This window comes from Oryzias latipes, chromosome 9 (genome assembly GCF_002234675.1).
Source record: "Oryzias latipes chromosome 9, ASM223467v1".
In the NCBI taxonomy this organism is placed as follows: domain Eukaryota; kingdom Metazoa; phylum Chordata; class Actinopteri; order Beloniformes; family Adrianichthyidae; genus Oryzias; species Oryzias latipes.
The window spans coordinates 3679053-3822609 of NC_019867.2; the positions used below are offsets into that span (position 1 = coordinate 3679053).

At 41.5% G+C, this 143557-nt stretch overlaps 3 protein-coding genes across 4 annotated transcripts; 2 read left to right on the top strand and 1 right to left on the bottom strand.

The window, feature by feature from the left end:
• Positions 1-24369: 24369 nt before the first annotated feature.
• On the top strand, positions 24370-89128 carry srrm4 (serine/arginine repetitive matrix 4). Of its 2 annotated transcripts, none has more exons than XM_023958229.1 (13): positions 24370-25119; positions 63289-63423; positions 76571-76651; positions 76747-76830; positions 76925-76951; positions 77091-77144; positions 78346-78429; positions 79058-79214; positions 82582-82880; positions 85925-86113; positions 86192-86290; positions 86985-87137; positions 88675-89128. In XM_023958229.1, exons 1-13 carry the CDS (start codon positions 24917-24919, stop codon positions 88937-88939), a joined length of 1830 nt encoding a protein of 609 aa, XP_023813997.1. In that variant the 5' UTR covers positions 24370-24916; the 3' UTR covers positions 88940-89128. The 2 variants fall into 2 exon arrangements, with proteins under 2 accessions (XP_023813997.1, XP_023813996.1); XM_023958228.1 differs by having other exon boundaries at positions 24371-25119; positions 79058-79217.
• A 3793-nt stretch (positions 89129-92921) lies between these two features.
• Positions 92922-101752, top strand: hspb8 (heat shock protein family B (small) member 8). The gene is made up of 3 exons (XM_004072074.4): positions 92922-93525; positions 97308-97371; positions 100705-101752. The coding sequence occupies exons 1-3, from the start codon at positions 93099-93101 to the stop codon at positions 100877-100879; spliced, it is 666 nt and encodes a 221-aa protein (XP_004072122.1). The 5' UTR covers positions 92922-93098; the 3' UTR covers positions 100880-101752.
• Positions 101753-102597: 845 nt separating this feature from the next.
• Positions 102598-105134, bottom strand: LOC101166477 (heat shock protein beta-1). Its single transcript, XM_004072075.4, has 4 exons — positions 104749-105134; positions 104415-104478; positions 104207-104327; positions 102598-103077 (listed from the first exon to the last, which is right to left on the bottom strand). Exons 1-4 carry the CDS (start codon positions 105059-105061, stop codon positions 102718-102720), a joined length of 858 nt encoding a protein of 285 aa, XP_004072123.1. The 5' UTR covers positions 105062-105134; the 3' UTR covers positions 102598-102717.
• Between the last annotated feature and the right edge of the window lie 38423 nt (positions 105135-143557).

Here is a 143557-nt window from a genome sequence, read left to right on the forward strand (position 1 = left end):
CGGAAGCCATTTAAATGTTCACACCCAGAAGCAACAAGACAATTACTTCCTGACGCTGCCCAGTTTCCACCTCAGTGCCATCAAACAAATGTCTTTGCACAGCAGTGAGCACCGTCCACTGTGAGTATCCATTTATATTCAAAAAGCCATTACTGTCGAAAAAGACGCAGAAGATCGCCCAGTGTGAAAAACACACCAAACTGTTGGCACTCATAGACTTTTTTAATAATAAAACAGATGTTTCTACTGCAAGTGTGTATTTATTCAGTCATATTGTGACATTTTCTTTAATGTGTCATTAAACACAAGTCTCATAATTTATCACTAAACAAGGAGTAAATATTTTAGAGCGTTGTTTGCCATATGGCAGTGGTTAACAAATGATATGAGCAGTGTTAGGATTTTAATTTTTCCATGAAGAAAACATAATCGTTTTAATTTTAATCTGTCCTCCACAGTGTTACGATAACGTTTTCTTTTTCTCTGAGATCATTTAATGATAAAAACATGCCATCTCCATTAAACATAAAGGTCAAACAGTTGGCAAAGAGCTGAGCTAATTTAGATAGGAGTAAAACTGCAAAGCTTTTGCAGCAAAATTCTTTTTTTTTTTTAATTAAGGCCAAAACACATCTCATCTCTGCCTTAATTAACAGGAAAGAAGACAGCGGCAGAACTGTAGAATTAAATGTGTGTTCTGTGTGTCAGAATGAAAAAAAATGTCACTGGTGATTCTCCCTCTTCCCTTAAAACCTGCAGCTTCTCTGCTACTGAACGCCAACATCTTTGCTCATGCACAAACGCCAACATGTTGGAGGCTGAAGAACATTTTAGAGACGCTTCTTAGACAAAAGATGAGAAATTTCATTCTAAATATTTATTTATGAGTAAACTGAAACTCAAGATTCTATTTTAGAGTTTCTTAGTCTACGTGTGTGTGGACAGCATTCCACCAAAAGTCATTGTACCAATAGTTATACATGGCGGTGGTGGTGTGATGGTCTGGAACCGCTCTAAACTTCTTGACCTGGAGGTTTTTCCCAAATTGGTGAAAAAACAAATTTTGCTCTGTACCCGTTTTGGAGGGAAAACGTCCTCCATCAGTTTTTGACCGTAAGCTCAAGAGCGCTTTGGTTTTGCTGCTGAACAAAGATCCAAACACTCCAGTACGTTCATTCAGGACCAATTAAATACTTGGTCCTGAAGCGGCTCAGTCAAAGTCTGGATTCAGTTTGGCTGAAACTTTTTCTATAACTTAAATGGTCATTTTCTTTTGCAAAACTCATGAGGGACTATTTAACAGTTGACGGCAGATGTTGGTGGAACAACCAGTTGGTGGGCTAAAGGGGGTCATGTAGTGTTTTACAACAAAGCTAAATCTCTTAACACAGTGGCTCCTGACCTTCTTTTAGGCCATGGACTGGTTCAATGTCAGACCATAAGTTAAATACGAGGCTGATGTTTCCTTTTTTATCTTTTTTTTTATGCAAGCTTCTGGAGAATCTGTTTTTCAAATTTAAATGTAGTTTAAAAAGACTAAAGTCTGGAAATGTCTACAGAGGTTTTTACATTGAATGAAACACAGTTGTTGATTTGAAGAAGTTTTTTCTGATTTTAAAAATTCCATGAAGGGAACACTGCAGGGTCTTTTTCATTGAATGCCATTTTCAGGATAACAACTAAATTTAGGCTCTAAAAATGAACTCATAATGTGTGTTTCTTTTACACAGGAGTTTTTTTCAGCAAGTTTCTCAACCGGCGCCAGCCTTACTTAGCTTTGCTGTAGCAAAACTCTCAGATCTATGTCTTCTTCACAAATTTCCATAAATCAGCAACTTTATTTTATTAAGTCTACAATATCTGCAAAATACTTGCAGCCTTGGCCCAGGTTGGAGATCCCTGTCTAAACACATAAAACCATTCAGAAACGCTCCTCCCAAGACTCTTTTTCAATATTCTTAGATGTTTAATGTCAATAGTTGCCAGTAAGGGAAGCAAAAGTTTACACATTTAGTGAGCAATTACTTTTTTCTCATAAGACCAGGAGCGTTTGGATGCCAAAACGAAATAAATTTGACCTGCTAGTCCAGCTAATTTTCGTTGAGAAAAAACAGCTCTCTGCTTGGAGTGGTGGTCATGGTGGGCCCAGGTGCAGGAAACACGGTGGATATGAAGTCATATAAAAAAAAAAACTGCATATGAAAATGAAAAACATAAATCATTTAAAAAATAAAAGCCTGAAACCCCAACGTGAATAAACAGGCCGGGAAACTAAAAAGTGATGGGAAAAACATTAAACCTAAAAAAAAATAGGTAAAACAGCTGAAAAACTCTGGAGGCAGAAAGCCAACATAACATAAATATTAATTTGAAAACTAAAATAAATAACATCCATTATTTACCTGCATGACATTTGTCTCCACCACACTTAAAGTCCATGATGTGGAGTGACATTTGGATGTGAGATGTGATTTTAAAGTGAAAATCTACATGATCCACTCACTTTTGTTTTTTTTTAGAGGGAATTGTTGCCTTTTAAATTTAAAGTTGTCACTTCATAAAGAATATTCTTGAGTAAATGGGGGGTGGACATCCATTCCATCTAAATGCTGGAAGGTCGTATGATCCAAAAGCAATAGGAGGAAGAGAACATTCAGTCACATAGGAACAGCAGCTTAAATTAAAGCAGAAAAACAAAGATTTCCTAGAATGTCAGTGTTTTCTCTGAAAGGTTCTAAAATTGTTACACTCTGGGTTGACTTTTGCCATTTTATGCAGTTTAATGAAAAGCAAACTTTGACACCAATTACTAAGATTGAAGGCAAAAAAAAATTATAATTGTGCTTTTCTCCGTGACTGAATTGCTGCTGCAGGGAAAGAATTGTAAAGAAATGGCTCGAGTTTTGGAGGGCAGAGCTGAGTGCCCAAGCATGAAATCTGCACATAAATCCTTCAGCTGGGGGGGCAGAAGTCTCAAGGCAAGAAGACTGTTAAGAAGGTACACTAATAATTGTTTATGACACATAGACTGCCAGGAAAACAATGAAAATCAAGTTGTTGTAAATTGTTTTAATGACCACACTTCTATGAGTTGCTGTGTCTCATTGTTGTGGTGTTATGGGATTGTTTAAGAGAATTCGGACAAGGTAGCTTTTAGAATGACGTCACAGCAGCGCCTGTCGGGTGAACGGCGCACAATGAGACACAGAAAAGCATGTAAGAAGCGTTTTCAGCGGGGTTAAAATAAACGTTCTAACAAATAAACTTTGTTTTTTCCGTTTGCTAACAGGACAATCGTTTTAAATTTGTCCGGGGCTCATTTGTTGCTACATTCCTACATCACGTGACCACTGGCTATGATGAACATTTTGGTTCAGTTGTTCCACTTCGAGAATGGATTGTATTCAGACTGAGGAATCTCAGAGCAAACTGGAGCTCAGACCGATTGGAAACGAACCCCCTCAAAATATGGGTCCAAGAGCAGTTCCTGGTCCCGGACCAGAGTCCGTTTGGGTGTATTCAGACTGAAAGGTTGTCCTGCATTATTGGGGGGAAAAAATGGGCATGAACACTCTTGCTTTACTGGTTCACAGAGCGGTTTACGACCTTTGAATTTTAAGGCGACCACCTACGTACCCCGTACAGGTTTGCCCATTTTTCATCGGCAGATAGCCCATATCCACCCGTATTTTCTTCAATCGTTGACAGTTTGACAGTTCGTTCTTCCAGGACGCAGAGGGTCGATTCTGTCGTGTGATTTCTCACCTCATTCACCTCTGCTTCATGTCATTCTGCAAAATATAACCTCTCAGTATTTAATAAAAACCATAAGACTGCTCAAAAGAAGAAACTACTTTCAGCATCGTATCTGAACAGTATTTATTTCTACACTCACAACTGCAGCTTCATAAATACGACAGCTAAGACGGACAGAACAGCTTATGGCTCGTCTTATCGGCCCATCGTCTCATTTCTGAGAAATATTTTACCACTGCCAAGAAATAATAGGGATGGCCTGTGTGTTAATTGCATTTTCAGATTCAGAATCATACAGCAGTTGGAGACTAAATTATCCGATTTCTGAGCAGACATAGTGCGGATTGCTTATGAATATTAAATGCTTGCCATGTATAGCAAGGTAACACAAAATAGCACATAAACATCGGGCTATGATAGGAAATGAAGTCTTAAAAAAACCATTAAAGTAAAAACATGAGTTTTAATGAAGAGTTTCATAATTCATTCAAACGCCCAGACAGCACAATTCCCAACCAACCATGAAATTCATATGGTTACTATCAGAGAAAATTCACGATGAGTAAACAATGACTTAATGACACTTGGGCAAACTTTTACTTTTATATCAGAGAATTCACCTTTTTCTCATTCAATTGACAGTTTTCAGACTTAAGATTTGGAAGAGAAAAAGATGTACCTTTTTCTGGTCATTTTATTTAGTGACAGATTCGGTTCATCAAACAAAAAGACAACAACTAAAACAAGTCAAAAAATAGCAGAAGGAACTCCTCCAGGAGGTCATGTAAGGACCAGAAGAAGACAGAAAAAAAGTTCTTAACTCACTACAGGTCAGAGTTCATGATCCAACAATCAGAAAAAGACTTTTACACAAACATGGATCCATGGGAGAGTTCAAGAAGAAAGGTGCTGCAGAGAAACAAAAACTCAAAAACACCTCAATTATTCACAGAACCTCTTTACAAAAGTTCTAATGGGACAGGAGAAAAATTTCAAGAAGGGTGTGCAACCCAACATCAGAGTCACAGTGAAATATGGCGGTGGCAGTGTGATGGTGTGGGACTATTTTTCAGCATTAGGACTAGGGATGGGTACCAAAACTTGGTGCCAAGAAGGTACCAGTTCCAAAATATATGGTACCCCATGAAAACGCAGATTTCTGCGCTTCATTTCGCTTCTTCATTTGAAAGATGTCAATAACTATTCTATTCAGTTTGCTGAACATTTCTAGCCAATCACTTTACTTTTCCAGAAATTGTGGATAAACACCAAAAATTAATACAAAAACCAGTTTATTCATGCATGGATGAGAAAAGTATGCTGTGAACACCAGCAGTAACAGTTGTTGCTGTTTATTCATCAGTATCATAAATCAAAAGACTCACATAAGTGTCACTAAAATCCTTAAGGGAGTGTCTTCTTTGGGGGACAAAAGTTTTTACGATCGAGTCAGTTTAGAAAAGCGCCTTTCCTAAAATGTGTAGTCAGAGTTTAAATACTGCTCATATTGATAATCTGTTTCTTTTTATTTTAATCTGTGCAACTGCTGGGCAAAATTTCAGGAGGGAGCAAAAACTTTTTTACAGAACAGAAAATAACAGACTTGAAAGAAAACGTGCTTTTGTTGCTTAGGACTTTGTTAAAGAATTGGACTTAAATTTTTAAATATTTGTGGTTCTTCTATATTCTAAGTGTTTAGATACCATTATAATATTTTCTGAAATACAGCCATATTTACTGTCAGATTTGACGGCAGACTGACAGGTACATTTAAAAATGTAAAAACAATGTTTTGAAAGTATTATGTCGCTTTCCCTCTTTTCCAAATAGAAGCTGCTCCTCCTTTTCCCAAAGAAGGAGTGAAGGGAAAAACTCCTTTGCCTTGATGTTGTTGGAGCGTTGCAGGTTTAATGCGATTCCTGCTGTGACGAACGTAATGTTTCTGTCGCTGAAACACTCAAAACACCAATGGCTTCATGTGTCACTGGGTTCAGTCAAAACCTTGACTTTGTCTGTGATGACCGGCTCTGTTGCTTCATTAGTTTCCTCATATCGTGCTATAAATAACAAAAGTCTTGCATAAATGGGAGTCGAGCCTCTTGAGGTTTTCACCATCATTGTCAGTCTCACTGCTGATCTTTCCTGACACACTTTTTCCCTCAACTTTGATTTTTTTTTTACTCCTAAATGATTAAACACAATGTTTTAAAAGCAGAATAAGCAACCAAACGCTCAGTATAGGAAGGGGGATTAACTCTAGTAAACACTAATAAATCCAAACTGCTTTTATTGTTCTAGTTTATCCTGTTATTTCTGACAAAATTTTAAGTTTAAGAGCCACTCCCATCATCTTTTGATCTATTTTCAAAGCATTCCTAGTGGTCTTTTATTTATGATTCTACAGTTTTTACCCAAATTTAGAAAACTAGGACATAGTTTCTTCAGAGGAGCAGTAGTCCATCAGAAAATCCCCTCCGAGTTGTGTGGAGTAACCCCGCCCCCCCTTCCCCTAATCGTGACTGAGAGCTCTCTGAAATGCAACAAGGAGATTTTGAAAACAGCAAAAAAACTATCTTTATCTGAGTGGATTTTTTAAATTTATTTTATTTTAAAAATCTACCTATTAAGTTAACAATCCAAAATTTATTTATTTTTATAAATAAAAGAAGAATTCCTTCACATTAACAGCCACAGAAGCATCTTGTGGAGACATCTACAAAAAAAGAAATATTTTTGCACAAAACCTTTAAACCTTTGCAGTATAAAAACCAGAGAGTTCATTCTGACTTTGAGCTGGATCTTTTTCTACAATATAAAAATATAACTGTTTTTTTCGTACGTATTGTGTATGTTATCTGTGCGTGGAGCTTTCTGTGTGTTTTAGATGCTGAACAAGGGTTTTAAACCCCAACTTCTTATCTAAACTTTAATCTAAAATAAATAAATAGACAGATAAATTAAAGTGCTATCATTTGGCACACCAAAAATGACATTTTTAATAATGTTGAAAAAGCATGAAGCACTCACATTTACTAGTGAACGGAGATAGCGGCCATGATGATGATCCAATAACTGAGACAGACCAGCTTCTTTATATGTTATGTTTTTGAAATGCAAATGTCATGTTTTTGAAACGGAATTTTTCCACCCGACTACTTGCAGGGCCTTCTCTGTTTTCATCTCTCCGCAACTAACTGTTTCTCCTTACCTTTGCTCCAGTGACGTGCGGTGAGGTTGATGGCTGGTGAGGCACTGACTCCTCTGGACTCAGATTTACAATTGCAAGAACTGAATATTTCACCATTCATCCAACAGCAGCTAACAGCTTCTAAAATACACACAAGAACATATTTGTCCTACAGAGGATATTTCTTTTACAGACATGGATAGAACACTCCTCTTGTTTATAAATTATTCATATGTGCTGTAAACAAATTAAAGTATACAGATGTGTTCAGCACACATTTGACCCTCAGTAACTATTTCTGGTATTTTTCCAACTTCAAATCTGGTGCTTTAATCAGTGTTATCAAATGTTATCTATGAAAATGATCATACAAAATAAAATAATTGATTTTACTTACATTTTCATCCACTTACTCCCATGTTATTTTAAAAAAACAAACACTGACCTTTTTCTATTTTATCGCGATTATGACAGGTGAGGCTCTGCCTCACTTGCCTCAACTGACTGTTGCACGTCACTGGAAGTCAGTCAGCAGCCAATTGATGTTAACATCAGGCTGCGGTGAAAGCCAAACGTCAAATACACACCAGACATGTGTGGCGCATTCAAAAACGCAATGAATATGGTTTCTTGAACGTGCTTTTAAATGTTGTTTACACGGGTCTGTCGCCAACCAAAACTAACGTACCGTACCCGTAATGTTGACACAGTTGGAAGAGGTTTGGTGCTAAATGGTGAAAATTCTTTTTTCTTTCACAGCTCTATTCCGATATATATGAAAGACTTTGTGTCATTATTCCTGTCAGGCATTAAACATATCTATTTCATTTTTCTCCTTCATGATTAATTTGCAAACGCTTCTGTTTTTTTAAAGGGTCACTACCCAGACGACATTACCAAACCAGAGTCCTTGATTGGTCAAAGTTCAACTGGTTTAACTAATGACGTGCAAACAATTGCAGTGCACTTTGTACGTGAAGAAAATTGCGAGAGTTTTAAATGCCAAAAATGTGCATATAGGGGCGTTTACATACAAAGACTTTTCATTGGAAGCAGTCGCTCAGACGTGCGTTGTCGAGCCCAGTGTGAACGTATCAAGTGGAAGCCTAAAAAAAGATTCTATTTTAAAGCATCTCACATGCAGAAACAGAAAAATTATAGATTAAAAATGAGATTAAAGTGAAAAAAAAAATACATGCTAATTTGTGTGTAAATAGTTATTTGTGATTAACTCACAATTGGACATCCATGCTAAAAGATACTAACTATAAATGAGTTCTTTGTGAATTATAAAAGGAAACACATTTAATAAATCAAGGAATTCACTTAATAAATAAAGAAATGTGGATATACAGAATCAGTAACTGATAATTTAAGTTTAAAATATATATATATATAATTACAAATAGTGTCAGCATCTATTATAACTGATTGGTTTTGACTGGATACCAGAATATGGTGTGAAAATACCGTAAACAAATTGTATAGTTTTTCATGTTTGTTTTTTTTTTTAATAAAAAGAAGCTTCAGTAAAATGTTTTAATTTTTAACCTTGTGGAGTTTTAGTTCTGGACTGTTCTGGAAAATGAAGTGGTGAAAAACAAAAAGGAGTGACTCATTCATTTTCATCATGCTGTTCAAAGACAAATGGGTCCAGAAAGTGGAGCCATAAAGCAGATGTCTGAAAAGGAGAGCATTTATCATGAGCTCCTGTAAGAGCGCAGCTTGCAGGGTCATTATTTCTATCTTTAAGGACAAAGACACAAAACTCAGTCAGTCACAGGGCCTTGAGAAAGTCCGGATATTATGAAAGAGGTGGGCTCACAGCAATAATTCCCTCTTTGTAAAGGAGGAGTTGAATTGATACCTGAGCTTGTTTATGGTTGATGGGCTGTAATTGCAACAGCAAGCACCTCGTGGTCATGCATTTCCTTCTATTGTAACTTATATGATGCTGTGTAATGTGCTCATGCTAAAGTGTTTTTTTCCATTATGGGTGGAGAATGTTTGAGCACCACACCCGTGAACTCCACCCAGATTTACCCATGAATCTCTTCCTGCCATGAGCCTCCAGGTGTGACTTCATAGGTGTTCCTCAAGAAGATTCATTTAACTCTGAGAACCTCTGTTGGATCATTTATCTGCTCTTTTTCTGATTTGGTCTCTGGGTTATCATGCTCAAATCCCACTGCAGGCCTTAACTGATGAAGCAGGAAGCATGGGCTCCTGGTTTTTAAGGCACAGAGTGACTTCTAATGTGTGTTATAAAGTACACAACGGTACAGTCTATTGCTCTGAAAAAGAAAAAAAACAACTTTATGTTGAGGAATATTCCAAAGTTTTTTTAATTAAAAGTAGCATTAGAAATGTTTCAGAAGGGTTTCTTGATGAGTAAAGATCTGAGACGGACATTCTTCGACCTCGAGAGTGGGGGGTGGTTCTCCATACTCTCGGATTTTGCGTATTGGCGGCTTTCTTTGGTCCCTAATCCCCGCGAATAAGGGGGGATACTTCATACAGTGGTGCCTTGTTTATTGTGAAAGTTGCGCTCTAAAAATAACCAGCGGTAGGGGAAATCTGTGGACCGTTATTGTTTTCTCCGAATTATTCTAGATGTTTTATGGTTATAAAACTTCCCACTAGACATTTATTATAGGTTTCTCAGACAGACAAGAACATTGTCACGCTTTTCTCTCTTGTTTAAACTCTCAAAGTACAGTCCTTGAAAAAGACCAGGATTATAGACTGAAAACAGAAATCTGCTCGTCATTGAAGAATCATTGACAAGCGTGTTCTGTACAGGAGACACGGCAAAGAGGAGACTGACTGACCATACAGCCAACCAGAATCATATTAATAATATGAACAGGTAGCATGACGTCAGTGCTGTAGGCTAATGTAATCTTGGTGCTCAACATTTGCAGCCTCTCGTTTGCTAAGCATTTGTTGCATTTTGTTTCATTAAATTTTTTAATGTACAAAAAGAAAACACATTTGAATCCTTTCATGTAGATGTTTTGTGTTTTTTTTTTTTTTTTGCAGCCTTAACAATTTACTGGTTTGGAACCAGAATTTTCAAACGTTTATCCATTTTTTTTTCTTTAAATAAAAAAGACTCCCATAGAAACTCCCATTGCCTTTGTTTTTCTTCACCCTTTTGTCTTTGAATCATGCTGAGTTCCGGGTATAAGAGTATTTATGTAAACACAATTTCAATATCCATCAGAGGAAAAGGTTCCCTGCTGGCCCTCTGTAACCATGTCTAGACCTCCAGTTGTGTAATTATCTGTGTAGATTCAATGAAGAGAACAAGTAGATCCTTTTTTTTTCCAGACACAGAGGTAGATGTGGGGGGGTTGTAATGCACACTAGAATTATTTCAGAGAAATTGAATGTTTGTTTGCCAGTTCTGGTCAGTCTGTGTAATGGGGTCGATTCCACCGACTCTCCCTTCAGGCTGTTACTGATGCACCAACATTCATCACTTTCTTGAATGACAGATGCAGCAATGGCTCCAAGGACTGCTTTGCATGATGAATGGAGCTCCACTCTTTGATACTCGCATTCATTTGGCGTCCTTTTCAAGACAACAAGTTTCATGCGTGAGAGTTGGATGCAGGAAAATACTTGTTAGAAACAAGAAGATCAGTAGAAGATCTTACCAATGCTTCATCAAACATTTGTCAATGTTTCTAGTCCATTTTCCATTGTATCGCCATTAAACTTATAATCCGTGACAATAAATAAAAACAAAATGGTTTTTTTTTTTACTTGGGTAATCAGTTTTTATGTTTACATATTGGTTAAAAATGTCAGAATAAATTCGAAATTCATCAATAAGTAAAATCAGGTTAAGACACTGTTGTTTATCTAGTAAAGTCTAAAAATAAAATAAATATTTTATCAGATAGATAGATAGATAGATAGATAGATAGACTCATTATTTAATTAATATTTAAAAAAGCCTACAAACACATTAAAGTACAGAAATGCAGTACCAAGAGTACACAACAGTAAAAGTAATAGACTAGTAACAAACTATAAAAACTAAAATAAAGGCATACAAAAAACTGCAGTAAAAATTCAAATAGAAGAAAATTCTAAGAAGTGCAGCAAGAAAGCTAGCTAAAAGGATGGATTAAAAGGCAACTCTTCCACTGTCTCCAAATGTCAGACTGAAAGCTTATGGCACTAAACATATCTTTGAAGACCTAAAATGGTTATCTATTATAAACACTTAAACACATCTAAAAAATCTACAGTAAATGTGGCACCAATTAACAGTAATGGTAAAATTGCACAAATTTACAGTAATTAACGAATAAAATAAAGTAAATTGCATCCACTGCTGTCTATTATTAATATTATTATTATCATTTGAAGGATAAAAATGTACCTGTATTACTCCTAAGCAGCACAGCAGACAGAGTTATGAATTTCACCGGGTGATTGCTGAGACCACCCTCCTTGAAGCTTCCCCCTCTTCTGCAGCTGAAACTCAGAAATTAATGCAATCCCAACTCTGCTGCTAAGCTGACATCAGTCTGTGGATGTCAATTCTTTCAAAGAGTTCGTGTTGAGTCAAAAGTGAAAGAAAGTGATGCCCAGTCAGTTAAAACATGACTGGTTGTATTTTTGCACAAATAAACTGGGAAAAAAGAAAATCAACTTAAATATTTTTAAAAATGATTTCAGTCAGCCGCTACAAATATTTATTTTTACAACGTACCATTATAATCAACTGACTTCACATTTATCCATTCAAAGAAAAATTATATGTAGTTTAGATTTATATTTTTCCCATATAGAAGTATTTTAGTGACTTTTGCCTACAAGATAACGCGTTTAGTCTTATCATAATGCTACTTCTTTAGGATGATCTTTCATCAAAAGCGATTTCCTTTCAGTTCTGAACATTACAATGACAAGAATAATAAAAAAAGCCAAAAGTTTGTCCATCTAAAGGAATTGTTATACAACATACACAACATTAAATAAAGAAATAAGATGAGCTGCAGGCTAAAACATCTTTCCTTTAAGTTCTGCCTCCTTTCTTCAGCAGGAGTGATGCTTCCGACTTTATATTTAATGTGCGCCTCAGTGGTTGAACAAACGCAGCGTTCTTGCACGCCGCCTGCAGCAGGAAAATGTCTTGTCGTTCGCTGTAATGTTGAAAATGGCCCTGCTGAAGAGACAGAGGTCCCATTTCCCTGAAAGAAAGGTTGCTTCAAGCAAACGCACTACTCTTGCAAACATGTGTTTAACATATGTTGGATCATAGAGTCACAGTGTTTCCTTTCAAAATAGAAAACAAAAAGGGATCTGTTCCTTTGATTTTCAATTCTAAAATAAAACATTAAGAAAAAATGTTATTTTCTCTGTTGCATTTTATTTATTAGCAAAAAAAAACGACTGAAGGAAATTGAACCAAGAGAAAAGGCTATTTACTAATTTGTCTGAAACTACTTTGTTTGTTGTAACCATAGTGACCAATCCGAACCCGTGTAATGCAATTCTCAGCGCTTATCGATGGATCATTGCAAAGCTTTAGAACAACACTAAGACTGGATTTCACAGCGGTATGCTGTGTGCTGATGCAATTCAGATAAACAAGTAGTTCTGCAATCAAACTATAAAAATATAGGGATTTTTAAAATTCATAAATGTTGCATTTTCTTTATGTCAGACAAAAAAGAAAACAGAAGTTTTATTTTCTTTTAAATCACTGACGCAAAATACTTCAATTTTGGGTTTTTAATTGTATTAAAAGGATTAAACCTTCCTTTTTATTTTCTGCTGTTTGTTTCTGTTGTTAAAAGGAAAAACCAAAGAGAATAGAACCTCATAGAAATGTCATTTCAAGTTTCTATTTTTGATAAAGCTACACAGGAAATCTTTTTTTCTTCTTTTTTTGCAGCTAAAATACATTTTTCTATTTACAAAATAAATGATATAAACTTACTTGTAGCAACAGATTGTGAGCCACATAATGACACAAAACGTACAATTTCTGTTTTCTTGTGTATCAAATCGTTTTAAAGAACAGCTGCAGAAGGACAAGGCCAGTAACAAATTAAGTCTGCAGACAGTACAACGAAGAGGTACTTAATTTAAATATCTGTTAACCCTTGTGCTATCCTTTGACCCCACCCTTACATTGACGTGTTAACCCCACCATGACAAAGGTGGATAAAGGTGAAGAGGATTTCATGTAATCCATGGACTTCAGTAAAGATCACAAATAATTAAAGGAAAAAGGTTCAGCGCACTGTCTTGTGGGGTCCAGATGACCCAACTCCCAATGTTAACGTGCCTATGATAGCACAAGGGTTAAATCCAGAAGGATGGCTGTCAATCACGCAGCAGAAGATGGAATTACCAACCTTGGACAATCAGCAGAATATGGACCTTTTATTTCAAAGCATTACCCTATAATTATAATAGTAAAATTGCTTAATCAATTATTGAAGATGGTTAAAGTGGTTAATCTTTACTTATTTCACTTCACTTGCCCCAAAAAGTTATTCACATTTTTTCTACTAAAAAAAGTAATCTGCACATATTTTTAGCTTTTGATGCTTGATCTGCGTATGCTATGATGATTTCAGAAATTGTGTTATGTCTAATTCTATTCACGACTGTTGTAATGAAATAAATAATCTGCTCATATTTTTATACTTGATCTGCAGATGCTATGAATATTTGATACAGTATAATGTCTATTTTTTCTGATAGTTTTATTTTTAATCATAGTCATGATTTTTGTGATGAAAATTATCTACACATTTTAAATAACTGATCTGCATGTTTGTTCCAGATTCTTTTTATCTTCTCCTGATTCACAACGCTTTAAACAAAGAAATACCCAGGAATGCAATTTTAAGCCTAGTTTCGTACATGTTTATATATGCCCCCCATTGTGAGAAAAATGCTACAAGAACATGATAAAAAGTCCAAAAACATGACTTTCATCAAAGTGGGTCTTCAAAATGTTTTGTAGAAGGACTTTTCCTGCTCATCTGAGTGGGTTTTCATTTCTAACTGCATGGTGGGAACATTCAGCTTATCAATGTGACTAATGCTTCAGAGCTGCAGCACAAATCTTAGATAAGTGGAATATGTGAGCAGATGCAAATGTCAACAATCCAGTCAGCTAAATGACCAGAAGTGGTCCTCAGTGGGACTGAGTGGTGTGGGCACTGGTGTTTCCTCGGTGTGTGTCACAGTTTAAACAGGATCCAGTTTCCTGAGTAAAAATGTTCATACTGGATTGTAAGTAGAGGACTTGAAATGTCTCAGAAAATAACATTTTTTGCATCTTGGAGCTACTTGTTGCCTCATCTGCTTGATATTTAGAAAGTTTTTTAGGATCCTGGTACACTTTATTCAGACTTATAGAAACTGTCCCAAATAACTCCAGAAGGCTTTGTTTTTCTGTCTTTATTTTCAATATAAGCTTCAGTGTGTCATTAATTCCATGGCAACTGAGACGGTGAGAAAGTGGAGCTCAGCGGGTCCCCACTCAGCCCCTGAACTGGTCACCGTTCACCGTTCATCGCACAGGTCATAATGGGATTGTCGTGTTTTTGTCACAATCACCAAACGGTGAGAAACATTCAAACATCTGCATGTTTCTCATACCACACACATCTAGAGCATGACCAGCTTGTATTTGAACACCGGAAGAGCTTCAGGGAGAAATGTCAATATCACTTCTAATGCTGCGTTTACGCCAAACGTGATTTGCGTATCAGAGGCATCCAGGTTTAATGTTAAGTCAATGTACAGCACAATCAGATGTCCTGCGGCGTGATATGAGCATTGGACACAGTGCAGCGGTCTTGAAGCGGCGAGTCTTTGTCTTTGGTGCTCCTTTTTTGTTTTGTTCAAATTTCTTTAGATTTCAGAAAATTACCTTTGTTTTCCAAAATGTTTTTTTACATTTTGGTTCATTGATTTTTTGTTTGGTTTTCTCAAATACATTGTTGTTTTTTATTTTTATTTAATTTTCTTTTTTATGCTTTTGCTTTTTAAATTGTCGTTTTTGATCTTTAAAATGTTTTTTGCGTCAAGTAATTTGTTGATGTGATTTGCACATCGGGGCGTTCCAATGCGGCACACTGAAAGTTAAAAAATCTGAACTTTGGCAAAGAAGTATCTTTGCGTCGACTAAGTTGAACTTCGCTTTGGCACGTGATAACGGGATCAAATAGTTTTTTTCCCTCCTGGGACTAATGCTGGACATCAAACTGGGTCACAAAGAGACAAAAGTGCAGCTGAAAGCTGTTTTTATTACATCACTTTCTCATCTCAGTTTTGTAGTTTTTCACTTAGTTATGAAATCCTTTTTTTCTGTGGAGTCTGCTTTCTGCCCTTGTCTTCTTCCACTTCCCACTAGTGTGTGTGTGTGGGGTGGGGGGTGGGGGGTGGGGGCAAAGAGTTCAGAGAGGTGCAGATGCATGACCCACTCAGAAGCAACCATAACTTTTGTCACAGGAAGAAAATGAAGTTTTGAAATTGTTAAAGAAAACTTTAAATGAAACTGCTCAGTTTTATTTTAGTTATGCAAATATGAGAAATTAATTGCTTGGCAGGCAGTTTTCCTACAAACCATGCATGAGGAGAAATGTAAAATATGCAAAACTAACAAAGTGAACACACCAGAGGCTTTTAAGAGAAGCTCAAAGAAAGTGATGGAGAAATACTTTATTACTACTGGTACGTTCTACATTTAAAAAAAGATAATGGAAAAATATTTGTGTGAAATTTTAGATGGAAAACATCATCTTTTTCCTTTTAGTAATTACTGTTTAACTGTAATTTCTTTTTTTTTAAATCAGTCAGAATTCAAGTTTTTCTTGGTGCAGCCATAAAGTTGCCCTGAAGGAAAAGAGTCAGTAATGTTTAGAGAAAAGCTAGGAATCTACAAATGGAGGAGGTTTGCCTTCAGAAATGTTCTTGCAGGGCTGCACTCTGACCGTCCCCTTTAAGAGTTCTCCTGGCCTAAGAGCCCGATTACAATGATTTATCCGGCGCAGAACAAGAGAGCGCGCTCATACAAGCCCATACACCCCCAGGCCAAAGGAGCCATCAATTAGAGTTGGTTCATTCAAGCCATCCTCCTCCTCCTCTTCTTTTCCGTCTCTCAGCGCTGAAAAGTGGCTCATAATGGACTCTCGAGCCCCTCAGATCTGGAGCGCTTGCATAAGAATTTTTTTTGCATAAAAAAAATTAGAAATAAATCTTGGATGTGTTTAGCTTTTGGGACCACATGCGGTTCAGTGTTTAGCGCCCATCATATTGATGACTTAAGATGACCTCAATACAAACCAGAAACAGCTTTTTCCTACTGGGCACTGACGCCCCTTTTTAATATTGAAATCACAGCTATTTTATAGCTATACAGCTTTAGATATGCAATATACATTCTCATTACATACATTTAACAGCCTTGTGTGCTGAAGCCACCATTTTTGTGAAGAAAACTAATTGTACATCGTAAAATCCCTTCAAAAACGTCTTCATCAAGAAACATCTTGTTAGTACAAAGGAGTAGAAATGTGTAATGATGCAATGCAGTGCAGCTACGAGACCCTCAGAGTTTGCCTTAGTGATTGACTAAAGAAAAAATGTGTGTCCTTTGAGTGTGCATCATTAATTAACAAGTAAATTAGATTTAAACTAGTAGTTAACATAAGAACATGTGAACTAACGTCTAACATCATAGTAGATAGTATTTTTACTTAATTAAGAATGTAAGGAATAATTTAGAGGAAGCACAAACGGTGGTTTTCCTTGTTTTACAGGTCATTTTTCAAACTTTCTATTAAAGTCTTTGTAAAGACACAAAGATATTTGATGCTCAACAATCTGATGGTGTCTAAAAACATGATCACTTTGGTGAAAATATCTGTTCAAAGTCTATTTAGCAGAAGCTGCTGTGCTCTGTTTCTATTTGCAGTATGCTGTTCACACATAAAGTTGCAAATATATGTTGAATTGATGTGTTGATGCAAGTTTCTGAGACATTGTAACCCCAGGATGAAGTTCACTTTTTTGTTTTTCGACTAAAACTTTGTATCCATTGAAAGTGTTTTCTCACATTATTGTGGCCTCAACTGTCTTAAAGCTGCCAAAGCAATGCTGAAAATCTGCTGTTTACTCTGCAGCAATAATGATGAAACCGTCAGCCACCCTGAAAATAAAAACACGTCTTTATAAAAAAAGGAAAAAAGATAATTAAATACTGTTTTATTTTAAAGAAATGATGAAGGCCTCTGACTTTAAAATCTGTTTGATTCAATTGAAGACATGCTAGAAGTTTTTATTTATTCCCAGAATTTGGGAACTGCCAAACAGATAAACACAGAGTGAATGCAGAGATTTGCTTTTAGCAAATAATAAAATTCTGTTTAGAAAGAAAAAACAAAACTACCCACTGGCAAAAAGGATTCATCCCACTAAAGATAATAATTTCATCAGTCAAAACGGTGGTCAGAAACATCCACAAGGACATGCTCACTAACACAAAATAATTTACAAATTATCCAGGAATGTGCCGCTCCTACTGGAACCGCAGCCTCAGATATTTCTACTTTAAAAGTGAAGATTTTTCAACGTGAATTCTGTGGATCGAGAATAAAAACTGTGTAACTTTAAAAAAAGTATAGTATATCTATTGTACATGTCTACTGGGCATCTAAGTTAACTCTATTATGTTACTCTAGAGGTCTACTAATGTTCTGACAAATCTGCTTATGCGGGTGTCCTACACATGTACTGGTAGCTGTCTAACCTTATCTGCATTGCGCATCAAGGGCATTGAATTTCAATGTTAAGTCAATGTACAGACACAATCTGAGATCCTGCAGTGCGATTTGGGCGTCGAGGGCGACGGCTACTGTTGGGTGAAGGTGCGATACACCCTGGACAGGTCGCCAGCCTTTCGGCAAGGGCGGCAGCTCTCTGTTGGACAGCCACCTGCGAGCTAGCGTGCTCCGCCTGGAGCTCGCTGGCTCGCCCTGCTATTTTACTTCGAGATCTTCCAGTTTAAGTCTTATTTTTTACCCTGTCAGGTTAATGCAGGACAGAAAGTCTTCAAACTGGGTCACAGAAACACTGAAGTAGCTGAGGAAAGCAGTCGTCAATCGGACGCAGCTCCGGCTGCAGGAGTGAAGCTCCCTGGATCGAGTCTCTGAATGATCTCAAGCTGAATACTTAACAAAAAGGTGTCTAACACAAGAGACCCTCAACCATTATCTGTTTGCTCAGCTATTGGACAGGACAAAAAAAAAGTTCACTATTGTGAACTGTAGTATAATTACATCTGTTTTTCCCTTAAACAAAAAGTGGAGGTATATTTTCAGGGTGAAGATAAAAAAAATTAAAGTAGATTTAGAGAAGCCCTTTTTTTCTAATCTTTTTATTTGTCTAGATTTGTATTGTTTTTTTATTTTATTTTTTTGTTTTTTTACATCAGCAATGAAAGGCCCATAAAAGAGTTCGACTTTCTGCTAAAAAGAAAAAAAACACACCCATCTCTGAACAATGTTTACTCTTTTGTTTTGTTTTAAAGATTTATGACTTTGAAAAATCTATAAAGATGAATCAATCAGCACCAGGGATTAGAATTATTGTCAGCTGGAGATGTGGGTGTGCAATGTGTAATGATGTTTTCTGGGACTCCAGCTTTTGTGCATCAGCGAAAAAAAACACACAAATCTGCTGGAAGTAAATTTGAATTACTCTGTAATCTTCAGATGGGATGGAGTTTTTAATGTCCCGTTCATACAATGTCTTGAATGCAGAAGTAATCAGTAGTAATTCATGCTGAACCTTGTAGACAGACTTTATTTTTCTCACAAATTCAAACATTGAGTTCAGTGCCAAAGTCATTTTCACCGCCTCCTCCGACATTTTCTTTTTTTCTGCAGACGTGAGTGTTTTATATTTGCAGCCATAAAGGAAACATATTTCATGTTTTGCTGGGCCGGCTCGTCTGTGACCCCAGTTTGATTTGAGACTACATCTGCCCCATCAATATTCAAAGCACACTGATGAAGCAGCCACTTATCATTAAGTGGCTAGTAGTGTTCTACATCAAGGTTCCGTGTTATCAGCTAATATATGCATTATTAATCTAGCCGCTGTCTGTTTTTGCATACATATTAAGTAACACAGACAGTAATTCATATCAGGGGAAGTTAGTCCCTTTTAAAGTGTAAAAATACCTCTGTGTGTCGTGGCTTTTTTTATGTTGAATGTGGGTTTTTAAATCCCCTACAGTGAGCATATACTGGGTGATAATAGAGATAAGACTCTAGTGAAACATAAATTAAAGTTCCCCTAAAACCATCTTAGCTCAGTCAGTTTTTGACTGTAATAGGACAAAATAATGACTTCAAGAATATCACTAAAATGCTTGCCTTGCTTTCTATTGAACCATCAGGAAAGCAGTTTATCAGACTCTGGGGTTGTTCCCATTTTCAAAAAAAATGGTTGAAACAGCTGAACTTGGACCATTTTATTTTTTTGGCAAGTAGAAGAAACACCCGGTTGAACAAAAGTCTTCTTGATATTGCATATTAAATATAAGCTGAACCTCTATCTTATTTCCTTAACAATTACTTCTAAATAACTGAACCCAGTTCAGTAGTTTTGCCTTTGCACCAATTAAAAACCCAAATAAGGACATGTGGTTGCTAACTGTTTTGTTATTCTTCTGTCTTATCAATTTAACATCCAGAGCAACTATTCTGGTGGCGTTATTATTGACCTTTTCATATTTCTGAATTGGTGCAAAATTCTCCACTTTTCCAACATGCCGTCTGCACCACTAACTAAGTTTACATCTAACTGTTACAGCTTCAATAAAGTGAGAAATGCAAAGACTTCTCCCTGCTAGTCTGTTTGGAACCCCCCAGACCCCCAAGTAGAGTCATAACACACAAAACAAATAATATGTGACATTTGAGGCAGGTTGAGGATGGGGACTGGGAAATGTTGAGCTTCACCGCTATGCTGTCTTGAAGCAGACTGCAGAGGAGGTGTCTGACAGTGGGGAAAACCTGAAGCCCCCCCACGGGGGAGTTTGTGTCAGCTGAGCTGAGCAGTTGTGAGCTGGAGCTTTTGTTATGCTGATGTCCTCGGCCTTTTGTCTGACACGCCGATGGAACGTGTGTGAGGAAGAAAACGAGGCCGAGCTGCAGAAAATAAAAGTGACAAAAAAATAATAATCCAGAAACCAACTCATGGTTAGACTTGGAACAGGCGTTATGTGGAAAGATCAATCTGTCACACCAGACAAACATGGAATACATAACTTCTTGGAATATCAGCAACTTAAATCAATTATTACTAAAAAGTTTAAATACAGAGACAACGATTTAAAGCTACCAGATGTAGTTACCACTCTGATCAATTTCTCAATGAATAAAACTCTCTCCAAAATATACAAACTTTTATGTAATTTAGATAACAATATTTCACTTCCGACAACAAAATGGGATGCGGATTTGAGCATCAGCACAGATGAAAGTTTTTGGTCAGAACTTTGTCTAAACACCTTTAAAATGACAAAAAGTCCAAATCTGCAGCTAATCCATTTCAAAACTCTTCACAGAATTTACTACACTGGACAGAGGATGTTCAAGATGGGTCTCAGTAACTCAGACATTTGTCAGCACTGTGACAGTAATCTACCCGACAATTACATGCATGCACTGTGGTTCTGCACGCCTGTCCAGGCTCTCTGGCAGCAGGTATGTGCCGATCTATCAGTCTGGCTTAAGGTCTCAATCACTGCCTCACCGTCACTTTGTGTGCTTGGTGACATGAGTGCCATCGATGTAGAAGGAGGATTAGGCTCTATCATTTTCATAACTCTTTGCATTGCTAAAAAAACTATTTTAATAAATTGGAAAAGCAAAAAAAATATAAATATAAGTCAACACAGAAATCTGCTGCTTGATCATATCAGCTTGGAAAAAATGTCAGCCCAAAGTTCAAGTAACTTTGAAAGAATTCGGTCTCTCTGGTCTCCCATAGCTAACTCCGTGACTTAGGGGGTGGGGGGGGCATGGTCGTCGCTGCTCCTTGCCATTCTGCCGTGGGCCGGGGTGGGGGTCGGGGCCTCCGGTGCCTGGCCGGGGGTGGTGGGGGCTCCGTTTGTCGGGGGGTCGGGTCCGGCGCCTGGGTGGGGCGGCCTGGGGCGCTGCGTGGTCCTCTGGGCTTGGGTGTGGGGGTGCGTGGTGGGGGGGTGGGGTGGTGGTCTGGCTTGGCTTGGGGGGGTGGTCCCTTTGCCTGTGCTGGGGGGGGTTGGCAGGGGGCGCTGCTCGGGGGGGGGGGGGCAGCGGCGCTGGATGGGCTTCCCATCTACACCTGGGGCTGGGATCGGCCCTTCCCTGGCTCTGGGGTGGGACGGGGCAACCCTCTTGGGGCCCCCGGTCGCTCTGGATGTCATCCGCTTCGGCTGCGGGGTCGGGGGGTGGGGTGGGGGTCTTGTCGGCCCTGTCCTGTGGGGGGGCATTCTGGGGGAGGGGGGGGCCACTATTGGTACGGGGCAGGGGGGGTTGACGGGTCGGGGTCTCCGCTGAGGCCATCGGCGGTTTCCCCGGCCGGTTGGCTGCCTCGGTCCCGTCGAGGCCTGACCAGAGCTCTTCTAGGGCCGGCGTTTGGGGGTGGGGGCCTAGGCTTGCTCCGGGGGGGGGCGGCGCTTTCTGGCTCCTCTTTCTCTGTGTGGGGGTGGTGGTGCTGGGCCTGGGGTGTCTGCGCCTCCGGGGGTGGGGCCCCGGGGCTGGGTGGGCCTGGCCCCCTTGCTGGGGGGGGGGGGCGGGGGACAGCTGTTTGACCACCGAGGGACAGTCTATCATCTGTCCCCAACTTACCCCCTTCCTCATATAACCTCATAATAGGGTGAGGGGGTGGGGGGCTTAGCCTGCGATGAGCCTTGGGGGGGGGGGTTTACTAGGCAGTGGCCCCCCTCCTGTGGTTGCCGTATGGAGTGGGCCCCCCTCTTTCGGTTTTATTTGCACTTTAGACATGTAGGGCCCTTGGTAGGGGGGGTGCTTGGACATCACTGCCAGCAAGCAGCGGATGTCCTCCTAGCACCCTACCCGCCTATTTTAACCGCACCTTAGACATTTAGGGCCCTTTGGTGGGGAGGGTGAGGGGACGTCACTGTGAGTAATCAGGAGATGTCCCCTTAGTGCCCTACCCGCCAATTTTAACCGCACCCCCCTTAGTACACACACCCCTCCCCCCTCAATATATACATCCCAACATAAACACACACACATGCACACACACACCCTTTCAAACACACATACACGCACACACATTTTGCAAGGAAGGTGGGACCTGGGTCCGTCTGTCCCCTGCCTCTTCCCTGGTGGGGGGTACGGGCCCCTTTGCGGCGGCAGCCGTGTCCGGCGGTGCTCTCTCCGCGCGGTGGGGGGGTTCACATTACATCTGAGCCGGGGGTGTCTGGTCCCTGGGGGGTGGGTTCTGGTCCTTGCTCCTGAGTGCTGGGCCCCGCCAAATTTCCAACTGTGGCCGAGCCTGGTCGGGCCATATTTACAACACCCCTTGTGGGCCCTCTTTTTTCCCCGGGGTTCCCCCCTCCTGGGCGGGGGCGGCGGGCCCCCTGCCTCGCTCCTCCCTGGACCAACCGTGGGCCGGGCGGGTGGCTGCCTGGAGTGCGGAGCGGGTCTCCCTTGGGGGGTCCTGGCTCGTACCTGGGGTTGGGGCGGGGGGATGCCCGGAACTCCTGGGTGGTGGTGGGGTGCTCGTTTGGGGCTGTGGGCGTCCTTCTCCGGTGGGGCCCTGCGTTGGGTTCTCCCGGCGCGGCGGGGGGGCTGCTCTCCTGGTTGGGCTGGGGCGGCGCTCTCTTTCCCTCCGTGCGTCCCTGGCCTCTGGCTCTGGGGGCCTTGCGGCGGCCCTGCTGGCCCTGGCCTGGGTGGCGGGCTTGGTCGCCCGGGCGGTGGTTGTTCCCTGCCGGTTCCCGTGTGCCGTTGGGGGGATTCCGACTGCCGCTGCTGCTGCGGTGGGGGTCTTGGGGTGGGGATGGCTGGGCACTCTCCCTCCTTCTTTTCACGTTCCACCATCCATTTTAGAAGAACATAAACACTCACCTGAGCACTGGTGTTAGCTCACCTTTGCACTAACAGTTTGCATGACTGAATGACTGAAATATTTCACACTAGTTGGTTTTAAGGCATAAGTATGCGTGTGAACACTTTTTTTTTTTCTACATTTGAACCTTACCATAATGATTAACAACCAGTAAACTTGTTGCTTTATGCTGCTTCATGGTCTTATCCCCCTTCCCCTCCTATTATCACCCCCTACCCCCCCTCTCTCTAACGTCCCTCTCTCTTCTTCCCCTCTTTCCTTTTCCGTCCGGTCCAACACCAAAGATTTTCAGACATGATTAAAATTAATAAAGTTTGGCCTCAATTACAAAAGGGGTTTATTCAGACATACCTTTGGTTTGTCACACCCCCATGGATGCGCATTTTTAAACGTAAAAATAAAATACATTTAAAGTCCCACTCTGATCATCTTTTGATCTGTTTTCAAAGTGTTCCCAGTGGTCTTAATTATGATTATGCCGTTTTTTTGCCATAGAAAAAACTGTCAGCTTCTAGGACATAGTTTCTCCAGAGCAGCAGTGGTTCATCAGAAATTGGCCTCTGAGTTGTGTGTGGAACCGTTTCCACGCCTGCTCCTGATTCGCCTGATTTGTGTGCTCCTGATTCATGATGGTTTGAATAAAGAAATACTCAGAAATCCAATTTTGAGAATTAATTTTCTTTAGAAATGTCTTCCATCATGAGAAAAATACCACAAGGTACAACAAAAGTTTTACATTTGTTTTTTTATGGACATTGGAGTGAATAAGATCTGACGTACAATCAGTGACCTGGCTCCACTTTCTTTTGCCTTAAAAGCTCAAACGGGAAATCTTTTTGTAGATTCTTGGTCTGACAAGGATATCAAGAGTTAATATTTACAGCTACAAACTCTCTGAAAACTCCCTGAGAAGCAGTTCATCTCAGCTCAAAGGGACAAAATGACCCTAAAACGCCAGCAAAGGGGCTTTGATTAAAGTCCACACAGTAACAGGTGCTAAAAAACCTTTTTAAGCCTATGTTTAAAGAAAAGAGAGGTGATACATTCCCCAACAGAACGCTCTACAGCAACTTATATTTCTGTCTAAAACTCATTGATAGGCGATGATAAAAAAAAAAAAAAGAGCTAAAGAACAGCAAGAAACAAGATTGTGTGATGATGTAGATGTCGGGATGGGAGGCTGATCAGAGGAGAGGCACACAAAAGCAGGAGGATGAGAGGGGGTGTCCCTTCTCTGATCGTCCATCCCTCAGATCTGACGTCACGGACTCAAAAGGCTGAAAACGAGCCGTTCGCAGCTCAACTCCCCACTCCATTCTGGCTCACGCTGTGGCACGCGCTCTCTGCAACCCGGACCTGCCCTCAGACACGCTGCAGCGCTCGCCTCCACGCCCGCTCATCCCCTCAGAGCTCTGCACCTCCACGACAGCAGGACCCCTCATCATGTCCAAGTAGGCTCCTCTTGGGGGAATTTGCTGAAAGTCTGACTGCAGAGTGAAAAAGGAGCGCTCCAGTTCTAAACCAGACTCTCCTCAAAGAGCGGCAGATGTGACAGAAGAGGGAAGGCGGAGAGAGAAACCCAATACCCCTTCCACCGCCGCCACCACTTCTCATCCTCAAGAACAATACAAGCCTCCAGCTGGAGAGGGTCAGCTTTTGTCCTTTCCCCCCCCGCGCCTCCCACTCAAGCGAAGAGCAGACGGTGGCGCTGACACACTGACCCTCTGCGGGGAAACAGCTGCTGCTCCCTGCACGCTTTCATTCAGTACTTGGACAGTTCCCGAGCAACAACACAGCTGCCTTCATGAGAGCGTAGAGCATCCGTGCAGCCAAGCTGGACAGATGCAGCCGCCGGGCACCCTCCAGCTCCACCCGAGCGGCCCCTCTCCGGCCCCGGGTTTGCAGAGCATCGCCGGCGGCTTTCAGAAGCTGGGAGAGAAGCAGCTCTTTGAGAAGTTTTGGAAGGGGACCTTCAAAGCCGTTGCCACCCCAAGACCTGGGAGCGTGATAGTTGCGAGCATCACTGCCCGAAGAAGAACCGCTGAGTGAGTTTTACTCCAAACTTAGCAAGTGGTTGGTGAGCCTCTGCTGACTGTCTGGATTAAATGTAGATGCTTGTGATCTAGACGTTCTTGTATTTATCTTTCCTCACTGTGCATCAAAGTGGTGTTTTGAGAGCCTCTAGTGCCGACATGTGTGTGTGACGCAGCCTAAAAGCAGGTTGCTTGAATGTCCGCTTTAAAGGTCATGTGGCAGCGTCTTCATGCCTCCAATGCTGCACTGGTCTTGTCTTCCCTTCGTCACTTGGCTTTGTTTCAGAGTCTCTGTGAAAGGAGCAGCACGTTTGTTCTGACACGTCCATCCCTGTAACCAAAGGTTAGCTGGAGCTCAGCAGCCTTCAGCAGGCAAGAATGAATGCTTGCTGCCCTTTTCCAGCTCCTTCGTTCTCCCGATTTTAGCGGGAGCTGCAGGTTGAGCCGTCACCTGCAGCTTTGTCCACTTCCTCAAGCTCTGGTTCACCTTATTTAAAAGTTACAATCACCAATTAGGCATAAATATCCGCTAAATGGTCAAGCTTGCTTGCGTGACCTTTGAATGGGTTTGACGGCCACTATCAGCTCTCCGTTATGTGAAATTAGCTTTGTTAAGCGAGGATTAGAATGGCCCATTTAATCTGTGATGGAAAGATACAGTCCAGCAAATAATGTGCCTTTAATTGTTCCTGGTGTTGTGTAGACAGAAATCTCCATCTGGTTCTGGAGGCTCTTTGAGGTGCTTCTGCACAGCTGAAGAAGTCTAATTTGAGAGCAAAAGGAGATGTGAAGGAAGGGAATCAACCTGCGATTTCTGAAATGTAAGGTGGCTTAAACTGAGCAGCCTGCTTGAAAGCAGCAGAGACTCTGGAGCGCAGCCCAGCTGTCTCTTCAACTTTACTCCTCCTCAAGTGGTTCTTGGCCCCCGACAGGCCGGTGACAGTGACGATGATGACGCGCGAGGGCGAACATCCCCAGAGAGGAGACATAATGTTACTAAGATGCCTGCAGTGCTCCTGAAGGAGTCCAGGGCTTCTCACAGGAGGGGCTGCTGGCTGATACAGATTGTAGATAATGGGCAAAACACGCAAAACAAACACAAGGGGGAGGCGGGAGGGAGGCTCTGCGCCTCCCCTCACCTCCTCGCTGCGGCACTGTTGATTTTGCCCGAGAGCAGAGCGACTGGGGAACGCTTAGACAATCAGCATGCACGGCCTCAGGCTCCTCTGCCTCTCTAAGAGAATCTTTTTATTCACTGAGGAACAAATGCAGCCAACATGGGGGGGGTGGGGGGGGTGGAGGGATGTAGAAGAAGTAGACATGAAGGGACCAGAGGGAGATGCAGAGCCAAGTTTTTCCAGAGAAATGTAAAGATCAACAAAAATAACCCGACTGGACAAAAAATGCTGTTTTTAGATCAATAATTTTATTAAAGGAAAGAAGCTCCTCAAACTGCATCCCAAGGGAACCCCCCCCCCCCCCCCCCTCCAACCAACCTCATTTGCCCCCCTCGGCAGTAATATCTTCAATCAAGTGTGGTAATAACTGATTGGTCTTTTAGAAACGTCCTTTAAGCCATTTTTGCTAAATTTTTCATTACCTTTTTTATTTATAAATACGCTTAATCAAGAGGTGGACTCAAAGCAGAGGGGGGGTCTGATGGCCACAGGAAGGATCAGTCTGATCTCCATCTTCAGGCGAGTCACACACAGCAGAGGGGGCATTTGGTGGCCCCTGCAGCTGGTTGAAGCTGCTCTCAAACTTAACGTGACCCTGCAAGCTGCCCCCCCTCCCCTGAAATATTACAAATCCACTGCTTGACTTCAGGTTGCGTCACGCCCTTGAGTGCATTGGCGTGCGTCTGTACTGGACATATTTTGCTGTAACTGCGATGGCTTTGACTGAGCCGGGATATGTGGGGCTGCAGTGTGAGTGGGGTCTCGTCCAACTCTGGCAGATGGCAAGCATGAGAATGTGCGGAGGGAAGGAGGGGGGACGTGTCTGAAAGCGCGTGTGTGCGCTTGGTTGGGGGTTTCAGGCCTCTTACTCCAGCAGATGCTGTTTTAATGAGGAAGGCGGGGGGTGGGGTGGGGGGGGGGTGGACTGGACGGAGGGGCAGAAGGGAAAGGAGAGAGGAACACCTTTGAACGGACTGAAGCAGAAAGCAGCTTCAAATCACGCAGTTCGATCTTCAGAGAAAATCTAAAATCCAACCACCGTAGCAGAATACTTGAAACTTCAAATCATCACACAGGTCTGCAGATGGGGAGCTGACTTGTACAGGCGCTGCAGGTTTTTGGGTTGTCCGGGCCCGTGGATGGTCGTAGAGAGGGTTGCATCTTAAGGGGAGCACAGATGTGTCTTGAAATTCCCTTAAGGCTAACTCAAGGCATGAAAATGGAACATACCATGTGGTAAAAGTATTGTGAGGTACACTTATGACGAACGGGTGATACTGTTGTACGGTGACTCTACTACACACTCTAGTGCAAATGCTGCACGCACAGGGTGCGCAGCACGTGATACGTAAGTGCTCGATGGACGCCTGTAGGATGTCCACACAAACTGCAGACTGATTGTCAAATTTCCTAAGCTCTAGCAATCAGGCTGCATTCACTGAGCACTCATTTATCACGTGAACAGCACCAAGGGGCTCCTTGCGCAGCTTGTTGGATTTAAGGAGTCTGTAAGAATGAACGACATGCCAGGCCCTACTTCACTCCTACCTGCATGTTGTATTGTTTGCTGCAGTTTGTTGCTCGCATCATAAAAAATATGCATAGACATTTGTGCTCTAAAGGTAAACTAAGCGGTCTATGACCTTGACACTTGGTGCAGACCACCTGTGTGCCCCGTACTGGTTTGACCTTTTTTTTTTGCCCATATCCACACATAAGGGCAGTTGAGACTAAGGCCTTAGATGTGTTCTCAAGTTGGCTTCAGTGAAGTATAGGTGCACAGGCTTCCTGAGGAGACGTTTGCCAAAAGTAACTGCAAGTTAATTTTAACGCACAGTTTGATAGTTCCGTAGCTACGATCCAGTCGTTTAAATTCACTGTCTCTAAATACCGGTGAAGTATCACAAAATATTCAGATATGTTCAAAGAAACCATCTAAAATTTGTAGAAATCTGTGACAGATCAGCCCAAAATTGTATTGGATTATTGTAATTTTTTGGTTAAATGACATGAAAAGCTTTGATTCCAGAGGATTCGTGCAGTAAAACATCATGTTTGATGTTTCAACTCCAAAGATTTGTCTGCATTTAGATTCAGGCTTTAAAAAATGATGGCGTTTCCTTCTTTGACTGTTAGCTTCATCATATTTCAACAGAGGGGTCGTTCTTACAGAGACAGATTAGGAAAATCTCTACTTTTAGCCAGCATGTGGATTAAGTTTAACACAAATGGTGTTTTTATATGAAATGCCTCTTCAGAAGTTTGTTATTTAATCCCCTTTGTGGTGGAGTTTCCTTCCGTTTAGAACATTTTTTTTCCTGATTTTTCTGTTTGTTTGCCATTCTCCGAGTTAAAATCTGGGATTTAGGTTGTTTTGTGTTTTATTTATGTGGAGAGTACTTTCTTTCAGTCTTTACCTTCTTGTGGTATGTTTAATCGTTTTTTTTTTTCACACTTGATGCCTTTTATTTTTATAAAACTGTTCATTTTAAAATGGTGCAGAAAGCAACAAACATACGGAAAGCTCTGAAGTGAGGCTGATTATAAACAATGTTTCACATTTAAATTCCATCTTTCCCACAATGTATGCTAATTCAAAAGATACTGATGTATTTGGTAAATAGGCTACTTATGTCATATCATTGTATCTTTAAGGTTAATCTGATCAAATGATGGGTTAAGAACCCAAAGTGTCTCCAATAAAGATTACAGAAAATATTAAGATCCCAATCTGGGAAATGTGCCTGCTGCAGGAACAGCAAACAAGCTTCAGTCTGTACAACAAACAGTGGTAATTTACAAAATCTACATTAAAAATAACTAAAATACATACATCATCGATAGCAGTGATGCAGCTTATCTCTGGTTTAAGGATGATGTGGTTTTTAATAGTCTTTGCTTTTTTTAGAGAAAACATTTTTACCAGTTTTTGCTTGTTTTTTGTGACGTTTGGACATACAGCTGTGGAGGAAACTGATGGAGGAAATGGTTGAACTTAAAAGGAGCAGAAACAGTTGAAGGGTTTAGGATGTGACTGGTACAGACCTCCTGATCAACCTTTTGGAGGCTTTGGGGGTAAATAAATTTGGCTTTTGTAATCACCTATCGCAGGGGTCGGGAACCTATGGCTCGCGAGCCATATATGGCTCTTTTGATGGTCACATGTGGCTCGCAGACAAATCTTTAATTATAGTTTTTTTTTTCATTAGACCAGTCCTTCCTGGGCGCGATGCGATGCCAGAGGCGCGCAGTAGTAGCAGTGCTTAGAGAGAGAAATCTGCGCCAGCGCTATCAGTTACTATTATCTATTATTTCACAGAGTTTGTACCAGCTGGAAACTTGTGAATTGACGTGCCTAAAACTATGCGCTCCCGTCTCTGAGAAAGAGCGCGCAGATGCGGGGACGGGATATGTGAGGAAGAAAGCAGAGGGTGGGGTGAATCGCGCAGGGATTGTAAAAACGTAAAACCCGCTTCCCGTCACTCACTGCAGCGTGTGAGTGTGTGTTTGGCTCCCCGTCTGCATGTGAGCAGTCTTTGTCACATCTACAGAACATTCAGACCTACGATCACGTTTAAAGTCTCAACGCCTGCACGAAGCAGAAACTCACCACGTATCAACCAGACTAGACCATCAGCAAAACTACCACGAGAAATACTCATCATTTATTAGCAACAGAATAACAATGTTATTAAAAAGAATCCACAGACTTATTGTACTTTAAAAATGTTGAAATTAAATCAAATGCACACATTCATTTGTATATTTAGTTTTAAACAAATTGTCGCGGACTGAGTTGGGTGGCTGTTGGGCCGCGTTAAAAGTTCTGGAGTTCATTGAACGCGTCAAGCAGAGATCTGATTGGCCCTCAGTTCTGTCGCTCAGCCTGTTGTTAGGTAGTTTGGACCAATGGGGTTCAGCTGTGGGCCGAATAAGGGAAATGGGAGGGCTGCAGCGGGAGCAGGGGAATATAAAGTTGGGAGAAGCGCTCTCGTCTCGGCGAGAGAGATTCAGGAGTTGCTGAATTAATTGAAGGGCGTTTGTTGCGGTCTGCAGTAATCGGAATAAAGAACTTTAAAAGAGGTTAAGTCTCCGTGCCTCAGTGTGGGGAAGGGACACTACATTATTGTATGGCTCTTTCGAAATTACATTTCAAAATATGTGGCATTTATGGCTCTCTTGGCCAAAAAGGTTCCCGACCCTTGACCTATCGTGTGATGACGCAGCAGCTCACAAATGTAGGCAGTCACAGCTCTGAGAGTTGGGAGAAATTCAGGATATTGAGCAGACATTTAGCAGAAGTCAGAGCACCTCTCTACCAAACAACCGGCTCTTCATCACTGAAACAGCAGTCTTAAACTCCTCTTCCTTTTCAGTATCTTCAGAGTGGAAGTCTGCCGGCAGGAGAGGAGGAGATGATTTAAGCTCCCCGAGGAGTAGATGGACTTTTCACCAACAGAAAATCTTTTTTGATTCCTAAATCCGTCTGAATCCGGCTTCCCTTGCTGCCTTGATGCTTGGTTGCTTTTGAAAATCTGAATCAATGTAAAACTGATTAAAATGCCTTTTTCTTAGTTTTTTTTTTTTGCAGCTCTTGTAAAACGAGAAGAAGACTGACAACAGAAAAAATCCCCAAAAATATTGACAGGAAAGATCATTAGAATTAATCAGTGTGACATTTTTGAGTCTAATTGGCCCCTGACAGGAAGAGGGTTCTGATTGGTTGATCAGATCTGTGTGAGCACAAACAACCCTTGCACACGTTTGTGCTATTACGAGAACCTGAACAGTTTTTCTGAAGGTAGAAAACTGGTGTTGTTTTTGCAAAAGCTCAACATGAATTTGCATTGAATTTTGTATAAATGCCATGGATTTTGTTTACTAGAACTGCACAAATCCTGTCCAAACATGCGGAACTTGCACATGGGGACATTATTACGCAACTGTCATGAGGAGATGACTATTACTGCAAAACAACACACGATAAAAAGACACATTTTTGAAAACCTGTAAATCAATGTGACTAAATGTTTATGATAAAATGGTGACTTGGGTTCAAGTAAGGGATAAGGATGGACTTCGCGGAAGCAACCGTCCTCCATGAAGGGCATCATTCCGCTCATTCCATGGTCGCTAATAAAATAAATAAATAGCAAATAAATTATTAGTACTTTAATGTAGTTATTTTTAACTCTTAGGTTGTTTTTCACAAGAGACAAACTATCTAATCTGCCGTGTGGCGTGTTTTCATGATACGGGCTACCGAGCCTGCAGATCGCTCTGCTGCAATTCCTGTATGAGGACTAACCAGCGGAGGAAAGTAGTAGATATGCTAAACGACATGTTAGGTGGCACAAACCATCACTTCAGAGGGAAAGTTCACCTCTTGGTTTTTTCCAGATAATGAAGCTAAAGTTTGTTTCAAAGAAACAAAGTTCACAAATTTGTCTAGGCCGCTTTGATTGCAAGATATATCCACCATAAACTGATCACTGAATGTAGATCAACAAACAAGTTCTTCCATTAATTAATAATACAATTATTTCTCATTATATATTTACTCTGTATGAAGCAATAAGGTAAACAAGACAGACCACAAACTATTTAAAATTTCAGAAACATTGCTGCCAAAGCTAAAAGTTGATGGAGATCATGGCATGTCCATCATAGAGACAGTGGAAGGACAGAAATCTTTTCTACTGTCTTGCTGTTGTGATAAACTGTGATATAACGTATGCCCACCTCTGTTCCAAGGTTCTGTTTCTATTACCAACTGGTGTTAGCGCAATAATATGGAACATTTAGGCTATGTGACTAGAACTTATTTTTTAGGTTTCCCTTTTCACTTCTTTTTTAATGGACTTCCTCCAGCCAATCAGAATTGGGCATTAACTTGAACCATGGTATAATCTAAAATCTGGTTTTCTGCTGTAGCATTGAGACTAAATCTGTTTAGACAAACATATAAACATCTTGTCTTCAGTTTAAGGAACCAACAGCGAGATGAACACTGGGGAAAAAGCTGTGACTAATCGCCTAATCAAAACTTGTAGCTTGTTGACATAAAAAAATATCCTCTGCAGAAGCTCCAGGATGTTCTTGCTGCCAGTTTCTGATTGGAGTTAAAAATGTGAAGTCTGCTTTGCTGCAGTTCTAAGTATGACTGTGATTAAATGAAGGATTCACTTCACTGTTGAGCGTCCCTGAAAGTGACAGAGCGGCCGGAGAAGAAGACTTTCAGGGGCTCACAGTGCAGATGACTGTGAGTTATGACTGGAGGGGGCGGGGGTTGAATGGGAGATTGATGAACTCAACGATTGCTTTAAAAAGTGATGTTTCTGGCTACTCCAATCAACACTGACACTACCCAAAATTCATTCCCATCTGAAAGCGCCGTGAGAAATGAGTTCACTGACACTCGTATTGATCCAGGCAGCGACGATGCGGAGTCGGGCCGACCTGCGACAGATGTTTGATGAAGCTGTAGAGTGAGGGGGTTAACAGCCTTTTTGATGGTCAAATTGCTCTAGTTTTGACTTTGAGTTGATGCAAAGTCTGTATGAATCACGGGATGCTCTGAATCCTTGTGGGCACGCTCACATTTGCATCATTTCTGCATGCAGCCTGTGAGAGCACGAGTTCCCTGCAGGCATCAGCATGCAGCAAAGAGAAATTTGCTTAAAAAGAATAGAAATTAGAGCGTGTGTGTCAGAGCGGCTACTTTGTGTTGTTTATTGTCTCAGTGTGCAAGCCTGACAGGCATCATGGAGATGATATGACAAAGTGGATGTAATATAAATAGCAGCAACATGAAAGCTTGGTTAAATCTGGGAGTTTTGAAGAGAATGAGTCACTGCAGCACTAAAACGCTGTTATCTGCTCCAAGAAAAAGCAGATATATTGTCTTTGATTGTCTTAAAAGCTGAAGCACTTTATCTGTCAACTTCAGGCACAAAACTAGATTTTTTTCTCTCCTACAGATCTCTAAAACGCATAGACCCCGATTTCTGATAGTTTTTCCTCTTAAAAAAAAACGTATTCATGTAATTGTAAGAAATTGGACATAAACCTTTATAATGATCCTTAAAAGAGTAATTACTTTGTAAACACAAGAACTGAATTGCAGTTTTTTGCTGCCGTTGTCTGTGATCGCTAACTAAACTAAAGGTTTTCTGTTTTCTTTGTTGCAGAACTGTTTGTGTTAAGACACATGAAAGCCTCTTCCAACATGAGTCACAGTTTAACATCACAAAATCATAGAAGGACTTTCCCTCTCTGCCCCTTTGGTTCCACACCAGAGCTCCATGGTGCTTTCCATTTGTTTGCAAGTGAATCCAGGTGTGTCTCTTTACAGTGCGGTCCAAAACACAAACAGATTAGATTACCCGATCATGGGTGCATTTTAACATGAATATTTTTAATCTTCACACAACTTTCTTAAAGTCTGAAATTTTTTTTCATGATTGCCGTCCAAAGGTACAGAATCAGCACAAGACAATCTTTACAAACATGAACTAGTTGGTGTTCAACTTATGTTCCAACCTTCACTTAGTCATGGGCTTTGGGTGATGACTGAAAGATCCCGGATACAAGCGACTAAAATGAGTTTCCTGTGCAGGATGGCTTGCTTAGAGACAGTTTAAGGAGCTCTGGGTAGAGCCAATGCTCTTCCATCAAGGTCAAGGTTGCTTGAACCTCCTGATTCCACCGGAGGCTTCCCTTAGGAGGGCATGGAAGACCTCGGGAAAATCCAGGATGTGTTAGAGAAGAAGTAAGTCTCCACCAGCACAGCTGAAGGAAGTCTCTGTGGAGAGGGAGTTCTGGGCATCTCTGCTTAGACTGCTGCTCCCACAACCCAACTCTGGGTAAATCTTCAACAATGATGTGTGATACCGCCCTAAATCAGGAGCTGCCAAGCAAAAGGCAAGAGAACTACTAAATCAAAAGCAAATTACTGAATCAAGTCCACCTTAGTGTGAAAGTGTCCAAGTTTTCAAATCCTTACTTCTTATTTCTTTTTTAACCGCCCAACAGTGGATATGTTGGTGTTTTTAGATCATTGTTCTGCTGTGGAACCAAAGTGGTCTTGAATCTGAGATCATCTTGTTTTAGTTAATTATCTGGAGCTGTTCAGCCCCATAACTTGCAATGTACCCCCACACTATTACACTCCCACCTCCACGTTTTGACTGTTATTTTGATGTGATTTTTTTTTTTCTCATCCGTTCCTTAAATCCTTCAAGCAGCAGATCAAAACTTTCGTATCCTTGGCTGAAAATAAATTAAAAAAAACAGGGAAAAATGCAAAAAGAGTCAAGAATTGGTCACAAACGTTTTCATAGAAAAGCTTTTTGTTCCTTTGGCCTTTTTTCAGCATTTATGGAACAGAATCAAATCTGTGCAGAAACGGCTTCATTTTCCTCTCTGATGCTCACATGAAGCAGACATCATGGATGCGGTATATTGACAGGAATTACGAGCGAGTGGGCGGTTTCAAGAAGATAATTCCTCTGGAGCTGGAGAGCAGCGTTTTGGAAGATCAAAGCGCAGAGCCGAGTGTTAACTCCCTACTTCAAAACCGGCTCAAAGCTGCTGTTAAATTTCTCCTCAGGGATCACAAGTGTGGTTCCTCAGGCTTTCTCCTAGAACAGGTTTCACCTCCTGCATCTGTGGAAGAATCGTTTTCCTCATAATTGATCCTCATTGTGTCTTAAATCAAATGATCAGGAAGTTCTAGCCTTCATCACTGTCATGTTACCCTGAAGCATGAGACGATTATTATTCTCTCAGTTTGTCAGTTAATGGCGTTAATTCTATGATGAGTCGTCTGGGATGTTATTATGACTCAGCACTTTTTCTTCGAGTCACGCTGGTGGGAGCTTAAAAAATATGCTTATGAATTAGACACTCAACCTTTTTTAAACGTTTTTTATCAAAAGTTTTGTAAGGAGACAAAAAAAATAAGGATCAGCTTTTAAAAGAAAAAAAATGAATGACTTTGATAACCAAGGATTTTATTTTCCATTAACATATTTTGGTAATAAATAAATAAATGGATTTAAAGGTGGATTAAATTAGACTAACTTGAACTGTTTTGAATCCAGTCAGGTTTCATATATATAAATATTTATTAAAGCAAACAGGAACACAGATGTTTTAACTGTATAACTGTTTAGCAAAAATTTTACACTTTCAATGGATGAACGTACATTAGAAAAATCAACAAAATCTGAAACATTAAAAATGATCACACACAATTTTGAACGAACTGAGATACTAATGGAACCAAACATGACAAAAGCAATCAGCTCCATTTCTCAATATGTCTGCATTTGGAAAAGCAAAGAAAATTTCACAATAAAAAAGAGAGATTTTGGTCTTTGTGTTTGTTGAAAAATAGATTTAAAGCATTATTCTTTTGTAAAGTAACAATTTTAACAGGCTGAACCTGAATATTCCGGTGATAATTGTAAAACCTTGAAACACAAAGCTGAGAAAAGGTTCCGCTGCTGTAGTTTTGATGCACATTTGTTTTTCTTGAATGATTCAGATTATCAGACAAATGAAAATAACCCCAAACTGCCTTCAGGTGAATGTAGCTTCCACTCTGCGTTGAATCCTGATGGGATTGATCCTCAGAGATCAACCAAAATGACTCCTCTAGGCTGAAACTGACATTTTATAACACTCAAACATGGCGGCGGTAGTGTGATGGCACGATTGCTCAGGACTAAACAATGATGTTGAGTTTTTTCTAGTTTTGTTAGACAAATAAGCAAAAGAACATGAACGTGAAATACGAGTTCAACTCTTTTATATGTTTAGCTCTTTACCTTGAGGAAAATGTCCATGATGAAAAATGTATCGTTGACCTTCTTCTGAGACATACAAACACAGACTCTTTTTTTTTTCTTTCAATAAAATAAATGAAAACAAGGAGAAAAGATGAGGGACAGCCACAGCTGAGGGACAAAACTCACAGGATATGCAGTGAAAATGACACAGCTTCCAAGGTTATTACATTTTACAGAACATCATTTTCTATAATATAAATCCCTTTTTATCAGCGAGGGAAAGTGAGTCATGCTGCATGTAGGCAGATAAAATACAACTGTGCTTAAACTTGTGCTAGACAATGAGAAGGAAGGTGAAAGCGTCTGTCCTGAAGAGCCTCTCAGGAAAATGGTCAGCAGTAAATCTTGGGGACGGGCAGAGATGACCCTCTCCTCGCTCAGATTCACAAGCCGGCTGAGGGAAGGACGTCTCTCATTATGACCCATTGAATCCCAACAAAGCAGAGATGTTCCACAAAGAAAGAAAGAAAAAAAAACAGAGGGAGACATTTCTGCAGGAATTCTCATGTCGGTCATAAGCTGTGGACGTTTTCCTTCTTTTTTGGAAAAGCTGAGTCAGCTTCAAATTCAGGAATTAAGACTTTACAAACTAATACATTGTTTTAATGACACTTCTGCTCAGTGTAATGAAATAAAATGACAGAGAACGTGGAGAAAAATCCTGGAAAATCAAGAGTCAGATTCTTCAAAATAGACATATTTAGAAAAATTGTCAATTTGTACTCATTAACCCTTGCGCTATCCTAGGCACTTTAACATTGGGGGTTGGGTCATCTAGACCCCACTAGATAGTGCGCTGAACCTTTTTTCTTTAATAATTTGTGATCTTCACTGGATTATATGAAATCTTTCCACCTTTTTCCACCTTTGTCATGGCAGGAATAACACGTCACTGGTCATCTTGACCCCATAGGATAGCACAAGGGTTAAAGGTTGATATTTTTCAGATTTACTATCTTAATAAATACATTTAATATATTAGTGATACAAATATGCATGATGTGCATCAGGACCAATAATTAACCCCTAAATTGCAGAGGCTGGTTTGATGGTGAAAAGAGAAGGTTTGATCACATGCATCCGTACGGGTTCTGTGAATCTTCATCATCAGATCATAGAAAATGACCTGCCTCATCTTAAGAGGAGCGCAGGGGTGTTCATATGGCCACCTCAAGGGACATCATGAAGGTGGAACGTATTATTTTCGTACTTGTGTTATGTGTGTCATGAAGTATTTTGTTAGTGTAATGGAAGTTCCACACAGTTAGGCGGTATGGGTGATGATGGTGATCTTACACCACACTTTAGCACTCTAGTCATTAGTAAGGTGCGAACGCCTGACTGAGCACAAAAGCTGCATATATGTGAGACTCACATATGTCACATCTCACACGATATGTGAGACTCTGTAGAACGCCCTTAAGATGTCTAGCTGCCCGTAAGGCTGGCATATCAAAGGTCCGGCCTGTAGGCTCCTTCTAAAAGTTGAAAAATTGGTGTCCCCCAACATTTTCTAAGAACTGTTTGTGATTTCTTGATTGTGGTTGGCTGAATTCCGTTCTAAGCCGTTGTGAACCTGCAGCAACACTGTCGTGTAACCTTTCCTGCTCATTTCCATACTGTCAACTGAAAATAAAAGAGAAAAGATGACATTGAGGGCCACCACGTCCAGGACCAGTGGAAATTGGCATCTTTTTTCTGAAGCAAATATGTCTGCTTAATGGACCACGAGACTGTGGCTATTTTCAATGAGCTCAATATCAAAAGGGACTACCAGATGAGACATGCTATCACAAGCTAACTGGGATTGAACAATGCGAAAATCGACAAATTGACAATAATAAATGTAGAAAACATATTTAGATGCAATGTTTTCAATGTGAAGAAACGAAAAGTATGCCATTGCAGTAAAAGGTTAATTGAATATGTGTTTAATGTCATTTAAATAGTTCAAAGAATACAGAACAAATGTTTGGCTCTCAAACATTGTCATCAAATCTGGCATTTTTTGTAAAAAGTTCAGACACCCCTGACGTAAGGAGTGCAGACATCACAAGAACAGCACCGATAGGCTCCTTGTACAGAAAGATCTGCACAACACGCCTGCATCTCACCTACTTCTCCCTTACTTATGTTGAATAAGAGCTCCATTTATTTCCATTTTTTACTCTACCGGTTCACTGAACCATCCATATCCACGCCCATATCCACCCGTAAGGACAGTCGTGGCTAAAACTTTAAATGTCTGCATTGGTCTGCAGCATCCAATCTAACTTTAGTTAAAAACCTATTGAGTTTAACAATTTATTTTTTTCCCTACCATCAACAAATGTGGTTGTTTTTTCTTCGTAGAAACGTTGCTTTCTACCCCGCTGTAACTTCAGATCATAAATCTAGACCCAACATGTTTAAGGTCGTCACTTTAGTCATTCAAAAAACTATTAACTGATGACATTTTAAATCTCTTATTATTGCAGCTGGGAGGTTTTGGATACAAGGCAGCAGAAAAAACCCTCAGTGGTAATAAGATCAGAAGTGCTTCAGGGGTTAGACAAATAGTTATTGCCACATCCAGCTGGAATGTGCCATTAGGTGGCACGATCATTCATAATGATGGAAGGCTGAAATCTTTCTCACAGTAAAACCCAGCTCAAGCAAAGGCCTCATTAAATATGCATGCATGCCCTGGAGCTGGAATATTGGAAAATCAGAGAGAAATCCTACATAATAATAATATTAAAGATTACTTTCCCCCCCCGGTAGTGAATTCAAGTTAAAAAAATATATATTTGCAGACTTGTTTACAGTTCCCCGCAAAACGGCGAGACAATGCACAGCGGCGTTCGTCTTCTCATGCAGAAACTGTCCGCCTCTTTGCTTCTCTTTTTTGCTTTAAAACTGGATCCCTGAAGGGGTTCGAGCATTCATTATTGAAATGAAAACTTATCAAAGTCTACCCTTCATCGCCTAAATTAAATCATTTTAGGGCGGAGTGGCTCCTGGTTCTCAGCCTCCTCCTTCATTTTTCATTTTTGCCCGTCCTCATTTCGGGAACACGGGCTGCCATTCATGTCAAATTGCTGCCATTTGCATAGCCGACGCACGGCTGCGCCTGCAAAGCCGCTGGTGTTGATGGCACACGTGAAGTTGGTAATTAATTATCCTTATTACTTCCTACCTGTTTTTCACCTTTGCTGTCACTTCTGACAGGAAATGTCACATATGCTTTTTTTCTCCCAACTAATTTTTGTTAGGAACTATTGCTATGTTTCAATTCTTGATGTCAGTGTTTGATTGACAAAGCTTTAAAGTTCTCGGACTTTAAAACGGTGTTGCTTTCACACAATGTCTATTTGTGTTTACGGATTTTGTTTCTTAGTATTCCACTTACTTCTTGTGTAATTTCAGCTCAGAACCAGAGTTCCCCCCCACTTTGTTGTTCTGACTTACAAGGACCAGACTGTTTTCACAGCTTTGCTCTCTTACTGCACCTTTGAACAACGATTTCCCCCGCCACATACTCAAAAACTCACAGAAATTTGCATGTACATCGGTAAATCACAGTCATAGTGAATGACCCCCCACCCCACCCCACCCAAAAAAAAAAAAAAAGACGACATCACAGTATGAGAAACATTCAAAAAATGAATGGCATCAAATTATCTCACAAGGCTAAAAACATTTTTCAAAATCTACGAGTACGCGAAATCCAAAGGAAATTTCAAAATTATTATGGGATGGCCACAGACCTTTTGTGGCAAAGTGTGAAATTTGACAATTTTCACATTTTCCCAAAATATGAGAAAAGAAAACTTTAGTCTGAGAGATCTTTACAAAATTTCACAGACTTGTCAATAGCTGAATCGAAGTTTTTTTGACCTTTGACCTCAGGCAGGGCCCCCCATGTTGCATTAAAAAAAAATCACCATTAGTACTTTCCACAAATGTAAACTCCTCCTGGAAAATTTGAGACATCTCCTTCTAAGTCCTCAAGTATCATGGAGAAGCTTTTTGGAATTGAAGTTTGCAAAACTGAACGGCGTTAGCGGTTTTTTTTTTTTTTTTTTGTTAACCAGAATACTGTAAAAAATGTACCCATGAATCCTTGGCTTACGCAAAATGACATAACACACCAAATGATATGAACATTTTAGGAATGTGGGCATGGTTAATAAATACCTCTGTTGCCAAGGGAATCCAAAAATCTTCTTTTGCCGATTCTTCTAAAATTTAGTTAGACCTGTTTGTCACCCTCTGGGGACCAAAAAATAAAATGGTTGCTATGGAGATAAAACCAACAGAAAAGCTCCCATAAAAAAGTTGCATGTGCAACGGCTAAAAAGTTTGAAAAATGTTTTAGTTTTTATAAAACTGGTGGAAGAACCTCAGTTATTTAGTGCTTTGCTCCTTGTTTAAAAAATTACTATTTACCACATTACCACAGGAAAAATTCCGGGTCTTATTTTCACCCCACATAGCTGTTCTTTCTGTGATGTATCAAGTCGCATTTCAGCGGAGGCCGTTTCTTTATGAACCTCAGTGGAAAAGCAAAAGTCAAAGTGACATGGGGGTTGAGAGCGGTGGAGAATGCCTCCACTTGAGGTTCAGTGTCAGGGTTAAAGAGTGACAGTGGAGCTCGATGCACGAGTGCACAGAGTGTGGAGGCCTGTTCAGAAAACTCATCTTCGTGGTGCGCTTGTTCCCAGCGTGAGTCTTATTCCCACTGACACTGCAGTAGCCGGCACATCCTTCTGAGAACCGATTAAGACAAATGGAGCTGGCAGGTTTGATGGTTGTTTCCAAATCCAGAGAGATGTGAAGTACAAACGGCTGTTCTGCCACAACAAACAACAGAAAACCGAAATATCGTCGTGTAAATCCAACATTTTGACAGGACATATCACGGCAGGCTTAAGGACATTGTTATTTACTGTGAGCTAGTAGTGGTATATAGTTGCCAGATGAAGCCTATCAGATATTTTTCACTGATTATGGAGGACAATGATAAAAAAAGATGTTGTGGCTGCTCACTGCTTAAAAGACGATGAAACAGCAGCAACAACATGGTGTATCAAAATCAACTGTTACTGCACACGAACCCATAGAGGATTAGAAGGCACCTTCCAAACAAACTTGAGTCTCTTTTAAGATCGGAATTCGAAAGAAAAATGATGTTTTGGCCCACAGCTTCATGGCTCAGTCCTGGTTGTGTGAATCCAGGTGTGGTTCAAATGAACGTATCCCTGCGTCTTCTGTTTTCTTTTTAAAGTCTTGCTCCGATCATCTTTTGATCAATTTCAAAGCACCCCAGTGGTCTTTAGATTATGATTGATCTAAAATCAAAAAACTGTTTTCTAGGACAAAGTTTCTGTAGAGTGGGAGAATTTCAAACCTACTTCTGAGTTGTGGGTGGGACAATTTGTGGAGAGCAACCCGCCCCCCTCCCGTCACCCATAACTCACAGCTATCAGTTTACACCCTCTCCCACTAGCTTACAGCCCCTCACACCCTCAACCCAACATTACAAGTGCAACAACAATGACAAGCAATAGAGCTGTCCAGCTGTAAGGCAGATTCCAGCTTACAGGAGGAAAACAAAGACGTACATGCATCTATTTGTCTGCAAGTGTGTGGCTAAATTACATCAAACATGATGGGAGCAACATCTGACCTCACCAATTCTGCAAGACGTGTCTGCTGTGTCTGAGTCAGGGTTGCATATCTCAAAGTCTATAATAGGGTTAAAGAAATCCGTAAGGACAACGGTCTTAATCAAGTGAGTGTAGTTTAGACTGTCATAAACTTTTCCTGGTGGTCATCTTAGAGAGTCTTACAGACTGTAATGAAGAAACTCTGACAGGTTTGCACCAGGGTTCACTGCATGGATGATGTTTTTGTGAGATAATTTTTCTTCATGATGAGAAGCCTCATGAAATGCCACAGTTAGCCAACAGTTTCTTGATAAAAAGTCTTTCTTTTTACTTTTTGTCCATCTGAACTCTCCTGGGCCATCAGAATGTGAAATGTGGGCTTGAAAAGAACATTTTTATCATCTTTGTGTTATTGTTGATGAATTTATAGAAAATGTTCTTTCTGCAGAGGGGGATGTTTGCATGAACAGATATGTGAACAAGATCTGCCCACATTGTTTGTTTTTTTGAAAGAACTTTTTGAAATCTGGACTCTTGACCTGAAACTGAGTTTCGTTCTAAAAAAAAATCACCAAAGTGTCAAAATTCAAACAATATTTCAGAATAATAATAAAATGTGCTTAGATTTCTTCACACACAGTTGAAATGACTTCATGAAATCAAACACCTGCTCTGTTCCATTGATAGTGGCACAAAAAGAAGAAACAATCTATTCATCTTGAGCCTCACAGGTCTGAAAGACTTTTTTTTCCCTTTAAATTAAAGAAATCTTCATTAAAAAATGCAATTTTTGTTTAATTCTGGTTGTTTATGTGTTGAAAGTCTTAACACTGTTGTAATCCGTTATTAATCAGGCACAGAAGGCTTTTTTTTAGAGCTACATCAATGATCTTTGAAGCTTTATAGACTTTTCTGATGGATAAGTCTGCACTGTTTGATCTGCTGACAGAAAATGGTTTGTGAACAGTAATTCCTCTCAGTGAAAATCTCATTTAACGAGGTTCAGTGACGCACGCATTAACTCTGCCGTTTATTCATCGTCCGTAAGCAGTTTTAGGGTTCTGGACGTCAACAGTTCAGAAATGAGTTATCAGGTTGAGGATTCATTCAGCGGCACGTCTTTGCTCACAAAAAGGTTCAATGTGCTGCAGCTCTGCAAATGTAAGTCAAACAACTGACCACGTTCTGACAGGGAACTGTGGAAATGCTCCGGAGGACTGCTTTATGAAGATTTGGTGGACGCTCTCTGCGCACTTTAATTTCATCTTTAATTAAATTTATCAGGCGGGATTGAGGGCGATTCCGAGGATATTCTAATTATGGGAAACATAATTATGCTTTTGGTGTTTGAGGTAGTTTCATATCAAATTTGATAGAAGCAGGGATCTTTTTCATCTTTCTATTGATAGAGAAGCCCACATTGTCCTGCTTCCATTTGGAAACATGAAAGCCTCCCAGATAGCCACATAATTAAACTGTTATTTTGGGGTTTTCAATTTCAACTTGAGCGCTGGCGTGCTGAAAAAAATGCTTCTTCCTAGTGTCGTTTTTGACACAGAAGACTGTTTAAGGGAATCCAGCAGCAGCAGAACAGCAGATCTCACTGCGACGAGAGGCTCAGAATTAATGACTTCCCTTTGATCCCGACAGAGAGATGCAGGAAGGCCTTTTGTCCTCCTCTAAATGACTTCTTAGTCCTGTGGAGGAAATTACTGAGAGGTTGATTTTCTGTTTCCCTCACTGAGGGAACTCTACAGGCGAGAAAATTCTGAACGGCAACAATCATCATACTTCAAAGAGTGACAGATCATTTTGTCCGCCTAGTTAACTTCCATATTAACCTGCATTATCCGAGTACAAGGTGCCACAGACTCTAAGGTGGCATTCACATTGGCAAGTTTGGTTCCAACTGGATCCAGAGCTGCTTTCCTCTGATAACTCTCTTGGTTGGCAGGTGTGAAAGCTCAGCTTCAGTTTGCACCAAACAAAACATGTGGGTCCTCTTATGCTACGGTCACAAATACAACTGAGGCATCAGCAGACTCTTCGAGATCATGTCCCCGCCCGATTTCTTTAAAAAGTCATAGGAATGCTCATAGGTGTAGACATAAGTCGGGTGGGGATGACACCATAACAGCTGGACTGCCGCAGGGCGGTGGCAGGTGGATTGCCTGCTGCCTGCCAGCCATCCTGTAGCCCAGGGGTGTTTATAAAGTGGGTTATTCTGCACCATTTGTAACTCATATTTTGAGCACACATTGTAATCTTGTCAATTTAGACATTTTTACACTTGCCTTCCAAGAATTCCAGCAAGGGTAAGACCCCTCCAATTATAGCAGGAGTCTTCATCGCATGAAGAGCATCAATGCAGCATCAATGCCGTCTCTCCATTTATATGCTGGACCCACGATGGCCGAGATCGCCGGATTGAAGTCTGGTCATTGACAACAGCTTTGCGTGCACTCGCCCGATTTCTAACAATTAGACTGTTAGCAGAACAGGGGCAGGGGTGTGGCTGGCCGTCTGAAATCAGCTGATCATCAGATGTTTTGGGGGATCTTGGAGACCCTCTTATCAGTCAATTATCCCGCTTCTGCCTTCCTGCAGTCCGCCTGCTGCCGGACTGCCAACACTCAACCTCTAAATGTGCCTGGCCAGTGACGGATGTCAAAAAATTGTCCGGGCGCCGTAAATGTTTTTAGTTTTTCTTAAAACTTCCACAGCCACTGTGTGGCGTGTAAAAAAGGCGACTGCCGCCTCCTGATTCAAAAGACCGCCACGTGGCCACCTGCTGAATTTGCTAAAAAAATGTACATTTAAGTTACCAGGTGGAATCATTATGGGATATGTGACCATAGTCTTAGCAACAAAGGTTTCAGTTCACTTGCAGGTGAACTCTGGTGCATTTCACTGTGAATGCAGATGGACCTCCCATAGCCCAAAGTGAGGACAGGATGTCAACTGTGTGTTTGGAGGAGATTTAAAAAAAAAGCAATGGCATGAATCTGAAGAAACAGGAATGATGAAAAGTAAAAAAGAACATGTCTGCTGGGCAAAGGCAGCATGAGGAGCAGCAGGATTTTTGATTTGAAACGGTTTATTTCAAGCAATCAAATAAGAATAATACACAAAAAAACATTACAATATTCAGTTATACATTCATACTATGACGAATCAAACTTAGGATAATTAGACATATTAATAAATATTGCTTGAAAGAGAGTAGAAGGAAGCGAACGTATATTATCCCACCCCTGTTCTACTGTAACCATTTTATTACATGATTATCATGATTATCATCATTATCCGGTTCATAACTTTTATCAGACAGAATTGAATCCTGAAATATCAATAAAGCAAATGACAAATACGAATTGCTTAATTATTATGTAAAAATAACTTTTAGAAATCAACATGGCAAATGCAGATAATTTATCCAAAATATGTGCAGTTTATGTTACTAAGAAAAGTCATTTATATGATTAAAAAAAATAATACTATATCAGTAAAATAGTCAAACACTGTTTCAGACTTTTTCATAGAAAAAATTTGATCAAGTATCTAAAGTTAAAAATATATGCAAAATCATGTTACATTAGGAAAAAATCATGAATCAATTTATCCATTTTTGGAGCAAGTGAAGTAATATAATTAAAAGTCAATCAATATAACCATTTTCAATAATTCAATTCAATTCAGAAGTTACTGTTTTTTTGTGTGTGACTGAGACGCATGACTAAAAATGTAATGAAAGAAATATCAAGTGTGGTGGGGGAAATATTTAATTACAAAATTAGGAACAATAAGTCAAAACGGTCATAAAGAGGCATGTCTGCAATGACAAAGTGCTCAAATGAGAGCTGCACAAACACGTCCAAAATGTTAATTAACAGTGATTTAGTAAAGAATATTGGCCATAAAACAAGTGAGGATGACAAATTTTCACCGTGTTAACTTGTTCTTGAATGCAAAGATCTGCAGCACGCTCCGCTTGTGCTGGCTTAGGTGTAAATCGTTGGGATATTTGGGAGCAAGAGACTCCTGGGTTGATGATTTTTCCCTCCAGCTCTTCACAAAAGCCCTTAAAGCTGGAAGTGATTGACATATTTACTCCTTCTTTAGCAGAGTCCTTCACCATTTCTCTTTCTGTGCCCTAAACGCCACCTCATCCTGACGAAAACAGCATGAGAGCGGGGAGGAGATTAGAGCCTTACACCCTTACAAACTCCTAAGGCAGGCGAAGGCCGTCCTTCAGACAGACTGATTTACTGGAAGACAGACAGCTGCCAAGGTTAGAGCAGAGATTCAGGTTGAAGTACCAGTTTAGCAACATGCATTTTTCCACCCTCAGCTCATGGATGCGGATGACCGCCTGTCCAACCTACATTGACGGCCAAAAGCTCAATCATTGTTTACAGTTCCTTTAGGGAAAAGAGTTTTCCTGATCTCTTATAAAAAGGATAAATAATTACCTGCACAGTTCTTCCTTCAGGCAGGTCATTTGCTTTACTAACATCTTACTGAAATGAAGCCCATAAAGATGTTGTGATTAAATCTGTGATAAATAATCAACATTTTCCCTCTTGAATGCTTCGACTTCCTCATATCTCGTTGAAGTTAGATTGGGTCTTTTTATTTATTTTTATTTTTGCAGTGCAAGGGGTCTGCAACAAAAAAAAGTTAGTTATGACAAGAATTCTGATGGAAAGTCTACAGATTTTTGCAGACCTCATTTGCATATTTTGATTGATCGTTTTATATTCATAATTTTAAGTCATATCATTTCACATCTTGGAGGGTTTTTTTTTGTAAAGTTTTGCAGTTGAACCCTAACAATAACCCTCTGAAGAGACCGAGGGTCAGTCCAACAGGGTAGAGAGCCCCTAAGGAAAAGGCAAACAGATGCTGCTGGAGTTTTCATAAGTTTATGTGCTTTTGCAAAGTTATGAGAAATTATTCCACCCTAATTTGAATGGAAATGACTCAACTTGGTTACTTACAGACGGTCTGCAGACTAAAAAAATGCGTTAGCAACAAACAAAAATAAACCAAAGCTTGAAGCTCTGGCTTGGTAACTCCTGTTGTGGTGAAGATAAGGTTTGCTTGCAGACATAAAATACCATAATTCCTTCTTGACCAGCATTCATCATGTTGTTTATCAATAAGAAATCCTGGACGTTCATGGAGAAGTTCCTCACTCTTATGAACAAACCTGGTAAATCTGTGGAGTTTTGATGCTTTCTGGCTTGCTTTGTTTCTGGAAAATCTTCCAATCCAGCGCCGACGTCAGCGGTTCCTCTTTTCTTCTGCGTGACGACCTGTTTCCAGTCCAGACAGGGAGGCAGAGCTTAGTTACAAGTGAATGATCTCAGAGACGCATAAAGGAGTCTGTCAGCTTTTATTTACAGTTTCCTCCACTGAAACAAAGGTTAGGCATGTAAATGAATTCCTCCAGGACCTTGACGGCTCCCTACATATTACAGGTAATGGAATAATTCACTTGCCCTTGACCCCCACCCCCCACCCCCCCACCCACCCACACACAACTTCTTATTGGTAAATTGAATGAACCTGTTTTCCATAAAACGATAATGGACTCCTTGAGCTGGCCTTCCGAAATAATCGAGGGTAGAAGAAGAGGAGAGATGGAGCAATTTATTATCCGACTTTGAGGAAGGTGCGCTCCAAGGTTAAGGTCACTCTCTCATTGATCACCCCCCCCCCCCCCCCCCCGACAACCACACTGGGGGAAATGATAATCATGTACTAACATGGACTCAGGTCACCTCCAGCTATTTCTGAGAGGAAGTCTGGCTCCCTAAAGACGTTTCAGGGGTCGGATGTGAGGCAGGGATGGAATCAGGATATCTGGATGCGTGTTTGTTTATGACACTGATGCTGATGATGAAGGTATAGAAAGAAAATGAAGCATTTATTCAAAATGCGGGTCCTTCTAGTGCAATGAGACAAGATCTCATGTGATTTATGTACTTTTGCTGTGTTTGTTCTCTATACTTTGTCCTTCTTCTTTAGTGGAATGATATAATATTCATAGACTTAGTTTTTAACGCGATAAACGTTATACTGGATGAACTAAAATTTCAGCACTTGCTTTGGAGAGAAAGTGTCTCACTCAGGCAATCTTCCTCTGACGGTATAATGCAGTTTTAGATATTTGATTTAAACGTTGGTCAAAGCTAAGATCTGCATCTAGACTCACACCGAGGTTCCTTACTGTATCACAAACACTCATACATTTGGTTGATAGGGGAAATTGGACCTTATCGCTCTCAGCTTCAGAACCGATAACAAAGACTTCAGTTCTGTCTTGGTTGAGCTGCAAAAGGTTTTCTGCCACCCACATTTTAATGACTGACATACAGTTAAGAAGGCTGTCTGTGGGTTCCGTGTTGGTGAACCTGCACATCTGCTGGACGCTGCGCCTCCATCTGCCTGTGCGCCTCACACCTGGTAGGAGGTTCTAATGAAAGCATGAGGCCGCTTCAGAGGAGGCTTCAGCTGTTTGTGCTTTTATGCCAGGAGTAGCAGGAACCGGCTGGAAACAGAGTCACAGATATAAATAGATCAAGTCATTTATGAGAAATTTCCCTTGAATGATTTTCTTATTTTTGAATTTTTTTTCTCATATAAACATGTCAGAAAGTCAAAATGTAAATAAATGAAGGCAGTTCTCCTTCATTTTAACAATTTTGTTATTGAAACCCAAACATTACATCAAGTGAAAGGATAATTGTTATTTTATTTTTTTAAAGAAGGATTTGGAGTATAAACAGAAAACCATGAGTTCAACAAAAACATTTTTTTTTTTTTACAGAATCTTATTATTATCAGACAGCTTAATTATGATGCGGAGAAAAAAGTTTTTTCTGCTTTCAAGTTGGAAAAATTACATCTTTTCAGACGATTGGCCCCTCGACTGAGACCTGGACCAGCAGGCGTTAATGAACGAAAACATGTTTGCTCATGAATTGACAGAAGCTGAAGTTGGTTTGTCTTTACGGCAATGTTTTCTGATTAATGATGATTACTTTCTTACTTTGTGCTTCCTGTTATTCATTAGGTAAAAGTCTGCAGTGAGCACAGATATTTTCTGTTGATTCGTCATTTTCTATGTTTGAGTTTATTGTCTGTCAGATTCAGAGCCGTTTCTGTTTCCACAGTTTTTATATTTATCTTTCTTTTGTTTTTGTCGTGTCAACTTAACTGCTAATCAAAAAATTACCCTAAATCTGAATAAATTTAAGCTCTACTAAAAAAATAAACAGCTGATCAACAGTAATGGACGGGTGATTTCAAAGTAACTTTTTGTTTCTTTTTTCTTTGTTTTGCCTGGTTTGATGGCATGAAAGGCTTGTCTGATCATTTTCCTGTAGCTTGGAGAATTTACAATCACTTTAAATAATTAAACATTGATTTGCAGGGACCCCTAGATATCTTCTAACGACAGCAATAATTAATGCAGAAATTGATCACGTTTTGTTCGATTAACATACAGCTTTCTGAGTGAAACAAATGTGAGGAACTATAAGTTTGGCTGTAAATCAGAATTCTTCTGTTCCTTCTGATGAAAAGACTAGTCATGGCTATGAGCAGTACTGGACTAAAGGAACAGATTGGTTTCACAATTATTTTTTCTTTCTTTGTCTTTGAGCAAATATTACCCGCCACAAAATCAAAAGCTCCCCTAAATTTGCATGCACATAGAACCCGGTCAAAATGAATTTTAGACATGATAAATCAAAAAGATTTCCCATACATTAAATCAAAATAGTAAACGTTTTTTTCTAATAATCTTTGCAAAATTGTATACACACGTTGCAGAGTTAAGTTTACAACAAAATCCGAAGTTTTGTTGACCTTGGAAGAGGCGCCATATTGAATTTTAATCGCGTTGAGTACTCTCTACAGTCTAAAACTACTCACGGGGATTTTCATTTTTTTCTTCTAACCCCTCCAGCATCATCGAAAAGCTACTTAGAGAAAAATGTTGGTTTTAAAGTTTAAAGATTTTGAACGGCGTTAGTGTGGCGAGCTCACAAAAGTTTCCCTGTTGCCTACACATTTCATACTGGAATATTCATGAATATTTAACACATGAATTCTTGGCTTAAGCTGAACAAAACAATTTGACACACGATATGGACATATGAATGTGGCCTAGGTTAACAAAAGAAACAGCTACCCGTTGCTAAGGAAATCCATAAATGTACTCATGGCAATTCTTCTAAAAACTAGACAGACCTGTTCGTCATTTTCAGGCAACCAAAAAACAAAATGGTTGCTATGACAATAAAACCAATAGAAAATCTACCATTTAAAAAAAAAAAAATAGGTGTTTTTTCATCAATTTGTGACACAGCTCTGGCCAGGGTTGCAGGGGCAAGGGGGGGGGGGGCATGGGGCGTGTAGCAGCTGCTCAGCTAGCGAGGGCAGGTAAAAAAAGGGAGTAATGGGGGGGTTGCGTCTGTGGGCTATACAATGCTGCTTGTGGCTTTAATTGCTCTTCTCTCTGTGATCTTTTAGGTTTAACAAAAGACAAAATCTATTTAATTTTTCAGGAGGTTTCCTGTGAAGTACAAATACAGAAGAAACAATCCTGCATCAGCAAAGACAGATGATTATTGCACAGCTTTTGTCCACAAAGGCTAAAGCAGTAAAATGAGTAGAGTCTGGCTTCAATGTTGTGCCTTTTGAGGTAGAAATAAGGGGCACAGTTTCTGTTCTGCTCACTTTTTCTGTTGACTTTATAATGAGAAAACAGCTCTTGAAAAATGCGATAATAAGCAGGGCTTTTTGAATTATTCACGTGGCAATTTTACATCCTAAACTAACTTCACATCTCTCAGACTGAAACCTCATTTCCTCTCCCCACAATGAGCATCCTTGTCAAATTGGCGGTGTAAATCAGGATTCTGGCGCGTGGCTCCTCCTCTTCGTCGCTAAGCTCCGTGCTGCCTGTCAAGTCCAAAGCGGAAAAGTTTACCGGCGCAAATTAAGGTGGAATCCTTGCAGCTCATTAAGGTGGAGGAGGGAAACTGAAATGCCAAAGCTTTGGGTCCAAATCTGTTTACTGAGCATTCAGACAGGTGTGTAAAAAAAAAAAAAAACTATTCAAGATAACCCCAGAAATTTTTCCTACAGAGCAACCGCGAGGACGTGTGATGGAAGATAATTGGAGCCTGGAGTCGGATGAGGCAGCTCATGAGGTCCTTACTGTGCAGGGATGTAGCTGCTGGTCTGTCAGTGCTGATTTTTAAATTAGCTAAGTGTCACAGAAAAAGTTATTTAGGGTTTACTTTCCTGTTGCAGCGGGTAAAAAAAAACGTGTTTTGATGGTTGATTAAGTTTTAGCCAGATGGCAGTTTTATGTTCTGTCTGTTCCTGCAATTAATTGGAGGAGGCGTGCTGCAGGAGTGGATCGTTGATAGCTCCTATTTGTCTAGTTTCTCAAGAAAGAGAGGTTCCGCTTCACAGTTTTGCATTTAAACCGAGCAACTTTAATTGTGAACACATCTGTCAGCTGCCTGTTTGATTGGGGAAATTAGGAGTTGCTGCAAAAAGAAAACCAAAAAAAGCACTGCACAGACGTAAATTTCAGACTCCTTGTCTTTGGGTGAAACTAAGGACGCCCTCCAGCCGTCACATGGAGGCTGGTTCCTGGGCAAAATTCAAACCTGACGCGTTGTTCATCGGTGGTTCTAATAGTTGTGCTAATTAACAGGAGCTGCATGGTGATTACTGCTAGCTGCACTCCACTTGCATTAGCATCTGCAGAAAGCTCTTCACTAATTCCCTTCACACAGGAAGAAGTGTGATGTAGAAGTGTGGCTCACTAGATGCTAATTAAACTGAACTATGTCTAATTCCCTTTCCCCGCCTTTACACAAAGAACCCTCTAATCACATCTTACTCAGTTTGGAAGCAGTTGATGTCCATGAAAGACTCATAAAAGGAGAGTAACTTGAGTTGCCTTTTTTTTTCTGATTTTAATCAAAACACTTTCTAAAAAGAATAAATGGTGGGCAGCAGCGTACCACGTGGAGGTGAATTTTCCCCGCTGACACACATCAGCGTTCTTCAGAACAGTTGTCATTGCTGCTCGCCTTGCGGATGCTCTTGTAATGAACAGCTCTTGTGAAGCTGAGCACTTCATTCTGCGGCTGTGATTTGATTTTAGCTCTGCAGAGAGAGGGCAAACTGAAAGAGCTGCCAAGGAAATGCAGCCCGGGCCGAGTGGAGCCTTCAGGCTGCAAATCAGTGGTTAAAAAAAACCTTTTTTTTTTTCTCTGATGGGTTCATTTCACAGTGGCAGCATTCTGGGACATTTTAGTTCCTACTTCAAGTATTGAAATATAAAAGAGGATGTTGGAGTATCCTCTGAGAAAAACTTTTGCAGAAAAGTTGCAGACAAAATAACAACTGAGATGTACAGAGAGAAGAACTAAAAACTCTACAATAGATTTTATTTTGTTTCATACGTTCACAGCAAAACTGATGTTGAAATAAGAAAAAACCTTTTTCAAGAAAAACAAAATAAAATCAGTCAAAATGCAAAATGGCCATATATAATTTATCATCATTTAAATAAAGCTTAATTTATGAATGAATAGCAAAAAGGTAAGTCAAGCTTCTTTTTCCAGCCTTTTAACGCCATACTTGCTCAACTTTGTTCACCCAAAGTCCAAAGTAGATCACCTTCACCTGCAAAATCACCAATAAGGTCTTTGAAGTCCAAAGTCTTACCTGGGACATTGTGGAGCTCAAGGAGTGTTTTTTAGCTTACTAAATGCTCTCTCACCACCAGCTACAGCAACAGGCAGCGTGCAAAAGATACGCAAAGCAACACACACTCCCCAAAGATGCTTTGCAGCTGCAGCTTACAAGTCACATTCAGGAGCTGAAAGAAGCAAAGCTGGAAGCATACACACGCTGTAGGTGTCTTACTTGATTTTCAAAATCAGGAGTCAGATCACTGGAATATTTTGTGATCAGTGGTTGGCACACAGAAAATTCACAGGGCTGACAGATTTACTTCTGTTTAGAAATTGTGGTAAAATGTATTATTATGATTAATATGATGATGATGATGATGATGATGATGATGAATATACACAGTTGCTCACCTCCTTTCTGATGTGGGAGCGCTGAGGCTGGTACAGGTTCAGTAGGAGGGGCAGGTGGAGGCTGACAGCCTGATGCTGCAGCTGCTGTTTCTGCTGATGCTGGTACAGCAAGAAAAAAATCAATAACATTTTTACATTAAAAAAAAGTCAGGATTTGTTTTGTATTGTGTTGTGATCAATATACAGCTTGCAGTGCATTCTCACATTGACATGAAAGCAGTAACAAGAGGGTTTTGTAAATACTTTCTTCTATCACTGACAGCATACTTAAAAGTAGGGAAAAAAATCAAATAACAGAAAACAATTATGGATCTGCGCGACAAATTATGTTTCATTCCAGCAGCTCCTGAGAAAAACATTACATACAAGCCAATTACTACAATGATATCATTTAAATGAATAACCTATTATAAGATTAGTAAATTATTTAAAAATGTGCTCATATTTCTGAAAAATATAATATATTCATTTTTCCAAAATATTTTTCTGGATTGTGGTATTTTGTATGGCTATAGTTTATCTATTTATATGGCACCTTACCATGACCAAAGTCAAACAAGACGCCATGGAAAGAATCTACAAGCAATAAAAACAAAACTTAAAAAGGTAAAACAATTTAAAAGCAACATAATAGAATATCAAATAAATGCAATAGTAAAACAAGAGCACTGATAAATGCGAAAACAAGTAAAAGAATATGGATGGTAAATATTAAAACCCTTCAGGTCACCACCTCCAGCTTTTTCTTTTTTTAATAGAAAAAATAAACGTGTTTTTGTGCATTTGGAAAAGAAACAGGATTTTACTGCTGCTTTGGTCGTAAAAAGCTCGGTCAAGGCATTTTGTAATCTGGACATGTATTTTCACGTTGAATTGGAGTTCTGATTGTAATGTTGAAGACAACACTTGGCTGAATTGGTTGGTCTGTGGTCAAATGGATCAAGAGGAGAATCAATGGATTTACAGAAACATTTGATGATAATTGACACAGATTTGTAAAGGAGGGTAAAATCTTACATCATTTAATAAACATGAATGGACAGATAAGACATGTATACAGTAAAATGTATGTTTGGAGTTATCGTTGTCATGCACTGATGAGGATGTATTTCTGTTAAACCAGCTTTCACTGCAGGTTGTCAATCATAGAGCATTGATTACAGATCAATACAGCTTCAGCACAACCTCCTGGTCCCCTGCAGCCTTTGTGTTTAATGTGTTCTTTCATGGACTTGATGGGGTTTTGTGTTGACATTTGATTGCAGCGTCAGCTTCATGCATTGTTCCTGCTGGTTTGATTGTCTTGAGCCATAATGACGGCCTTGGGCACATAAATTAACTTCCGAACGCTCGCTCACTGCAGTGCGATGAATAGTCCTGGCATATTCAGGGCTTTGTAATCAGTCTGAGAAACCTTTGCCTGGATGTACACTTCTTAGGTAAACACTTCCCTGGCTGGAGGCGGAGGTCAGAGCCAATCGACTCATTTGTTCTCTTTAGAAGTGATTGCTGCCGAGTGGAGACTGCTTTAATTTGATTGATGTGCGGCTCGCCACGTGGCGAGTTGGGCAGTAATTACTCTTTGTGCTTGCCCCGATAAGGAAATTAATCAAGCCATTATGTTGCTCCAATTTTATCATCAGGACAAAATAACTGAATAGACCAACCTCGCTGGTCTTCAAAGTCACCGCGGCCCCGACTGAAAGGGCAAAGGGCTCGCCATTGGCGATGGAGAGACGGGGATGTTTTGGCATTTCTGACATCCAGGGTTGCTGATTGGAGCGCTCTTTGTTATTTCAGCTAAATTCATGTAGAAACTGAAAGGTGAGTTCAGTGGCTGCTTATAATCGGGTCATGCAGGGAAAACCATTGTTTACTTTGACATTACAAACACTTCAACACTGGATGGAAACTGGCATTCTGATTATTTATTACACTGTGTTGGGGTTAGGTCCAATACGTTTGTGCAGAGACTTCAAACACACATTTATTCCATCCTCCTGCGATGACACAAACACATCAAATGTCTTCAGATGTGCACAGGTTGGGAAGTTCTGCAGCTGCTTGCTCTTTTCTGTTGGAAACTGTAAAGGTCTTTTAACTGCAAGACAGTCCGTTACGATGATGTATCTGGGATGAAGTGACGGAACATGTCTGTGTTTTTGATGTGGATTTAGCCTTTGATTCCCCCCTCTGCCCCCATTGACTATAAATGAGAACTGGAATTAATCAGTGTGACATCCTCCATAGAATTTCCAACCAAATGAAGTCAACGCAGTCATCATTTTTTTAAATTATGGACGCCGCCATGTTGGAGCCAGATGTCGTCAGTAAGCAGTGCTTGGTCCGAGTCGGTCTGAGCGGCTGCACTGTGGAGCAGTGGTAAGCATGGTATACCCTTCCATGTGTAGGTTTTTTCTAGGAACTCTAGCTTCCCCACATAAAAAAACAGTCTTTACAGACAAATTTATGACTCTAAATTGTTCCTAGGTGTCAATGAGAGTGTGTATGGGTGTTTAATCGTGGTCCTGTGACAGACAAGCAACCTGTCCAGGGTGTACCCCGCCTTCGCTGGACAGTAGCTGGGTTACGCTCCGGCAACCCTGTGACCCCGTCAGGGAGGAATCGGGTCTTAGCCATCATTTCTAAGGCAAGCCCCTCTTACTAATTAGGAGCGAGCTTGTTGGAATTCCACACTCCTACCACTTGAAAGTGGCCTTGGGAGATTTTGTAAATCAAATGTATTGAATGTTGGATTTGGGGCCAGTTTGTAACTTAACTTGTACTACAAAAAATGTATCATGAAAAAAATTTAGAATTAGAAAGAACACGGTAAAATAAAAGTTGCAATAGCAACAATGACAGATACAACGACCAAAAAATAGCTATTTATTTCCTACAGGATTTGGGCTTCTTGGAGCCAATGGGCACTTCCTGTTTGGAACGCCACAGGGGAGGGCTCACTGAGTCTAGTTCTCATACACAGTCAATGGCAGCCCCTCACAATGGTCAGAGTTCACATTTGCAGTGACAGAAAAAACAAACAAACAAAAAAAAACCTTGAGATAAACATGTTTTTGTTGATTCCAGCAAGTAAGGAAAACCACATCCTGTTGAAATGTCCTTTTTCTTCTGATTTCTCAATGTTGAAAATTATACTTTTAAAGCAAACATCCTCTAAGTTACATGTTATATTTAATGTCAGAAAGAAAGCACAAAAATAATATTTAACCAATTAATTGGCCATTGAAGGTATTAGATATAACCTTATAAATAAATCTATTGATATAACAGAGCTTAAAAAAATCTGCAACACAGCTGACTTTAATGAATGCTTTATAAATAACTTCTCTTTATCATGTAATTATCCCAAAAGCTCTCAGACTGATTGATATTTCATCTCAAGTTGTGGCGGCAGTTGTAATGATGGAGAGCTCTTGCTCGTTGATTTCTGTGGTGTTTTCTGCACTCATGTTGATACGAAATCTCAGTGTTTAATCAATAACCTCCAAACAGTCTGCTTCCTCTTCAAATTAGAGGATCTGAGCCGCATCTTGGTACTCAAAAGCATCGTACTCAGGGTGGGATTAATTGTTCACTTGCGTCAACTGGACGGAGATGAAGTTGTCCTTAATATGTCGATAAACGCTACGAGTGTCACTTAAAGGCAAGGGACTCAGGTCCGCCACGTTACCCGACTGTCGTCACGCCTATCATCACTCACATAATAACTGTGATCAGCTGCTCCCAGCAGGGAGAAGGATATTAGCCTCCTTGAACCACAAGACAGCTTGCCGGAAAAGGTTGGGGGTGTTGAATAAATACTTTTTTCACTCTAATACTGTTTTAAACAGAGGTGCTTTCTCTGATCCTGACTAACAATGACTCTTGAGGCCTTTGAGATAACCGGCTTACCCTCATCCACTTGTAGCTGTAAAAAAATCTACATTTAACGTCCAACAAATATTACATTTATGTCATACCTCTGTTTTTTGGTGACACTGTTTGGGAGGAGGACAGGTGTCACAGCCTATCGATGAGTCTGAGCCCTGTGTCAGTGGCTCATGACCAGTTAAATTCTTCCTCATACTCCTGGTGGCCGAGATGGAGGTTTAATAAAGCAAAGTGTAAAACTAAACAGAAACACACTGTCATTTTTGGTTCAATTTTAGGGATGATATTTTAAAATTCAATTAATCTGGACAAGTTAGACCAGCATTTATAGTCCTTATTTTGGAAACAAAGATTTGGATTTGTGTTCTAAGAATAAGTGCTATAGATTTTCTTCATATTTTGTTTTAAAATTAGTCATTTCTACTCATTACTCTAGTTTTTTTGTGTGTAATCAAAATAAACGACAATTAGGTTCAATAAAAACTCAAAAAATACAAATCAATTAATTAAAACTAGCAAAAAAAATGTATTATAGGAGTGTTTAACTGAACTTTGACGCAATTGTATATATGAGTTTTGAGAGTGGTGTTCTTTTCCTATTTATATTACCTTTTTTGCATTGTATTTTTATCCTTCATTAGAGCTAGATCAGATAAAACTAATGGCAAAAATGTCTCAATTTCCAATACAAATAATTAATAACATAAGTAATTAACGCAAATAACTTTCCTAAAATCCATCTGTTTTCAGGACCTGATGTTTATGGTCATTGAGTTGCTGGGGCCTATCCTAGCTGCTGTTGAGTGAGGGCGGGGTACACCCTGAGCAGGTTGCAGGACTTTGGCACGGCCTCACACATATTCAAACACGTGCATGCAAGGAGGAGGGTTGCAGCTGGGATTTGAACCAGAGCCTTTTTATTTAGGGGCAAGAGTACTAACCACTACCCCACCATGCGGTCCTTCATTCCTAAAATATGAACACCTGAAATGAACACCTGTACAAGCCAGAACTACTAGTGGGGTTAATCGAGACCAAAAGTAGACAACTTTTAAGCTCTCAAATTTAAATAATCGCTTCGGCTGTTCTGCTCTAAGCACGGCAAACAGCAGCCACAACCCAAAGAAGCCGTACAGCAAACGTACTAAATAGAGGAGAGTTTTCTCAAAAGTTGTCCAATTGTTCGGGGATTAGTTGCACAAAAATAGAAATGTATTGAGGCATGTGATGGTGGGATGAGCAGTGCAGAGAGTTTGGTTTGAAACTCTCCTTTGGTTTGTTTGGAGCACAGAAAGTGGTATCTCATCCATCCTGTGTCAGAAGGTGTTTTGTTGTTGCCTCAGCATTAGCTCTATTGATCCTTCCAGGTATGCACCCCGTATGCTTTAGCAGCGTTTGTTATTCACTTGCTCTCTGGGGCGTGAGCGTTCTCGACTCACTAGCTCAGCAGGACGGATCACCTGCGCGGACGGCATGGCAACCAGAATGATTCAACCATCGACCCTTATGGAGTTTTGACTGCTGGATCCTGCAGCTTAGCAGGGTTTGTTCTCCGCGTGTGGAAAAAGCCTCTAAAACACGACGGCCTGGTTGTTCATTTAGTCAAAGGATTCAATGGGTGGGTGCTCAAGAGTGCACCTGGAAAACAGTGCTGCAAAATGCAGAATCAGAGTGAATCCGAGTGGAACGAAAGACAAATAAAAAATGGGGAACCGATATCTGTCAGCTGAATCCTGTAGGATTTCTGCCAAAGCAAGCTCTGCTGTCTTACAGGCTACGTTGTCTCTAGATGCTTGTGCAGCTCTGCTCGCTGTCAGACTGCCAGGCACTTTCTCTGCACACTGAGTAAATATAGAGTGCAGATTAAAAGCATGAAAACATGTTGGGAGCAGCTGAGAATTTGATCTGTGTTTAATCCCCTGTCTCATTTGTGATTCATTTTCAGTGCAAACCCAGAAGCGGCGTTCCACTGCCTTGCAGGTTAGCTTAATGACTGCCTGCGTGCTCCTCTGCACACCTGTACACAGTCGGGACATGCAGCCCTCTGACAGTAAGCCTGTGTTCTGCACAGCAGCTGGCGGATTACCGAGCAGCTTCTGTTGCAGTTTATCTCAATTTTACTCCGTCAATGGGGCGTGGACGATGAAGCTGCTCACAATGAGCAATTCTTCTGCAACTCTACTCCCCTGTGATGTTCCACAAGTCAGGAACCAAACATTCAAGCCTGTAGCATCTTCATTTAGGAAATTGTAGCATTAATTGAAAGATTTTGCTCAAATACTTTAACAGTTTGGACACTAAAGAGGTTTTAAACAAAGAGAAAATAACAATTTCCCTTTGACGTGAAAAAAGCTTTAACAGAACAGACTTTGAGTGTCTGTTATGACATTTATCACACACATACATGCACAATTCTTCCTAAAGCAGAATGAGGAGCTGAACTGTAAACCATCTCAAAACGAAAACTTTATCCTTGTAAATGAAGATTTGTCTCCAGCAGAGCATTCGGGACAGTTGGGATGGTTAATGAGGCGTGATTTTAGCTTAAACCTTCGGCCTAAACCATCTTTTTTCAAAGCATTCCCAGTGATCTTCTAGTTATGATGATGTTGTTTTTAGCCAAAAAAAAAAAAAACCCTGATGTTTTGTTGACCTCTGCTTCTGGTGACTTTGTCCTCATCTTTGCGTTATCTGCTGATGCTCAAGATTTTCTTCTTCAAATTTAGCTCATTTGAATGAAAAAGCTCATTTGTTTGTCACTTGTCTGACTTTTCACATTTACCCACAGCGTGACTTAAAACCATTCCTTCAGCTTTTAAAATGTTTCCACTTTTTGTAACTTCAGTGAAGTCATTTCTCCATGTACTAAAAAAAACAAGGCAACCCTAAATTCAGCATACGTGGCTCAGGCAGAAGTCATCGTGTTTGTCAGGAGCATGACGCCTTTGTTCACAACACCCTGACAAACGAGCAGAGACGGGACCGGCGTCCTCCTAGACCAACTTCACACCCTCACTATCCGCTCAGCTGCATGTTATCAGCTCTCATCAGGATACTTGCTGACGGGATGATCACTCCTCACGAAATGCGTCTCTGAAGCAAAGTATCTGCCCCCTCCTGAGGATGCACTAGAGCACTTTTATGTTATAGAAAAACAGCAAAAACAAATTCAAAAGTTTTTTATTGATGCTTTAGTTTATTCTGAGAAAAATATTCCAACTTGATTTGGACCTCTGTGAAAACCTATTTACACCATAAATCTAAAATGTCTTGGTGGATGTGAAAGGATTATTGGCAGAATCGTCTATTCAAATACATGACGGAGGCGTAAATTTCAGGTCATGACAAAGCATTTCTCTGCATTTGCATCAATAAAAAGCCTTTTGTTCATTTCTTTCACTGACCCTGGAAATGTGTTCTGCCTTCAGACAGGATGGAGGTGTCACTGTGTTTGAAAGGATATGACGACTGCTGTTCGACAGAACAGCTCGGAACGTTTTTTCCACGAGAGCAGCTTACCACGAAAAAGCAGATTTAATTTAGAAGTCATCAACCGACCTGTCGTGAAGTGACACAAAAGAGACGGAAGAAAAGGAAAACTTGAAGGAGGAAAGATCCTCTGGGAACTCCGCAGAGCAAATGTTCTTCATTATTTCTTTTCTTCACAACTGATATTATTAAATCATCATAAACTTCTATTTCAGTTTGAGATCAGCTGTCTGAAGTGTCCTCACTCCATGGTTTGTTGGTGGGAAAAACAACACAAGTTGTTGCGGCACTTGTGTCTGCTGGTTATATTGACCGGGTAGATGATGGTGAATGAAGTGGAAGGAAAATTTCCCGCATGATTTGTCTCAGATGTCGTCGACATTCCATTCATTTAGCAACGTTTTGGGGTTTCTGGGCTGCAGATTAATGGAGGCGATTGTGTTTGTTTGCAGAGATGTTTCCAACATCTCTGCAAACAAACTCCAAAATGAGGGTCGGATGACGGTCCGGACCACAAAGTCTTTCCCTTTTAGGAGCAATGTGCTTTTTTCTGGTACAGACTATTGATATTGTCAAAGAAAATTCAGTCAACTTAACAGCTCATACTTTAAATGTTGTCTTTTTTTCAACAAAAAAGAGTTCATAACAGCCCCGAAAAAGATGCCTTTCTTTGTTTATTTGATCAGTCAAAGCTGTTATTATTCTGTCCCTGGACTGCAATTGTCTTCTTTTTTCTTACCGCACATTTTAGCAAACAATTCGCCCCACCACAAACCCAAAAACTCACCAAAATGTACATGCACCTAGTATCTGGTGAAAATAAATTTTTGAGTAGATGCTAAGAAATGTGATCAAATTTTTATGGATTTCATCAAACCGACTTTGATCAAACTTTCTTACTTTATTCGTCCAGCTTCAACCGGAGGATGAATTTGTCCAAAATTAAGCCGATTTAAAGATTACATCCCCATCATCCTGCTTGATCAGACCAATCATGCTTCTGTCTCCTCCTCCCAGAAGACCTTTCCCACGCTCAGTCATGTCGGAGTGCGCCGTCGCTCGTTTGACAATATTAGATCCCTGTCAGGAGCACTTCCTCTTACAGCACAAAAAAGCCCAGGTGAAGAATATAGAAGGCGACGGCTCCTGCCTGCTTTCAGTGCAGGAGGAGGTGTTGATGGAGTAGTCTCTGCTGATTATCATCTCATTACAATCAGCCACTGGATGATGAGGAGAATGTGTAATTATGCTCAAATCTCTCCTGACTAAAGCGCAGAATAATAAGCAGGGCTGGAGCTGTTTGCCCACATCAAATCACAGTTTAATAAGCTATTGGTGGATGAAGGTTTCTTGGAGGTTCAGGTGATCCGCCCTTCTTCTGGTGACGGTGGAGGCAGATCATTTGTAAAGAATCAAAGGTATAGCCTTGTCTGAGTTGAGAGTTATATCACAAACACTGAACAATACGTCAACAACGCGATCATGAACACTGCTGGCACCAACATGATTGTTTTCCATAGCAACGATTGCTCTTTAAAGTTTAGATTGAAGGAAAATCTCCTTTCATATGAAACTGGTGCAGAAATGTTGGTGTGGACATGACCTTGGACTTCTTGGCGCCATCTGATTGTAAAGTATGGCATCACACAATTACTGCAACAAAACATTTTGGCTTTGCCCAAACAAATTCCCTTCCTGCGCACTACTTGGTACACTCTACGGGGCATTCGCCGGTTTGATCGGGTGTCTGAACCAGACACTTGCTTGCTCTATTCTTATCAGAGATATGAATCATTTTGGGACATCAGAAACATTTACTGTATGGTTCTTTTGTGGTGACTTGGCAAAGACTATTGCTAATCTGATATCTCACTAAACTATACAAAGTGTTGCATAATGGGGCAAAGACGCTTCAAGTTGATTGCATAAGCACTCACTTCTGTAAAGTGTTGCCTATCAGTGCAAAACTGCTTTTGTCCGCTTCGGAATCTGTTGGAATTAGGTTCATTGCATTGATGGTTGAAGAGTTTTGGTGGTCAACAAAGTGTCAACGCTTCAGCTTGTGGTGTTTACACCGGACAAGCAGGCAGCGGCAGCCAGGGGCATCTTTTCCTTTTTTGTTTTTCTACTGTTTAGTAGCGCGCGAAGAGGCATTGGAGTGAAATGTGGAAGCGGTACAAATCCCGTGACTCTTGCTCCAGGCTTTTTCTTTTACAGCCCTATTTGAATATATGTAAGACATAATATAACATAAACTGCTGTTATTAATTTCTCCTTCATGATCCCTTTTTCAACCGGTTGGCACTTCCGTGTATCGGATCAGGGACCAGATCAGAGTCCCTGATTGATCAAAGTTCAGCTGTTTGATGTTGGTTGAACTTCCAGCGTGCCTTCAGTAAACGCCGGTTTGTAAGTAGAGAGCCAGAGAACGGACTTAAAAACTTGCGTAGCGACGTGTGAATGAGAACATTTTATATGTAAAGGTCAGAAACGTGAGTTTACAGCAGCTGGTATGAATGTAGCTTTACATGGTGAACAGAGGAGTAACGCTAAAAGGGGTGCACATGTTTTCTACTACACATTTAAAAGCTGTTAACGCTGTTGCTGTGGCAGCCTGTAGGAGGAGCTACAGGCAGTGGTAGAGCTTTATTGTTAATTGAGTCTTCTTCATTACCATGTATGTATGAAACCTGGGGGAAACTTAGTGTGTGCTTCTAAACTGCACAACAATACAAAAGGCCATTAGCTTGACTGTCGGGGCAGCTGAGGCGTGCTAATAACAATATTTTAGTTGACATGATGGTTTGAGCGCTTCCAGTTTCCCTGGAAAACGGCTGGCAGGATGAAATGGAGGGAAAATAAAACAGACCATGTGAGCTCTAACCATGCCCCCCCCCCCCAATCCCTGATGGAAGTGTAAACTGTGAAGGTCTCAACTCTAAACAGGGCTTTTCTTTCTTTTGGCTCACAGATCAGAAACAACTGCCTGTCACCCGCTGAAGACCAACGATGGGGACTCAGCCAATGCGTGGGCGGCCAGCAGGGACCGCAGAGGCTGCATGAAGAAGAGTCGCCGAAAACACCGCAGCCACCGCAGAACCAGGAAGTAAGCCCGCCTTTTCCCTTCCAAACAAAGAGAGGGTTTTCCCGCGCTAATAATAGAGAACTGTCTAACATGCAGTGACGATCTGAGCCTGGCTTTTCCAGCGACAGAGGGGTTTGTTTGTGCAGATCACAGTTTATGATAAAACCCATCATCGGGATGCCTTCAGGGCCACAGCCCCGCTGAGGAAACATGATATCTGCATTCTGATGCTTGGAAGTAAACAGTCTTACCACGTCAGGCCTGGAGGAGAAGCGCAGAGATGCTATGAGGAGTTCCTCACCACGACGTCTCCTTCTCCTGTCAGAAACCTCGTTCAGTTTCTTTGTGTCTCTGAGTTATTTTATTGAGAACCTGTTGTTTTTTTTAGTTATCAACAGAAAAGATTTTTCTCAATTCATTCATTTATTTCAAAACATATTCTCATTCTAGACAACAGGGGGAGCTTTAATTTTTTTTCACTTTTTAAAAATTAAATTTGGTTTAAAAAAAAGAAATATTTAGATTAAAAAAAACATTTGAATTTGTGGAAATGTTTATATACAGTAAATATAATTTTTCTACAAAAGAATAAAAATCAACCCTATTTCTTTTTTCCGTTTTGGCTTTCTATTTTGTCAAATATCTGCAAATGTAATCTGGTTTTTATTGTGGAATTAAATTCACACTATTTTAGAAGTACTGATGATTGCTGATAGTTTTTTTTTTTTTTTAGTATCCGACGTTTTTTTAAACACTGCATTAAAAACAGGATTTTTGTACTGCAGCAAAACAAAACAAGAAAAAAACAAACAAACATGTTGCCGTTACAAAAAGAAAAGTTGATTAAAAGTCCCATTCTTGTAAAGGAAGCCATATTTTTTATTTTTTGGAGTTATTTAGAAAAACATACCTTTACAAAAGACCTTTATCTATGTTTTCTCCTTAAGGCTTAATATTTCCTGCGAGAATTTTTAACCTTTTGAAACACAACTAATTATGCAGTAAATAAAGACCTCAAAAACTATTTCTGCAGATTTTACAGTTTAGATCTGAGATCTTTATCAGCTTTGGGCATTCAAAAAATGTTTTACTTCACTTTTTTTCTGGTAAAACCACAAATAATTAAAATAATTAACTTTACTGAAATAAAAACTTTTTATGTGCAAATAAGAAGTGAAGTCTTATTAGTGAGGATGTAACATTGATTTTTTTATTTATTTCTTTTTTATATATTAATCTGCTTAAAAAAAATCAATCAAAGCAAAGGGAATGTTACACCAAACACTGAGGTGATAAAACTGCTTGAAAATTAAATCTACAGGTAATAAAAGCTCAATGACTATAGATGAGATGAAATATGTACAATTTATTGATGAAATTACCCAAACATTTATGATATGACAGTCTGTTTTTATTGTTTCTATTACTTTTGTAACTTCAGAAGATAAAATGTCAATTGCTGCTTTTTCTGTTGACCAGACTTTATGGTTTTAATGGGAAAAGTTGTTGTGCTGAAGGTCTGCAGTCAAAACATCCTTCAGAAATCTTCCCTATCATTTCTAGAACCAACGAGCTGATCTTCTTCACCGCCCATCTTCTTCAAGGTTTCAACCTTTTTTCAAACATCCATGACTTAAACGCATTTCAGACTTTTCTCCATGTTTCACATGGAACTGAAGAATAATCAGGAGGGAAAAAACTTTTTTGTTTGTTTTCTTTTGAAAGCCAAATGGTCCCTCACAAAGATCCCTGAAAAATCAAGGAAACAGTTTTGTTTTGTTTTGTTTCTTGCAAGAAAAATAATCTTATGATTTTCAATAATAATATAATGTTAGTTTAAGGAAACATGTCTCTGTGGCTAGAATTTATTTCTTAAAATAAGAATACTTCATTAGACCATTTTTCTGACCCCTCTGTCAGATTTTTTTTTTTTAGCTCATTAGAAGAAATTGTGCCAATTGGGTAAAAAACTTTTGACTGTTTTTGCAATGTACAGACCACAGTGACCTATAGGATGAAGCTAGAAACCTAAACTGACGGTAAACAAAGCCTGGACAGCAATGTGAGCACTTCCTGTAAAGCGTGGACTGATGCAGCTCTGACCAGCGACCTCTGCCTCAACGCTCATCTCCGCTCCAACTCAGTAGTTCAGTCAGATCGGCAGTGACAGCCTTTCATCAAACGTGTTTGTTCAGATCCTCCATGGATAACAAGCTCATTCTTACTAAGTTCTTCAAAGTGCTGCTGGGAAATTTTTGTTCTTTGAATTTTTTTGCTAATTGGGCAGCAAAAGAAAAGAAATCAAACGTAACTAAAATGCAGGGTTCGTCTTGACTTTTGGAAAGTATTTTTATTGAATGAGAAAAAAGGGAAGCATCAGAAGGAAAATCAGCTTTTGTTGAATCTGGAAAACAGATGCACAAATCCACAAAACGAGAAATGAAATCAGAGGATGGTTTCCATAGGAGGTCTCCAAATCCTGTTTTGCTCTCTATTGTTTCAGAAAATTACCCATTTAGTCAGAAATCCTTCATTCTCCCTTTCATCCACTCGGCTTTATCAAGAGAACCGAAAAGAAACTGCTGGCACACTGAAATGTAGATGCTCTTTTTCTCTCAGCGAGGCCAGAGCGGTGGAGATGCTAATGAGTGACAAAGCGTTCTCATTATCAGGAGAGGGTACTTGGGTTTGCTCCGTCTAATCAGTCTAATGCATTTTGGTCCTTAATGCTCCTAAACTACACCAAGCCGAGCCGTTCATTACAGCCAGACGTCTCCAGAGCTCCAACTAGCAAACTTCTGCATCAGCCCAAATCACACTGACCCGGGCGTCAGACCTTCTGAGGGATGTGGGTCATTAGTGTGGATTCTGCTATCAATGCAGACAAAGAACTTTTAGTATGAGTGGAAAAAAAAGATTTGAGGCTTTACTCTAAATGTGTTTGCCATAATTATCACAAACATGAGGCAACCGTCTGACTTCCAGATGGAAGCACAGTCAAAATGAAAGTAACTGGAGCCAGGTCAGTTCACTAACTAACCCCTAGGAGGCTAGTTAATCAATGCAGCCACATTCCCTTTAATGATCCAACTTTTTTTTTTTTTTTTTTTTTTTTTTTTACCTTGTCCTGTCCAACAGCTGGGCAAACAGATGAGAGCTGAGGGCCTCTTGTGTTGGACATATTTTACTTTAACAAGAGGGGTTATTAATCTTCAGACAAACCAAAGGTATGTCTGAATAAACCCCTTTTGTAATTGAGGCCAGACTTTATTAATTTCAAACATGTTTGAAGATCTTTGGTGTTGGACCGGACGGAAAAGGAAAGAGGGGAAGAAGAGAGAGGGACGTTAGAAAGAGGGGGGGAAGGAGGGTGATAGTAGGAGGGGAAGGGGGATAAGACCATGAAGCAGCATAGAGCAACAAGTTTACTGGTTGTTAATCACCATGGTAAGGCTCAAATGCAGTACAAAAAGGGCGGAGCCTGTCCACACACACACCCAAGTGTCAAACACACCTGCTAGTTGCAAAAATGTCCATCTGTCGACATGTACACAAAACAGATAGTGCTCACACGCATACTTATGCCTTAAAACCAACTAGTGTGAAACATTTCAGTCATTCAGTCACGCAAACCGCCAGTGCAAAGGTGAGCCAACACCCGTGCTCAGGTGAGTGCTCATGTTCTTCTAATATGGATGGTGGAATGTGTAAAGAAGGAAGGAGAGCGCCCAGCCATCCCCACCCCAAGACCCCCACCGCAGCAGCAGCGGCAGCCGGAATCCCCCCACGCCACACGGAAACCGGCAGGGAACAACCGCCGCCCGGGCGACCAAGCCCGCCACCCAGGCCAGGGCCAGCAGGACCGCCGCAAGGCCCCCCAGAGCCAGAGAGCAGGGAGGCACAGAGGGAAAGAGAGGGCCGCCCCAGCCCAACCAGGAGAACAGCCCCCCCGCCGCGCCGGGAGAGCCCAACGCAGGGCCCCACCGGAGAGGGACGCCCACAGCCCCAGATGAGCACCCCACCACCACCCAGGAGTTCCGGGCATCCCCCCGCCCCAACCCCAGGTACGAGCCAGGACCCCCCAAGGGAGACCCGCCCCGCACTCCAGGCAGCCATCCGCCCGGCCCACGGTTGGTCCAGGGAGGAGCAAGGCAGGGGCCCGCCGCCCCCGCCCAGGAGGGGGGAACCCCGGGGAAAAAAGAGGGCCCACAAGGGGTGTTGTAAATATGGCCCGACCAGGCTCGGCCACAGTTGGAAGTTAGGCGGGGCCCAGCGCTCAGGAGCAAGGACCAGAACCCACCCCCCAGGGACACCAACACCCCCGGCTCAGATGTAATGTGAACCCCCCCACCGCGCGGAGAGAGCACCGCCGGGCCCAGGAAGCCGGCACCCCGGGGACACGGCCGCCGCTCCAAAGGGGCCCGTACCCCCCACCAGGGAAGAGGCAGGGGACAGATGGTCCTAGGTCCCACCTTCCTTGCAAAATGTGTGTGCGTATATGTGTGTTTAAGAGGGTGTGTGTGTGCATGTGTGTGTGTTTATGTTGGGATGTATATATTGAGGGGGGAGGGGTGTGTGTACTAAGGGGGGTGCAGTTAAAATTGGCGGGTAGGGCACTAAGGGGACATCTCCTGATTACTCACAGTGATGTCCCCTCACCCTCCCCACCAAGGGGCCCTAAATGTCTAAGGTGCGGTTAAAATTGGCGGGTAGGGTGCTAGGAGGACATCTGCTGCTTGCTGGCAGTGATGTCCAAGCACCCCCCCTACCAAGGGCCCTACATGTCTAAGGTGCAAATAAAACCGAAAGAGGGGGGGCCCACTCCATACGGCAGCCATAGGAGGGGGGGCCACTGCCTAGTAAACCCCCCCCCCAAGGCCCATCGCAGGCTAATCCCCCCACCCCCTCACCCTATTATGAGGTTATATGAGGAAGGGGGTAAGTTGGGGACAGCTGGTAGACTGTCCCCCGGTGGTCAAACAGCTGTCCCCCCCCCCCCCCCCCAGCAAGGGGGCCAGGCCCACCCAGCCCAGGGGCCCCACCCCCGGAGGCGCCGACACCCCAGGCCCAGCACCACCCACCCCACACAGAGGGAGAGGAGCCAGAAAGCGCCGGCCCCCCCCGGAGCAAGCCCAGGCCCCCACCCCCAAACGCCGGCCCTAGAAGAGCTCTGGTCAGGCCTCGACGGGACCGAGGCAGCCAACCGGCCGGGGAAACCGCCGATGGCCTCAGCGGAGACCCCGACCCGTCAACCCCCCCTGCCCCGTACCAATAGTGGCCCCCCCCCTCCCCCAGAATGCCCCCCCACAGGACAGGGCCGACAAGACCCCCCACCCCACCCCTCCCCAGACCCCGCAGCCGAAGCGGATGACACCCAGAGCGCCCGGGGGCCCCAAGAGGGTTGTCCCGTCCCGCCCCAGAGCCAGGGAAGGGCTGATCCCAGCCCCAGGCGTAGATGGGAAGCCCATCCAGTGCCGCTGGGCCCCCCCCCCGAGCAGCGCCCCCCGCCAACCCCCCCCAGCACAGGCAAAGGGACCACCCCCCCAAGCCAAGCCAGAACACCCCCCCCCCCCCACCACGCACCCCCACACCCAAGCCCAGAGGACCACGCAGCGCCCCAGCCCGCCCCACCCCGGCGCCGGACCCGACCCCCCGACCAACGGAGCCCCCACCACCCCCCGCCAGGCACCGGAGGCCCCGGCCCCCACCCCAGCCCACGGCAGAAGGGCAAGGAGCAGCGACGACCAGGCCCCCCCATCCCCTAAGTCATGGAGTCAGCTATGGGAGACCAGAGAGACCGAATTCTTTCAAAGTTACTTGAACCTTGGGCTGACATTTTTTCCAAGCTGATCTGATCAAGCAGCAGATTTCTGTGTTGACTTATATTTATATTTTTCTTGCTTTTCCAATTTGTTAAAATAGTTTTTTTAGCAATGCAAAGAGTTATGAAAATGATAGAGCCTAATCCTCCTTCTACATCGATGGCACTCATGTCACCAAGCACACAAAGTGACGGTGAAGCTGTGATTGAAACCTTAAGCCAGACTGATAAATCGGCACATACCTGCTGCCAGAGAGCCTGGACAGGCGTGCAGAACCACAGTGCATGCATGTAATTGTCGGGTAGATTACTGTCACAGTGCTGACAAATGTCTGAGTTGCTGAGACCCATCTTGAACATCCTCTGTCCAGTGTAGTAAATTCTGTGAAGGGTTTTAAAATGGATTAGCTGCAGATTTGGACTTTTTGTCAGTTTAAAGGTGTTTAGACAAAGTTCTGACCAAAAGCTTTCATCTGTGCTGATGCTCAAATCCGCATCCCATTTTGTTGTCGGAAGTGAAATGTTATTATCTAAATTACATAAAAGTTTGTATATTTTGGAGAGAGTTTTATTCATTGAGAAATTGATCAGAGTGGTAACTACATCTGGTAGCTTTAAATCGTTGTCTCTGTATTTAAATTTTTTAGTAATACTTGATTTAAGTTGCTGATATTCCAAGAAGTTATTTATTCCATGTTTGTCTTGAAGTTCCTGGGGAGTTATGAATCTTCTATCAATAATTACGTGCTCTAGTTGTTTTATGCCCCCTGCTTGCCAAGCTGGGAAGTGGATAATTTTTTTGTTTATGAGGATGTCTGGGTTGTTCCAGATGGGTGTCATTTTGCACGGTTGAATTGATGATTTTGATATTTTGAGAAATTCCCACCAGGCTGTTAAAGTGGCGTTTATATTAATAGTTTTGAAACAATCCTGTTTTTTAACTGTTTGGCTAATAAATGGAAGATCTGACAGGTTGATCTTTCCACATAACGCCTGTTCCAAGTCTAACCATGAGTTGGTTTCTGGATTATTTTTTAACCATTTTAAGATGTATTGTAATCTATTTGCAAGAAAGTATTTGTGGAAATTAGGTAATTCTAATCCTCCACAGCTTTTTGCAGATTTTAAAGTTTTTAGACTAATTCTTGCAGGTTTATTGTTCCATAAAAAGCTTGATATGGATGAGTCTAATGTTTTGAACCATTTCAATGGCGGTTGTGTGGGAATCATTGAAAAGAGATAATTAACTTTGGGTAAGATTTTCATTTTTACCGTGGCTACCTTGCCCATAAGGGACAGAGGCAGGTTGGTCCAGCGTGTTAGATCGTCCTGTATGTTTTTCAGTAATGGGGTGTAGTTTAGCTGCACCAGTTCTGATAGTTTGGGGGAAAAATTGATACCTAGATATTTGATATTTCCTGATTTAACTGGTATTGTGAGTCTTTGCTCCGCATTATTGTTCAGTGGTAATAAAACAGACTTATTCCAATTAATGGAATAGTCTGATATAGAGGAGAATTCATTAATGATTGTTGCCGTTTCATTTACAGAATGTAAATTACTTAAAAACAGTAATATGTCATCTGCATAGAGACTAATTTTATGATGGCTGTGTTTAGTTTTGATTCCTTTAATGCTTTCATTCTGTCTTATTGCTGCAGCTAAAGGCTCAATGAATATAGCAAAAAGAGAAGGAGAGAGTGGGCAGCCCTGTCTGGTTCCTCTTCCGAGAAAAAACCTGTTTGAAGTCTGTTTATTAGTTCTAACTGATGCATTGGGGTTGTGATATAATATTTTGATCCATTTGATGAATGCTTCTCCAAAACCAAACTTATGGAGGGCGGCAATAAGGAACTTCCAGTTTACTCTGTCAAAAGCTTTTTCAGCATCCAGTGATAGTATGGACATTTCCTGGTTGTTAATGGTGGCAAAATCTATTATATTAACAAGTCTTCGGAGATTGTCATCCGAGTGTCTGCCTTTGATAAATCCAGTTTGGTCGAAGTCAATTATGTGAGGAGTGATTTTTTTCTATTCTCTGTGCTAGTGCTTTGCAGATAATTTTTACGTCTGCATTGATTAGAGAAATAGGGCGGTAGCTTGAAGGACTATTGGGATCTTTGTCTGGTTTTAGAAGAAGAATTATGTTGGCTGAGTTCATGTTAGGTGGCATTGATTGGCTTTCATTGATAGATGTGACCGTTTCATAAAACGTTGGTGCCAGCTGTTCCCAGAATTCTTTATAAAACTCAGCAGGAAAGCCGTCAGGCCCTGGTGCTTTACCATTAGGCATAAGTAACAGAGCTTCATGAAGTTCAGACAACGAGAACGGAGAGTCTAAGTTTGTTATTTGATCCTCATTTAACCTGGGTAGGTTTACATTATTAAGAAATGAGTCAATACTTTGCTCTGACGGATTGATCTGTGGTGTGTACAAGTTTTTATAAAAGTTTTCAAATGCGTTATTAATTTTGACCGGGTCATGAGTGATATTTCCTGTTTGGTCCGTAATAGAGGTGATTGATGATTTTTCTCTATTAATTTTAAGCTGATTAGCCAGAAATTTGCCAGATTTATTAGAGTTTTCAAATCTTTCAAGTCGTAGCCTTTGTATTTGAAATTGTGTTTGTTTATTAATGATGTCATTTAACTGCAGCTTTAAATTTTTCAGATCTCCCAGAATGTGTTCCTGTGCAGAAGCAGCATAAGCAGTCTCCAGGGTTTGGATTTTATTTTCTAATTCTAATAAATCTGCTTTCTCTTTGCGTTTTTTGTGCGTTGAATAAGAAATGATTATCCCTCTCATGACTGCCTTTGCCGCTTCCCACAGAATGCACGGTGAGATGTCTGGTGTATTGTTGAATTCTAGGAAGGTTGCCCATTCTTTTTTAAAGAATTCAAGAAATTCCTGGTCTTTTAACAGAGACGTATTAAACCTCCAGGTCGTACATGAGGGTGTGGATTTTTCCCTGGAAATATTTACAGAGACTGGTGCATGATCACTGATAATAATCGGATGAATGTTGGAACTTTTAATTTCTTTTAAAAGAGAGTTACTGATTAATAAATAGTCTAAACGGGAGTGTGAGCGGTGAACTGGAGAAAAAAAGGTGAACCCTTTAGTGCTTGGATGACATGAGCGCCACGCGTCGCAGAGACCCAGATCATTCATGTACTGCTTTAGAATACTTGCAGACCTCCATGTGCGCTGGGCTGCTGCTGTGCTGAGTCTGTCAAGTTCAGGGTCCAGAACCAGATTGACGTCTCCTCCTATAATGATTGTGGAGTCAGAGTGAACTGAGAGTGAGGTGAAGAATCTGTGAAAGAAGGAAGAGTCGTCAACATTTGGACCATAGATGCTGGCTATGCAATAGTCCTTATTCTGAATGGATATATTAATAATTACAAATCTACCTTCTGGGTCAGTAACTGTATCCTTATGAGTAAATGTAACATTTTTATTAATCAAAACAGCAACTCCTCTTTGCTTGGAGTTATAACTAGAAGAATATATGACTGGAAATTTTGAGCTGCACAGGAGGTGCTGAGATTGTGTACATAAATGGGTCTCCTGCAGTAGAGCTATATCTGCTTTAAGATCATCCAGGTGAGATAACACTTTCAATCTCTTTGGCCCAGAGCCAAGCCCACGCACATTCCAGCTAACAATGTTAAGACTGTTCATAACTGCTCTGACCAAGAGAATGTAAGGCTAAATAGAGTGTGTGCCGGTCCATGTGCGCGTGCCCGCTGATCGATGAAGAAACACTGTGCGTTTGTGTGCGTGCGCGTTTCCTGACTGTGTGAGCTGCATGTTGCATGTGTCCTATGTGGGCTTATGTGAGGTGTTTGCGGGATGTCCGCGAGTGTGTGCTGGTTCGCGTGTGCTTGCCCGTGTGCGCGCTTGTCTGCGCGCGCGTGCCCTTCCGTGCATAAATAGAAACCAACTTACCGGGGGACGTGTTACCTTTGGATAATTTACATATGAGGAGGGGGGGAGAGAGGGGAAACTAAAAAGAAGAACGAGGTAAAGAAAAACAGAAAGAAACAAACATAACAGGAAAAACAACAGAAACATGAGAGGGGAGAAAACTTAAACTGCTTCAGCGAGATGGAGGTGTGGATGATTGATGAGCCGGTTTCATTCATTCAACGCGTTTAGCCGCTGTTTTTTCGGATGTCAGATCTTCAGCAAAGCCAGGGGGTGATCTCCGGGTCTCGGAAGAGCCTTCCATCTACAAAGAGTTTATCCACAGAAACCACGGCTCTGGACCCGTTGGCAAGGTGTTTTTTCCTCAGAGGAAAAAGGATCTTTCGGCGCCGCAGGATCTCAACCGGAAACTGGTCATTGACACTAAAATGTGTCCCCCTCAGTTCCCGGCCGCGACCCTTCACCATCTCCTTTTGCTTGTAGTTGTCAAACTTGGCTACAATCGGTCGCGGACGCTGGTTGTCGGACCTTCTTCCTCCGAGCCGGTGCACCCTCTGGAACGCGATCTTCTGCACCTCCTCCTTGGGGAGTTTCAGGTGGGCTTCCATGAAGCGTTTCACCGTCGCCTCCGGGTCTTCTCCTGCCTCCTCTGGAACCCCCGCGATCACCAGATTGTCCCTCATGCTCCTCGACTGAAGATCCAGGAGGGTTTCCTTGATCGAACGGTTCTCCTCAGAAAGGCGAGCGGTGTCACTGCTCAGGGTTTTGACACTTTCTCTGAGGGCCTGATTCTCCGCTGCGAGCTCCTGCACCTGCTGCTGGCTGAACTCCAGAGACTCTCGCAGGCCTTGGAACTCTCTATGGAGGATCTCCAACAGATTCAAGCGGCCGTCAAGGCTGGAGAGCTTTTTATCAATGGAATCTAAAGCGTCACTGATTCCACTGCCTGGAGAGGAGGCAGCTCCGGGAGAACTTTCTGGTCGGACGCGTTTGGAGGAAGGAGTAGTGGTGTTGGTCTTCCCCATAACGACGGTATTGTAGCAGCCGTCTAAATAATTCTCCAGGTCCTCCAGGTCCTCCAGGCTGTCAAAAGGCTTATTCAACTTTTACAGATGTTAGTTTACCAGCTTAATTGATATGGCAGTAAAATGATATAATAATGAAATGTTTGTTCTGCTACTTACGCACCGCCAAGCTGAGTTGCCACACCGGTCTCGTTGAGTCTCGCGATACTACAGCATCTCCTCCCCCCTACCTGCCACGGTTTCTGACCCCCTCCTAAACTACACCAAGCCGAGCCGTTCATTACAGCCAGACGTCTCCAGAGCTCCAACTAGCAAACTTCTGCATCAGCCCAAATCACACTGACCCGGGCGTCAGACCTTCTGAGGGATGTGGGTCATTAGTGTGGATTCTGCTATCAATGCAGACAAAGAACTTTTAGTATGAGTGGAAAAAAAAGATTTGAGGCTTTACTCTAAATGTGTTTGCCATAATTATCACAAACATGAGGCAACCGTCTGACTTCCAGATGGAAGCACAGTCAAAATGAAAGTAACTGGAGCCAGGTCAGTTCACTAACTAACCCCTAGGAGGCTAGTTAATCAATGCAGCCACATCCCCTTTAATGATCCAACTTAACAACAGAGAGAAATAGAAGAACTGTGCATTTTTAATGATATTTAACCTTGAACGCCTAAAACGCCTTCCAGAGTAAACTATATTCATATTTATGAAAACGTTACCTTCATCACATTAAAGAATGATTTATAATGATAAATTGGTTATTTTCATTGTTCATTTTCCTTCCCGAAAGTAGGAAGGCTTGATCTCTGAGGCTCCACCTTTTGCTCCTTGTGGGTACTGCCCATTTCATGACCTCATCCTGACGTCCTCGGCAGCGCGTCTGCGTGTCCTCACTTTGTGACGTCAGGGGAGGGGCCGGTGCTCAGAGAGCAGCTGTTTAGACGTATTCTTAGAAATCCGTAAACAGATCAAAATACCACTTTGGGGTTGTTTATAGTGAGGAATGAACATAATATATGTATAATCTTAAATGCTTGAAACAGCTGATTTTGAATGATATAGGCCCTTCAAGATGTATTTGACTTAAAAAGTGCAACTAAATGGAGAATATTCTTTTTGTTTTAACTAACAAAATAACTTCAAGACACACTCTGAGTCTAAAAGTGCCCCCGGTGGTCTTTTAATTATGATTATGCCATTTTTAGCCAAAAAACCCGTGTCGTTTTCTAGGACACAGTTTCTGCAGAGCAGGAGGAGTTTCTGAGTTGTGGGCGGGACTGTTGGTTTGGAGCATCCCCCGTTAATGAGAGCTCTCTGTTTACAGGCTTTCCCGCTAGCTTACAGTTGTACAGCTTTGATCCAGATACCAGCTCAGATGAGGAAATCAAAGACGTACACGGATCTATTTGTCTGCCAGTGGATGCATCAGAATGGAGCGGAGCAGGGAGCTTGTGACCTGCCAATTGAAGCTCCTATGTCACAATTTCAAACTTTTTGAAACACATTTTCACGTGATCCTGATTCACAAGGATTTGAATAAAGAAATAATGCAATTTTAAGCCTAATTCCCTTTAACTTTGACCTCCAACATAAGAAAAATGCCACAAATATATGTTAAAAGCACAGAAAACACCATTTTCATCAGAGTGGGACACATTCGGAAAATCTTCAGGAACTTGAGCTGCAGGAGTTCGGCTCTATAATTGAAGCTCTGCCTTAACTGATTAGAAACACAATATAAAACTGCCAACTATGACTGCCATAAATGACAAATAAAAAGTTTTGTATTGGGCTGAACTTGTAATTTACTGGAAATAAACAAAAAGGCAAGACTAACCGAGAAGTGTGCTCAGTAATATCGTAGCTAAGGATTTAATGGTCTTCTATAAAAAAAGATAATCTTCAGAGAGATCATTAATACAAAACTCAGTGGCAAGACATTTAACAGGTGCCAATAAACTAGTTAATACAACTCCTCCACTGTCCTCTTTACATGGACTCCCAGTCAGATTTAGAATTGATTTCAAATTTTGCTTCTAGTTTTTAAAACCTTGCACAGACAACGCCTGCAGACAATGTTGTCCTTTTAATCCTTTACACTTCATCTCGTCCTTTGATGTCCACAAAATGTGTAACTAATCTCAAAACTTTCTAAAAAGCCATTTTTTGGCAGGACCAGCTACAAACCTGTTGGGTGGTGAATAAATGTATCTTTAGACACGCCTCTGGATGATAATGACATTGCTTTGGGCAATCTTCTGTTTTGAAACACAGTTTAATTTTTTTCCAATTCTGGATTCTCGTGTGGAAAATTGGAATTTGGGATGTTTAGTTTTAAAAAATGTGAAGGGTTCTTTGTTTGACAACAGAGGTGTCTTTTCTGTCTGCAGCCGCTCCTTCGATGAGCTGCTGTCTCCCCGGAAAGGGAAGAAGAAAAAACGAAAGTCTGTACGGAGGAGGAAAAGAAGCAGGTGGGTTTTCCGACTTCGGATGACAGAACTGAGATGCACGAAAAGACAAAATATTCAAAGTCATGTTGTTTTTTGTTTTGTTTTTCCAAACCCAGGTCTCCTTCACACAGCCTGCCCCCTCTAAGGAAGAAGAAAAAGAAGAAGAAGAAGAAGAGTTCCAAGAAAAGCAAAGGACACAGGTAGATCTTTAAAAAAGGAAACTAACATGAAAAACCTGCTCCAACATTTATTTTATCTGATCAAATCTGTTGTTTTTTTTAATAAATATTTCAGGTGTACCTCAAAGAAATCAAAACACAGGTAAAGGATTTATTTTTATTGGTCAAAAAAACTCTATTCCTGCTATCATGCCTGCAGCACCGACATCTAGGAATCAGAGGAGCAGCTTTGTTGGTATCAAAGCCAGCAGCTCACGGTTCTGTACTCTTTCATCCTGCAGCTCTTCAAGTTTAAAGCATAAGCATAGGAGCGATGAACGGAAGCACAAGAAAAGGTCAGTCAGTTGCATCAGAACGGTGTTCTACATTAGCCCCCACAGCCTGCTTTCACCACCAGAACTCACATAGCCACGGAAGAAAAGAGGGGATTTTCAGGAATGTCATCATGCAGAGGATCACTGGGTGATGTGGAAATATGCAGCCTAATTCTTTTTTTAACAAAGAGGGAAAATGACAGAAAGCATGAGCCATGAACGGAATAAAAAAAAAGGTCAAAAAAGGAAAGAAAAACCAATTTCATGCTGTGATTTTGAGCCGCGTAATTCAACTTTGGATAAATGAGTTATCAGGTGTCTTTATTCCTTATTGAATAAAGACACCTGATCCAGGTAATCAACAGCAGATATCCTGGAAAAGCAGGAAGCCGAGACGTGAGGCCTGGATTAGGGCACCTCTGCTTTGGAGCCACATACAGCTCCTTCATCCCTTCATTATGGCTCTTTGGCTTTGACCAAAACTGCTAACAACTAGAATAGAAAATGTCTGTCATGGTTTGGTTGATTTTTTTCAGTTATTTTAGTTTTGCCATTTAGGTTAAGATTTTAAACAAGTTAGACAAGTGAGCAAATTGATGACGAAAAGTTTAACCTACTGGCAAAAAGGTTAACATTAGCAGAAGCTTAGAACACATATTCCGATCTGCTGCTGCACATCTGTGTCCAGCTGCTGTTTAAGGGAAAGTTACATTGAACCTATATATATATTTTTTTTTAAAGAAATTGGATAATACACCAATGTGGTAATGTTTATTTTTGACCGTTGAAGGTTTAAAAGGATAAAAATCCACTATAATGACAGAAAACGACTTGTTTGTCTTGGCTTTCCTGTATTTTTATCTCAATAAAATCTGCTGCAGCCCAAGGATCTTATTTGACACAGGGTGGATTTTATTTTGAAAGGACCTGCCTGCTGCTGTCAAATATAATAAAATAGAGACAAAACACTATTATTATTCAAGTATTGTAAATGTTTAAAAGTTACATTATAAAAATGAATAAGTAAATAACCACAAAAGCTTTAATAACAAGTATTTTTGTAAGCGGTGAAGACATACATTTGTTGCGGTTTTGGTCTGTAAGAAACTGGACTTTTAGAGTTAAAGGTTATAAAACCCCAAGTCAAATGCACCCATACACAATGAAGAAACTCTGAGCTCCTTATCCATCCATCCATGTAACTCTTCTGTTCGCCTCCCAGTTCTCGGATTCGCAGACATCGGAGACGACGCGATCGGAGGTTGCGGTCGGATACTTCCTGCTGCCATTCCAAAACAGAGGACAGGTAGGCCCCCAACAACAGCCACCCACCCCATCCATTTACCTTATCAGCCCAGGGGGCCTGCAGAGGGAACTGATAAGAAGAGGTGACTTCCTTGACCACATCAACAGCGATTATTGCTGCCTCTGAGAAAATCCACATACATTTAGTCTTCTGATCAATACAGTCATTTATGACAAATTTCCGATGTGAGATGGTGTGGAGGAAGCTTTGATGGATTCTAAAGGTCACAAGAGGGTCTGCACGTTCTGCAGAAAGTTGAACTTTTTCTCACATCATTTCAACTGAAAGCTGCAGAAAGAAATAAACCAAAAAGATGTGAACATTTCCCAAAAGCTTTTCAGGGAGAAATCTACATGACTTTGTGATATTTTCAAATACTTGCAGGTTTCAGATAAGGTCGTCTGAAAATCTGAGAATCCGAGGACTCAGAGTCGTTGTAAACATACTCAATGATTTGTAGGGCCACCAACAGAAGACCCAAAGAGTTGCTTTCCATCTCCCCTGAACTGACTTCCATTTGTCCTAATCCTGGTTTGTTTTCTGAAGAACGCCAGAAACAAAGCTGTTGAGTTTTCCTGATGCACGGTTTTCCACGTGTTCCAGGCTTACTGTAGCGTTTTGTTCACAGATATCCTCTGCATAAGTCTGTGGTTCATCAGGCTTTTAGAGACCTAGCAGCTGTTGAAGAGGAAACCAGAGCAGCCCTCAGCCACACGGACACCAGACCACCAACCAAATCTGTTTGTACCGCGGCTCCAAAATATCGCTCCGTCCTCTCGGCCAGCGCCGTAAGTAGCCTTAAAGACTCAAGACGTTGCTGCTGGTTCTGTTTCTCCTTTAGGGCCATTTCAACTGATAGTGAGTCTAAACCAAACGCTAAAGTTTGTTCTTTTGGGTTAAAAACATACAAGCAAGGCTGTGCAGCAAAGCTGACCTATAAATTATTTCTGTTTCACTCTGAAGTCAATTTTCAAATTTGGGTTTCTTTTTTAAAAAAAAAAGCATTTAAGAAAAACAAAACAAGCTTTTACAATACACTTCAAGTCAAACTCTCACATAACCATCCTTACCTTTGCAATTGTCCTTTGTTAATAAAGTTGTATTTACATTTCAAAAGGGTTTCATCAAAGTAAAGATGTGTAAATAGAGTTGTATGAAAAGAAAAAAACATACAATAAATCCAAATATGTGTCTTTAGTAACATCTTTGTTCATCATCAAGCAGATAATTATAAATATTGATAAACAAAATGCATGCACTGTAACAGAAGTAACAGAAGATTTTGAATGTCTTCTGTTTTTTTTATAGATGATTCTGTTTGTTAATATAGTAAATTTTTAAGCCAATAAAACCCAGACATTAACAGTCAACTGTCCAATTTAATAAATAAATAAAAACAAAAGGTTATTGAAAAGAAATCACTCCCAAAACTCCTTATGATGTGCTGCACATTTCTGTCATTGCATTTTTACCACGTACAGTATTTTGGTGGATTTCTTGTCGTCTTGCATGCAGGAATTTTTCCTTTACATTGTTTTTCTTTTATTTTCAAGTCTTAGCAGCTCTCATATTAACAGTTTGAAATGACACAAAATTTAAGGGTGTAATGGTAAACTGAAATAGTAAAATATTCCCTTTGCATTTTATGTTTGTCTTATGTTTTTCTTTTCTTTTTTCTGTGATCAAATCCCACACACAAAAACACAACTTTTTTAACATTAAATTGCAGATATGTACAAATGTTAGCAACCTTACCTTTTATTTTGTCTGAGTATTTTTGAATATTTAGCCTTTTTCATTTATGTAAAACATGGCGCAATCCACTTAAATAAAAAGTTTCTTTAGGGACTCTGTCAGTAACTTTGTATAAAGTAGAGAATCATTTCTCTTTACATCACTTCAGTTTATCGAGGGTATTTGCAAAACTCTTAAGGCGGAGCAAAAGTTTTTACTGAATTGAAATCTGAACTTTTACTATTAGTTAATGAAGGTTTAAAGGTTGGCACCAGTTGCTATCATAAATGCTATGAAAGTAGTGAGCTTATTCATTTGTCTTCACGTCCATGGAGGTCCTAATCCGGTTTGAAACCTGTTCATAGAAAGACATTTAACCCTTTAATGTTGGAGCTTTAGCTCCAGTGTTGACGCTCTTTTAATCACTGTAACCTTTTGACTATTTACGCCATCAATCAGCTGATTCTGAAGCGGACAAAATCGGCTTTGAGTCTTTATGCAACACTTTTCGTTAGTATGAGTTGTACAGGAAGTGCCCCCTGGCTCCAAGAAGCCATTGATCATGTATCTAGTCAAAAAAACAATCAACAAAGGGTTAAAGACTCCATTGTTTTATGATTTATATAAGGTCAAACCAAAACTCAAAAAAGGTTTTTGCTAAAAAGATTTTGTTTGACTTCATTTAGGATTATGCAGTTTATTTTATCAGAAATATATTTTTTAAAAACATGAAAAAAGTCACCTACATAGTATTCCAAGACAGAAATATGATTTATTTTTGGTTCATATCGATATAAGGTACCGTATTTTCCGGACTATAAGTCGCACTTTTTTTCATAGTTTGGCAAGGGGTGCGACTTATACTCCGCAGCGACTTATATTAGAAATAAATTGAAATAAATACATTGTTAACCCTCCTGTTATGTTCATTTGTGAGGAACAGAGATGATGTTTCTGGGTTAATTTGATGTATGAGGTATGTTAAGTGTTAAGAGGATGTTAAGTGACTCAGAGAATCAGCAAACTTTTTTTTACAGTAAGATCTTGAAGGCTAACAACATAATATTCTATTTTCCAATGATTTCATAGATTCAGAAATGCAATAAAAGTGAAAACTGTTTCTACAAATACAGGATGAAAACAGAGTATTAGTTAGCCAATGATGCTTCATGAAAAGAATAAATAAATAAGTTTGAGAAAAAATTACTGTGAAATTATTAGATAAACAGTCTGCTATGATTGTGTCATATAAGGTTGTGAAAGTTAAAATGCGACTTATAGTCCAGTGCGACTTATCTGTGTTTTTTTCTACTTTATAATGCATTTTTGGGCTGGTGCGACTTATACTCCGGTGCGACTTATAGTCCGGAAAATACGGTAAATGCACAAAAAAGCTTTTTTAAATATGTATATTTGTCCTGCTTAATATTTCCTAACCAGAGGAGAATTCTTCCGGGAATTGACTGAAAAATGGACGCCTGCTATCATTCAAATTCATTTTTTCATTTGCATTTGCTTCCTCTAGTCATTAAAAAAATATAACATGGTAATTGACTATAAGCGATTTGTGCAAAAAGTCTTTGTCAGACCAGACTTTCATAAATGCAGAGCTGTGAAAAAGCATTTTTTCCATTTGTCCTTTTTCTGCATTTTTTTTCTCCTTTTCACTCTAAAAAACAAACGAACCACACCAGCAAAAAGGAACAGAACACTGGCTCTGGGTTTGAGGAAAGGGTTATTGTCTTTTCATGCAATTTTGGACTCTAATGATGCACTTATGTTGCCCGCTCTTCCCCTTTTTTGTTTTTTTTTACACCTTACCTACTTAAGGAGGAAATCTTGATTGGTAAGTTGCTGCTATCCGCAGATTCAGGGATTTACTTTTAGGTGGCTGCAGGCTAATTGTTTATTCTCACAGGAGAAAGAGCACAGTCTTCTGTCCTTTTCTGAGGGCTTTCTTAGTTAGATTGATGGGATCTGTCTTCAATCCTTTACTTTTTTTCCACGATACTCTTTTTTTGTGATGTTTGTTCAATGTTCTTTAAACCAGGCATTTCAGCGGGGGGCTATTGTTTCCTTTTTTTCTCTCTTCACCGAGTTAGAAACAGTAGATCCAGCATAGATTTTCTTTCTTCCTCTTCTTTTGTTTTTCTCTCTCATAGCTGTACAGTTTCAGCTTAGATCTCTGAACTGTTGTTTTGATGGTTTTGTTTTTCTTCAGACTTTCTTTCAGGGTTATAATCGCATGCTTCAGACTTGCATGATGTCTTTAACTTTCAAATCCTTCTGCCCCGAGAAAAAGAAAAATCTCTTCACTGTGTTTTGAGGGAAGATGTGCCTTTTGTAAAAGCAGAAAGTAGGTTTTGTTGGATGCAGGGCAGATTTTAAGGTGTGCTTTTATTGTTTGTTTGTTTACAGATTTTGCCCTCAAATCCTGGAAAAGTGCTTTTCAACGGAAGCGGAGCTCAAAATTTGCCAAACCGCAGAGAAGGTCCGCATGATTATGATTCTGGTAATGACACATCTTCGCCTCCGTCAAGCAAAACCGGTGTTTCCCAAGCGAGCGCCGCTGAGTATGCCAGGACCGGACGTGTGGCCTCGGCGTTCAGAGACAGCGCCTCGGATTCAGGGAACTCTGTGACCAGCTTTGCATCTTCCTGCAAACCTTTCGGGGAAACCAGCCTGTCTGCAACCCTCTGCAATCAAATCAGCAACAGGTAAATGTGAGATAGAGTCAGACAAAGGTGAACAACAGCAGACAAGATGCAGAAGTGTAAAACCTTGATTCTATCGACCCTTAGAATGTGCTTAAAGTTTCCTTCTGATCATCTTCTGATCTATTTTTAAAGTGTTCCAAGTGGTCTTTTAATTGTAATTATGCTGTTTTAGACATAGTTTCTGCAGAGTGGCAGTAGTTCATTAGACTTCGATCGGAGCAGGGAGCTTGTGGCCCGCAAAGCGCATTTTCTCCATCACAAATGAGCTCTTTTTTAACAGCTTTTTAAAAAAGAGCCTAGATGCTAGAGCCTAGGTGTTCTGGGCATGTCCCACTGGGTAGAGACTAGAATAGAATAGAATAGAATAGAATAGGGTGGCTGTAGGGGTGGATGGGCGCTCCCTTAGAGATAGGGTGAGAAGCTCGGTCACCTGCAGAGAACCCGGAGTAGAACCGCTTCTCCTACACATCAAAAGGAGCCAGTTAAGGTGGCTCGGGCATCTAGTCTGAATGCCCCCTGAACGCCTTCCTGGGGAGGTGTTCCGGGCATGTCCCACTGGACGGAGGCCGCGGGGAAGACCCAGGACACGTTGGAGAGACTACGTCTCTCGGCTGGCCTGAGAACACCTCCTGGTCCCCCCAGAGGAGCTGGAGGAAGTGCCCGGGGCAAGGGAAGTCTGGGCATCTTTGCTTAGACTGCTGCCCCTGCGACCCAGTCCCGGATAAGCGGAGGAAGATGGATGGATGGATGGATGGATGGATGGATGGATGGATGGATGGATGGATGGATGGATAGAGAATAGAATGGATCTTTATTTGTCACAGGTACAATGAAATTAAAAGTGCTTCCTGGTCCGTGCAACACTCATACCTTAAGCAGCCCATGATACAAACTTACTACTAAAAATAACAAAGTTAATATGTTGCTAAATAAAAGTGCATTTGTCATTAAAAAACAAACAGGATACCTAATTAAGACCATGAGAAAGACCCAGGACACACTGGAGAGACTCCGTCTTTCGGCTGGCCTGGAAACGCCTCCGGGTCCCCCCAGAGGAGCTGGAGGAAGTGGCTGGGGCGAGGGAAGTCTGGGCATCTTCGGTTAGACTGCTGCCCCAGAAGCTGGTCCCAATGAGCAGAAGAAAATGGATAGATATTAATTACTGAATTAATCGGCAGGGTGTTGACTTTGAATGTCAAGCTGGGTCAAATTAGGGGCTCAGCTGCTAATTCTCTTCTTTAAAGTGTTAGTTATTTGGCCTGTATGACCAACACATTTGTAAACAAGAACAAATTTTAATCACTGCAGATCATGCATAAATAACTGTTTGCTGAAAAAGCTTAAATGGAGTTTAACTGACCTGAATAATGTTGAATGATGTTATTATTAAAGTTACGACAAATGAATATTGAGCCAAAAAAAATTAAGGAAATAAGAGATTAGCTGAAGAACTTTGTACAATTCTAATGTAAAGATTTAAAAAATTCTGAAGAACTATATTCAGTGCAGATCCAACGGGCTGCAGTTCTCCAGTTGTCTTTTTGTCTGATGCCTGGATATAATTGAATATTGATAATTATACAGCTGAACTAAACAGGTCATATTCATATTAAATTAGCTAAAATAAAAAAAAAAAGGGGTAACAATACATTTGGGGATTCCAGCATAGATAAGTGAGAACTTATCCAGGAAGTCCCATCATCAAAGTAGCTCACAGAAACAGAAGCACAAATCACATAATTTGTTTACAATAAGTACAATAAACCACTCGGACTGTCCCGTTTCTGGTTCTTAGCTCTGACTGCTTCTCCTGCTCTCCGCCCCCTCTTCCCATCTCTGCCTGCAGCCATCTGCCTCCATCTCTTGGTCTCTGCTTCGCTCTCCCTCCTGATTCATTTGTCATGTCTATTTTTTGCTCTGTCGTTCCTACTTTTATGAGAGAAGTCTGCACAGCAAACCTTTGACTTTGTAATATTTAAATCCACCTGCCTTGTGTTGGACCGAGACGGTCTGGATCTCTGACTCTGGCCGGAATACAAAATTTAGGTGCTTGGATGGGAAAGAACCCCAAAAATGTCTTTACTGACAATTTATTTTTATCTACATGATCTAACACAATTCTATTACAGAGGCTTGATGCTGAAAAGGCTTTTCAAACTAAGGAATACCAAAATCACTAGGAAATGCCAACATTAAAGCTAAATTAGCTGAATGAGTTTTTGATTTTACACATTGGTCTATTTCAAATGCTAATTCAATTCTAAAATACTTAAATAGTAGTCATGTTTCACTTATATAGATGTTTTTAGGCTGTAATCCTCCTCCTGAAAAGTAGAAACAATAAACTCCTCAGTTTCATTTGATCGTATTTACTGTTTTATTATATTTATTTGGTACATTTATATGAATTTATATTTACATATTTATGAAAATTCTCCTGTGAATTCTCCTATTAAAAGGCTTTGGCCTATTGGCAAAAATGTATAAAAAATGTTAAAGGAATAGAGAAACACTGGCTATGTGTGTGTGTGAGTTCACTGGACCACATAAAACCACTTCACTAAAAAGCAACTTTGGCGACTTGATAATTGAGGTTGGAGGAGGGGTCATCACACAGTTCAGCAGGGTTTCTCTGACCGTCCCACCGGCAATGTTTTTGCTTTGTCCTTCCATATAAATTCTTCCAGTCTCCTCTGTCCCATGAAGTTTTCCAACCAGGTCATGGGGAGAGAAGTGTGGAAAGGGCGAATTTACAGACTTCAATTGTACTTTGTATAAAGTCACCTGAGGAGAACTGTCGCACAGTGTGATGCCGCCCTTGTTGAAGGTGACTGTGAGAGGATTTTGCCTTGTAGCGGCTAAAGTATGGCCTAACTAAAAAATAAATCAATCTCTGCAGATAAAGACAGACTATCTGATGGAATGTACCACTTTACGTCAAGAAATCACAGAAATTAAAATATGGATTTATGATGGAATGATGATTTCTGTTGCTATGTTTTTAAAGTCCTGTCACTCAAAGCAATTTCTGTGCGTGTGTGCAGGGAGCAGATAACCTTGGGGTGTCACGTAGAGGTTGTCGGATCATCTGAGTCAACCAGCTGTGAATCGAGGAGGAGGAGGAGGGGTTCGTCTCGGACAAAAGGTCGCTCTTCCAGCAGCAGGAGCAGATCCTCAGGGAGTTCCAAATACTTGGGACGCTATTCCAGAAGCTCCTCGTTGTCTTCTCGCAGGTAGATCTGACAAGATGTGTAGCAAATGAGCTCAAATCTACGTCTCCTGCAGCACCAATGTACTTTATGTCTTCACAGCTCGTACTCACGATCCCCCAGTCACTCAGATGTCAGGCGAAGAGGCAGCATGAGCAGCCTGAGCTCCAGAGGAAGCTACTCCAGACACAGTGATGACAGGTGAACTTCAGCTACTAATTCCTTTCTGTCCGTCTCTCCCCTCCTGGGTACGGGTTTCCTGGTGGTGGATATGTGTTGGTGGATGGAGTGGTACCAATTGGTTAGAGTTTGATGTGTTTGGTTGTCTGTAGCCCCCACTGAGACCCACGTGAGCAACTTTGGTCCGCCAAACACCCAAACACCGGTTGGGCCCTGGCCTGAGCTCCTCTTGAGTACTTGGAGGTGGGGCCTCTAGTCTGCTGGGTGCTAGTGGGAGGAGCTAGTTGCCATTGTACGGCAACAGTGGTTTAGTCTTGTTGACAAGAAAGTAATGTAAAAAAAATATATAAAAAAATGAATCCTTCTCAAGTTTAGAACATATTTCTTTGACATCTTCAATGTCAATATTTGCAAAATATTTGCAAATGTATGCAGTAGGGATGCACTTTCCAGGTTCATTTTCCCCAAAATTTGGTTCAAAGGTGTAACATGTGGTAAGGTCAAACTTAAATTACAAAAAAGATTTAAGAAATTACACACCAGGTTTGCTGCAGGACCATGAAACAGTGTTTCTGCTCTGCTACTGAAAACGCTAAATAATGAAGAAAAAAAATTGATTTAACAATTTAAGTAATTATTTCTCATTACTGATGTAAAAGAATGACCTGAAAGCTGTTACTTCAGTATTTTTGTGGTGTAATTGCTGCTTCCTCAGACTTTCAGACAGAAAGAGACGAGCGGACTCCAGAGAGACAGACGCAAAGCACGGACGGAAAGTCAGGAAGCGAGGAAGGCGCAAATCCTACACTCCCATGAGGAAGAGGAGGAGGGACTCGCCGAGTCATCTAGAAGCTCGGCGCATCACAAGGTGCGTTGATTTTTTATTTACGCCGTACACTTTTTAGTTCAGAAATCACAGTTAGGATTATTGTATTATATTTTGGCATGTGTGGACTTTTGTTGTGATTATTGTTATTACAATTATTTGTGTTGTTTATTTATTTTATGTAAAGCCCTTCGAGGTGTTTTGCAAAGAAGAAAAATGTTCTTTAAAGTTGATTTAGACAAATACAGTTCAAACTTTTAGACTGCTTTTAACCATAAGGTTTGCAGAAAAAAAATCACAATGTGATTTACCTGAAACTTTACCGGAATCATATTTATGCAGGAATGCTAAAATAAATCAACTATGTGAGATTTTACAGCAACAGAAATCACGAAGAACATGAACATTTTCACAGAACTTTGATCTAAAGTAAGAGCAGCTCCAAAGCCGAGCCCCACTTGCAGCTGCCTGGGCCTCAAGGAGAAGCAATTGATCTAAAATATAGAAAATCTGGGTGATTTGGTGTCAACAGGGGGGGGTTCCCAATATGCTGATCAAGATCGATAGACCGATTGCGATTGGGGACCAACAGATAAGAATATATTTTTAAAAGTTGCCATTAGCCAATGATCATCCTCGCCATAAAGTATGTCGCTTGATTGACATGCAGACCACCCAATCAAACATTCTCTGACACATGCCTGTGTGTTTGACGACGCTGAGGGACAGATCCCAGTTTTTCTTCCTCCTAAACTTCGGAAAGGTGTGAGCGTTCAGTGTCAGACTCCTAAACGTGGATGTATTTGCTAATGCGCCTTATTCCAACACTTAAACAGAACCTCCAACAGAACGCACACAGAACATTTCTGTCGTCGACCCAGCGTTTGCTGGGGCGCCGTTGACATGACAACCAACACACAGGTTGATTTCATCAAGATATTAAAGGAAAAATGACAGAGGACTGCATTTAGATGCATCTAAACGTATCCCTGAATAATTTTTTGATTAACTTTAAATTCAATTTTTCATAAGAATTCTTGGTATTTAAGTATAGAAATATGATAAATATATATACAAAGGCCTATATATACCGGTGTGTGTGTGTGTGTGTATATATATATATATATATATATATATATATATATATATATATATATATATATATCTTTTGGAGCTTTAAAGTTGCTCTTATGCAGAAAAAGTGTTGGCACCCCACACTTCTCCACTTCATTCACCCGCGTGCTACCTGCTAAAACACACCTGATGTAGTAGTTCAGCAGGAGTTCACCTGAGAGGTCGTAAAGATCTCCTAAGCCGGTATGTTTGAGGAGGAAAACATTGAAATCAGGCAGCTGGTGGTTCCCAGGGACTGGAGATAAGAAACCCTGCGGTTTACAGGAAGTGGAAAAATGTTAGTTTGAAGCAAAACAAACAGGGCTTTTGGTGTTACTTTTTGGCTAAAAAAATTTGAATGGAGCTAGTTTTTAATGAATAGTTTAAAGAAGGAAAAGTTTAAAACTGCTTCCTCAGTGTGAGAATACTGAAAGTTAAAGCAGGCTCTTCTTCGTGTTTTCTTCAGTGCGAGGAAGAGGCCCATTCCTTATTTCCGGCCAAGCCCCCCCTCCAGCATTCGTTCCACCAGCGTGTCGTCCTGGAGCAGCATCTTCACTCGCAGTCGAAGCCCCATCCACAGCATCAGCCGCAGCCGCAGTCGCAGCCGCAGCCACAGCTTCTCCTCCTACAGGAGCTACAGTCGCAGCTCATCCTGGAACTCCTCCTGCGGGAGCCGCAGTCGCAGCCGCAGCCGCAGTTTGCTGATCAAACGCAGGAAAACGAGGCATTAGTGTCTGAAGCTGGGGAAAACAGTCCTTTTCTTTCTGCGTTTTGTTCTTGTTCTGCATCCTCCTGCATGAACGCTCAGCCTGAGACTGCAGATCCAAACGGACTCTTCCTGTATTTATTCAGTGCAAATCCATGTGCCAAACTGTTCATGTGTCTGCACTCTGACCATTAAATGATCCCGCAAAACCTTCCTCATGCTGACTTATTAAACATTTGATTCCCTTAAAAAATGAAAAGTGTTGGGTGAGGGGGGCTGCAGAGGGTAGTGTAGTGTGGGGGGAGGTAGGGGTGGAGCTGTGGTTGCCTCGTGATCTCTGGGCTGCTTGGGTCGGGCGCCGGGGCTGGCCTGCGGTGACAAGGCTCCGGCTGGGTGGTGGGCGGCTCCTGGGTCCTCTGGGCCCTGGCCTCGTCCTTGGCCCGCATCTCGGTGTCCAGCGCCCGGTGGCCCCAGTGGCTTCCGCCTGGTACAGCGGAGCACGCCTGTCCTGTGGCCTGGGGGTCCTGACGCTGGGCTAGCCTATGCCTCCCGGTGGCGGAGGGGCCCCTGTCGGGGGGCCTCCTCTGCACCTGGCTTGGGACGCTCCGGGTCCGGGGGTCTCCCCATCTCTCCTGGTCGGGCTGGGGAGGATCTGGTTCCTCTTATGATCACATGGTTCACTTTGGCAGGGTGCATGTAGCTCCACCCCCACGTGCACACTGCTCCCTATCTGCTTTAATCCTTTAATCCACAGTGTTTTTGATGGACATGGATATCTTCCACTTATCTTAGTGTCAGAATTTCATGTTTGGATGTAATATTTGCCTTTCTGCAGATCTAGTATAAATGTTTCACAGCTGAGAATCGTAACCTATTCAAATTAGCAATTTAGCACTTGTATCCCCTCACTTTCTCCCCCTCCCTCTTTATTTCTTTTTCTTCTACCCCCCCCCCCACACACACACACACACACACTTTCCCCCTCTCCCTCCCCTTTAATAAAAAGAATATGTATATATATACTTAAAACACAAAATGTAACAAATAAATAAAAGAATAAAAAAACAAAAAAACACAAAGGGGTTTAAACAAATTTACATCCTGGCTATCTGAAGATTCATAACCCCTTTTTGTAATAGCAAAACCTGTCCAACACAAAAGGACTTCAGCGCTCATCTGTTTGCTCAGTTGTTGGACAGAACAAGTTAAAAGAACAGGAAGAAAAAAATGAAAAGAATTAGACGTTTAGTTTGCTGATGTTGCAGAGGGAAGTCTGCGAAAAACACCGTTCAGGAAGGTTTTGACTCTGATCTCTCCACAAAAACAACCATGTTTTCTCAGCCTAGGTGGGCTGACACAGAGTAAACAGCCTGTCAGCTCAAATGTCAGATTAATTTATCCTCTGATCACATGGGGTGGGGGGTGTTGCTGAAATGTCAGTGCGTGTAATACAACAGAGAGCGGCCGAAGCAACATTTGAATGCAACCAGAGGAAAAACCTGCTTCAATGACTCTTAGACGGCTGAACATCTGATCTGCCTCAGGACAGAGCGGCCATGTGAAGGTTTTATGTACTTCTGCTGTCCACCACCTAACCCCCAAACTGTTTTTTATCTTTAAATCAGGGCAGAAGCAGAGGGCTGATCCTGATTTTACTGGAAAATAAACAAAAATCATAAACAACATGAATATTTTTACAGAAGATCTATCCAAAAGACTAAACAAGAAGAATTCCCAAAGACATGTGTTGATATTTTATTTACACATAAAGTTGATATGATCATTTAAAATAAAAAAAAATAACGTTTTTGTTTACCTAATTATTATAAACATAGACGTTATCAACCTGCTCTAGTTTGCATGGAGGTTAAAAAGTAAGATTTAACAAATTGAGGCTTTATGGATGCAGTTATTTGGATGAAGAGTGTATAGTTTTGTAAATGTGACGAGATTCATGTTAGATTTCAAACAAGTTCAAAATTTATCAGCAGTCAATTGAAATAAAAATGAAGATGGGAAAGTCCGGCGACAAGGAACGCTGAAACCTTTCTCAGCTTTCCAACAACAGGTGAAAAGTGACTCCCACATTTGTTTTCTTTTTAAATCAGCATTTTTCAACCTTTTTTGAGCGAAAGTTTACTTTTTTTTACAGCTCAAAGTCACACTGAAGATCTAAAAATAAAATTACAAAATTGAACCTTCTGTTTGTGTTTTAAATAAGAATCAAACGGAAATAAATGATGTTTTATGATCTTTTAAACTTCTACCTGCATCCTTAGTGTGAAACCTGGCCCTGTGTGGATGAACACAGAGATGGTATCCTGGCAATGATAACTGTTTTTCAGACCAAACAGGTGAAATTGAAAAATGTCCACTGGCAGAGTCACCATCTCTTATGACGCCACGCTTGTTTTTGCAGCTTTTCACTGCTCCCCATCAACCATAAAAAGATTGTTTTTTTTTGTAGATCTGTGTTGTTTAAGTGTTTTTCCAGTTGTAGTTATAGCAGCACTTTCCTTCCTCCTAAAGTAGGTGGAGTCTCTGCACTTCACTGTGTGGCTTATTACGAAATGAAACAGCAAAACAAGTAAATGTCCTCACAGTGTGGATAAACTGCTATTCACATGCTATACAGCGACCTCTCGCTATATTGTGGCTCACCTTTGCGGACTCACTGTTTTGCACTTTTTACCAGTACAATATTTTAAGTGTGACCAAGCACAAAAACGGACGTAATCCTTGTGGCTAAGCACATCACTGCATTGCCCGCACATATTTTAAGTGCATCTGAGGCTAAATTTTGTGGTCGGTAGCAGGTATTTTAAGGGGTGATTGATAAAACACGCATGGATACCGAGTGGCACAGCATATATCTTAAGTACGGCTATATTAAACCACGTATTTTCAGTGTTTAAAATAAGTGTGGCCAAAAAAAAAGTTCAGCACTGGCCGCCCAACATGTATCTTAGAATTACGTGCCAATGGTCACTTTCTTTCTTTTTTTTTTTTAATACAGCACGCTGTGTTCTACGTCTGATTGGCCACAGACCATTGTCAATCACTTCTCACTTTTTTCCCTTCCTTTGCTTCTTCACCTCAGTCCTTTACAAAGTCCATCTGCATTCATATTGCAGTGAAAATGTTTGTGTTTGAGGAAACTGAGGTTTTTGTTTTCACTTGTTTGATGAGGTGACAGAAGACAAACTCTAGTCTTGACCAAACAGCTCATTGTCTAAATACTAAGTAACATGTTACAGGGCTGAACTTTCCTTTTTTTCTCTCTTTATCAAACATATTTAATATTAGCAAGAATACAGATTTGATAGAAAAAAGTTATTTTAGCAGAAAGAACAAAACCTTCAAACACATGAATTTTCTTATCATCTTTTAGTAGCTGATGTGGTTTAGGTGATTTATTTATTTAACAGTAATCAAGTCTGAAACTAAATTTACCTCTAAAAATATATAATAATCCTATGGAGTCATATTAAGTTTCCATTGACTATTTCACTGGTGATTTCCCCTTCATGCTGATGCATCTTTGGCTGCATGTCACTGAGCTGTTTAGTGTCTGATGCGTCATCCTGAAAGTCTTCATTCGGTCACTGCAGGTGGATTTTCTGCATCAGCAAATCTTCACGAAGAAGTTCAGGTGTCACTTCTTCAGTGTGACTTCAGACCTGCAGCAGCTCTGAGTTATCTTCTATTAAAACATGATGAGTCACGGGGGGAGGGTCCTCCCCCAGCTGCTGCGCCTCCACTAAAAGAAATATTTACATCTACCGGGAATGTTATCGTTATTTGGAGTACTTTCCCTCGTTGCGTTCACGCACGTAACGCTAGACGTTAGTTTTGATTAAATGAATGTTATGTAATTATGAATGTTATGTAATTGTGAAATTTTGAGGTTTGTTTTTTTGTTCTGGGTTTATATTTTTTACAGCGTAGGGCCTTTCGAGGGCCTCCCAGCACTTTCCTGCCCCGTGAAGCCCCCAGCTGGGTATTTAACCCGCGCTCCGTGTCGATGTTGTTTAGCGGATAGGCTTTTGCGCGTAACGGGCGGTACGCGCGCTCCAGATCAGATAAGGTTTATCCCCCTCCCGAAGAAGTACTATTTTTCAATAAGGAGAAAGTTCTTAACCAATCCATTTCCAAAAAGTTTCTGAGTTTGTGCTGAAGTGGAGATGGCAGAGGGAGACTTTTACACCATGGGAAACCGGCAGCGCTTCCCCAGAGATCCGTTTGAGTCTCCGTTCAGGGATCAGTCTCCCTTCAGAGATCAACTGGCGTCCCGTTTTATGGACGATGACTTTGGGATGCCTCCTTTCCCCGAGGATCTGGGCATGGACTGGCCCGGGTGGGCTCGGCCGGGCAGGTTAAGCTCGCGCCTCGGCGCCTCGCCGTTTGGCACCGGTTTACGCACAGGCTTCCCCGCGCGTCAGTCGACGGGGGGCCCCGCGGTTTACACCAGCAGCCGGTACGGAGAGCCCCAGTCCCGGGGCTCCCCCACCAGCTGCGGCGGGGAGCCGTGGAAAGTGTGCGTGAACGTGCACAGCTTTAAAGCAGAGGAGCTAAACGTGAAGACCAGGGACGGGTTCGTGGAGGTGTCAGGTGAGCTTTCAGCCTGAATCAGAGGGCAAAACTTTGAGGGTCCATTCTGTGACCCTGACCTTTGAGTGTTAATGTCTCATAACTTTCAATATGTTAATGATTAATGATCTGGGGCCAAAGTGCGCAAACCTGCTGCATCTAATGTTAAAAAAAAGACACTCTGACTCTGTTTGCAAACTAACGTGCAAAACATTAACAACTAAAATCATTGACATGAAGTGTAAAAGTAGGCCACGTCTATCACTTTTAAGACACTGGAGCCCCCATCTTTGTTTCCAGGATGTTCAGGCTAAAAATAAAACAACACTCTTAATTTCTTCTCCAGCTTTTTCTGAATGTTTACGTAATTATAAGATAAAAAGCACTAAACTAAACATGTTTTTACTGAGAAACCAAAGCAGCCTGCTCTGTCTGGAAAATCTTCTGAATCTTCAGTTCAGGACAGATTTTGAAGACTGTCTGGAACTTAAGTTGTGAAGCCGATACTTAGGCTTGGACACCTGTTTTTGAATTCTTGGAAAATCGCTCCCTTAGCTGCTCATGAGCTCGATTTAGATTTAGGCTGGAGCAAGAATGTTCTGGAAGGGGCTGGAGCTTCTTCCGAGTGTAATGGTGCAGGATGCAGACTATAGCTGGATGAAGATGTGGAAACGCTTCCTCTTCTCCAGGCTCTTAGGGTCAAATTATTCCAAGGCTTCCCTGAGCTGAAGAGGGCAAGGAGGTCGGAGAACCTCCTCCTCTCACTCAGCTCTGGGTTTTTTATAAACACGTCAGTGGGATGCCAGCTGGGGTTGGCGCCATTTTGGTCCTTCCTGCCACAGTGGTTCAAGTGGTTCTAAAAGTGTGGCAGGGAATGCATTCAACCTAATTAAAGGTGTCCAACAGCTGAGTGAACAAATGTTGAACACTCGAGTTTTACACAGAAGCACAGAAGACAAAGCATTAAGGAGAAGAGAAACACAAGACCAATCAAAACTGTGGAAATTAGATCAACTCTGACACTTTTACTTTTGTTTTGCTCAAAGAAAATCAATTGGAAGCTTTGAGGCTTCAGTCTAATAAGGGAGAAGGACACTTAGTGGCATACAGATGTCATTACATTCCCTGAAGTGTGCAAATGAAGCATGAGAATTTTTTGGAATTGTTATTATTTTCTGAGTTTATAATAGATTCTCATTACATAACTATGAACCAACAGAAATTATATACAAAGTTGCTAGAAGTTTTTAGTTTTACAAAACTAGACAGTACTGTTTCTAAAACTCCTCCAGACAAACTGATGCCATTTGGATTAAAAAATAAAACATGTTGGTTTTTTGTTTATTTTACTTTTAACAAAAAAAGAAAAGCTAAGCATAAATGCAATAATAGACCAACTGCAAAACATGATCCATTTGACCAGCTTGATGGAAACGACTGAAACGAACTGCTGGAATGTTAAGATAACCTGAGAGATCAACAAAACCTCTCACTGAGAGGATAGCACGGCCCGTGGAACGTATTTCAAAGTAAAAGCATTTATACTCACAAAGCCTCTTTCTTTATTCAATTTGCTTTTTTAAAAACTGTTTTTAAGTGTTCAGTCTTAGACAAGATGAAGCTCAACTGTTGGAAGCAAATGTGAGCATTTTGGAAATGCATTTTTTAACTGTAAAAAGTATTTGATTTCTTCTTTTAATGTAGCTGCACATCTCAATTGATTAAAAAACATGATTACCATTTCAGAAATAACCAAATTAAAACAAATATTGTTTCTTTTGTCTGTGGGGAAATGATGTCCCACTCCATTTCAATTGAGACACATTTGAGTGGTACAGCGTGAGCTGCTGCAGGGTAAACATGGTTTATGTGGCTCAAAAAGGATGACAGCTGCTGATTTGAAAAGTTTGGTTGGCAACAGCTTCTAGAAGACTGTTAAGGTCTCTGCAATGGAGAAGCATATTGATCCAAAAGTGCAGGAAATTGCAGAGCTTATCTGCTTAACAACTTGGGCCTTTGAAAACAAACTTAAGGAAACTTTGATCAAGGGTTAGCTTTTATTTCATGAATAAACGTCTGGCTGGATTGTAGCTTGTCAATAACCTTTTAAGAGACTTGACACAGTCTGTGCTGCTCTGAGTTGAGATGTGCTAAGAACAAAAAAAAATGAAGATGCTTTCGTTTTGCATCTTTAGATCTGCTTGTTCATGTAAGCAATAAGCCAGGAGCTGCGTTGTACGGCCTGCAGGCACTATGCACCCCCCCCACCCACAGCCTCCTCCTGACTCACCCTGACCGGCCGAAATTCTGCCACCCAACCCCTCACTACCACCCTTCTGCCTTCAGAACTGCGAAAATAAATTCCTAAAAACAAAAAAACTTTTTTTCAAAATGGGAGCTTTTTATTGGTTTAATCTCCATAGCAACCACTTTATTTTTTTGGTCACCTGGAGGTGATAAACAGTTCCATGTTATTTTTAGAAGAATTGGCAAAAGTAAAATTTGGGATTTCCTTTGCAACAGAGATTTTTTGTCAATCACGCTCACGTTCCTGATATGTTTGTATTGTATGTCACAGTGTTTTTTTATTGTTTTTATTTTTTTTCCAGCTTGAGCCAACAACTTATGTATTAAAATGTAACAATAGTCTGGTAAAAAATGTGTGAGTAACAGGGAAACGCCACTCTTGCAAGCTTGCCACTCTAATGTCTTTTTCCTTTTTAGTTTCCCACTGATGCTCGCGAAGGTGATAGATTGAAAACTCTAGGAGGAGTTTCAAATTTTAGAAAGTCGAAAGGGATTTTTTTTTTTAAATTCAAGATGGCGGCCTCTTCCAAAACTCAGCGGAATTTGGCTGTGGATGTGGACTTAAACTGGCAGTGCGTGTGTGAAATTTAGTAAAGATTGCTTGAACAGGTCCCAAATCGTGGGAAAATCGCCAAATTCACACTTTGCCACAAAATGACCACCAAGCTGTCGGTCCTGTACCATAATAATTTTAAAACTGCCTTTGAATATCCCTTACATACATGTTTGGGTTTTGTTAGTGGATTTTGAAATATTTCGTTTGGGCACAAAAAAAGTTTTGGGGGGTTTGTTGAGTTTTCGAATGTGGCCGGGGAACATTTTTGCTCCGAAGCAATAAGAAAGAAGAACTGCAAAAACAATCTGGTCTTTGCTGTTTTCTGCGTTCTTCCTCTGAAGAACAATCTTAATTTTGAGGTTCGCTGGGGGAAAATCCTTCAGTGATTTCATCCTCTTCTTCATGAAACAAAACCACATCAGGAATTTGTCATCCGCTTGTCATGACAGCTTTCAACACCAATGGAGACGTCTTTTTGTTGAGCTGCTCTCTGACCACACCTTTTCAGGAAATGTCCACAGGGATCAGCTTCGCCCATGAAGTCATGCTGGAGTCTTCCCAGCAATCTCACATGGCAGCCTCCTCTGCAAGGCCTCTGGTGAACTCCGCCACACAGAGCCGTCACTCAGGGGGTGTAATGTATCACCCTGACGGGGCTGGAGTGCACAGAAAGGGGTCATAGGGCGGGGTTGGGTGCACTTTTGTCCACGGCGTTGACGTTTCGCAGCCAGGGAGCAGCTGCTTCCAGGGTGGAGCAGCAGAGATGTATTCTGAGCTACATCAACACTTCTTTTAAACGCGTCAGTACGGCAGATTCAAACCGTCACATGAGCCGTCGCGTGCGCCAGCACAGCTTAGTCATTGCATCCAGTTTGACCTCCTGACCTCTGAAGTGTCTCCGCCCATCTCCTGATCTGCATTTTCTCTTTTTTGCTAACAGGAAAACATGAAGAGAAGCAAGAGGAGGGCGGCATCGTGACGAAGAACTTCACAAAGAAGATACAGTGAGTATGATGGCAGCTGCGGATTACCATCCGTAAACCTCAGAATCCATGAAGCAGAGATTTTTCAGCTCAAGAGAGTCTCAGATCATTCCAGACCTGTGTCTGTGGAAATATGTAAATGTTTCTTCAGAGTTGGTTTTGCAGCAGCATCCGTGGAATTTGATTTCAAGAAAAATGAAACAGCATTCATTAATTTCTAAAATGTCCTAAAACTTTTACATTGTGGGGTTTAATATCTTTCCAGAAGTCTTTAAATCTTGCTAATGTGTTTATAGACGTTTGTCTGTAAAACCTGCCAGACACGTTTTTTTCTTAGGGCTTCTAAAGAAAGAAAATATTGCTGCCAAACTGGCAAACTCACGCAGTTTTTATTGTCTTGTGGGTTTTTTCCATGATGGGGCAGTTCGGCTGACCCGATCGGAATGGGCAGCGATGCAGATAAACATCCGCCCATGCAGAACAAACCACCTGGAGAAATCCTGCAGTTCCAACAGCTGCTCACATGGGGGCGATGTTGCCCAAAATGAACTCTGATCAGCATTAGAAAAAGACTATAAAGGAAAAGTCAATTTAAAAGAATCGAATAATCTTTAAAAATGGATTTCATGAGCTAGCGCTAAATTGCACATTGTTACGCTAGCTTTGTAGCTTTCAGCGTTACAGCCGCTGTCCTATTGTCCTGTTGTAGAGCAAAGTACTCACATCCAAACTTTACATGTTGTATAGGTAGAGGGAAGATCGGAAGTGAGCTACTTTCACACAGCCCCCTTCTTCTGTTTTTTTATGATGATCATTTTTGGGAAGAAAGGCAAGAACGTTAGGGCAAACTTTCAATGGAAGGAGTGGAAGTAGCTTGAAAAAGACAGGATTCACCACTTTATTATGTACCAAAAGGCAACATGGAAAGACACAAAATAGAAATGTTCAGGCTAAATACATAAGATCTAATAAAAGGGTTTATCCATCAATTTTTAGGGTTTATAGAGCAAAAAAAAAGTTCAGTATTTAGGCAGAAAGGATGTTTTTATGTCAGGTTCACTGTTCTGTAAGACAAGACTTCAGCATTTGTCTGTAAAATGGCTTGTTATTTTCAAATCTCCTAACTGGTGTTGTGCGATGGTATGTGTGTGTGGTGTGTAGGACCGAGCGTGTCAGCTACACACATAAACACAACCTCACTCCACCCGTGGCCTTCATGTCTTGTCTTTCCTCAGAACCCCTGCAGGCTAAAAGAATATCGGACCATTTTCTGGCAGCTGTACAGAATCAATGCTTAAGATAAACTGTGCGCCTGCCAAACTTGAATGAAACTCCCCGAGCTGTCTGCTTAATGACCACTCTGAGTGATTTGACTGTCAGAAGAGCCACTTTGCCTCGCAAAAATTGGTTTATTGAAGGAAGCTGATTAAAATGATCTGGGATTAATGCCGGCTCTCAGCGACAGTAATCGCACCATAAGATATTTTCTGTTTTGCTTATTTTTTCAACCGTGTTAATAGTTTCTCTGTGATCAATTTCTTTTTCCTGTAACTCTTTGTCACATTTTCTAATTTTATTACCCCTTAAGGGTTTCCCATGTGGGCTTCAGGACTAACAATTCTGTTATGCCCACAAGATCCTAGGTGGCTTAAGGGGATTGTAAACACATCCAGCTCCTGCTGGTCAACTGTTAAGGTTCACTCAAAATAATTTTCATTTAGATTGCAGCTAAATATTGGAAAAGTTTGTTAAATTCCTCAAAAAAATAGTTTTTTTGCCCTGCAATGGGCAAAGGGCAGTAACGCTCCTTGAACTTTCTTAACTCCACGACTGTTTATGCAATTCATGTTATTTGCATCTTCAATTCTGATTGCGCAGCGATGCAACCCTTTAGCTTTAGTGAAATGTTTCATGTTGGCATAAAGTATTGCACATCACCCAAGTTGCTTTTCTCAGCTTCAGAAATTCTTAGAATTGCGACAGTTACGTCAGCAGTTAAAAAGCTACAGTAATTAAAAGAACTAAGTGTTAAAGAATTAGTCTGTTTAGAGGATGGATGGATGGATGGATGGATGGATGGATGGATGGATGGATGGATGGATGGATGGATGGATGGATGGATGGATGGATGGATGGATGGATGGATGCATGGATGGATGCATGGATGGATGCATGGATGGATGGATTAGACGGGCATTTAAACAAAACTGCATTTGTAGCTAAATTGTCAAAGCTAAAAGTAAAAAAAAAACAATTGTGTAAATCTTACAAATTCTCCTCATATCAAACAGATATGATCAGATGTTTTTAGAACTTATTTTGATGTAAAAACAGAGGGGAAAACACAACAACTAAACGTACTGTAGCACGTTTTTCTTTCTAGTTTTTACTATCTGGAAGCAAAAATTGACTCTTGTTTTTTCCTTTGTACAGATCCTACCTCAGTAAAAAACAGCAGGAGTAGAAAAGCAAAGTAAAAAATCTCTTAATAAAAAAAAGGTGATGTTTTACATATTTGGTGTAAAGCTAAACACTAATTAGGAGAAATCATGGAGTAAAAATGATCAGTAAAAATGAGTTTGTTGTAAAAATATTTGGCATAAGTTCTGTTTGTATTAAGCGTGTGGATCTCCAGGTACACTTAACCCCGCCCCACCCTTCAGATACTTTGTTTAGATGTTCCTGCCTGAAAAGACGTTCTTTAGACTCACTTTTAGATGAAGGAAAATTTGATCAAAACTTTTATGACTTTTCCATTGATATTCCACATTTGTATGTCTTATTAAAGTGAACTGTCTTCAGCAGATGTCTAGGTCTGCCTTCTCCCATGTTCCTCAGCTGACTCTGTATTTCACAGAGGAGTGGGAAGACGGTGGTGGAGGCTCCCGTCTAATTAAAAGGAGTTCAGTCCTGCAGCCTCCTCCTCTGAACATGGCAGCCTGCTGTTTATATGAACTCCGAATAACACTTGACTGCTCACATAGAAAGCCCGCCGTGTCCTTATTTGGCTGCAATGCTGGACAGAGAACAGCTTTTGTTCTTGTCTGTGTGTGGGGGTCATAATTTAAATCTGCTAGATCAGAATCTTAAAAACCCTTCTCACATCTGAGTCTTTTTTTCATTTTGTTCATCTCAGATCAAAAATAACATTCAATAAATCACAAAAGAGGCAGAATTTATATATATTTTTTGAAAATTTCAGCGATAAAAGTAAAAAAGACGTGGAGACCTACCTGCGTGGTTTTGTCTTTTGTGTCTCATCAGAACATTTGTGGATAAGCCAGCCTTCTCTGTCTAAAATGCATGGAAAATAAACATTGTCTCTCGTTTTATTGTCTTTTCTTTAATCCTCAGGATCCCCACAGATGTAGACCCCCTGACAGTGTTTGCCTCCTTATCCCCTGAGGGCGTCCTCATCATCGAGGCAAGACAGACGCCTCCATACTACCTTGTCAGCGGCGAGGACTCCAAGGAAGGCGAAAAACCAGAGATGGAGGCCCCCAATCCCGAAGACTCTCCTGTCGTCTAAACCCGCAGTGCCTAATTTATCGTCATGAACCATTAGCTACAAATGTGACACTAAACACACAGCTTTATGTTCATTTCAAACAAAAAAAAGCCTTTTTCTGCTGTTAACTGTTAAATTATTTTTCATTCCTCTTTAAGAACAATTAAAATTATGATTGTCTTTAAGTTTAATGCCTTTTTTTTGTCCCTTTCTTGTGCAAAAAATTCAAAAAGTGTGTTTTGAAAACAGGCACGTCTTCATAAAAGTTCAGAGTTTAAGGTTTCTCCTGAGAAAGCAGCATCTTAAACAAGAAAAGCAGAAAATATATCCTTAGAAATTGTCGGCTCTAATCAAAATTCTTTCAACATTTCAGATCTCTTAATCTGTCAACAGAAAACATAGATAATGTCTTAAAGCACACTTCAAAAATGAGACTAGTAAATGAAAGAAAAAGCATATGAACAAACCTTTGTTATTTTTCTGTTTGTGACTAACACATTTAATGGGGTTTACAGTGTGAGAATGTAAACAAATCCATGAAAACAAATCCTTTTTTTTTTTTAAGAAAGTGTTGAAATTGTTGCAAACAGAAGAGAATCTAACATTTTGTGTGTTGATGTAGTTTGTGGGACTGACTTCTGCGGGATTTTTAGCAATATACTAAACCACTAATAATGTTTATGTAGTAATATTTTAAGGGAAAATGAAGGGGATTTTTGTGCACTAACCTTTTTGAATGTTTAAAAATAACTATGTGCCATCCAAATTTATTATTGAATATTTTTGATTTTATTTTTATTACAGCATAGAAGTTGCTCCAGGATTTTTTTGGAGAAATTGTTACCTTTTTTGATGTCTTTGTACTGAATGATGCAATAAAAGAGTCTGCCAGTGTGTGACGTGTCTTTGGCTGAAAAGCCGCCTCCAGGGATCCGGAGGGCCTGTGGGGGGGCTGGTGGAGAACAGGAGGAGCTGGGCAGCGGCTCAGCGGAGGCCTTAATGCTGCTGCAGATTAGTGCCGCCGCACGAAAACCGACTCAAACAGAGAGAAGCGTCCAGAGCCGTCCACGAGGAGCAAGAACTGAGGCATTTCCAGGCGCTTGTGTGATGCAAAATAATGTAATCCTGAGCTGGAATCATGAGGGAACATCAAACGATGAGAAACAAAGACCTCTGAAGGTTTTGGTTTACATGATGTCAACTTCTCTCCTTCTTTTAATTTAAAAAATGCTGTAAATTGTTTAGTTTTTTATCAACTGAAACAATCTTAATCTTAAGATCTGGCGTGTGCGTGCGTGTAATGGGGTCGGGGGGTCAGAAACAAAACAAAACAAAATCAAGTGACATGATATCTGCTTTTACACATGATATGTGAGAGAGGGTGGTGGCCAACTGCAAGAAATGTCTGACCTCTGATCCCCAAACAAGTGTTTTACCACCAAGTGCTGAGTCATGCCCGCTTTCAAGCCATGGTTCATATACTGTTTTTATACGTTTCAAACCATTCTCGACACTTTTTTGAATGTTTTCTTTAATGTAAAATTCTTTTTGGGGGGGGGCTTAAAGACTATATTCATCACAAAATCATGTTCATTGTCGCTATGACAACCGTCATAATGCAGGGAGATCCGAAGGCAAATATTTGGTTTTTGATGTAAAAAATCTGCTGTGTGTGAAGTTTATGAAGGTTCTACCTCCAGCAGCTTCTAACAGGATGCGAGAACACGAGGAAACACAGATCTTCATCCATGAGAGCTTTTATTGCAGCTCCAGCAGCGGCGCGGTCAAATGGTTGTTTCAGTTTCTGACTAAAATGCATCTATGACAGACAAGCTAAGCAGGCTAAAGCACTTCTGCTTTTACTCTTTGATGTGAGCATCCTCCAGAACCCGGTTCTGCTCCTCACTGGGTGGTTTTCTCTCCTCCATCTGTTCCTCGAGCTGCTTGGCTTCATCCACCTTCTCCTGGGCCGTTGCATCCACGTCTGCTTTTTCCTGCTGTTGGTTGGATGCTTTCTGTATCTCTTGGCTTTCCATCGTTTCCTGGGGCTCAGAAGATTTTTGCAGATCTTTTGCACCTTCATCATCTGCAGGTACTGACTCTTCCTCATGCTGAACCTCTGCAGAGGAGCAACCAGGTTTGGCCTGATCAACACCAGACTCTTCCTCTACCTGATCTTTTTCTTCCACTTCTTGCTCTGCAGCATCTTCATTCTCCACCTGCGTTAAAAGATAAAATAGAAATTTCATTTTAAACATCCTCAAGGCTAAAAGTCAACAAAGACCTCAGCGCTCAGTAAAAGACAAAATGTTAAATAAAATTTAACTTTTAGACATCAGTATGTGGAAAATTCAAGTTTCATATTGGACCATGCAGAGTTTCTGTGCTGACTCATATATAAACATTTAAATGAATGTTTTAAATATTTTGATTGGCATTGAATTTGCTGCAGCGGTTTTGCCTTTTTAAAACCCTTGAAGGTTTTAGGTATCAAAGAAATTTGCCTTAGTGACGTCACTCGTGTATATAAACAATGCATCGACTCATTTCTCACACTTTCATAAACTGATAACATGATTATCAATGATTTTCTGATGAAGAGCATTTCGCCTGTTTCCATGTGTTTTTATTCATATTTGTCTTTTTTTTTGGTTCAAATTGGTGATAGGTTTTCTTCAATGTGTTTAAAAACACCAGGAGGACTCATGCAGTTTATGATTCTACAGTTGGAATGAGACTTTCTTGGACAAATGTCCATCAGTGGTAGACTTCAAGGAGATTGGGACGGAACAGGAACTTTCTGGAAGGAGAGCGTTCCTAAACATTTGGAGTAAAACTGACACCAGTTAATCAAGACCATTTGAGCAACAGCTAAACACGGAGGTGGTAGTGTGATGGTTTGGCACTTTGATGCAAAAAATAAAGGGGAATGTCCTCCATCCGTTTGTGAGCTCAGTGGGTTCTGCAGCAAAAACACATCTGCAGATTTATTTCTGGGAGTATTTTGAGGTGTTGCAGTCAAATCTGAACTCAAACCGACAACTTTGGAAAGTTTTTTATCTTTTAGAAATTATCAGTTTAACACTACAGTGTTTATTTATTTGGGTTGACATTGTTTGAATAGAAAAACAATCAAACATAGTAGATATATAAACAATAACACTGGGGCAAATACTTTTATGAAGCAGCTATTTGTTGTGAATTTGCTCATATGAAGATAGAATGCATGTATGAAAAGTTCTACAGAGACAGGACCAGCAGGTGAGATGAATTTGCTAAAACTACAGAAATAATGAAGTGAAACAAATGAAACCAGCAAATGTGTTTAGGTTTAAAAGCAGTAATGACCTGTATTGGAATGAAGAAGGCGGCAGGAACGGCGGTTTCTGGAACCGGAGCTTCCACGGTCAGGACCCCGTCCACAGAAAGTCTGGCCACGATCGTGGCGGCCCCCACTTCAGCTGGAAGCCTGGAAACGACAGACCTGTTCACCGTGAAGCTCAGAATCAAGTGGATTTTTTCAGCCCATCTCTGAGGGATTTCACATCAGTGTCACCTGTACTTCCGATTGAAGCATCTGCTTATGAATCCGTGCTGGTCAGGCTTTTCTTCATGTTTTCCTGGGGGGTGGATTATGGTTTGTGGAGTCACAGAGAAAATAGTCAAATTAATCTCTTACATGTGCCATTTATTTAGCTAATGACATAATTGAACTGCTTTTTATGGATTTTGTAAATGTCTGCTCTCTTTAATACATGATGCATCATTGAGACTGGAAACCATACTGAAGGTAAAGGTAGTCTGTAATATTATTTAGGCAGAAAAACTTTTTTAAAACGTAATGTCAGACAAATATTATCATTTAAGTTAGAATGAGATGAAAAGTGAACCTCTAACTTCCAAAAATCCATCTCTGACACCGAGGGAAATCTCTGACGGGGAGAAGTGAGCCACGTCCATGCTGACCCCCCACGTGTTGACCTTCAGGCTGGGATGGTGCATGGACCCGTACAGGTATCCCAAGCAAAAACTCCTCTGGAAAGGATCCGCGTCCATCCAGTGAGGCTCGCCTCGCTCCAGGGAAGGTGGAAGTCCCACATCCTGACTAAAAAACCAGCCGGGCTGCCACCATTTCCTCAGAGGGTTCCAGGGGGGGCTGCGTTTCTCTTCACATGAGTTCTCTGGTTTGGCATGCTCCATCATATCCCAGGAAGAATGCTTTGCAGAAGGCAGCGAGGAGGAGTGGTGACGCTCCTCTTATAAAGAGCTCCCGTCTGCTTTGGCCTCAATAGGCCCCCATGTCGATACCCAGAGAAGGGTGTGTCGGTGTGGGGTGATGAGGCGTGGAGGTCATTACCTCTCTAAAACAGGAGCAGGATAATTAGTCATACTTATTACTTTTGAAGGTGCGATGGGAAATAGCGGCCAGTTGGCTGAGGCTCCTCTGTGCCTGAACTGTTGGCCCCCGTTGCCTAAAGAGAATTCTTCACATTTCCCCATGAACTCTATTCTGTTAGTGATGACTCGACGCCTCAGACACGACATGACTCAGCTTTCAGAAAGGCTGTGTGCAGCGTGAAATCCCTATGCCAGAGGCTGGAAAACTCCAAAATGCTCCTTCTCCGTTTATGCTGCCTCCCTCTTTCAACTTTTTTTTTTTGTAACAGGATCGAATATTGAATCTATTTTTTTTATGCCACACAAAAACCAACGGAAAAATGTTTCTGACACTTTCTGTGAAGCTTTACTCAGACTGGGTTCATGCGGCTCATCTAAAAATCACCCGTTTTTTATGTAACACTGGTTCTACAAACACATAGTCAGTGATGAAATTGAGAAGATTAAAAAGATTGGAAGGTTATAAAAGTAACAGTGGCTGGTGGTTTGATTCAAAACCATCATTTCCATTATTTAGGATTTTCTTTCATCCACCTGTTATTTTTACATCAAAGTTGCCATTCATCTGTTACGACTTGACTGGCAGGAAGTGACCCAGGAGCAGGGAGGAACAGAACAAACGCCAGGAAGGAGGTCCAATGTGCTTATGAAGACAAAAATCCCCACGCAGTGTTTAGGAAAAATCAACAAACGCAACACAAGAAACCTTGGAGAATAGGAGTGTAACGATTAATTTAAACAATAATTCGATTCGTATCCTAATTTGTAGTTGCCGAATGTGATTCATAGTCAATTTTGGTTCATTTCAAACGATCGGATTCACTGACCTAAAATGAATCCAGGACATCTTTAGCCAAAACGTCAACTCAGAGATAAATACCTGGTACTGGTGCTGGTGAAGTTTTCTTCTATTACTTGCAAGATAATAAATTAAATTTGTGTGCAAACAAGGAAACAAGAATGAATGTCAAATCCATTCACATTTTAGTTTCCCGAAGTTCAGCCCACTGTTGTTTTTAAATTCAAAGTCCACACATTGGACTGGAATGATGGACTGATCCGTTTTTGCTGCATCGGGTGTGAAATGACCGCTGTGATGCACTTGGACGTTTTTACGTCATAGCAAAAAAATAAATAAAAAAAAACAACTAATGTGCCTCAATCCAATTTTGAAATCATTTTACAATGGTATAGGTCGATTGATAACCAATTTGTTTCAGACAGATCGATCTGGTTGAATCCCTAGTAAGCGGCGATTGGTGAGTCGATGTTTCTATGGCAACCACTCTTGCCAATCAGGAGTGAGCTTGCAGGAAGGCCACACCCCTACCACTTGAAGGCTAAACAAAATCTGTCAATCAAATTATTTGAACATCGGAAGTGGGGGCCACGGGCTCCACCAAGTTCTTTTGAGGCATCTGATTGCCCAGTGATGACCATTTCCTGAAAGAGTCATGTGGGACAGCCGGGCATCAAAGTTTCGGGCGTCATTTTTAGCCCCTCCTCTAAGCCTCAGTATCTGCATTACGAAAGACTGCATCCCTAACTCCCCACACAAGCTTCAAAGCCTCGACACGGAACGTCACATCACTTCTAAATGTATTCCTTTGTTAGTTTCACTCCCCCTGCAGGTCCATCCTCATCAAGACAATTTGATGTTTTGAATCAATAACTTCAAAGATTTGCATCCGGTGTTTCTCAAGCCAGAGACGAGGTACACGGTCAGGCACAGGAGCACGGATGAGCCAATATTATATTTTTGGTCAGTGTATGTTGTGTGTGTGTGTGTGTGTGTGGGGGGGGGGGCATTTTTGGCTTGCTTTTGGTTTTTAAAATTGGATAATGTTTTCATGTGAAGCACTTTGAGCTACATTAGTCGGAAAGGTGCTCTACAAATGAAGTTTGATTTGATTTGATTGCTGTTTTTATCTTTTAAGCCTCACTTTTGAAGAAATTCCAAATTTTCCTTTTGTCATTTCTCTCATATATCTCATTCGCTTCATATCATCTGATAACTCCTCAAAAGTCTTGCTCCTGTTTGCCTCCTCTATGCCGCCAGTACTCCTGTCCCTTTCCTCTCCCTTTCATTTCATGGTGAGGATTTTATCTCTGTCATCAGTCCATCTCAGCTCTCCACAGGCTTCACAGAGCAGTCTCTCCCAGATCTGTCACTTCATGTCCCTTTAATGGACACTGAGCTGTCTCTGTGTGCATTAAGTGTGTCTCCAAATGAAAATGTCTCGCTCCAATGACAAAGCCTTTTCACTCTTGAAGTCAAATGATGGGAGTCCATGCAAGCCACAAGCTTTTCTTTTAAATGGAAGTGAGAGTGGTTGTAGGGATCGTTTTGAAGGCAGTTGGTTTTCCTAATGGCTACCACAGATGCTTCCACTGATCTTTCAAAGGCCGCGCACAATAACAAAACTCATTTGAAGTCTGAAATTGCCATTTGTGAGGTGATTACAGTCACCTATGCTCATGAGAGAGCTCAGCCGAGGCCCGTCACAGCAAATCACGGGGCTTCAAACGGCCTGCCGTGGATCTACCATCATGCATCAAAGGGATTGATGTGTCAAATGGCTGGTTTGTTTCTGTGGACACTGCATTCATCATAGTTATTGTGAGGCTGCCTCAGTTGTCTGACCGACAAATAGAGACGTGGTTTGTATTAAAAGTGACACATCATAACAGAGGCACTGAATCTATGGAAATGTACCGTTTGGAGATGATGCGGACCAATAATGTTGCGATTGAGCTGTGATAAAACTATGTTGCTGCTCAGAAGAATTTATTCATCGATTTTTTCCAACCATGCCTTCTGCAGTTTCCGTGATTACAGTGGAGGTGAAATGTCCTGCATGCTCAGTAAATAACTAAGGAAGCGAAACAAGGCAATCTCATCTGCCTCTGTGTTTTACTGCATTCACAAACGTTTCCCATTCAGCTCCCTGGGGTGTTGTTAGGACAAATGCACCAATACCCGCATCCTGCAGTGTGGACAGAGTCGTTTTGAACATGCACAAGCAGCAGCTTGAAGAAGCAATTTATTCAATCAAATATTGATGTGAAGAACAAGGAGATTGAAGTTTGTATCAGAACTGAAACTATCAGAACACCTTTCAAAGTATTACATACATTCCTGTTACCTTCAAAGTACTTATTGACAATGTCAGACTTAAAAGTTTTAATTTGATCAGATTTTGGGTGTAACTTCACAGCTGAACCTCTATAGTACAATTTTGATCATTAAAAGCCAAGTTTGCTAATTTGTTTTACAAGTTTTCCAGCATTAAAAGGATTTACGCTCTCGTTTGTGTATACATGAATTTCAATTCGTGTCCTTTTTTCACGCAAACTCATCATTCAAAAAAAAAAAAAAAGAAACTCATAAATCAAAAACGTATTTTAAGTCCAGGAATCCCTGACCACTTTGTACAGGGCTGCACAAGAAAAGAAAAAAACAGCTTACATTATATTCATATAATTTATTATCTGATTCTGAATCATTTTGTTTTGATAAATGGCTGCATTTTCAGTTTTGTGTCTTATCCACTAACTTTTCAAAGCAGCTGCTCAGACCAGTGACACTATTGCCAAATCAAAACCAATGAGGTGGTAAAGTTAACAAAAAACTTACATATTTGGAAAGCTTCTTCGCGCAAAAAAGAGGCAGAGAAAAGCTTTCGACCTCAAAGAAAAATAATTCTGCATTTAACAGACAAAACCAGGTCCATCCATCCATCCATCTTCCTCCGCTTATCCGGGACCGGGTCGCGGGGGCAGCAGACTGAGCAGAGATGCCCAGACTTCCCTCACCCCAGCCACTTCCTCCAGCTCCTCTGGGGGGACCCCGAGACGTTCCCTTGCCAGCCGAGAGACGTAGTCTCTCCAGCGTGTCCTGGGTCTTCCCCAGGGCCTCCGCCCAGTGGGACATGCCCGGAACACCTCTCCAGGGAGGCGTCCAGGAGGCATCCGGACTAGATGGCTCCTTTCGATGTGGAGGAGAAGCGGTTCTACTCCGAGCTCTCCGCGGGTGACCGAGCTTCTCACCCCATCTCTAAGGGAGCACCCAGCCACCCTGCGGAGGAAGCTCATTTCAGCCGCTTGTATTCGGGACCTCGTTCTTTCGGTCATGACCCATAGCTCATGACCATAGGTGAGTACTGGAACGTAGATCGACCGGTAAATTGAGAGCTTTGCTTTTCGGCTCAGCTCTCTCTTCACCACGACGGACCGATAGAGCGACCGCATAACTACGGACGCCGCTCCGATCCGCCTGTCAATCTCACGCTCCGATCTTCCCTCACTCGTGAACAAGACCCCAAGGTATTTAAACTCCTCCACCTGGGGCAAGGACACTCCACTCACCGAGAGATGGCAAACTACCTTTCTCTGGTCAAGGACCATGGCCTCAGATTTAGCGGTGCTGACCCTCATCCCAGCCGCTTCACACTCGGCCGCAAACCGCCCCAATGCACGCTGGAGGTCCCGGTTCGATGAAGCCAACAGGACAACATCATCTGCAAAAAGCAGAGAGGAAATCCTGTGGTCCCCAAACCAGATCCCTTCCGGCCCCTGGCTGCGCCTAGAAATTCTGTCCATAAAAACTATGAACAGAACCGGTGATAAAGGGCAGCCCTGCCGGAGTCCAACGTGGACCGGGAACAGGTCTGACTTACTGCCGGCTATGCGGACCAAGCTCCTACTCCGGTCATACAGAGACCGGACAGCCCTCAGTAAGGCTCCCCGGACCCCATACTCCCAGAGCACCCCCCACAGGATGCCACGGGGGACGCGGTCGAACGCCTTCTCCAAATCCACAAAACACATATGGACTGGATGAGCGAACTCCCACAAACCCTCCAGCACCCCAGATAGGGTGTAGAGCTGGTCCACTGTTCCACGAACGGGACGGAAACCGCACTGTTGTTCCTGAATCCGAGGTTCGACTATCGGACGGACTCTCCTCTCCAGTACCCTGGCATAGACTTTACCAGGGAGGCTGAGGAGTGTAATTCCCCTATGGTTGGAACACACCCTCCAGTCCCCCTTCTTAAAGAGGGGAACCACCACCCCTGTCTGCCAGTCCAGTGGTACGGTTCCCGACCACCACGCGATGCTGCAGAGACGTGTCAGCCAAGACACTCCCACAGCATCCAGAGACTTGAGGTGCTCAGGGCGGACTTCATCCACCCCCGGGGCCTTGCCACCGAGGAGCTCGTTGACTACCTCAGTGACTTCAGCCCGGGTAATAGACAGCCCCACCCCAAAGTCCTCATTCTCCTCTTCTTCAAAAGAAGGCGTGTCAGTGGGATTGAGGAGATCCTCGAAGTACTCCTTCCACCGCCCGACAATGTCCCCAGTCGAAGTCAACAGCTCCCCACCTGCACTGAAAACGGTGCCTGTGGAGAACTGCTTTCCCCTCCTGAGTCGCCGGATGGTTTGCCAGAATTTCTTCGAGGCCAACCGATAGTCCTTCTCCATGGCCTCACCGAACTCCTCCCAGGACCGAGTTTTCGCCTCCGCAACAGTCCGGGCCGCAGCTCGCTTAGACTGCCGGTACCTGTCAGCTGCCTCTGGAGTCCCGCAGGCCAGCCAGGCCTGGTAGGACTCCTTCTTCAGCTTGACAGCATCCCTTACTTCCGTAGTCCACCACCGGGTTCTGGGGTTACCGCCGCGACAGGCACCAGAGACCTTGCGACCACAGCTCCGAGCAGCAGCAGAGACAATGGAGGTGGGAAACATGGTCCACTCGGACTCAATGTCCCCAACCTCCCTCGGTACCTGTTTGAAGTTCTCCCGGATGTGGGAGTTAAAGACTTCCCTGACGGAGGGCTCAGCCAGACGTTCCCAGCAGACCCTCACAGTACGTTTGGGTCTTCCAAGTCTTTCCGGCCTCCTTCCCCGCCAGCGAATCCAACTCACCACCAGGTAGTGATCGGTGGACAGCTCCGCCCCTCTCTTCACCCGAGTGTCCAAGACACAGGGCCGAAGGTCACCTGAAACAACTACAAAGTCGATCATTGACCTCCTGCCTAGGGCGTCCTGATGCCAGGTGTATTGATGGACACCCTTGTGCTCGAACATGGTGTTCGTTATGGACAAACTATGACGAGCACAGAAGTCCAATAACAAAACACCACTCGGGTTCAGATCAGGGGGGGCGTTCCTACCAATCACACCCCTCCAGGTGCCACTGTCATTGCCCACGTGGGCATTGAAGTCCCCCAGGAAGACAATGGAGTCCCCCGTTGGGGCACTTTCCAGTACCCCTTCGAGAGACACCAAGAAGGCCTGGTACTCCGAACTGCTGTTCGGCCCGTAAGCCGAAACCACAGTTAGAGACCTGTCCCCCACCCGGAGGCGGAGGGACATGACCCTCTCGTCCACCGGGGTGAACTCCAACACTTGGCGGCTGAGCTGGGGGCTCACGAGTAAGCCCACGCCAGCCCGCCGCCTCTCACCTTGGGCAACTCCAGAGTGGTAGAGAGTCCAACCCCTCTCTAAGGACTGAGTTTCAGAGCCCAGGCTATGTGTGGAGGTGAGCCCGACTATATCTAGACGGTATCTCTCAACCTCTCGCACCAGCTCAGGCTCCTTCCCTCCCAGAGAGGTGACATTCCATGTCCCAAAAGCCAGGTTCCATGATCGGGGTTTGGGCCGCCGAGGCATCCGCCCTCGACTGCCACCCAAACCACATTGCACCGGCCCCTTTTGAGGTCTCCTACGGGTGGTGGGCCCATGGGAGAGTGGTCCCACGTCGCTCCTTCGGGCTGTGCCCGACCGGGGCCCGTTGGAAGAGCCCCGGCCACCAGGCGCTCGCCTGCGAGCCCCGACCCTGGGCCTGGCTCCAGAGTGGGGCCCCGGTGACGCCAATCCGGGCAACGTAATCGGGTCCTTGTTGTTTCTTTTCATCAGGGGTTTCTGAACCGCTCTTTGTCTGGCTCGTCACCCAGGACCTGTCTGCCATGGGAGACCCTACCAGGGGCTTAAGCCCCAGACAGCTTAGCTCCTGGGATCACCCGAGCTCTCAAACTCCCCCACCACGTTAAGGTGGCGGTTCACGGGGGAGACAAAACCAGGTGTCTGATCAAAATATGGATTTAATGCTACAAGAGTGCTGCCAATAAAGTTGCGTACATAATGGTTTCATGTGTATTATTCCCCTATTGCTATATTTAGAAAATACCAGTTTTATGACAGTTTTGTCGTTTTATTTTGTATTTATTTGCCTCACCTTAACCCTTTAACACCAGAGCTTTAGCTCCACCGTAACTCTTCAAGCGCTTACGCAATCAACTTAAACCCACTGATTCTGGTACAGAAAAAGCGGCTTTATGCCGTTATGCAACCCTTTACAGTAGTGAAGCTAAAACTGTTCAACTTTCTGTCTTTCATTAAGACTGCAGATGTGAATGATCTCAGCTCATGAATAAAGTAAAAAAAAAGCAGTTTCCAGGAAACAAAGCAAGAAAGGCTGCCTATGGTCCGCTCCATCCTTCAAGGTTCTGTGGCTTCATTTCATTTATAACATGATGCAACAGAAGGACGTCGAGGAGAGCGATCTTTCTTGAGACATTTGCACGTGATTTTGCTCTAAATGTCACGACTTTTACAGCAGGGCGAAATAAAAAAAAAAGGCCCCTTTGAAGCAGTTGCTGCTCGAACACTTTCATTTTTCTGTCCAGCGCTCACAGCATGAATACCACATTTGTCCGCGATTATTCTGATGCCACATTTATGTTTCTTTTTAGTCAAATTCTTAAGTTTAGGCAACTAAACATCATCATTTTCAAAAACAACAGAAAAGTTTCAGTCGACAAAAATATAATTTATGATGGATGTCATGATGTTAGTAAAATAAATGTGAAAATTTCTTGGTTAAATATAAGCATTTAACAAACACACAAGGAAGTTACTCGGTTGTTTTTTATAACTTTTTTGTTTGTTTTTATAAAATAGAAACCATGATCCCCCTTAAAAACAGACAATTTCCTTGATTTTGTGAGCAATTTTTGTACAAATTAATTCCGGCCACCAAAAACTTACAGACAGATACGATTTTTGAAAACCCAAATAAAAAAAAAAAGTCAAAATGAAAGCAGTTTTTCTCCACTATTTGTCCACATTTTAGCAAAGAAAGGGTGAACAAAGCTGGTAGTAGGTTTTTTTTTTTTAATCCGCTCTATCGATGCTGCAGTTCCTGTCCTGTTCTCATCCAGCAGAGTAGGGTTGGCGTTTTTTACCCCCACTTTCTTACCTTCCTTCCTTCACTTTGTTCCCTGTAATCAAGCATCGCCTCACCACCACCTCATCATTTCACCTGTTCATCTATACTGCTGCCTCTGTTCACCAGTTCTTTTGCATTGCTCCAGAGGATTTGCTGTGAATGTCACGTTTGTTCTTGGAGTTTCTACTGTGTTGTAAATTATCCTGAGTTTGTTGGTCTCCTTTAGTTTTTCTTTATGTGATCTGGCATGGGGAATGTTTTTGCTTTTTGGAGTTGTCAAAGAATTTTTGTTCTCTGGATTGATGGTACTGCTTACCTCCTGACAGGATAAAGAAGATCCTGTTGTGTGGAACTATTTCTTTGGAGGTTATTGTTCTTTGTTGGATTCCTGTGGTAACCGAGAGGTGCAAAGCACGTGTACATTTAAGATGCGACAACAAAAAATCCCAGTACAAGTGAACAAATACTGAAACATAACAGCAAATCACAAAAAAAGACCAAATCCAGAAACACAACAATCAAAACGGAGACATGACTTTCTAACAGAAAGGGACGTAATATAAAACCAATCGTGTATGATTCTTTAAAGTTATTTATTACTGTTTTCTTTATGTGGACAGAGTTTCACTTATCGGACTGTTTTGCTAAATGCGCCTAGTAGTCACAAAAATACATTCTTTTTTTTCTTTTTTTTTTACCAAAGAGCCACAATAAAGTTGTAAAAGAGCCACATGAGGCTCCTGAGGCTCAGGTTGTCGACGCCTGGTTTAAGGAATCACTCACTGCAGCAGATTAGCACAGAATTTTTTATCATACAATGACTCCATGCAGACAAACTCACAAAGTATTTGAATTCATCTGCAAATGGGGCAAAACTTAGATTTCATCATAAAGGGTGTTTTTTTTTTTTTTTGCTGAGCTCTTAACACTGCTCTGTTGAAAATCACAACATTTAGTTAGGTGTGTGCGTGTGGCGTATGGCGCCCCCTAACGCCACCAATGAGTATCCACCTCTGGGGCCGGCCAAGGGTACTTTCAAGCAGTTGACATTCCTGACGTTCCTGACAGCCCCTCATACAGATGGGGGGGGGGGGGTCAAGGCCAGATTTGTTGTAGGTTTTTGGAAAAGCTGGGATTCTGTATGTGAAGCTTAAGATTAATTTTCCCATCTGATCTGGATCTGATTATCCACTCGGAAAAACCACCGGAGCAGAAGCAAAGGTGCGTTTGTTTGTTTTTTACCATATTAAAGGGAAAATGACACGTATTTTTCTGCATTTCTATTTGATGTGGTTGTAGAAAAACAGTTAAATGTTCATTTTTGTCCCCTTTCTCCTAAAAAAAGGCTTCAAGCTTTCTGAAAGCCCTCCCAGTGAGATCTTTGTGTCATTCTGTCAAAAGAAGCTGAACTGAATTTTCTTTCAATTTTTAGGGGGGGGACAAACAAAAATCTGAATCATTTTTCTCTGTAATTGCAGCCACAGAGCTTAGAATGTGCACAAAAGCAGTGCTTTATTTGGAAGGACTTCTATTATCATTCGTCCTCTTTCTTTCAAGATTCACAAAACCTCGCCAAAATTGCCAAAAAATCATGGCCGCTGTTATTTTCTTTTTTTTCTCTTTTTTTTTCTCCCGCTGCGGAGCTGACCATAAACTGGTTTAATTAAACAGTCGGGTTCTCCTGACCAGCACCAGTTTTAAGTCAGCTGCTAGTTATCAGCTGAGACAAGGGACCCCCAGCAGGAGCCGCAGACGCGCCCTCCGTACTCGGCCCCCTCCTGCGACCCGCCTTCTGCAAGGCACCTGGATACTGCCCCGCAAGAGACCTGACCCCCCCACCCGAAGGCACTGAACAGGGGTAGCCAGAGACCCCCACTCAGCATAGACTGAGTGAAAAATTGGCTGATTTATATGTATGTCACACAATAAGCTAATCGTGCATGAACCGTGAGTGATTATTTTGCTTTTTATGTGCTATTAATTTGTGATTTGTGCATCAATTACGTAATTCGAATGTGATATGTGTGATATATGCGGAAAAAATGTTATACATCCGTGGTACATGCATGAAAAGTCTGTAAGACATGCGCAGAAGGGAAAGCCACAAATTTAGGTATGCATCTCACAAAAATCACACACAATTGCTAGTCATTGAGATATACCATGTAAAATTGCGTAATTCTCAACCAGCCAAAATTTTTAAACAGCTCAAAACCGAATTCACGTAAAACTTTCCGTTGGCAGAAACCTTTGACGTACATCGACAAATGACTCAGAGATATGATTCATAGACACAACATGAGCACAGAAATCCCATCCATGACAGTCAAACACAAGTTTCAAAGATACACCGATAAAAATCAGCTTTTTGGTGTTTTTATGGTAAATGGTAAATGGCGTATACTTATATAGCGCCTTTCTTCCTACAAGGACAAAGCGCTTTACAGTCACACACACATTCACACACACAGTCACACACTGGTGGTCGCTCCGCTGCCAAACACAGGCGCCCGCCTACCACCAGAGGCAAGGTGGGGTTCAGTGTCTTGCCCAAGGACACTTCGACTCATGGGCGTGCAAGGCGGGAATCGAACCTGCAACCTTACGATCATGGGACGACCGCCCTACCGCTGCACCACGGCCGCCACCGTCGCCATCAAGTTCTTGTGCCAATTTTCTGATAATGGAGGACATAAAAAATAAGCTTGAATTTGCATTAAATTTGAGAATTTCTTTATTCAAACTGTTGTGAATCAGGAGCAGAAAAAATTGCAGTTTTAAGATTCCGTTTGTGACATGGACGACTAGACCCATGTAGGTCTTGGGTTTCGTCATCCAAGCTAGCATTTGGCTCAGAACTGACTGGAACACTTTAACCCTTGTGCTATCTTAGATGACCCCACCTTTACATTGAGGTGTTCTCCCTACCATGACAAAGGTGGATAAAGGCGGAAAGATTTCATGTAATCCATGGACACCAGTGAAGATCACAAATCATTGAAGAAAAAAGGTTCAGAGCTCTGTCTAGTGGGTCTGGATGACCCAACTCCCAATGTTAAAGTGCCTAGGATAGCACAAAGGTTACAATAGCTCAAAAGTTCTTCTTGACCGGCCCAGTACCAACTGACACCAGTCCTTTGTGCCTGAGATTGGTGTCATCCATCGGTCCGTTATCCAGACTAACGAATCTCCTAGTTGGAGTCATGGAGGAGATGTTCTCCGCTCAGAGGCTGGGAACTCGTTATCTTCCAGGCTGCCGGTTGGTGATTCTCATGCAGAAGCGGAGCCAAGCCCTTCAGACTGCCGTGTTGTAACATGTTAATTTGGCTCTGGCAGTTCCGCCAGGGGGGCTTGTCTGTTCTATCTGTGCACCCCCACACCCTTCATTTCGCACATTCTACTCTTTGGATGTAACTTGGAACTCCTCAACACAGCAGTAAAAGTAATTAAAGTGTCTCTTTATCAGCGTTTGCTGAGGTAGCTTCAAACTCAAAAGTTTTTCCCCGGAGGACATGAAGACAGCTGAGGCGACGGCGACTCTAACCCTAACCCTAAACCCCTGCTCAGATATGAAGGAACTCCTGCTTCAATGCAGACGCTGCTTTTCAAGGTGAATTTGCTGTAAAAGGCTGTCATGCTCCTATTTGACGATAGGAGGATGGAGAACGCTGCAACATGAAGAGAAGACGCCACAAGAACATCAACTCACAATAAAAAAAAAAAAATACACAAATCTCCCCCCAGTCTGTCGCTTAATAACAATAATTTCTGTTTTTGAATCACTCAAATTAAAACGTACTTTATTGATCCCTGAAGGGAAACAAACGAACACGATCAGAGGGGGGCCAAAAGAAGAACACTTTATAGATTTTCACAGTGTGGAACACAATTTGAAAATTTCAGACACTTGATGGTGAAAGAGGACTGTATTTTTTCTTTTTTCTTTTTAACGGATCAGATCACAGAAGCCCTTGGGTTGCAGCTTGTTGCCAGGCAACAAACGAGCCAGGCTTTGTGGTAGGTGGGGAATCTTTACAGTAATTTGTCCGACTGCACTTTGTGGCTCACATCGTAGCAAATTCTGTGTTTGATGCACAAGTTTAGATAAAACAACACAACAACAGGGAGTCTGTGCATCTTGTTGGAAGCTGAATAACCTGCATTTTTAGATGAAGATAAAAACGGTGCCAAAAGCCTGTTGTTTTGCTTTTTTTTGACAGGATTTGTTGTTGTTCTCATCAGGAGAGACAACAGTAGATCCTGACAAAAGCAACAATGGGCATAAATAACAACATAAAGAACATAAAAAACCAATAATCCTCAGCAGATCTGGTGGTGGGTTCTCTGCTGTCTGTCCCTGTCTGTCTGGTCGCAGATCCAAACCGAACCGTGGTAGATGTGGTCAGAACAGACTCGATTATTGCAACGTTGAAGATGGTCAGCAGCTCCTGAGGCAGGTTGAACTTCTTAAGTTGATGCAGGAAGTGTAAACCCTGCTGGGCCTTTTTCCGAAGTGAGCCGATGTGGTAGGTCCACTTAACCAACCAAGCATGCAAGAAGGTTTTGGGCCAGAGCCTAACCCTGGCCAAATTCCTGTAAAACAAATCATTCTTGACTCGCATTCCTAGGATCTCTCCTTATTAAAATAGAGGATTGTCCCTAAATCTTTAACAATCTTTAACCCCGGATATGTCGCCGGCAACAAGCAAATAACACACACTCTTGGACCGGCTGTAACTTTTTGACTGTTTATGCAATCACAGGGAATCAGCTGATTCTGTCGCAGAGAAATGCAGCTTTCTATATCAGGGTTGATAGAAGACACATCACTAAAGTGTTGCATAATGGCGACAGAATCCGCTGGAATTCCATTGATTGCATAAACGGTTGAATGGTTATGATAATTGATAAAATGTCAGAACTGGAGCTAAAGCTCTGGTGTTAAAGGGTTAAAGTGGATCTTACCTGCAATGTTTGACTAAAGTATTCATTCATAAAAGTCTTAAAACAATATAAAGAGTCTTCATGTGGTTAGAAGCAGCTGCAAAGGGATGTTTTCCTCTTTGCAGGTCGCCTACTGTAGAAGCTCTTTTATGCATTCGAAGTTGTTGGCACTTGTGCATCAGCGTCCCACCTCGACAGCTCCTTCTGTCTTTTGCTCTCATTGTTAGCAATATTACAACAGCAGAAATTCATTGCAATTTAAAACAAACTTAGTAGAAAAACGCTGGTACCTACTGTAGATGTGGCCTGTTCTGAGTCATCCTTATCCGTCATCAAGGATTTTTACCTTCTGGCCCTTGGAATCTAATTTGAGACAGGTTGGAGACACCACTTTGTTTATTTTGAGAAACAAATTTGAAAGCAGAACTAAAATGTGATCAACTAAATGTGGGAAATTGTTCATCAGCATCCATTAGATTGTCAAAGCTCACAAACCAGCCACTCGTCTGTGGTCGTTTCCCCTCGGGAGGCGAACTGCTGGAGTGAAATGATTAAGAAGCACAGAGCTGAGCCGCCTTGGCTGCTCTCCCGAAAAGTCACCTCCACAGTCGCTTCGGCGCCACGTCTTTGATTTAATGCAAAGCTAATTACGCGTGCAGGAAGAGGAAAAACAAAGTGACAATATTTGAAGAAAGGTTATGTTTGGCAGCCATACCGCCATAATTAAGTCATTAATCCGCCTGATGAAACATGTTCAAATGCTCCTGGGTTGGCCTCTGATTTGGATGATTTACCATTTGATGCATGTTGAATATAACACACACTTTTAAGGATTTATTATGTCCTGCAGCAGTCCAGAACTGCAAGAACCAGATTGTGTTCACAATTCTTCTACTGCACATTTGTTCAAGTATTCACCCCCGCCTCATACTCAAGAACTCACCAAAATTTGCATCAACGTAGTACCCCATGAACATGAATTTTGGGCATAGAAACCTCCTTCCACAATAAAAAAAATTTACGACACAGTGGGAGAAACCATAAGAACAAAAAAAAGGATTTAAATTTTCAAAATAAATTTCCATCTATTGTCTTTTGACTCCTCAAGCATCATTGGGAAGCTATTTAGTAAGAAATTTTGGTTTTAAAGATGAAAGATTTGTAACTACGTTAGCATGACTAGCTGGGCGTTTCCCTTTTACCGGAATATTGGGAAAACGTACCACATGAATTCCTGGCTCAAGCTAAACAAACGAAAAAACATACAAATAAACATATTTGGAATGTGGGTGTGGTCAAGGTAATCCAAAATATTACTTTTGAAGATTCGTCCAAAACGTCATTACCCCCAGGTGAACAAAAATTAGAATTGTTACTGTGGAGACAAAGCCAAGAAAAAAGTCCTCATTTAAAAAGAACGTTTTCTTTTAAGAATTTGTCACAGGCAGCTTTGCCCAGGGCAGAAGGGGAGAGTGAGGGGGTGTAGGAGCCTCTCACCCAGTGAGACAAGGTCAAAAGGGCCAGATGGGGAAGTGGTAAGACAGAGGCCAGGTATTTCTGTCTTACCAATACTACATTTGGCTTTCATTTTTTTATTTCTGCTTTTCAAACAAGAGCAATTTTTGGGAACAACCGCTAATTTTGCCTCATGTAAAGAGTGAGGTTCAGCAGGAGGAGGAGGATGGGAGGAGCTGCTGTAAACAGCTGACACCTCCCTGGTTCCATCCTGAGTCATGCAATGACTCACAGGGATGAAGCAACAGCTTGCATCAGCTCGGGTTCACTTGATGGTGCAGCGTCAGGCTTCTCTTCAAAACACCATGTGCAAATGATTTTACTGTTTATCTCATTTCTTCCAAGGCCTTCATTTTGTGGTTCTGCTGTAACAAACATCAAAAAATGAAAAACGGCAAGGTTTATTTTGACAAAGCAAATACCAAAAGTGAGATGATACTGTTACGGTTTCAGTTTCTTTGCCTTTGTGTTTTGGTTCTCTTTTTGTTCTGTCATGTTTTTAGGTCGTTTCCTGTTTTATTTTGAAAGTCTTTCTGTTATGTTGTTGTTTCGAGTTTTACTTTTGGTCCCCATCTGCCCATCTGCCACCCGTGTCTCGTCTGTTCTGTATGTATTTAAGTCCAGTCTTTCCCTTCCTCTGTGCCGCTCCATAGGTTAACGTTCCCCTGTTTCCAGTGTGTTTCGAGTTTGCCTGCCTGATGCAGGGGTTTAGTTTTGTTTTGGACTCTTTTGTTATTAAAGCCCCTGTTTTTTAGTTTCCCTAAAACCTTGTGCCTCCTCATCCTCCTCTCCCAACTGGGTGCTTCCCTCATTCCCCGTTTGTAACAGATACACAAGAGTTTACAGCAGAAAAAAGCAAAATGTTGCACTTTTACAGTCCAAATTTCTTTATATTCTACAATAATAAGTCCTAAGCCTCCTATTGGTGATTTACTGTAACCCCTGGTAGGTTCTTCTTCTTGCATCTGGAACAGCCTCCCTGAAGTCGTAAGACAGGCCTCTTCTGTGTTCATGTTCAAATCTAGACTTAAAACATTTCTGTTTAGCCGTGTATATGACTGAAAGGTCCTATCTGCACTTTTCTTTCCTTTCCTTCCTTTATTTTTAAATCATTTTTCAAATTTTTTCTTTTCTTTTAAAGTAAATTTTACGTTGATTATTTCAATGATGTATTGTGATTTTAATGCATTTTTCTGTTTTGTGAAGCACCTTGAATTACTTTGTGTACGAATTGTGCTATACAAATAAACTTGCCTTGCCTTGCCTTGCATTTACAGCAATATTCAACTTTATGCCGATGATACTGTCATTTACTCCTCTAAATCCAACATTGTTGACATTCAGCATTCAATTCAACATGATTTTAATTCTGTTCAATTGTGGTTACAATCCAATAAACTTCTACTCAACAAATCTAAATCCTATTTTATGTTGTTTCAAAAAAGACTACGTCCTGTAGCTGCAAGTGAAATACATTTAACTTACCTGGACATGTCACTTATTTCAGTAGCAGAAAAATTCAAATATCTTGGTTTGTGGCTTGACTCCTCTCTTTCTTTTAGTGCCCATATACAGTCCATTGTCCACAAAATTTCGTATCGTTTAAAATTACTTTATCTATCAATCAATTGTTTTAGTCTCTCAGTCAGGAAGAAAATCATCTCACAACTGATTATCCCGACTTTAGATTATGGTGACATCATTTATCAAAACACCACTCTCACTAACCTCCGACCACTGAACGTTATTTATAACAGCTTGTGTCGGTTTATTCTTCGTTGTCCATTTAGAACTCACCACTGTCTTATGTTTCAGCAACTGTCCTGGCTTCCCCTATCCTCTCGACGTCAATTTCACTGGCTATTGTTCATTTTCAAATGTATTAACCTTAGCTATCCAGACTATCTCAAACAATATTTAACTCCTTTTCAGTCTTCTTATAATTTACGTCATGCAGATCAAATTTTTTTTGCTGTTCCAAGAGTTAAAAAACAAATTGGAAAATATTCATTTAATTATAAGGCTCCCTCCGACTGGAACAATCTTCCTCTATCCATTCGCTCTTTAACCTCATTCTTTGCATTTAAAAATGCCTGTTTAGTTCATCTTCAACACTCACGTAACTGTTTTTGATTTAATTTGATTTCTTTTCTGCCTTTTATTTATTTTATTTCCTTACCTTAAATTAATTATTAATTACTAGTAGGTGCATTAAATGCTTATGTTTGTGTGTGTGTGTGTGTGGGTGTGTGCCTGTTTGTTGTCTTGTAAATTTTAAGTTCTTTTTGTCTTGTTTTGATATATGTAAAACTCAGCTGTATCTGTCGGTTATTTATTTATTTGCTTGTTTTGTTGTATTTTGAGGACCCCCTTGAAAACGAGATGACACATCTCAAGGGGCTTATCCTCTAAACAAATAAATTGAAATTAAATTGAAATTGAGTGTCCAGTCAGATTCAAATCACATGGTCACAAGCAAGCAACTCGCCCTATCTCATCAACTGAACATTAGAAACACTGAGCTCTGTTTACGTTTGTCACCTGGGGTACAAATAAATGCAAATGATCACAGGAAACTCTGGAAATCCCATTTGTAGGAACAGCATGCATGCTTTTCTTGCTGAACATGTTGGAGGCTCGTTGTGAACGGAAACATCCGCGCAGGCGGGAGATGCAGCACTTTCTGATGCACCCCTGCAGGAGGCCAGGAAATGCTTCATCCCAACTCTCTGCCAACTTTCTTCCAACCAAAACTAAAGCACTTGGCCTGAAAAATGGCAAATCTTTGCCTTTTCAATCAGAGAAAACTCAAAGGCAGTTTATGCAGAGTTTGCTCTGAAGTCTGCTTTGAAGAATCCAATGGTGATGGATCCGGGAAGAATTATTGTGTTTTTACACTCTGTCTCCCAGTAAGCAGCTGAAACAGCATTTTCCTCATGAGGAGTCTCTGCTCTCGTTCCATCCTCTTCAGTCAGCGGGGGCTCATCGATTCAAACAGATGCGCCTCAGAAAAAACAAACTCACTGAAGGTTTAACACCAGACAGTTAACAGTGCTTTCATTTTCAGTTCCTTACATGAGATATTTGATGTTGCATCAACCAGAGTTATTCTGTTTCACCCAGCTGACACTACAGTCAAGGACACTTGGTACTTCGGTCCCTCTGAGCTGCTCTGATTTCAGGCATTTTTAAGTCCATCTAAACCTTCATGTCTTAAATTAACTGGCTGCGTTTCACATGAACTAGTAGGTATATCTGAGTATAATCTGAATAGAAAGAAAACTTTTTTTTCCGTCTGATAAAAAGTGGGTTTAAGCATGTAGCCCTGTGGTACATCATGACAAACATCACATAAGTCTTTAGAAACGTAGCTTCTTCTTTTTTTAACAGTGCACTGTGTTCCGAGTCCTTATTGCCTTGTCAATGTAACTCCTACGTACCGTGTCTCCTGTACAGAATGTTTTAAAAACCCACAAACAATCCAAAGTCAACAGGATCAACATAAAAACCTCCCGATGAACTGAATGTTTTGCTTCCGTATAAAAATTACATATAACATCTTGGATTTCATAAAGTCACACTCCGATGATCTATTTCCAAAGTTTGTTATGATTATGACATTTTAGGCCAAAAATAAAATAGAAAAACGGCATCCTTTCTAGAACATAGTTTCTGCAAAGCGGGAGTAGTTCTGCAGACATTCACCTCTGCGTTGTGGGTGAGACCGTTGGCCCAATAACCCATCGATGAGAGCTCTCTGTTTAGCTTTCAGCCCCTCACACCCCCAATTTAACATTACTGCTGCAACAAAGCATGGTAAGCAATAGTGGAACCAAGCAGCCATACAGTTTTGAGGCAGATCCCAGCTTAGTCGAGGAAAATGAAGATGTGCACGGTGGATGCATCAGAATTGAGCAGAGCAAGCAGCTTGTGGCCCAAACAGCTTATTTTCTATGTCAAGGTTGTTCAAACAGCATTTTTCCATCTGCTCCTGAGTTAAAACGATTTGAATGAAGAAATACTCAGAAATGCTATCATAAGATTAATTTTCTTTGAATTTGTTCTCCATCATCAGAAAAATGAACGTTAAAAACACCATTTCCATGGTAGTTTATTTATTTTTCTATAGAAATAGCAAATATTTAACAAAACAATCACTGCATGTCATGGTAATGGGTAAAAATATGAAGTAACTTAATATTGTACAACGTCCTAAAACGTGTGTATTAAAAATAATGTACGTATTTGTTAGCCTAAAATAAGAATATAATTATTCGTTTAAAAAAATAAGAAGTAAAGGTAAATTTGTATAAAATTTTCTAAAATGTAACTGAATTTTTGGTTAACAACCTGTCTGTTTAGTTTTCAGCTTAATTTACTCACCTGGTTTACTTTTATGTTTGATAGTATACTTATTTATTGCTCTGTTTCTGATTAAAGGTTTTTCACCTGCTATCTTTTGCATCATAATACAACTGGTCAATTAAAAACCTGAAAAAGTGAAATCCTGTCCCTTTAAGTGTGTGAGGCGCACGCAGTTCATAAATACACTTGACTTGGAGCGTCTGTGCTTGATCTTGTCATGGTTCTTGAATGGGGAAGTTGTCTTCTGATATTTGACCTTTGAACCTTCAGCTCTACAACTTGATGATTCCAGCAACCTTTTGCCTCACTTTCTGTTTATAGTGAAAAATCTGACTTTGGTTAACATGGTGACAAGCAGCAAGTCACCCAAATAGAAACTAAGTGGTCATGTGACCTTTCTCTTTGTCCATTTGTTTCCCACTAGTTACATGAACCCACAGGTAGGTGCGCAGTTTATCAGAGCTCCCTGCAGACATCACTAGGACCCAGGATTGAGCATCATCTTAGACTGAGCTCTCCAGGCGAGTGTCAGCGCCACTGCAGATGATGAGGGAGGATGAGGAGCTGCTCACTGCCTGGACAAAGAAATGGAAATTTCTGAAGGGGTCCAAGTTCAGGCCCAAGAAATGACATTCCTCCATCTTCAGCTGCACCTTCAGGCTCTCCAGCGTTATTGACCCACCACAGGCGGTCTGAAATGAATGGAGAGTCAGAGCAGCTGCTGCCTGATGAGTTTGATTCCCACTCTAAAGCATCTGAGAGCTTCTGCTCAACCCTCTGAAGGCTTTCCAGGATTTATCGTGCTTTTTGTTTTCTTCTCGCCGTTATATTGATCTGAGATGAAATTTTATTCTCTTTCTGCATCGCTCTCGACTGTTTTTGATGGCGGTAACAGCAGAGCCTGCCTCCTGATTATAGCACTGCTGCAGCTTCCTCCAGTGTCAGCGGAGACCTGAGAATATATGAATTCATAAAGTTTAAAAGCAGCTGCTTCTGCTCGGTGACAACGGCTCTTTGTAGATTGCAGAGTATTATTGCACACCGCAGTATGAGCTGAATAATTGACGGGCAGAGAAACTTTCCTAAACAGTGTCTTATTTGTTCCCCAAAGGCTCCTGCTCGGCGTCCGGAAGACGAAGAGACGCAGCTTCATCACCAGGTTACTGCACAGCAGGGCCTCTCAGCAGGAGAGCTGCAGAAACACAGCATCAATCTAAGCTACAGCATCCAGGACTCCAAGGAGGCTTCTGCATCTCTACAAACTTAGGATGGAAGACAAATTTCTCAAGATTGTCTTTAATTTTTTCAGGTTTTATTTTGCTAAACAAACTTTAAATATTTTTTTGTTTCTATAAAAGATTTGGCATTAAATACAGGAAAGAAAGGAGGAAGTGCATTGACAAAGTAGGCTCTATTTATAACTTAAAGACTGTAACCAAATGTTTTCTATCATATTAAAAAAAAAACACGTTTTTTTTCGGTTTAGTTTATAGATCTCTTCAAAACCTGGGAAAATGGCTAAACTATGTGTAAAAATATTATTCTGACTCTTAAGTTGTTGTTTTTTTCAAATACATTTTAGGATTTTGTTGTAATTGAAACTTATTTTTAAAACCTTGTTCAATTTTTTTCCATAAATTCATTTTCTTCAATAATTATGCTTCTTAAAGATTGGCTGACCTTTTCTAATGTCTGTATGTTGAACGTTAAAATGTATTTCAGGTAACATTTGATTGTTGCCATAAAATATATTTATTGATTTGGAATAAAAAAACATTTTGATGCATTTTAGTTTTTGCAGTTATAGAATTTCCTTTGTGGAAATGGTTTCAAAAAAAAAGTTTCTCCCAAATCTGCTATATATTTAAAGATCATTTTAAAATTGTACTTTTTAAGAGTCAGTTTAAGAATTTTTTTAAAATGTATTCATCAAATGATCATTTCTGTATCTCCCAACAAAACTATAGTATCCTTGCTTTTATTTATTCCCTAATATTGAAGCTTGAAAGCAACACGTTCAGTTATAAATGTAGATAAATTACATTTTAAGTTTAATTTTGCTGTCATATATTTTTGTAAGTCTTTGTATTTTACTCTTTACAGCTCATAAATGTAAAATATGTCCCAGAATACCCGAAGTTTGGCGCATCCTCCGAGCTGATTTTATGTTTTAGCTCCTATGTTTTTCTTTTTTTTTACCTCAATTACACACAAAGAGGTGTGGGTGGATGGTTACGTGTTCATCAAAAGACCACGCCCCTATTTGTTAGCTATTAAATGTGCCTTCAGAACGAGTAAATAACTTTTGAAACATCTGTTTATTTCTGTTGGGAAGTTGATCTTTTTCACTCCAAGGTAAATGAAGATGGATTCACTGGACTCCCTCTAGTGGTTGGTTGGTGAACTAACCTGGCTCCACCTACATTTGATTTTAAACGTACTTCAATCTGGAAGTTGAAGTGTCACTGCTCGCTCAATCTCTGTCCTTTCACTGCTGATGGACCAGTGTGTTACAATGCATCAACACTTTAAAAATGTCCTTGTGTTACAAATATTTAACATCAAAACCCATAACTGATTCTGCATTTTCCACAGCAGATTTCTTTTCACAGTCTAAGAAACACACAAAATGAGCAGCAGGGATACTTTGTCATCCTTCACAACCTTTCGGAAGTTTTCATTCCTGTGTCAAGAAGAGCGATGGTGATTTTCTGGAGCGCTGAGTGTTTTTGTTGTCGGAAATCTGCAGGATGTCAGCTGGAGGCACCCTGGGGTCTACGGCAGGAGGATGAATTTGTGATGGATGACCTTCATCTGCGCGGTGACGCCGTGAACCTTGAGGTGGAAGTGAGATGAAACGTCCTGAAGGCTGCGGAGAGCAGACGCTCCTCGCTGCCTGCAGCATTGGTATGTTTGTGGAAAAATGGAAAAAAAAAAAGAAGAAAAAAAACTGTGTCTGTGTTTTTTCTGCCTCCGTGGTTTGCCCTGGTGAAGGTTCTCCTGTCATAAGAAGAGCCCCCTCCCCCATCTGATGGATGATCAGGAAAAGCAGAAACACTGAGTTCCAACAAAACCAGGTTTGAGTGAATCATAAAGCCTTTTTTTAACCAAACAGGCACTTATTGGAGGTTTTCCTCTAACTGACACTTCTGCGTTAATGCAGATCATTATTTCTTTCATGGCAGGTCCTCCACTATCATTAAACCTTCACATTAGACTCAATCCAGGAGTGTTGGGTGATTACACACCTGTTTCAAACCTCAGCTTTGTCTCTTAAGTTCTCGTGGAGGTCATATATGTGATCATTTAAATGGGAAAGGTTTACTTCGGAAGCTTTTGGAGCAGATTACGGCACTGGAAGGGCTGAAGGAAACCAAGAACAGACTTGTCGTTGTCCTCTAAGATCTAAATGCTGCTTGAGCCTGAGGCTGAATGATGGTGTCCCACAGGGCTCTGTGTTTGGTTACACAATTTTAAGACTCCCCTTAAGATGCAGTCAGTCTTCTCTACGACCCTCCACATGCCCGGACGATGCAAAAACCTGCATGCAACTAAGGCATAAGGAGTGCTTCCATGCAACCAGCCTTGAAGGCCAAGAATCCTGTTGGAAGTTAAATTAACTCTTCAGATCAGGTCATATATCTGTTTTCTTCATCGTGTTTTTTTTTTCCCTCTACCATCATAACTACCATCTTACAGAATACAGTGTCACCTTGACATTTTTTGATTCCCCTTCCTATAAATACGTCTTTACAAAATGCAAACTCCCCCCATCTTTGATATTTCTGTTTTTTTATCGCACTGAAGATTGGGCAGGTTTTTTTCGGGTTTGTCTTCATTCTCAGTCTGTTTTCTGCTGGAGTGCACAGATGCAGAAACGTCTGCCCTCCGCAGGCTCAGCTGTTCCGACTTTATTTGAAAAGCATCCAATATTTTGTGCACAAAGACTGGAAGTCCATGCAACAAACGACAGCTGCCGCTCCACAACAAACGGTCAAAGCCTTTTGATTTGATGCACAGACACACTTCCACCGTGAACGATGCTATTACTGCAATGCGAAAGAGCATCTTCACGCTCTTATCTGCAGAAAACGTAGAAGTGTGACAGCAGAGGACATCTGAAGAGCCGCTGCTGAAGTGCTTTGCTTCCCTCCAACCTGACAATTAGGCTGATGGCAGAGTCACACACTTACAGGCAGCACGTCCTCTGATAGACATGTCAGAGAGGCAAGGATGCTGGGAGAGATGCTTGCTCCATCTGTTGCTAAAATGTCACCGTCTCCTACAAAGGCCTGTAGCTGACACGGTGTGCGTTCTTAAAGCCAGGGGCCGGCCAAAGAATGTTTTACGCTAATGATTGTCTTCATCTTTAGAATAAAGATCGAATCCTGAAGGAAGCAGAACTTTGAAAGATCTGAATCATCTCTGCTGATCTGGAACCGCATCTGGTTGGATCCAAAACCTGAGACGAGATAGTAATAAAATCCAACAGAAGCCGACACTTCCAGGCTTTCTCACGACTCTGGAAACCACGGAAGACAACAAAACAAAAGCATGTCATATTTCCATATTATGACCATTAATGTGTTAACTGATAAGAAAAATTAAAAAGAAAAACAAATTAATAAAGTCTACGGTAGTTTGCAGGACTGCTGTTCGCCTGCAGTGGTCTTTGGAGGAACTGCACCAACTTCAGGCACATTTGGTAAAAAGAGGCGGGACTTCGCTCTTTCTGCTCGTAACGTTTTAAATAAAAGACAATTTCTTTAAGAAGAATCGTTTAAATAAATGTAATATTTAAATGACTACAATCAAAGCAAAAATAGCTCACATAACCAACTAACAAAACAAATGTATTCTAAAAGGGGAAAAAAACAAAATTATGATTTTTTTTTATTTGAAGTCATTAAAGGAAACATTATTCATTTCATTAAAACAAAAAAAAACTTTAACAAATTTAATTTCAAAAAGTAAAGAAAATATATATAAATTATGATTTTGATCAATTAACTAAACAAAAAAGGGGAAAAATCATAAACATTTGTGGAACACCACTTTTCTGTTATTACTCTACAATTTCAAAGCTTCACTCTGCTTCTCCACATTTTCAGGGGTCTTCAGGTTTTTTGCTGGCACTGATCTTCAGCTTTCACTGTATTTCAATTTGAGTTGTTGTTTTTCCACTTTTTTCCAACCTTCTAGCTTTTCTTTTTTCTCCCCAGTTTTTGCTGATATTTTGATGGCTTTCGGGTTTTTCTGTTTCCAGTCTTCATCAAACTCACTGAGTTCTTCTGGTTCTCTGGAGCTTTTTCTTTTTATAAAGGCAATCATTTTCTCCCAACTCTCAGCTGCTTTACTCTCATTAACCCTCAATAGATCTGGTGCTTGTTCCATGTGGTCAATTTTCAGTGTTTTATTTGAGAGTTGTCAGGTCCTTTTTAGACAAAATCTAAGTAGATTCAATTTTGAAACTGAACAGATTTGCTTTCTTTGCCTGTTTGCTTCTCGTTGGTCATGGACTGATTTCTCCATTTTGTCTCTTCACATTAAGTTTTTAGGGACTTTGGAGTATGTTGTTTTCTTATTGGTTAGAAACAGGCAGATTTTCATGGGTTCACTTTCAGCTTCAAATGTTTGTCATTGATAATGCTGTTGTTTTTCTCAACATTGTCTGCTTTCCTCTTCTTCCTCTGGCCTCCTTTCATGCATTCTCATCATAATAGATGTTCAGAAATCACGGTGTTAAGCGATCGTCTGTGGTTTAAAGCAATTAACTGCGGCTTTGACTAATCCCCCAGAATTCCTACACAAATCCAGAACTTGGCCTCTGCAGATGTGCAGCTCTGTCACCTTTCATTGTTTTTTTTTCTCCTCACAGATTAGAAAAAGACTTTTTGCTTTGGATATGCCAAAGAATTTTGAAACTTGCTGAAATAGTTTTATCTTCTCAGTGTTTTTTCTCAGTTAATCCGCCAAATTCATTTGGAATAGTTCAAATTAAACTCCTTTAAGGGAACACAAATCCTGCCAATTTGCCAAAAAGTTATTGCTCATTACAGATTTGGCTGCAGCTTTTTCTGGCTATTCCTCTTGAGAAATCATGCAGCACCTTTTTTTTTCTTGAGCGCCCCATTTCTCTGATTTTCCACTCTGTCGTTCATTTTGTTACAAAGACGCTGCATCTAATTTAATTTAAGATGCTATTACATGTGACGCGGAGGCTTCAGATTGCTTCGTTTGACGTTCCTGCTGCTTTTTGTCCACATAAACGAACAGTTGGCAGTTTCATGATGCAGTGAGCAGGGCTGAACACCAGGGGGGGCACCAGGATTAGAAGTAAAACATCCTTTTTTTGACCAAAAACTGTTCCTCTTTAGGAGTATTTTTGCAGACAGTATGCTCCACAGATATATGGTTGATTCGGCAGATGCATTAAAAACAACATTTCTGTTGAGTACAGTTTATTTTTATAATTTTTGACTCAAAGAGTCGGAGAAACCTGGAAAGAAAGAAAAGATCCAGGAAACTGTTAGAAAGTGAATCAAATGCGTTCTCTGCTGGTATAGGAGCCTCTGCATCTTTTTCCTTGTTGTGACTCAGACTCATGTCTAAGCAGCTCTTAAATGTATGTCCAACAATTCTTATCCAACAACGTACATGCATTTGATGCTATAAATTGTAAATTAATAGAACTATTGAATTCACATAAACAACAGAAACTTAAATGAGGTGTACAACATTGGAAACTTGATGAAAAAGAAAATGACGGTTTGTTTTGCTGAACCGCGGTTTTAGCATGTTTTAGGGTTTTTCTACGTTTTGAGACCCACTCTAATGAACACTGTGTCTCTTGTGGCATTTTTCGGATGGTAGAGGACATATATTTAGAAAGTTCAGCTCAAAGTTGCGTTTCTGAATATTTCTTTATTCAAATCATAGTGCAGCTAGCAGGAGACCGTGTAAACAGATGGGTGATGGGAAGTGGGGGCAGGCTTACTCCACACCCACAAATCACAAATTTGTGATGAACTCCCCCGCTGTGCAGAAACTTTCTCGTACAAAACGGCACAAGTTCTTAAAAGTTTGGCTAAAAACAGCATAACTATGATTTAAAGACCACCAACAGTTGTTAAAGTCAGAGTGGGACTTTAACAACTGTTTTGTTATTTTATTTCTTGTTCTCTTTGGTTCTGGTGACTGTGTTTCTGTTCAAACCTCCTTTTAATCAAGTGACTCACCTGTCCTTTTGATTAATCACTTCCTCTACCTTCATACCTGCCCACTTTGATTATTGCTATTAGTTTTACTGTCAGAGGATGTTTTTTTTTCTTTTTTGGTTTTTCTCCTTTCAGCTGAGGATTTTTGTTCCAGCGGTTTGATTAGTAAATCCATTCAAATTTACCTGCTCTCTCTGGCTCTCTCTGGCTTTCTGCGTGTTTTCTCATCACAGCTGGAGAAATAAAAGCCTATAGCGTGGTGTGCCCAAGTTAATGAACAAGAAGAGACATTAAAAGTATAATTCTGGAAATATCACAACTTCAGCTTAAAATACGAGATGTTCTTTTTTTTTATGATCCAGGTATTCTTTTGCCACAATTATAATCAAATCAAAACTGAAACAACTGCAATAAAACAAAGTGGAGCAATTCTTGAGAACCATAAATACAGTAGAATGTCACTTTCACTTCAGTAAAGGAGAAAAACCAAAGACTTTTTGATGAAAGAATTAATTAAAATAGTTTAAATCTTCTGATGCTTTCCACAGGAATTCGTCAGACAAATGTTTGCTGTCAAACTCGTCTTTTGTGGTGACAGGTTCTACTCGTTTTAACCGTCCTCTTTAATCGCTGTTTGTCCGTTGAACCTTAAACAAAGTATTTAACCAGAACAAGGGTGGCCAAACCGGCAACCTCCCTCCTCCTTAAGGAACACTCCCCGGGTCACCACACCTGTTGGGTCCATCAGTTTCCTGAAATACCAGAAGAACAAACGGGAAACAGATTGTTTGTTTCAAGTGTCAACCGTCCGCTCCGTCCATCGTCTGATCTTCTTCTGCTGAATGTAGGTCGATTAAAATCCTTTTGTTTACATAAAATCATTCCGAAAGATTAACAGGCGTTTTAGATGAAAGCTTAATTTATTTAGGCAAAACTGCCCCAACCTGGCTACTACTCAGTGCACAAGTATTTGCACCCCAGATCAACCAACTGCCACCCTTAACGACAATTACCTTTCCAAGCATTGCCCGAGTTTGAGGTACTTTCAACTGTTGACGATGTTTCATGGTCATTCGAACCAGATTTCAGTCTAGCCTTTAACTTGTCTGCTCCAGCTTGACTTCAGAACCGAATGGAGGACATTTGCATCCTAGATTTTCTTCTAGAGCTCAGAACTGATGATTGCATCAATTGTAGCAAGTTTTCCAGATCCTGAAACCACACCATCACAGTACCACCACCGTGTTTGACTGATGTTCTCCTCAAAGTCTGTTTTTTTTTTTATTATTATTTTTTTTTTAAACTTGTCCTGTCCAACAGCTGGGCAGTCAGATGAGAGCTGAGGGCCTCTTGGGTTGGACATATTTTATTTTAACAAGAGGGGTTATTAATCTTCAGACAAACCAAAGGTATGTCTGAATAAACCCCTTTTGTAATTGAGGCCAAACTTTATTAATTTCAAACATGTCTGAAAATCTTTGGTGTTGGACCGGACGGAAAAGGAAAGAGGGGAAGAAGAGAGAGGGACGTTAGAGAGAGGGGGGGAGGAGGGTGATAATAGGAGGGGAAGGGGGATAAGACCATGAAGCAGCATACAGCAACAAGTTTACTGGTTGTTAATCATTATGGTAAGGTTTAAATGTAAAAAATAAAAATAAAAAAAGGGCGGAGCCTGTCCACACACACACTCAAATGTTATAAACACACCTGTTAGTTGCAAAAATGTCCACCTGTCGACATGTACACAAAACAGATAGTGTTCACACGCATACTTGTGCCTTAAAACCAACTAGTGTAAAATATTTCAGTCATTCAGTCTGTTGAGCTAACACCTGTGCTCAGGTGAGTGTTTATGTTCTTCTAAAATGGATGGTGGAACGTGAAAAGAAGGAGGGAGAGTGCCCAGCCATCCCCACCCCAAGACCCCCACCGCACCAGCAGCGGCAGCCGGAATCCCCCCAACGCCACACGGGAACCGGCAGGGAATGACCGCCGCCCGGGCGACCAAGCCCGCCACCCAGGCCAGGGCCAGCAGGGCCGCCGCAAGGCCCCCAGAGCCAGAGAGCAGGGAGGCACGGAGGGAAAGAGAGCGCCGCCCCAGCCCAACCAGGAGAGCAGCCCCCCCGCCGCGCCGGGAGAACCCAACGCAGGGCCCCACCGGAGAAGGATGCCCACAGCCCCAGACGAGCACCCCACCACCACCCAGGAGTTCCGGGCATCCCCCCGCCCCAACCCCAGGTACGAGCCAGGACCCCCCGAGGGAGACCCGCTCCGCACTCCAGGCAGCCATCCGCCCGGCCCACGGTTGGTCCAGGGAGGAGCGAGGCAGGGGCCAGCCGCCCCCGCCCAGGAAGGGGGAACCCCGGGGAAAAAAGAGGGCCCACAAGGGGTGTTGTAAATATGGCCCGACCAGGCTCGGCCACAGTTGGAAATTTGGCGGGGCCCAGCACTCAGGAGCAAGGACCAGAACCCACCCCCCAGGGACACGAACACCCCCGGCTCAGATGTAATGTGAACCCCCCCACCGTGCGGAGAGAGCACCGCCGGGCCCAGGAAGCCGGCACCCCGGGGTCACGGCCGCCGTTGCAAAGGGGCCCGCACCCCCCACCAGGGAAGAGGCAGGGGACAGATGGTCCTAGGTCCCACCTTCCTTGCAAAATGTGTGTGCGTGTATGTGTGTTTGAGAGAGTGTGTGTGTGCATGTGTGTGTTTATGTTGGGATGTATATATTGAGGGGGGGAAGGGTGTATGTACTAAGGGGGGTGCAGTTAAAATTGGCGGGTAGGGCACTAAGGGGACATCTCCTGATTACTCACAGTGACGTCCCCTCACCCTCCCCACCAAGGGGCCCTAAATGTCTAAGGTGCGGTTAAAATTGGCGGGTAGGGTGCTAGGAGGACATCTGCTGCTTGCTGGCAGTGATGTCCAAGCACCCCCCCTACCAAGGGCCCTACATGTTTAAGGTGCAAATAAAACCGAAAGAGGGGGGGCCCACTCCATACGGCAACCATAGGAGGGGGGCCACTGCCTAGTAAACCCCCCCCCAAGGCTCATCGCAGGCTAAGCCCCCCACCCCCTCACCCTATTATGAGGTTATATGAGGAAGGGGGCAAGTTGGGGACAGCTGATAGACTGTCCCCCGGTGGTCAAACAGCTGTCCCCCGCCCCCCCCCCAACAAGGGGGCCAGGCCCACCCAGCCCAGGGGCCCCACCCCCGGAGGCGCCGACACCCCAGGCCCAGCACCACCCCCCCCACACAGAGAGAGAGGAGCCAGAAAGCGTTGGCCCCCCCCCGGAGCAAGCCCAGGCCCCCACCCCCAAACGCCGGCCCTAGAAGAGCTCTGGTCAGGCCTCGACGGGACCGAGGCAGCCAACCGGCCGGGGAAACCGGCGATGGCCTCAGCGGAGACCCCGACCCGTCAACCCCCCCTGCCCCGTACCAATAGTTCCCCCCCCCCTCCCCCAGAATGCCCCCCCCACAGGACAGGGCCGACAAGACCCCCCACCCCAGACCCCGCAGCCGAAGCGGATGACACCCAGAGCGACCGGGGGCCCCAAGAGGGTTGTCCCGTCCCGCCCCAGAGCCAGGGAAGGGCCGATCCCAGCCCCAGGTGTAGATGGGAAGCCCATCCAGCGCCGCTGGGCCCCCCCCCGAGCAGCGCCCCCCGCCAACCCCCCCCAGAACAGGCAAAGGGACCACCCCCCCAAGCCAAGCCAGACCACCACCCCACCCCCACCACGCACCCCCACACCCAAGCCCAAAGGACCACGCAGCGCCCCAGCCCGCCCCCCCCAGGCGCCGGACCCGACCCCCCGACCAACGGAGCCCCCACCACCCCCCGCCAGGCCCCGGAGGCCCCGACCCCCACCCCGGCCCCCACCTCCTCAAAGTCTGTTATTTTGATCCCAGATGTCTCAGGATGCTCACCTTCCAGAAAGTTCCTCTTGTGTCTTATCAGAACTTTAGCCCAGAGGTTTTGTGGATAATCCAGATGTTTCTTTGTGTTTATGATGGCCTGGTGTGTCTTCCTCCATGAACTTTTGTCCAAAAGACTTTTCCTAATTGTTGAATCATTTACTCTGATCTGCACTGAGTCAAGTGAGGCCTGACCTTCTTCTGCTTATATCAGGAATTCCTGGATGAGTCCTGCTGTTCTTTTTGGTTGCTTGCACCTCTGAACATGAAGGTTCTCCACATGTGGATAATGGTTCCCTAAAGTCTAAAAACCCTTTCAGACTCAAATAGATAAGTAACTGTGTTTTTTTTATCCTTTCTATGCAGCTTCATGTGTTTTTTTTTGTTTTTCATTGTGTCAGTTTCTGTTTGTTTTCTAAAAAAAACGAATTTGTCCAAAAAAATAAAATTCAACCAATCATTGTTCAATAATCTTTATAAAGATAAGGCATTACTTGATCACATCAGAAAGAGGATTTTTTTTTTTTAGTAAATTTAAGATAGAATGGATGATGCTTATTAGTTTGCATCATCTGTTCTTAATCCTTTTCTGGTATTTCATTTGAATTTTTTAAAAGTTAAAAGTCAGGATTAGCATTTTATTCCTGCTACAGTTACAGTAATTTATTTCACATCCATTTGACAAAATGTTATGACTCATCATCTTCATTTTGATGTGAGAATAGTTTTTACCTCAAACCCCACAAAGTGTTTCATTCCAGAGAGGAGCAGGAAAAGAATGATCTGGAGCAAACCAAGCATCCTGTGCACCGTGTGACCCAGAGGCCCTGGCGCTCATGAACCGTCAGAAAACCTGATCTGCTGTGGAATGTGGGGGAGAGGCTGAGAGGGGTTTGGGGGGCAAAACTACATTTGTGTTTGAACGAGGCTGGAGCTAGTGCAACACCAACATGAGGCCACCAGAGCCTGGAGAAGAAACCTGCTGGTGTTCCTGCAGAACAGAGGAGCAGCTGGAAGAACAGGCTCTTGTTTCCTGTGTGTTGTTACTATGCAGTTCCGTATTATACAAGAAAGAGCAACAAAATGAAAATGAACTGATTGCTAATCAGAAATTAATTTGATTTTAATGGTCAACAAATGATTCATAAACAAGAAGAAATGTTTTTCTAATTTTGTTTATGCAAAAGAAAACATGAACTTGAGTTATTTGTGATCTGATTTCATAAAAGTGTACCTGCTACTATAAAAACAGACATTTCTATTCAAATCAAATCAGCAATTTGTTTTAGTGTCCTCAAAAGTGAAAACTGCAGGAAAATATTCAGCACCTTCAAAGAGAATCCTCCTTTTTCCAGACGGGATCCAGAGATTATCCTATGGTCGAGCCCTGTCATCTTTTTCTAAAGCTCAAACCCGCAATTTGACCTGCAGTCTGTCCCATCTAACCACCAATTAGAGATCAGCCTGGAGCAAAGGCAGCCAGACTTTACACTCCCTGAACTTTCCTTTACTCAGACCCGACACATTTAGTTGTTTTGGCTGGAGAAGGTTGATTAGGGACACCTGAAGAGAGGATCAACCAATGAAGATGAATCGTGGCCGTCCTCACTTTTCCAATGTGTTGCCTCATGTTTGAGGAATGTTGTCTTTGAAGGATGGGGTCCAGATGTTGAGGGCCAGTCTTGCTGTGTTTGAAGCCGGTTGAGCCAGGCGAGCCACTCAGAAACACCTGGAGGGACATGAGGGGAAAATCTCCTCCTTCAAGGTTTCATCTGTGCTAAAATGAGCTGAACTTTTGTCAGATTTTTCATTGTCAATGCGCTCCAGTGTGTAAGTCAGCCGTTATATTCAGATAACAGGAGAATTTAAACAACTTTTACATTCTTTAGAGCAAATATTTCCAGGGAGGTCACACTTTTTAGTCAAGTGAGTGATGAGTCAACATATTTGGCATATTTGGGTCCAGTAAAAACTGTGTAAAATTTCTCATCTCTGTTTCAAGGAGATTTTTTTTTTTGCAAATGCTTTATGCTGAAGACGATCACATAATTCACCCAATCACAGGTATTTTATCCTGATAAAGATATTTTCTTTTTAAACGAACTACGTTTTTATAGTGACTGGTCTCAAAAACGGTGGAAGGGCCAAAAGGAAAAGTAATATCTTAAAAACCAGAATTTAAAATCAGGATTCTGGTTTGGATTAGGTCAATGCCTTGGTCACAACTGCCCTTTCAGGTGTACATGGGTTGTGAAAAATGGGAAAACCTGTGCGGGGCAAGCAGGTGGCTCACATGCAATTTTAAGATCACTCTACGGGCGTAGAGTTAAATGTTCATGCGCATATTATTATGGGCATCATGCGGGCGACAGGTCATAGTGAACACAAACGAAACGCATGGATAAAGTAAGAAGTGAGACACAGACGGGTCGTACAGATTTTTGATTTTTTCAACGCTCCAGAAACCTTCGCAAGGGGCCCATTAGTGCTGTTCACGTGATAAATGCGCCCTTCATGTCTGCCCCTTTGCTTGCATTCTGACTGTTAGAAATGAGGAAATTAGACAAACAAAAAGTGTATTTTGTGTGGCCGTCCTACAGGCACTTGCATATCCCATGCACACCTTCATGCACGTGTAAAGCCATGAGGATCTGATTAAATTCAGCCAGCGATGGAAAAAAATGTAATTGTCATTTAACTTGCTTTCACACTGCACTCTTGAGGGTGCAGCAAATGCGCTGGAAACATAATGCAAAACAAAGTAGGGCCAAAAATGCAGAAAGAAAACTTGGCATCTCTAGTTTCTGTCTAACAACAGGAGGGCATACTGCCACCTACTGTATGGGAGGTGCGACAGTTGCATCTGCACAATCTACACAATCCAGATTATTATGACCGACATGAAGAGTTTAAAAGGAAGTTGGACTCGTAAAACAATCGTTTTTTATGGCATGAACTGGTGCAGATTGAATTACTTAACTAGGCTCTAAGATGCAATATAAACTTTGGGAAAATCATGCTTTTTCTGCCTTAAGCTCTGAGATGATGAACACGCAGCCAACACAGATGTGACCAGTAGTTGAACCTTAAGCCGTGTTGCCTGTTTGTTGAAGAAAATCAACCTTTTTCTAACTCTATTTTCTTTGTTTGTAGTCTTCATTTCACACCAGCACTTCACTGAGGGCCTCATGTAGTTTAAAGAATGGGTCTCATGTGGGTTTGCCTGCAGGCTTCCTGGTGGCCCCCACATGATGACTACCTACATGGGGCCTAAATGGGATCAGTCTATAATTTAGGTGAGCTGAATGCCCATTCATGTCTTTTACAGGTCCCGTATTTTCCCACCACCACCATGCTGCTAAGTTCACAGGAGACCCACGTTTAGCCCAAGCAGCCCATTAATAACCTTTGAGGCGCCCAAACACACATGTTGTCTGGGATGTAGAAAACTGTCCTTTTAGTGTGTGCTTTAGGGCAACATGCCAAAGGATGACTGCTTTTGGTAACTTATTTGTGTTTCCAGCCAAAAGAAAACCTAAATTATCAAAAATACACAAAAACATACAAAACTGTGTGAACATTACAATGTCTTTCCAAGCATACAAATATATAAGAAACATTTTATTTTATAACCAGCTGCTGGTTTTCAATGGTTTCAGGATGGAAAGTCCAGAGTTTCAAGGAAAGTTTTGTGTTGGAGTGCGTGGTGGGCAGAGGGGACACACATAAACTTGTGCTGGCGTATGTTTGCATTACTACTCATGCTGACTTAACAGCTCATTTCAACACAGATGCTGTTTAAAGTTCAATTCACTGGAAACAGACTGGTTCCTGTTTGCATGAACGCTTCCCTTTCAAGGTTTCTACATCTGAGTTTGAGACACGCTGTCTGTAAAGGACCAGCAGGTCCTTAAGGGATGATGTTTTATGACTTTGATCAATTTACAACAAAAAGTTTAGTATTTCTTATCTATATGCAAGCGCAGCCTATTTGTTAAAGAGTCCCTCAGTGTGTGGGCGTGGCCTGGGGGTGGACCTAATCGGGAAGAGGATAGGAGGGACTGGAACTGGAGGCAGCAGTGAGCCAGCAAAACATTTCTGGAATACCACACTCTGCCCTTCTGTCAGGGTGGCGGGGGAGTAAAGGCTCGTTGGAGGAAAACACGAGCGGGAACCTGTTTGAACTCTTGAGACTCGTGTTTAGGGGAACAAATGGATATTTCGACATGAAAATTAACAGAAGTTAAAGCGCTCACGATAAATTTGGCTCCAGAGGTTCATGTTCAAAACTCTTTCCATCTCTAGTTAGTTTTTTGGAAAAAAAAAATGCTAAGAAGAATCACCGGCTAGATGATGTATTTGTTTTTATCCTATCTTCCACAACTGCCTGAAAAAAGGCTTTCCCCCAGTTTTACTGGGTTTTCCAGATAAGTCTGGTATTACTTTGAAATTTTAAAACTGGATTGATTCTAAAAGGAAACTCAATGTGACAAAGTTACAGTTTTTTAATTACAAGTAAATTGAGTAAAAAAGAGTTAAATGTAGTTTTCAAAAATGAAAATCCAAAGAAAGTAGCTTCTATTTTTTAAGAAACAAAGTTATGCTGCTAAGAAAAGGAAGATTTTTGTGGTTATCTGTGTCTCTCTCTATTATCGTGTCCCACAGGGCTCTGTTCAAGGTCACCTCTGCACTCATTGCGTCTGCTTTTCATTGGGTGACCAAAACTTAAACCACATTAGAAAGAACAAAAGCCACGCCCCCTTCTTTACATTAAATGGTGGTCGGTAAGCCAATTAAAAGAGTTTATAATGCCCTCTTCTGTCTTGGAGGATTCACTTGAGCAAAACTAAAATGGAAAATGAGAGAGCTTTCATATTCGAAACACGAAGTCTTAGTCAGAAGGGGTGTTGACCTGTACAGGTGCTGCAGGTTTTTGGGTTGTCTGAGCCCATAAGGAAGTCATTGGAGGAGCGGAGGAGCGACCGCATTTTAAGGGGAGCAAAGGGGTGTTTTGCAGTTACTTCCCTTGAGGCTCGTACGGCCACCTCAAAGGCCGTCATTAAAATGGATTGTACCATTGTCGTGCATGTTGTTAGTGTATTGGGAAGTCTTTGTAAGGACAGTGTCTCTTGCACGCATTTATGACGTACAGGCATTGCTGTTATATGGTGTCTTTACAACACACTAGCCATAATGTGCGAGTACTGGCACCTTTCTGACCGCACGCAAATGCTGCATGCACAGGGTATGCACATAAAATGTAAGTGCACGATTGTAGGAAGCGAGTAGAGTTTAAGAGCTAACTTTAGGGAAAACCTGCTTTGTGTGTCTGGGGTTATATGGAATGACCTGCCAATATAGATGAATCCTATAGATGCAAAAATAACCTCAGAAAATGATCAATGCATCATACAGTAGGCCTAAGATTATAGCTAATTTTAGGGTCTAAGTTGTAAAATACACTGCAAGTTTTGAGATTTGGATCAGGAACTTTAAAAAAAACTGAAAAGTTGCAATATAATGAACACTGATATAGGACATAAAATGGTGTGAAAGTTTGCAGAAACACTTCTGTAATTCATGGCTGCTGCAAACATTAAGCCTTTTGGCAGGAAACGTTTTTAATCTCTTTTGTTTAAAAGTAGGACATTTATCTTGTGTTTCAGTTCATTGAGAGATTATAGCAGCCGGTAGAATCATAAAATAAAATGTGTTTTTTTACTTCGATTCTAGCATGTTCTCTCTGTAAGCTCCTTGACCTGATGATAAATTCCTTTCCACTGTCTGTTTGCACTCCCTTATCGCTGCTAAAACAGTTAAGGACAGACTCTGCTCTGAAAGACACACACACTTTAATTTTTTTTTTGTATGCTTTCTATCATTTTCCCAGAAATGTATCAGAGCAGAAATGGGTGTTTCATTGAGGTTCTGTGTCAATTTGACAGCAGTCAGTTCTCTAAGTTTAACGTGACATGTCACCGTATCGTGTTGAGTCTGAGCTTTGAAGTGTTGGCCTGAGCCGAGGAGCCACATGTTGTGGCAACAGTTGTAAACTGTGACGTAACTGATTATGTTACCCCCAGACTTTGACCAAGCAGAGGAGCAGCTACCCCCTAGATAAGTTGCTCGTCGATTGCAGGGTAGGCTCTCTCCCTGCTAGTGTCAGTTTAGACTCAACAATTAATCAGTTACAAATATGTTTTGGGGCTTTAGAAACGTTGGTGCTTTGAGACGACAACCCACCTCCACTATGCAGACTCCAACGTCATACGCAGATTTTTCCTGTTTTATATGATTTACCTAGTTTTGCTTCAAAACTATTTGATTCAGAGAAAGATTTTGCACACATTGATGTCATTTTTAAATAGAAGACAGTAAAGCACAACGTGGCAAGTTCAAGTTCCCGTTGTGCAGGGAAAAAAACACATGAACCTGTTTGTTGTGACCCACTTTTTCTTCAAGGAAAGAAGAGAAGGTATTTTCGAAGAAAAGGCCAAACCCTGAGGTCATGTGACTTGCTGGTTTGGGCCATGTTGAAAGCAGTTTTTCAGCTCCATGATTGTTGATATTTTGACTAGAAACCTCAAACTGCTTTGATTCTCCCAGATTTTCAGGACAAACTGTTTGTTGTGGAAACACGACTACCGACGTGTTTTTGGTGGTTTCAATGGAATGGTCACCTGAAATCCAAATGACCACACCCATTTCAGAAGATTTTTGTCTTTTTGTTATGTGATAGTTGAAAATATGAAGCTCTAAAACACCAACCCCAACATAGTTAACGAAAGAAATCTACCCACAGATACAGAAAAAAAGGTAGTCGGTGCCACAGTGTTCGATTTCTGATGCTAAAGTGAGCTGTCCTACTCTGCTGTGAACTGGGTTTATTTGATTTTGATACAAGTCACTTGGTGGTGACGTGGTGTCACAATGCCACATTGTGCACTTGCTCCACTTACTTGTGATTCGGGATTAGCTTTACGGAGGAAGTGATGGTCTCAAACCTCATATATCAATGCTGTGACTCAACTAAATGCCTAAAAACAGACATGTAAGTATTCATATATATCTGTGTGGGAGGGGGCTGCACGGTGGTGAAGTGGTTAGCGCACTCACCTCACAGATTGAATGCTCTGGTTGAAATCTTAACTTGGTCTTTTCTGTCTAGAGTTTATATGTTCTCCCCATACTTGAGTGGATTTTCTCTGGGCATTCCGGCTTCCTCCCCCAGTCCAAAAACATGTTCCATAGGTGGATAGGTGACTTAAAGTTGTTGATAGATTTCGTTTGAAAAGCACTTCCCCTAGTCCACCTAACTAGGCAGACACATCACAAGGAAACCAAGCCCCCAGGCCAAACTGTCCCACCCCACATGGAGGGGTGGGACATTGGTGCCAGGGACAGGCCCATCCGTCTGCCTCTGAGTACCATTCCCAAGTGGGACCTCTGACTGACGACTAATGGGATAGAGGCACTCAACCAGTTGGAACAGTCCATATCTTAGTGAGCGCTCCAACCAATCAAACACTTCAGACTCTGTTCAGCCCACTGACTATATCTGAGAACTGGACTGAGTGAGTGTGACGTCAATCACAGAAAATGGTTTACTTCCAGCTCAGGCCACCATTTTCTATGATAAAGTGGAGCCAGACGTCGTCAGTAAGCAGTGAATGCTGTCTGAGTTGGTCTGAGTCATCTTTTCAATGGCTTCGCCTGATTGGTGAGCGGGCTACACAAAATCTGTCAAATGTTTTGAAAGTCGGACGCAGAGGCCAGCAGGCTCCACCTACATTTATTGATGCATCTGATTGATCAGTTTATAACTTGAATATCGTGAAAAGAAAGACAAGAACTTTTTAAAAAGTTACCAGAGCAAGAATAGTTATTCTGACCAAAAGAATGACGGAGTAACAGCTGTTTATTTTTCTATAGAAGTTTGTGGGATTTTGGCTTCTTGGAGCACTTCCTGTTTGGCATGCCAAAGGGAGGGGTCACGCAATCCAGTTTTCATATACAGACAATGGTCGCACCACTAAACCCGTCCCACCCCACCACCCGCCCTCCATCCAGTACAAGACCGACCACCACAGCTCGTCTCTGCTAGACGCGGTAGA

Coding starts and splice junctions, on each gene's coding strand:
- hspb8 (XM_004072074.4), top strand. CDS start 93,099: ATGGCAGAGGGAGACTTTTACACCATGGGAAACCGGCAGCGCTTCCCC. Junction 93,526..97,307: donor CGGGTTCGTGGAGGTGTCAG/GTGAGCTTTCAG, acceptor TTTTGCTAACAG/GAAAACATGAAGAGAAGCAA. Junction 97,372..100,704: donor AACTTCACAAAGAAGATACA/GTGAGTATGATG, acceptor TTTAATCCTCAG/GATCCCCACAGATGTAGACC.
- LOC101166477 (XM_004072075.4), bottom strand. CDS start 105,061: ATGATGGAGCATGCCAAACCAGAGAACTCATGTGAAGAGAAACGCAGC. Junction 104,479..104,748: donor TGGATTTTTGGAAGTTAGAG/GTTCACTTTTCA, acceptor TCCACCCCCCAG/GAAAACATGAAGAAAAGCCT. Junction 103,078..104,206: donor CCTTCTTCATTCCAATACAG/GTCATTACTGCT, acceptor CTTTTAACGCAG/GTGGAGAATGAAGATGCTGC.
- srrm4 (XM_023958228.1), top strand. CDS start 24,917: ATGCAGCCGCCGGGCACCCTCCAGCTCCACCCGAGCGGCCCCTCTCCG. Junction 76,652..76,746: donor CGGAGGAGGAAAAGAAGCAG/GTGGGTTTTCCG, acceptor TTCCAAACCCAG/GTCTCCTTCACACAGCCTGC. Junction 76,831..76,924: donor AAGAAAAGCAAAGGACACAG/GTAGATCTTTAA, acceptor TAAATATTTCAG/GTGTACCTCAAAGAAATCAA.